The 128,577-nt window shown below is 29.8% G+C and overlaps 8 protein-coding genes and 1 long non-coding RNA gene across 21 annotated transcripts; 5 read left to right on the top strand and 4 right to left on the bottom strand.

The window, feature by feature from the left end:
* Nucleotides 1–8,573: 8,573 nt before the first annotated feature.
* LOC132949525 (uncharacterized protein F21D5.5-like) lies at nucleotides 8,574–14,600 on the bottom strand. Its single transcript, XM_061020467.1, has 7 exons — nucleotides 14,244–14,600; nucleotides 13,203–13,537; nucleotides 12,813–13,130; nucleotides 12,304–12,594; nucleotides 11,949–12,242; nucleotides 11,557–11,618; nucleotides 8,574–8,952 (listed from the first exon to the last, which is right to left on the bottom strand). The coding sequence occupies exons 1-7, from the start codon at nucleotides 14,404–14,406 to the stop codon at nucleotides 8,835–8,837; spliced, it is 1,581 nt and encodes a 526-aa protein (XP_060876450.1). The 5' UTR covers nucleotides 14,407–14,600; the 3' UTR covers nucleotides 8,574–8,834.
* Nucleotides 14,601–17,864: 3,264 nt separating this feature from the next.
* LOC132948524 (cadherin-23) lies at nucleotides 17,865–57,296 on the bottom strand. Of its 2 annotated transcripts, none has more exons than XM_061019030.1 (29): nucleotides 56,904–57,296; nucleotides 28,332–28,563; nucleotides 28,109–28,257; nucleotides 27,813–28,031; nucleotides 27,352–27,516; nucleotides 27,085–27,214; nucleotides 26,820–26,995; nucleotides 26,407–26,746; nucleotides 26,051–26,306; nucleotides 25,715–25,989; nucleotides 25,323–25,657; nucleotides 24,900–25,214; nucleotides 24,552–24,825; nucleotides 24,298–24,462; nucleotides 23,978–24,226; nucleotides 23,824–23,912; nucleotides 23,604–23,761; nucleotides 23,344–23,528; nucleotides 22,989–23,212; nucleotides 22,708–22,896; nucleotides 22,497–22,629; nucleotides 22,252–22,412; nucleotides 21,942–22,181; nucleotides 21,536–21,861; nucleotides 21,263–21,461; nucleotides 20,991–21,192; nucleotides 20,767–20,908; nucleotides 20,294–20,392; nucleotides 17,865–20,222 (listed from the first exon to the last, which is right to left on the bottom strand). In XM_061019030.1, the coding sequence occupies exons 2-29, from the start codon at nucleotides 28,480–28,482 to the stop codon at nucleotides 20,132–20,134; spliced, it is 5,637 nt and encodes a 1,878-aa protein (XP_060875013.1). In that variant the 5' UTR covers nucleotides 28,483–28,563; nucleotides 56,904–57,296; the 3' UTR covers nucleotides 17,865–20,131. The 2 variants fall into 2 exon arrangements, with proteins under 2 accessions (XP_060875013.1, XP_060875014.1); XM_061019031.1 differs by having other exon boundaries at nucleotides 20,116–20,247.
* A 643-nt stretch (nucleotides 57,297–57,939) lies between these two features.
* Nucleotides 57,940–64,427, top strand: LOC132949778 (uncharacterized). Its single transcript, XM_061020850.1, has 7 exons — nucleotides 57,940–58,451; nucleotides 58,518–58,838; nucleotides 59,202–59,433; nucleotides 59,501–59,647; nucleotides 63,193–63,436; nucleotides 63,498–63,806; nucleotides 63,868–64,427. The coding sequence occupies exons 1-7, from the start codon at nucleotides 58,375–58,377 to the stop codon at nucleotides 64,017–64,019; spliced, it is 1,482 nt and encodes a 493-aa protein (XP_060876833.1). The 5' UTR covers nucleotides 57,940–58,374; the 3' UTR covers nucleotides 64,020–64,427.
* Nucleotides 64,428–65,862: 1,435 nt separating this feature from the next.
* LOC132949779 (microprocessor complex subunit DGCR8-like) lies at nucleotides 65,863–70,130 on the bottom strand. Of its 3 annotated transcripts, none has more exons than XM_061020853.1 (12): nucleotides 69,885–70,130; nucleotides 69,176–69,315; nucleotides 68,641–68,725; nucleotides 68,427–68,575; nucleotides 68,259–68,349; nucleotides 68,098–68,185; nucleotides 67,914–68,032; nucleotides 66,935–67,072; nucleotides 66,655–66,863; nucleotides 66,466–66,566; nucleotides 66,237–66,405; nucleotides 65,863–66,175 (listed from the first exon to the last, which is right to left on the bottom strand). In XM_061020853.1, exons 2-12 carry the CDS (start codon nucleotides 69,266–69,268, stop codon nucleotides 65,999–66,001), a joined length of 1,419 nt encoding a protein of 472 aa, XP_060876836.1. In that variant the 5' UTR covers nucleotides 69,269–69,315; nucleotides 69,885–70,130; the 3' UTR covers nucleotides 65,863–65,998. The 3 variants fall into 3 exon arrangements, with proteins under 3 accessions (XP_060876836.1, XP_060876835.1, XP_060876834.1); XM_061020852.1 differs by having other exon boundaries at nucleotides 69,176–69,493; nucleotides 69,885–70,129; XM_061020851.1 differs by lacking the exon at nucleotides 69,885–70,130 and having other exon boundaries at nucleotides 69,176–69,868.
* A 751-nt stretch (nucleotides 70,131–70,881) lies between these two features.
* On the top strand, nucleotides 70,882–76,905 carry LOC132949777 (protein AF-9). The gene is made up of 4 exons (XM_061020849.1): nucleotides 70,882–71,515; nucleotides 71,797–71,974; nucleotides 73,148–73,371; nucleotides 74,837–76,905. The coding sequence occupies exons 1-4, from the start codon at nucleotides 71,480–71,482 to the stop codon at nucleotides 76,241–76,243; spliced, it is 1,845 nt and encodes a 614-aa protein (XP_060876832.1). The 5' UTR covers nucleotides 70,882–71,479; the 3' UTR covers nucleotides 76,244–76,905.
* A 2,296-nt stretch (nucleotides 76,906–79,201) lies between these two features.
* LOC132948794 (uncharacterized) lies at nucleotides 79,202–97,981 on the bottom strand. Of its 2 annotated transcripts, XR_009665043.1 has the most exons (5): nucleotides 97,565–97,981; nucleotides 96,984–97,062; nucleotides 87,251–87,335; nucleotides 79,513–79,829; nucleotides 79,202–79,453 (listed from the first exon to the last, which is right to left on the bottom strand). It is a non-coding gene; the product is annotated as an uncharacterized LOC132948794 (long non-coding RNA). The 2 variants fall into 2 exon arrangements; XR_009665044.1 differs by lacking the exons at nucleotides 87,251–87,335; nucleotides 96,984–97,062; nucleotides 97,565–97,981 and adding an exon at nucleotides 80,499–80,889.
* LOC132949514 (zinc finger MYM-type protein 5-like) lies at nucleotides 80,939–82,806 on the top strand. Its single transcript, XM_061020449.1, has 2 exons — nucleotides 80,939–81,378; nucleotides 81,745–82,806. The coding sequence occupies exon 2, from the start codon at nucleotides 81,750–81,752 to the stop codon at nucleotides 82,404–82,406; it is 657 nt and encodes a 218-aa protein (XP_060876432.1). The 5' UTR covers nucleotides 80,939–81,378; nucleotides 81,745–81,749; the 3' UTR covers nucleotides 82,407–82,806.
* On the top strand, nucleotides 91,542–95,809 carry LOC132949380 (ribonucleoside-diphosphate reductase subunit M2 B-like). Of its 9 annotated transcripts, none has more exons than XR_009665102.1 (9): nucleotides 91,543–91,788; nucleotides 91,881–92,153; nucleotides 92,220–92,354; nucleotides 92,431–92,594; nucleotides 94,288–94,523; nucleotides 94,606–95,112; nucleotides 95,215–95,239; nucleotides 95,310–95,523; nucleotides 95,588–95,809. XR_009665102.1 is itself a non-coding variant. In XM_061020240.1 (4 exons), the coding sequence occupies exons 2-4, from the start codon at nucleotides 95,195–95,197 to the stop codon at nucleotides 95,662–95,664; spliced, it is 336 nt and encodes a 111-aa protein (XP_060876223.1). In that variant the 5' UTR covers nucleotides 92,635–94,523; nucleotides 94,606–95,194; the 3' UTR covers nucleotides 95,665–95,809. The 9 variants fall into 9 exon arrangements, 1 of the variants encoding a protein (XP_060876223.1); XR_009665101.1 differs by having other exon boundaries at nucleotides 94,606–95,138; XR_009665099.1 differs by having other exon boundaries at nucleotides 91,542–91,788; nucleotides 92,538–92,594; nucleotides 94,084–94,523; nucleotides 94,606–95,239.
* Nucleotides 97,982–98,255: 274 nt separating the features above from the next.
* LOC132948793 (chromatin assembly factor 1 subunit A-like) lies at nucleotides 98,256–106,271 on the top strand. Its single transcript, XM_061019440.1, has 13 exons — nucleotides 98,256–98,498; nucleotides 98,584–98,829; nucleotides 99,303–99,620; nucleotides 100,109–100,194; nucleotides 100,259–100,598; nucleotides 101,044–101,251; nucleotides 103,817–103,995; nucleotides 104,065–104,241; nucleotides 104,309–104,447; nucleotides 104,507–104,656; nucleotides 105,298–105,481; nucleotides 105,537–105,692; nucleotides 105,769–106,271. Exons 2-13 carry the CDS (start codon nucleotides 98,599–98,601, stop codon nucleotides 106,055–106,057), a joined length of 2,457 nt encoding a protein of 818 aa, XP_060875423.1. The 5' UTR covers nucleotides 98,256–98,498; nucleotides 98,584–98,598; the 3' UTR covers nucleotides 106,058–106,271.
* The last annotated feature ends 22,306 nt before the right edge of the window (nucleotides 106,272–128,577 follow it).

Here is a 128,577-nt window from a genome sequence, read left to right as displayed (position 1 = left end):
ATCGAGACTAGTAAAGAAGATCGACAAATTTAAAATGGATAACAAACACAGAAAATATATAAAAAAAAGGTGGACAATATTATTATAACTAGGAAATATTTTACCATAATTAAAAAGTTTGGCATACAATATTGATTTTTTCATTATTAATTACGACTATTAATGTAATTTATATATTATATATATACTTATGTAAATTCTACGACTACTTATATACTATTGACTAACTTTTTCTTTTTTTTTTCTGTTTTTTGTATTAAATTATTCTCGAATTAATGTTTTAAAATCTTTAAATAAATAAAAATATATAGGTATTAAATAGTAAATACCTATGGGTTATGATAATAATAATATATAGGTTTTCAGTCTTGTAAAATATTTGAGTATAAATGTATTTAAATACTTTTAGATTCTGAGCGGAGCGAAAGAATGTATTGGTTTTATACAATGATGTGTGTTTTTTTTTCTGTCTGTCAGCAACATTTTGGATAGTAAGCATACTTCGATTTTTAAGATCAGCATCTTTTCTGATAGAAAAGTGAACCTAGTTTGTACTTTTGGGAGGACAAAATTGAAAATTCCAAGTAGTTTTAGAAAGCGTCGAGAAAAACTTCCGACAAATTACGAAAAACCGCAAAATATGGGATTAATTTCTAACGATTTGTTTATCAACATAGCAACGAATAAAAAATAATAATATTATAAGGACTACGCTAATCGCTCAGAATCGTTTTTCGTATATAATGGTTTATCATTGTATTCAAATATAACACATCCATTACAACTACTGTACAGCAGAGCAGTACCCACTTGTCCACGTTTTTTAAAATTGTATTTGTATTTGAATAACCATAACACATTAATATCATATGTATAACATATAACATACAACCATAATAATCTTACTTGACTATTTTGAAATAAAAGAACAACAATTTGAAAAATATATTATTTTTACTTTGATCACTATTTATTCATAAACCAATAAATTGTTTCACCGATAAATCCGTTCACCAAAACGATTCACCAAAAAGGGTTTCGGCAAATTGACCAGTTTTACCCATTTAAATAATTTTAATAAAATTGGAATTTGATAACATAAAGTCAGACAAAAATGTTTAACTATGAAAAGGCTACGTAATATACTGCCTATATCCATCGTACTACGATAAAAGGTTTTCCAATTTTCAAGTTTTTTCCATATTTTCCATTGTTTTTGTGCATGTTAATAACAACAATAGAATATAGATGTTTTAGGTCACTCATATTCCACGGATCATGGACATCTTATGCAAAGAGAAGAACTTACACTGTGCCAAACCTGCGGAGAAGTGGAGAACCCCTCACAATCAAACACCTTCTCGTATACTGTTGAACCCAAATAGAAAACAGAAGTTATCTAAGGATTCCAGACAACTTTTCGAAGCTCTGAGCCCAATTGATGAAATCAGCAAAAATATTATTTTGTTTCACAATAAATATATTAACATCTCAATCTATGGGAAATTCAATGTACTAATATTCATAATATGAAGTATGTAGCTAATGTTATTAATTATTATTGTTGTAAGCTAATAAACGTAGTTGTTGATGCTGTATCAAGATAATTTTTAGGTTTTGAGTTCCTACACGATAAAAAGTGTAGTTTTTACACTTCCTAGCAAGTAAAAAATACATAGTTTAGTTTCTACATCGTAGGAAAATTATATATCAAAATGCTTACACAAAATAATCACTCATGTTAGTTCATACACTAATTAAGGCAAATCGGTAATTTTTACGCAAAACCAGTTTTTGTCAATATCGATTTTGTTTTTTGTTTCGTGCCTTCGCGTTATGATGCCGCATCAAACCGCTTGTCCGTGATACACGCATATAAATACAAACTTAATTATAAATTAAAACTTAAAAGTAATTTACATAACGCATTGCGGTTAGGTATTTAAATAAATAGCTGGTAATAAATAATAATAGTATTTAATAATCATTGTTAGGATTTTATAGCATTTGCATATTTCTTACGAGATGCTTAAAAAATAGCTAAATAAATAAGCTAAAAACGTGTTTCATGATACACATAACTCAAATTAAAAATTTCATCTTGCACATTTTTGCATATTTTGCGATTTTTTGATTTTAGTGCTTTTATTCTTGGACTGTTTGAGATGTTTTGCATTTTTACCCGTTTTTCAATCAAAATTTGTCATATTTTATGAACTTATATATTAGTAAACGTGTAGTATTATCAATCGAATTGTCAAAGGAAATATTATATATAGATTAAGTAAATAGACCATAGACCGATTACGCTAACGCGGTGATGCGACGCGTTTTATAATTTCGTACTGTTTGGTTTAATTTTGAAACTTGGGGTAAAATTGATAATTAATAAATTTCCGTTTTTTTTTTGCATATTTGTGGTTTTTATTGCTTATTTAGCGATACTCAAGTTAATATTATAGCGCATATTTATCCAATTTGAAGTGCTATAAACTCCCGACCCTGTTATTGATTATTATAGGTACTCTTTACTCTTTAGGTATCGTTAATGAGTTGTTGGTGTAAGATAATTGAATATAAAATTCCTTAATAATAATTAGCATAATAAAGTCACCGCAATTATTGGTTCATGACCACATCCGCGTCCGTGCAAACATTTGCATTTTTTTAAATTTTAATATAGGTATACATAATTTTGCGGATCAATTTTTAATTTTTAAGAAAAACTAGCTTCTTAGCAAATCAAAAAAACCTGCAAAACTTAAAAAACCACTTACTTCACTTTTTAGATTTTAGTATAAGTACCATCATTTTGGCGGATAATTTGCGTAATTTTGCAGACAATTAGTTTTTTGAAAATTAAATAAACCTTCGCAAAAGTTTAAAAACCACTTACTTCAGTTTATTCAGATGAATATTCTACCATCATTCCACAAAACCTTGCTGCTACGAGAGACTACATACTACATACTTTATTCCTCAAAAATATATATGTTTATCAATTAGATACTTTTTCATGACTTTTCTTTTTTTTACGTCAGTATCATCTAGTTAGTTTTTTCAGCATATATTATTTAGGTCTTAATGATACAAATGATTTCAATATATTTCCTTTAATTGAGTGCTTGAATAACTTGGATAATTTTTGCATAATTAATTCATCATATGAATAATAAATATGTATTATTATTAAAAACAACCACTTATATTAAGAGACAAAAGTTGAACACTTTAAAGGGTCGCAAGAGTTTGAATATGTATGTCTAATTGGGGCGCCAAATATTATTGGCCTGAGGTGCCAATAAAAGTTGCAGACACTGCAGGCCATAGTTGCCAATTTAAAACCAATTAAAGAATAAATAACAGTTGACTAAATAGCTTCCTAAATACACTTTCCATAAAGATTTACACAATTTAGAAAAAAATATATAAATATATAAATAGTTAAAACATTGCATACTGATTTCGTAAAAGGAAATAAACTAAATTATATTACGGATACTGTGTCGAAGGCCGAAATACAAAATTGAACACATTTTTAGAGGGTTAAAAATCTAATCAAATATTTTCATAATATTTGTATTCATAATATATCCACCTATTTCACCTTGAAGGCTTGAATATAAACAAGTATTTAAATATTACGTAGATACATCTAGATAAGGTTTTTTATGCAACACATATAATTATTATTTGATAATTTCACAAAATGTTAAGTAAAATATTTGTTTAGTTGAAAGTTTAGTACCTATTCTTTTTTTTCCTGATCACATCAACTAGATTGATTTTAATTTGTCTATTATGCATATTCAAAAGGCCTGTAAGACATTTTTGGCCTGATTAATCTCTTAATCGTTTTTTAACCTTTTCGTGGTAGAGAATGTGAGTTCTCTAATAAAAAAAAATTATTATTTTTTGCGTTTTATATATTAGTTTTTTTTATGGGAATTCGATCTCGTCTGTCTTTATACCAAAATAGACCTATCCTATACCATCCATACAGATCCGATAATACTATTGAAAACATATTTAAATTTGATATAAAGTTGATTTCGAAAACGAATTCACTTCTTTAAAATTGAACTTCTAAACCCTTCAAAATTTGATTTATACATTTTAAATATTAAGAATATTAAAATGCTAATAATATCGAAGTGAAAAAATTAATTTTAAAATGTTAAAAAGTTGTTTTCAAGTAAATTTCATAACGAACTCAAATGATTTCAGAAACTTTATTGAATTAATAGGTTTAGTAAATACAATTGGCAAAATATTGATACTTTTGACCAAAAAAAAAAACAATATAATTAATATACGTGTTGCGCGGTCGTTGACACGTGGGTTCGCGTAAGAAAGTGATCAGCTATTTCTTTTACACTCAATTACCCACACTTTGCAGACATTTACACGACACTCACAGCACATAATATAGAAAATGGCATATACTAATAAGCTTCTTAAAAATAATCGGTATCGAATCCCATCGAGGGGGCTAGAACAGGTCGAAAAAAAACATGTACAACAACCTAAGTGCCAGACAAAAGTGTGAAGCTTGTGATTGATGGATTTTAATTTAGAAAATCGATTTGAATTTGTATTCTAGTCTTCTATAGTTGTAAATTAATTTGTTTTGTTTGTGTAAATAAACGATGTGGACAGGGAGGCAGCTATGGGAATCCATTATATTTCCATCCCTGCCCACGATTCCAACACGAAAAATAAAGGTTTCAATCGAGTCAATATTTGATATTTGAAAAATTGAACACGTATAGGTACTGTAAGTCTTCAAATTATGGAAATTCGTGGTTCTTTTAATTATTAATATTTGAATGATTAATTTGGATATCTAAAATTGGTTCGACCGAAACCTAATGACAAATTCAAATCTGTTTTCAAAAATAAAATCCATCAATCCCTCGTAATTTTGTCTGGCTTAAATTGTTGGTATTTTGAAACGCGTTGAGTCAATTTTGATCATGCTGAAATGCATTTGTTTAAGTGAATGATAATACTTTACAGCGTTAATAGTATAAACAATAGTTATATACATTAGGTATATACACTTATATTGACTTATTATACAAATATACCTACCTATAGTTTGTTTTTGTTCAGCTGTTATAATCTGTTTTACAGCTTTTCAGTTCAGAAAATCGCTTATTCATGAGCTAATAGCAAGGCCTTCCCCTAAGGCCGGGGTGAGCAGTGCCCACGCCCCGGAAGTTGGAATCCTTGTTTGGGCCCCGCGCTCATGCACTTGAAGAATCCTAAATTTTCTTTAAATACAACGATTTACATATTATATCATACTACAAAATTAGTTTGAATTTTTATTTGACAATATTATTATATTATTAATTAATTGTAATTAAATTAAACTAAAGTACAATTATACGAAATACTTGTACAGTTGTACCTATGGTAATAAAAGTGAATAGCCTCCTATACCTAAACTGTACTAAGCAAATTAAGATCTGGGGGAGTGGGGGCAACAACAAGCCATCTCGGATTAATACAATTTTTCTGTTCGTACAAGTAGTAGCCTGTAGCCACTATAGCCGGGGACAAATTGTCATATAGTTAAATTCGTGTGATTTCGAAAACTAAAAAGATGGGCAAGTGGAAGTCGCTCTGCTTTACAGTAGTTTATAAGTGGGTCACTGTTAGGGTTGCCACCTTTGAAACATAGCAGACCCGGAAACGGGGCGATAAGCAAACAAAAAAAGGTTACTATCAAAAGATACGCCTTTATATATAGCTTAGCTTGGTTTATGATGTGAAAAGATAAGTAATGAAATGCAAAAAAATATTAATATAATCACATATTTTATTATAAAAAAATACAAAATATGTTTTTTATTTAAATTGTTTTCATCACTCCACAAATTTAATTTCCCATCAAAGAAAACACGAGTTCATCAAAAGCTTTACTTTTAGGAATTGAAAATATTTTTTCTATTTTTCGTTGCTTATTGACAAACTATAATAATATATACAATGTGTATAATATTATGTTCCGGGGGAAGTGACCGGCTGACGTCAAGTATACCAAAAATGATGAAAAAATACAATTAAAGAAAGGGTAGAAAGGGTCTAACTTTTTCATTTTTTTAAATTATGGGAAATCAACTTTTTTTTTTATCAAAACCAAACCTATCACGCATTTGTTTATGTAACTTCAAAACTTTTCAACATTATAGGACGTTATTATTTTAGATTCTGAGCGGAGCGAGGGATCTATTGGTTTTACCAAGATGTTTATTTTTTTTTTTATCCTGTAAACAAAATTTTTACTAGAAGGAGTTCTTCGATTTCAACATATAGTATCTTATAATTTAGAAAATTGGATCATTATGGTACTTTAGAGAGGTCATTTTTCGATTTTCTCAATATTTATTTAATGAAACAGGAAAAACCACCGACAAATTACAAAAAACCGCTAAAAATGGGATTTTAATTTCTAACACTTTGTTTATCAGCTATCACCATAGAAACGAATAAAAATAAAAATAATGTTTTTAGTTATTTTGTTGTAATTTATAATATTAATTCAACTTACAGCTTATAATAAAATATAATAACAATATAAAATATCCAGGCTGACAAACTGTCTCCGCTCAGAATCGTTTTTCGTATAGGTACAATGGTATGATATCATTGAATTCAAATTTGATACAATCCATTATACAGTGATCAACTTGTAACCTACTGTACAGCAGAGCGACATCCACTTACCCGCTTTTTCATTTAATTGTCCTATTTAATTATAGGCTGACTGACCGTCTTCGCTCAGAATCGTTTTTCTTGTACAATGATTTTATATCATTGAATTCAAATCAAACACAATCCATTACAATGACCTACTTGTAACCTACTGTACAGCAGAGCAAAACACCCACTTTCCCACCTTTTTTTGTTGTTGTTTTTCCCAAGCGCTCAGAAAACTACTAGGAATTTTTTACTTTTGACCCCCCAAAGGTCCAACTAGATTCATTTTCTTAACAGAAAAGATACTGTTGAAGAAAATCAAAGCATTTTTACTGTCGTAAAAACTGTTGAGAAAATTAAAAAACACACATCATTGTAAAATCAATACATTCATCGTTCCGTTCAGAATCTAAAAATAAAATTGGAGATGTCTAATTATATGTATAATATAATATATACTTACTATATAGTATATTAGTATGTACTATATATATACTCGTTTTAATAATTTATAAATTGAATATATTTTGCAACAATTTATCTCCATTTATATCTCTGTATTTTTTAACAATCGGATTTTTTTGGTTGTTGCAACAAACGACGCAGTTTTTTTCTTAATAATAATGTGCAATCAAAAACTAATTTTTACCAAAATATGTAATGTCTTGTTGTTGCTCCGAGGTGTTTAAATTATATATTATTGTTATCAAGTCGTAAAATGGTTAGGTGAGGTAGGTACTGGCAAAGGTAATAGGTAAAAATACTTAACGTATGTTTATATTTTTTGGGAGAGGTTACGGGAATGTAATTGCCTTTGTGCGGAAAACATCACATTTTTTTATAGGCCTCGCTAAAAGAGTTATGCCCAGGGCCCCGCAAATTGTAAGGACGGGCTAGTAGTAAAATAAAAATAACGCCAGGGCCCAGGCACACATCCAGCAAAACCAGGGAATTTTAACAGGTGGTGCTCAAAAATAAAAATAGTTATATGTACCTTTCTATTTTAGATCACGTAATTTATTATACAAATTTTTTTTATTGGTGGCTTAGGCAACAACACCCCCACTCCTCCAGCGAGCAACCATATAGAACCTCCCCTGAACCCGCGCTTGCTGGCCCTTAACTGAGTGTAGATATGATGGATACGGCTCAATTACCAATTACCAAATTGATTATAACTTAAACGCTACTGAATAAATAGCCGCACTTTTCCTAAATGAAAAACATGACAAATATGTGTGTCGTGTGTGATATTTTGAAAGCTTTAAAATCAAAATTTAGCCGTTTTAATATCAATCAATAAACCTTTGTGGAGTTATAACAGATGGGGCCCAGCAATGGTAAGAAGACCGAAGGCCTCAGTTTTTATTAAAAAAGAAATTTGTGCAATTATTAGTACTTTATAGTTTATACAATTGATGCAATTTTACTGAATTATCCATCAAAAAAATGAGTGTGTAAAATCAGTTGGTTTTTAAACTGTAATGAAGGATGTTGTTATCAGTGGCGTGGTGAACGGTAATTTCAGGAGCATTCACGCCACTGGTTGTAATAATAGTACATTTTATTAGATCAAGAGCATGAATCATATAAAATTTCAAAACTTTTAATTAAGTATAATATTATGTTGAACTAAGTTGTGGAATATATTTTACAGGTGTTCATTGATTCAGTAGGTAGAGGAAATGTCTTAAATAAGTTTTTGCTTTAACAAACAAAATTTTTGAATTAGCTGCAAGTCAAATTTTACTTTTTTTAACATCCCCTAAAATATAGGTCTAGTGGCACCTATGCTGTCCAACATAAACTGTATTATATAATAATAAATTGCTAATAATTTCAAACTACAATAGTAAAAATAATTTAAAACAGTTATTCAAATTCATCAATATATTAAATTAGATTTTTATTAACTATACATATATACTTACAAAGAGAAACAGCTTACTGTAACAAAACCGTTTAAATTAGAACACATTTTAGTTTATATGATTACATTTTAAAAGTTATTTATGCATTTATAATTTGTTATAAGTTAATACTTAAAATAACATAACATTCTCAATGAATTATACAATTAAAATTTGAATATATTAAACTTTTAAAAGAATTAAAAATTACTTATATCAGAGCAAGAACATTTTATATAGTTTCTCATGCTCAGGATCTTTAAAATGAGGAACAAAATTTATTTTAACTATTTCGTCAATACCTTCATTTTTGGATGGTTCTTGAAATTTTGAACTGAAAAATAAGTAAGTAAACAGATTTATTTTAAATAATTATGAATTTATAAACTACTGTGATGTTCTGATTTTAAAGTTTTCATCATTTTCTTACTGATAAATTGATAAATAAAAGAATTAAAAATAGAAGTACCGTCAATCGAGGTGACTTGGAACTACGAGATGAGATGTAACAATTTAGTTTTTGCTTAAACATTTCAAGATATCCATGAGGGTATTTAATATAATTTAATTGTACCTCCATTAAAAATATGTTTATCATATTTATGACCATAAATGTTATCTTCAATTGTGTGATTGGTCTAATCATTACCTCCGAATAAAAAATAGCCAAACATTTTTCATGATCATTGCTTTCAAAAGTGCTTCAGATTTTAGTGATAGATGTCGAGTTTAGGGGTTTGTATATTTTTTATACATTAAAGGATACTTCAAAAGAAAAATATTGTAATTAGAAGTTTAAAAACATTTGTTCCCAATTGTATAGCTTTGGTTATATTTTTCAAAAAAATCTTAGGGTGACTTGTAACATCATAAATACGCATACAATGCATAAAATACAGTTTAGCTTCTAAGCGATTTTTTGAAATTTTTTTTTCTAAATGTGTGTTTTGCATGCTTAATTTGATGGTATTATCGATAAAAGTCCCTCTTACTTCATTTGGAAGTTATGGTAAAAAAACGTCAATTGCTTATTTTTTTATTAACATTAAAAGTAAGTAAGATATGTAAATTCTGATTTCACTAAAATGTTAAGCATGTAAACATTATTTTGTTATAAGTCAACTCTAATGTTCTTGAATTTAATTTTACGTTGAATTTTCATAGTTGTTACAAGTCACCCAAAAATTGAGGTGACTTGTACATGTATTTTTTATTTTTTTTTTAAGCGAGTTTTTATTAAAAAACTAAATTGAAGTTTTTATTCTATTCATTAGACGTATACAGAAATAAATATAATTTTTGTAGCTCAGTGCGATTTTTTTTAAGCTCATAACACTAAGAAGTATGTCAAAATTGTTTCGAGTCACCTCGATGGTATCTTAAAAAAAAATTCAACACTACAAGTTATTTATAAAAATAACAAATTTAAAGTATAGGTATTTAAGGTATAAGTAGGTATGTTTTAAGTGTATATCAACTTTGTTAAAATAAAAGGGCCTAATAGGAGTTTTTAGAAAATCAGTAAGCCAATATGTTATTTTATTATAAACAGAACTCAGAATCGAATGTACTTGTGTAATTGTTATTAAGTACATAATTAAAATAAGATAAAAAGAAATTTTATAATCAGTTGATTTTAATTAAAAGCAATTATTATAGTATTTGTTTTCGTATATTTAATAATATTTATATACAGGATGTAACAGGAAGACCTTAAAAAAAAAAAATTATAGTACTTAAACACATGACAAAAATTATTAAAATTATATGATAAGTAAATAGTTTAAGAAATATACTCATGTTAGCAAATTCCAAAAAATAATATTTTGAAAAGCTAAATGTCTAAAATCTAAAAAAGCTAAATCTTGACTTAGCTAAAATTTTTTCATATAGTCAAATAAACAAATTGGCTATTTAAATTTTAATATGTTAAATGTGTAGCGTAAGCCGCTAGTGAATATAAATTATATATATAAAAAAAAATTTTAAATATTGATTAGAACAAAAGTTATTTCATCTGTCAGGTCATCTTGTTACACCCTGTATACTATATAATATTATGTAATTATTCTTAAACAAACAAATTCCAAATGTTATCAAATATTAATACTAAGAGGACGCTACACCAGCGTGTGTTGTCTCCGTCTTACAAATGTACAACATGGCAAAAACTGTTTTGCGTGGGAAAGAACCGAGAAGGCTACAGTAATAACTAAGAAACAAAATTTTCATCACATAAAAAGGAGAACTTTGGCTGTGCAATGTTGCATTTATTTTTTTGATATCACTTATATGAAAAAAGTTCTTACTGTTTCAAAAACCATTATTGTTTGTGTTTTCAAACTTAAAAAACTTTTTTCATATAAATGATATCAAAAGAATAAAAACAATGTTGCACAGCCAAAGTTCTTTTTTTAATGTGGTGATAATCTCGTTTCTTAGTTATGACTATAGCCTTTTCGGTTCTTTCCAGCGCGAAACAGTTTTTTCTATGTTGTACATTTATAAGACGGAGACAACACATGCGGGTATAGCGTCTTCTTAACTAAAAACCATGAAAAAAGTTTAACTATATTAATACATTATTTTTTCTAATTGGTATAATATTAAATACCTATTATGTTTAACCAAATAAAATAAAATAATAAATATTTTGATGTTTAAGTTTTTGAGGAACTTAATAATTTTATGTAAACAATGATTTATCATTGAATTCAAATTTAACATTGAATTAAAAGGTACACTCAAAAACAACTATATGGCAGAGTGACTTCCACAGTTTTTACACTAAGTTTCAAACATCAGACATAACAATTATTTAAAACAAAATAAACTACTTCGGAGAAGAATGGATCTTCAATAAATTATTATTTTAAGAATACCTGCTACATCTATACCTACAATAAATTATGTTTTACCTAGTATTACCTATACTTACAAGTAAAAATGAATTGCAGCATCTGATACTTTTTGGTGTTTTCTATCAGTTAGTTCTCGGAACTATATAAAAAAAAAATAAAACATTATTTCAGATCATTTTTTATATTATAAAATAGTTGTTTTTTCTAGAATTTAAACAACAAAAACATAGATTTATTAATAATAATATTATATAGAGTTAACAAATTTCAAACATACCAATAAATTTGTGATTACAGTTTTATAATTGAGGTGAGGTTAAAAAAAATATGAAGTTATTTTATTACTCTTTACATTATTTAACAAATTGTATCGAAAATATTAAATAAACTTCATGGCATAGTAGTGTACAGATTCTAAATAATATTATAATTATTTAAATGTTAAAAGTGACTTTGTTTTTATACTTACTTTGTTGTTATGTTTTGCATGGTCTTTGGATACATTCATTAAAAATACTCGACATGGAATTTTTAAACTTTTAGCTATATCAATGAAGCGTTTTCTTGATTCTATATCAGGATTTGTATTGTCAATTACTACACTCCAACTAACACCACTTAAGTATTTTTTAGCCTCAGAAACACATTTTTGCCATGAGCCTAGTGTATCTCTGTTAATTATTTTCATTCGGTCATGACAAAATAATTTATTTGATGCAAAATAACTTTTCCCTGAACCAGGACAACCAACCATTATGATCATCTAAAAATTATTTTTATTATTATTCAAATATTAAAAACTGAATGTGCTGAAGAGGCCTTACTTCTTTATTAGGAGAAAACAAAACTTTGGATGTTAAATCTGTGTAGAGGATATTAGACATAACATCGTTTGGATTAAATACTGGTAATGCATACAATTTTTCAGTAGATTCTTTTAAAAAAAATTCTTCAGGAGTATAAAATTTCAGACCAATATTCATGGCAAATAAGCGGTCGCAACATGAATGGTCTTTTTTAATTGGTTTGCCATCAGCACAAGAACGAGCAGGCCGGCCTGCTGCATCACCACAAAATAAACTTTTATCTGTGTCAACTGATAAACCTCCATTGTACTAAAATAAGAAATATTAATATTAAAAGCTTAATAGAACACAGCACCAATAAAATTATTTTATTTCTCAAATATATTGATACGTATAACTCAATCTAGGAAAACCAATGTATTTATTCATATATAGCATTAGTATTTAATATTTTTCTAAGCTAATAACCTTAAGTAGTTAAAGCTGTACCAACATTTAAAAATAAATAAAAATAAAAAACAACTTACATCAGAAACCAAAATATTCCACATTCCTGGAGCAGGTTTTCTGTATATATCTTTTCGAGTGGCTATAAATACTTGTACTGGTGTTTTAATCACTTTGAGAATATTTTCAATTTTCTTTTTAAATGTTTTTTCATTTACTCTATTAACCCCAATACCTCCTTGATTAGTAAATATAACTATTTTGTAACCATCATCAGACAATTTCTTAATAGATGTAGTAACTTCTGGGCTATAAATTTGCCAGTCATTCTCATCAACAGGGAAAACTTTACCAGACTGTGTAACAATAAGTGTTCCATCCATATCAAATGCTGCTATCTTAAATACCAAATATAAACATTAAAATAAAAGATTAAATTTTATTAACAGTATTAATTAGTTAACATTTACCTTATCTTTATGAACAATATTTGAACTATTATACACCAACAACGTACCATCTCTAGTTTCCCATTTAGATGTAGAATCTGAGCGAGGTTTCTTAGGTGAAATTTCTTTATCCAAACAATTAGTTGTCCTTTTGTTGGAGTCTACACCATAAGTAGGAGGTGTAACAAAATCCAAATGATATGTAAAATTGCTGTTAAACAACAATGACACTTTGTCTCCATGGTTTAAGAGTCTCTTTTCCCCTTTTATCATAGATTCGTTGTTAACAGCTGACCTGTTGCTACCTAATTGTTCAACCAATACACGAGCCGTAGAATAGTCAGCAACAAATTTCACTAAAAAAATATTAAAATTAAACACATATCTATATGTAAATCAAGAATTTTAGTTATATACAACTGGAGCCTGTGGTTTAATTTAATTAGGTATACCTATCAGATTTAAAAAAAACATATTAAATTAAAATAAAACTAAGTATAGGTACATTAATATTATTCTTTGGATTATTCTTTGTAAATAGGTACTATAGTGTTTTTAATTAAGTTTTCAACATGGGCTCCGGTTTATTATTTAAATAACAATTTATAAGGTAGATATAATAAAATGTTTACAAGTTATTAGTATAATTTTTTGTAATATTCTATGTATGGGTACTAAAATCAATTTCTAACAGTATTAATGTGAATACAATTAATTGGGTAAAAGGTACCTATTACATTGGAAAAAAAAATATACCTATACATACCTATACAACCCAGGTATTATTTAATTTTGTTGGTATTGTAACTATTTTCAAAAAAAAAAAAAAAATGGATCTACTTAAAATTTTTAATGAGCAGATATCCCAGTGACACTTATGTATAGATATGTAATTATGTATATGAATATCATTATAATTGTATCACTTAAGGCAGATCAGATGAGACGAACATGAATAAACCCATGTTCTTACATAAATAATAAAAGATTTATCACATACAAACATAATTCATATGGAAATAAATATATAAGTATTTAATCATAGTTCTAAATTTAATTTACTTTGATTTTTCGACATTCTTTGATCGACTATTCCAGTCTGTTGTGTTCTACCCAATGTTAAAGGTTCGTTATCTAGAAGTATAAATTTTAGTTCTGGATTTTCATCGGATACCAAAACACATAATGTGACATTGTCGTTGGTCTTCACTGACAGTTTTGACATATTCAACTGAGCAAAATATATTAGACGTATTTAAAATGTAAAACTAAGACTGCAGTTAAATCTTTAAGATCTGTTCTGTATCTCAGACACTGTAAATGGGAATTTTGTCAAATATTTAAACAATTCAAATTTTTGGAAAATTTAACTCGAATAAATATGGTGAGTCGTGAGTAGTCTGAGAGTACTGAGTACTGACCGAGTTGTGACAAACTGATAAGCGATAACCGACTATATTATGATTGTAATGTTGATGAAATGAAATTATTTTGATAGCAAAATAACGAGATAATAAAAAACATGATAATATTATAAATAACATCATGAAAAAAAAAAAACATTGCCAGTCACAAATCACAACGTAGAGAAGATTTTCTCTACATCGTGTTACCATTAGTGGCCACCATATATATTAAAGATCTTAAATATCTATGGATGACAGTTGCGCAATTAGGGCTAAAATGTTTGGGGGGGGGGGGCTGAAGCCCCCCTGATATAACGTGAAAAGAAGCCCGTGGGTGCGAAGCCACCACCCCCCATAATATAAAATTACGTATAATAAAAAATTTATTTACTCAAGTTTCATTTTTTACGGTAATAATATTATTATACTGTCCGCGGTAATCGGAATAAAAATCTACAGACTACAATCTTACTCCAACCACATGAAAATGATTGAAGAAATATTTTTAAACGCTAATTATTAGTGCAACCACCAAATTAAAAATATTTAATATCAAAGGTATACTTATAACGTTAAAAAAAATCATTAAATTCAAAAACCAATCTATGATTATAGCTCAAAATATATACCAACCTATTGAATAAAATTAAACTTGAACTATAATTTTCAAACATTAACAATAATATTTTGTTTTATATTATGAATAATTTTGTAAAAATTAAATCCCCCGAAATAAAATATTGCTTTCCTAATGATATTTCGACGATAGTGTAAATATTTATAATTATTATTATTTAGAAGTTTCACTTATATATAATATAGATAGATACAATATTTCAAATGATCGATACGTCAAATAATACAAAATACAAATAATTATCAAATAATAGTTAACGAATTGGGTACTTATTCTTATAAAAGAACCAGTTGTTTCTAATCGTGATATAAAACGTAATAATATTATTGTTATAATGATTGAAAATTGGTTATTATATTACCCCTACATTTTTTTATTGATAAGTAAACCTATATTATTAGTATATATTTGTAATTAAATATTAATTATGTGGTAATTACGCTAATTAGGTTGTTTTTAAAAATTTTATCAATCAATTTCATGTGGCCGTGAGCAATAATGGAGCCTGAAAATTATTTTTCCTAGGGTCACGGTTTTTTTTTCCGGGGATTTTTATACCGCAATTCACTGTCTTTAGATCATAGTTCAGTGAATATACTGTACAATTATGTACTTATATTAATAGGTACAGGCATAAATCTAATGATATTTACCATATTCATATCCATTGGTAGGTATATCGGCCGTAGGCAATATACAATAATTATTAACTTTAAGTAAAAATGTAATTATTTAATTATTATACAGAAAAAAAATATAAGAAATACAGTTGCAGGTTTATTAATATTTTAGATGGGGGGGGGGGGGATATTCCCCCTAGTCTCCCGCCACAATAGTTGCACTTATGATGGACGATAATAGCAAACTAATATCACAGAATAGGCGAAATTTCATATTATAGTCTGTGATCATATTATTATAGATATTATCATATTCGAGAAGTTAATATTTCTTTATACAATTATACGATATGCATATGCCTATATAGTGCTAATTCGACGCTAACATATAGTAGCATATTCTATGGTCTATCTACAACATGTCAACATACTACATAGACACATAAGTCATATAGACATAAATCATAATAACAGATACAGTATTCTAAAAAAAAAGCGCGGTAAAAATTACCTTTAATTAGGTAGTTAAATTTGTATTTGAATTTTAATGAACATAATATTAAAAACTATATTATATATTTATATACTTAGGTAGTTTGTTCTTTTAGTCCTGTATCACCTTTGGTTGGAGCATACCAAATAATGCTGTATTTTTACAATACTTTGTAGGTCAATTCTAATTGAGTATTTCAATATTTTAATGTTTTTAATGTCTCGAAAACAAATTTTTAATGCAAATTTGCTTTTAATTTTTTTAAGATAGTCTTTTTTATCATATTTTTAAACAATTTAAAAAAAAATTAAAATTTAGGGAAAATCGATTAAGTTAAGCATAATTATGTTTTTGATTTCGCTAGGAATAATTTAACAAATTAATTTTGGTACTCCCTCAGTCCCTCACGTTTGTAAGTTTTTATTGAAAACCTATGTATCTCGACTTTGTCGGTCGAACTTAGTTTTGAAAGTTTGTTTGAAACTTATACCATTCGACTTACGCAATTCTATAACTGACTTACAAGTTACAAATGGAATTACTACATAAACAGTGTATGGTGCATACCATTGATTTTATAATCTAGATATCACGTATAACCATGTTTTTTTTTTCGTTTTGACGATAGTTTTTTTTAGAAATTTTGACGTCCACTAGGTATTTCTAATTTCAATAGTCCAGTGCCGGGCTGCATTAACGTTCACTATAGACATTCAATGAATCAATAGTGAGCTAAAGGTCCCTTAAACATGATTTAGAGGTCCATGATTGGTCCATATACATTTTATCGAACCATTAAATATTTAAATGAATCAACTTTTAATGCGACCCAGCATAATAGTATTATTAATAAATAAATAATTAATATTCAGTATAATATCATCACTGATAATATATTATACCTACATTTTTTTTTAATAATTTGACCACTATGCACCGGAAATCCAATATGAGCAAGAACAACACATTCTAATAATATATTATTCACAGAGGAAATATGTGCAATTCGTGGCTCATTCAGCCTGCACAGATGCAATTACATGATTAGCATATGACCTCACGCCATACCAGAGCGCAATGTCCTCGAAGCCATATATACATATAGCTATTCCTCGTACTAACCATGGACCACTGCAGTACGCCAGTACCATCTACATACATAATATATCATACTATCACAGGTACATCCGAATATCCGATACATGAATTATGCATAGGTTATATGATTCGAATGATTGCGTTTCGATAATTTTATCGAATTCAATAAAAATTAACACGTTTGATATATTAATATGGTAATAATATAAAGGTACCAACACATTCAATCATCCATAAGTCATAACAATCGGTGTATAACATTTTTTCAATCATAAAAAATAAATACACATTACATTGTTTAATACGAAATATATAACACATAATAATATCGTAGGGCATTTCAATTTTGATTCGTAGAATATATACATAAATGCGGTACAATCACGCATAAATAAGATTATAAATTCTATAAAAAAAAAGGTACAACGATTAAATAATAATAAATAATAATTAATCAATAATTAATTTATGTAGGTTACCGATATTATATAAAAAATATTGTTGATAGTAAAATATGTATAGTGGACACTTATACTATATTTATACAGACATACAGTATAAACACTAAAACACATAATTAAATTTAAGATTTATCATAAATAAATATTATATCCTAGATAGGTGCTGCTTATAAGCGAGCAGTATCTAAATAGGCAGGCGCCAGGCACCAGGCGTTATTATACTTGACCCGATTGGTGAATTGTGACTAACTCATGGAACATCTGCTATGATTTTGACAAAGAAACCTAAACCAAAACCGATGGCGGAAATCGATGGCTCAGCCCCCCCCCCCTAAAAAAAAAAAAAAACTAAGTCGTCCTATCCTCATAAAAACGATTGGTAAATAATTTGAACATTTAAGATTTACAAATCTTGTCCGTAGAAAATATTGGTAAGTACTAAGTAGATAGATTTATTTATAAAATAAATATTCTGACTGAACAAAAAATTACTTATTTTCTACGAACAGTTCTTGTGAACGTAAATCACGGCCACTCATCGCTATAGTTCACTCGAAAATAAATTAATTTACATAGGCTTTCTCGACAGTGTTTGAACTTTTAGTTATCCTATGTAGAAATTGGGTTTATAGGTACGAAACATAAATGCTTTAAATTCAATATTTTATACATTTTAATTATTTGCAAGAATAAAATAGTTCCACATTTTCGTGATTTTAATTTCCTACTTACCTATTTTTACAGAAAGGTTAAATTCAATTTTTTTTTTTAATTATAAACATTTTATTTATTTTATATATAATTTTAATAGTATTCTTTAAGCGAGGAATAGGGAAAATTGAGAACAAATTATTAATCGTATTATATAGGTATAATTTATGCTGTTTATCCTCTCCCTCACACACAATAGTTATACCAAATTTCCGCCTATGAAAATGGTCTAGTAGAAGCAATCATAGTACCTACATAGTGATTATTTAAATATTATATTAATTAAACTACAATATAATAGTATTCTAATAACTACTAACTAGTAATAGTACATTATAGACATTAGTACCTACGATTTATGACAAACGTGCTTATAGAATAATTATAGAGTATTGTGCTTATGGCTTCAAATGGTTTGTCACAGTAAAACATTTTTTACTTAAACTGACTATGCTTTTACCAACGTCTGTGTAGTGGACTTCATAAAGGTGTAAAATTGCTTGAAATTCATTTGAAATATACCTACCCAATTAACATTATTTAAAGGGATCGCAAACAGACATTACTTTGTATCGATACATACCCATATTTTGTCCATCATCAATCGTCAATCGTCAATCATTCAAAATTTCAAACTAATACAACGATAACATTTCTCCAAATAGGAATTTCTCACAAAGTTTATCAAGATTTATGCTAAATATGCTTTCCCACTTTTTCATATTTTAACATTTTTACAACGTCTCCTGCATTACATTTTGAGATTTTAAGATACCAAAAATGCTAGTAATGTATGTGTGAAATTAAAATTAATATATACAAATAGCGGAAAAGTCGTAAAAATTAATGACGAATTGACGAATTCAAATTTGTTTCAGAAGTATTGTGATAAAAAGATCAAATTGTATGATAGACAAAAAATAGGTATAATATACTATATTTATTCGTTCAGCAAAATAATAACATTCTCTCGCGCAACAGTCACATGCAGTGTGCATGTGTAAGTTACGCGTTCTAATACGCACACTAATGATCATTTTGACACACACAATCAACAACTCTCGCACATGTTCTGCATATTGCCTATACTAAAATCCTTAAAAACAAACCGTTTGCTATACCCTTAATAACAATAAGTAAATAGTTGGTAATTCAAAGTAATGGGATTTGTCTCAAAACAAATTGCCTAACAGTATCGTAGTCCGTAAACTTAAAACCTAAATCATTAGTTTACTTAAGATAACATAATATTTTGACAATCCAACAATCTCTCGAGACTATAATATATAGTTATCGTTCAATCATATTGCAGTTCACCCACTGTCCCACTCTATAGAATACATAAAGATCTGGAGTCAGCCTTAAATTTTATATATTAGGTTTAGGTTGTATAAAATTAAAAAAAAAATGTATATCGTTGTAGCCTGTAGGTATATTCTCCGGCCGGGTCACCGTGTCTTGAGCGTGGTGGAATGTTGGTGGTCTTCAACTGCAGTTACCTCATCATACCTGTTCAATCTAATGTCATAACTCTGTAGTTTCCAAGTTCTTCACCGTGATTCTTGTCCGTTCATAGTAGTCATCAGTACTGTCCGTGTGTATGTTACACTCGTTACTGCAATCGAAAACCAATTCAAAACCTATTTGAGTATAATAACGATATGTTTGTCCAATCGTTGTACCAACCTTTTGATAAATAATGTAGTCGTTGATCGCTCTATTGGCTGAGGCGACGTCGTACTAGTAGTAGTGTTGTCATCCAAAGAGTCGCGCTCCGACGTTTGACTGTAACAAAACAAGTTAAAAATTAAAATAGTTAAATAAATACCTGCGATTACTAATCTATTAACGGATCTGCGTAACTGCGCGTTTTGTTTTAATAATAAAGGATGATTAAATATAAAAATAAAAAACCAAATAAATAAATTCAATCAGATATTTTATCATACTTAAACACCAAAAGAATTATAAACACAAATTATTTATACCATTGGTTAATTAATATAAACCTACACAAGAAAGATTATTTTTAAATTTTAGGACTAAAGCAAAAATGTATCACTGCAATTGTAACTTGTAAGTTGATACGACGATATTGCACTCTGTGGTTTGGCGATCAAAATATACTCGAATAGTACGTAATAGAGATGTAAAATTACCTTAGAGTCTCTCTGTCTTTGTACCATTCGTTTTCATACGCCTGCATCCACATGGGATTTGATCCTGCCACACTGTGCATGTTCGTATTCGGTACGCGACCACCGATTGCAGCTGAATTAACATGATCGGGAGTTCTAGGATCTATACAACATCGACAAAATAGTGAACACATATTTGGATATTATTTCTAATATATATTAAAATTTAAGGTTCTAAAGCTTACCAAATGCGTGTATAGTGGCCGCTTTGAGTTGTCTACGATAATTTGAACGTTGCGACAGACAAATGGATACGACGACTATTAATAGTAACCCCAAGAAAAAAGTAGTACCGACCAACCACATCCAAATCACATTGTCGTCTTTCATTGAAGCTCGACGCAATGGTTCCGGCTCAGCTGCCTGTGTATCGAGTACGTTGAACTCCTAATGATAAATCGTCATTCAATAATATTATAATATCATAACCGGATACATTTATTAAGAATTAAATTACTTTAAATAATGAATCTAGATGTTCGATGTTTTCATCTATAATCCGCAACACGTGTGGAACTTCCATGATGGAATTATCATGATGATCGACGAAATGTAGGTACATGTCCGATCTTGTTTTGTCTACTCTGCCGTCGTGGGTTTCGTGAACTTTGTACTCATCAACGTTTACTATAGCTCCAGTAACGTTTCCTAAAATTCTATTATTAAACAATACGATCAACATTGGTTCATTGTCAATAATAAATTACATTAATAACAACTTTGAACTTACTCTCTAAATATTTCAACTTTCTCCCGTAGCTGAGATGGATTCTGTCGAACTACAAACCTGACTCTTTGGTCTTCACGCAACAAATAAATGAGTACTCTTGCCGTATCGTATAGCCCACCGGTGTCATTAACCACCACTTGAAAATCAAAGTAACCTTTCATACCCTTTTGAGGATCGAAATTCAAATAAATCGCTCCCGTAGCTATGTCCACCAAAAACGGGGGATATTGAATACTATCCAATCCTTCTGCTAGTGATACTTCCAAAGAACCAGGAACGATGTAATATGACAATTCAGCATTTTTTCCTTTATCCGCATCGATTGCCTAAAATTAAAAAGTATAAATATCGGATTGTAATAATAACAGTCGTTTTCTATAGGCAGATATTACACTATTATTCTTACCTTTATTTGCATAAACTCTGCACCAAAATCTGCTTCTGTAGTCACGCCACCTGTAAATACTCTTTTCACAAATTCCGGTGCGTTGTCATTTATATCGTTAACAAAAACTAAAACTTTAAGTAAGCTATCATCCTCTTGAATAAAACCCTGAATCGACGGCGGAGAGTGCAAACAATCTTCACTAGCTTTCACAAGTAATTCATAGGTTTCTTTAACTTCACGATCAAGTTCATAAGCAACCTGTAGACCATATTTAGATAAATAAAATATAGTTTATTTAAATTATTTCATATATATATTATTTTCTTACAGAAATCCTATGGTTAAGAGGTTCAACAATAAATCGGTTTTCATCGTTTCCAGAAATCACATAGTAACAAACCGGAGGTGGTGATTTTTCTAAATCGATTAACTCCTCTCGATCAACTGTATCAATAAGCTGCCAGTATTCAGATCCTGGTTCGCGGTGTTCTAAAATGTAAACATATAATATATTTATCAGGAATTCGTTATTTTTGTTTTACATAAATATTAATTTTTATCAAGAAATATTACCAGTGAAATTTACGGTGATTTCATCAATTAAGAATCTAGGTTGAAAGTCATTAGTACTCCGTACGTGAATTGTGAGTTCTAAATCGGACGATAGGGGTGTTGGTATACCAAGATCATAAGCTTCTATACGAATCTATAAACATTTAATGAATAGTTAAAGTAAAATATTTAATATTATTATAAAATATAAACGTAGAACTCATCTAGGTACCTGATAGATTTTTTGAATTTCTTTATTTAATGATTTTTTTAATGTGATTAATCCAGTTATCTCGTCCACCAAAAATGTCTTCCAATCACCCATTAGATCCTGTTTAAAACGATATCTAACTTCTGCATTTTGGCCGACATCGTCATCAATAGCTTTCACTGTAATTACGGAGCTTCCAATTGTCATATTCTACATTTAAAAATACGCTCGTTATAGACATAAACATTCAATCATCTAATGATTTACATTATAAAATATGTTATTATACTCTCAATTCTTACTTGAAGCAACCTAACGGTTACATTGTATGGTGGCGACACGAAACGGGGAGCATTGTCATTGACGTCTGTAACACAAACGTTCACGGTGGCTAAACTGGACTTTTGAGGATCACCACCATCCTGTGCTCGAATGAGAAGACTGTAATTTCCATAGAGATTTTTCAACGACGAAGTTGTATACAAACGTCCAGACCAATAATCAACATTATGTAAACCGAATAACTCTAAAAAAAAAAATGAATTAATCACAATAATTCTTTTCCCTCAACACATAAATATACGATACTCGTTATGTTTGTTAATATTATTATGTTATAGATATAAGTTGTAACTATAAGTAATAGTTGTTACCAACCTCTTTCATTTCCATCCTCGATAGAAAACATTATTCGACCATTAACTGTGGTCGGATCGTCTGCGTCTGTAGCTTTTATTAATAAAATCATATCACCAACGGTATGAAACTCTGTGACAACGACGCATTCGGAAGGTAAATGGTCGAATAACGGAGCGTTGTCATTTATATCGGAAACCGTCACCCTGTTTAAATATAGGTAATAATTAAAACGATTGTTTGTATAAAAATATGCAATGTGACGCACGATTGGTACTCACATAATTTGTTTGAAGGCGTTCCGACTTTCGCCGGAAATGTATCCGAACTGATAATTATCCCATGCCTCCACAATTAAATTATAGGTACTGGTCTGTTCTCTATCTAACGTATCGGCTACTTTCAATACTCCGTTATTTGTATCAATTGTAAATTTACCCTAAAAATAATTGTTGTTAGAACGATTGAATATTATTATAAATCTTAACAACTTTGACTTACCTGTGATGATAGACGATCCAATAAGTATGTAATTTTACCAAAATCGCCCGAATCTGCGTCCATTGCTGTAATTATAGCTACCGATGATCCTACGCAAATGTAAACGTCATAATATGTTTTAATTATTAGGTATATAAAAATTAATCATATATACCGATTGGCGTGTTTTCTGGAATTGTTATGTTGGTGGGTGTATCTTCAATAAAATATGGATTGTTATCGTTTTCATCGATTACACGTAAAATAACATCTGCAAATGAATACCGAGCTGGAACTCCGCTGTCTGATGCTCGAACACTAACATTTATCCAATGTACTTGCTCGTGATCGATACGCCCAGCCACGACAATTTCCCCAGACTCGGGATCTAGTCTAATTAAATCTGTAGCATCCATTGACGAATCTGAAACATTAATTAGTGTTAAAATGTACCGTTATTATATTTTAATTAAAAAAAAACTTAATTAAATAAACCTTCTATCGAATAATGGATTGTTCTGTTTTTATCTGCATCGTCTGCCATCACGGTGATAATAGGTACACCAGGTTGACTGTTTTCCATCACAGTTCTTTTATAAGACTTTTGACGGAACACTGGGTTATTATCGTTTTCGTCATCGACATGGACAATTAAAATAGCTATTGAAATGAAAATATAAATTACAGTTTTCATCAAGTTCATTAAATCAGTTACGACTTATTACTTATAGATTGTACGTTTTACTTACTTTGAACAATTTGTTTGCCATTAACTGCAGCAATGTCTTCGACTACGAGTGCTAACCGGATAGTTTCAACTTTTTCTCTGTCCAGTAGCTTACCCACTCTTAGGTAACCATCTACGGGGTTTAAAGCGAATGCCGATGGCCAATCATAATCTGTTGGTCTAATGATAACTCCATCTTCATTTCTAGCTTCTGAAGTGTTCACATCGATTTTATATCTCAAGACCGGTTTTGCATCTGGATCTTCTGCTTCGACTTTCGTAATTATGCTACCAACCTAATTAATATACAATAAAATTTTTAAATAATCTATCAATAGCAGTTTAATGTAATAACTTATAAGTTACTCACCAATTCGTTTTCTTTCACATGAACCGGTTCCATTTCTTTGAAAAATGGGGGCTTATTATTTACATCTTGAATTTTAATCGTTACGTTTACAATAGAACTGAGTTGTTGATCACCAATCCCTCCATCAATTGCCACAACTTCTAAATAGTATGCATATGTCTTTGGTTGAGTCTTGTCTGGGTCCAAAGATGCCCCATGTGCAACTTTTATCACACCTGAATATGCATCAATCACAAATTTATCTTCTGCTCCACTACTAAGTCTGTACACTACAATATTGTTTGGAGCAGATCCATCTTCATCCCAAGCATTTACCTACACGATTTTACATGGGACATGAATAACAATGAAACACGCCAATTCAAAATATCTTTGAATACATTTATATAACTGACGAAAATTATCTTAATTATTTAATCTTACCTCTAATACAGTGCTGCCACCAACTAAATCTTCAGAAATAATTGTTTCATAACTGATGCTTTCAAATATTGGTCCAAAATCATTAACATCTTCTACGTATACAACTACATGAGTTTCATCGGAAAGTGATGGCAAACCGTGATCTTGTGCTTGGATCACCAAGTTGATTGGTCTTAGATTTCCGTTAATACTGTTAGTGCTCTTTCGATTTTGTAGTTTTTCAAAATCTACTGGCCTTATGGGTTTTAAAACGCCCGTAACGGAGTCAATTGAGAAACATTCAACTGGATAGTCAGAATGCAATATGCGATATGATATTTCCGAATTTTTAGTGCCTAAACATTTAAAAACAATGAAAATAATACAGTTAGGTTTGTTCTACACAAACATACCATTTAAATCTAAATCTCTTGCTTCCACGGTGACTGGTGATTCAAAGATCAGATGGTTTTCTTTAAGTCGTGTTTCATACTTTGAAGAAAGAAATCGCGGTGAGTTATCATTAACATCTTCTACGTTAATAATTAACTGAACAGAATTTCTATTTCCTAAACCTAAATCATCCCGTGCTTCGATTGTTAAAAAGTGTTTGGATATTTGTTCTCGATCAAATACAGGTCTGTCGGATTTTATTATAATTTCTCCAGATTCCGCATTTAATTTAAGACTATAGTAAATAAATATGTTTTACAATTTTTTTTATCTCAGGGTATAAAAGTGTTACTTACAAATCAGCGCAACTTCCTCTTATACTTGTATATCGTATACCACTTGTTCCAAATACACCAGAATCTTTATCAGTGGCTTCAACTTTTCCAATAGTTTTACCAGATACAGAATTTTCAGAAACAAAAACTTCATAAATAGGACGTGAAAACTCTGGGTAGTTATCATTAACATCTCGAATGTAAACGGAAACGGGTACAACACTATATTTTGGATTTTTAGCTATTGTTTCAATGGCAACGATTGTAAAGTTAATAACTAAAAAAAAATAATTACAATAACAATTATCATCTAAGTATAGACTAGTCAAGTTAGGTATATTTTAAGGATTTAAAACCCGTATTAAGTTTCATCATACCTTTAACAAGTTCATAGTCTAAATCAGCTGTCCTATTCACACGTATCAGAAACGACGCTTCGTTTATACCTTCGGAAGGTGTAATATCGAAGTATCCAATTCTTCCTTGTTGGATTCGTAAACGAAAAGTTCCATTTTTACCTTGATCGTAATCATACACTTGTGGTATTGAGTCTCCAATAAAATTCACAGGGGTATTTTGTTGGGCATTTTCGTTAACTTCGGCAATGTATTGAGGACTACGGAATGTCGGCGTTTCATCATTGACGTCCGTAACGATTACAGTGACTTCCGTTTTTGTTGAAGGATTAGGGAACACGTTCTTTGAGTCTTCAGTGGCCTAAAATATTTCAGAGAAAATATAACAAAACGTATTTAAAATTATACATGTGTAAATAACCATTTTACAGTACCATAATCTCAATAATAATGGCACCAGTTTTAATAATAAGCGGATCCTCCCGATCCAAAACGTTCGTTGTGTATACAATACCAGAATTTGGTTCAACTTGTAACATTCCATTGCCCCCACGTGTAATTGAATACACAATGCGGTTATCTATGCCACGATCACCATCAATTGCTTTCACTAATTATCAAACCATTTATTTAAATTAATGCATAAAACATTGTTCCTAAACTATTATACTTTAAAACGTTGTCAAAAAAAAAAAGAACCTTGAATTATTGATGTCCCTGGTGGCGCATCTTCGCTTACTCTTGCTACCGGTGTAACAACAACGAACTCGGGAGGTTGATCTTCGACATCTTGTACTTTTACAAATATGGCAGCTGTACCGGTTTTCCTCTATTTCATCAGAAATATTGATTTATTAGTTAGATTAAATAACAAATTGTTAAAATAAAATTACGGTTAATGATTTTAAATTTTAATATTCAACTTTTGGTCGTGGGAAATTCGAATACTATCATAAATACACAAACCTTCTCAACGGTTGCACGATCAACAGCTAAGATTTTCAATTGATGCAGCGATGTTTTTTCATAATCCAAGCTTCCCACAAGGCGTATTACGCCTTGGCCATTTAATGTAGATATAGAAAATAAGTTACTTTCTATTGAATCCGAGTCTTGTAAATGATAAACCACCTACGTGAGTAATAATTATATTCAATTATCAATTATACTATTTTATAAACAGTTATTAAATATTGTTAAATGGCGTAGGAATAGTCCATATTAAGCAATATCGATTTTGTTTGGTCACCCTAAATAGAGGGATTCGTTGAGTCATATGTTGTTTACCATGTTGTACAATGGTCTAATGAACACTATAATACATAATTTAAATAGTGTATATACTATATACACTTATACAGTGTAAACGAACTTGAACGAGGGTGATGATCGCCAGACCGTGAAACCCTAATTTGTTGCTATGTTACCTGTCCATATGGGCCTTCATCTGCATCGGTGGCCTCAACCGTTGCAATCACCGTGGGCGGACTGTCCTCAGGTACAAATATTGTGTTTTGATATGGCTTGAATATGGGTGCATTGTCATTTATGTCATCCACAATTAATAGAAAACTCTGAGTAATGAAATTGCCATCTCCCAAGTGACCATCAGTCAATGTCAACACTAGTGAATATTCGTCTTTGGTCTATAAAATAATCTCGAAGTATGAATATAGTTAAACTAAATAGATATTTTAACATTATATTTACAACTTTAAATTACCTCACGATCTAATTCAATTTTCAAATAAATATTAGCTTCACTTCTGCCAAAATTTTCAACTCTAATAACTTTATCACCTGGCTCTCGGACACCAAAAATTAATTTGTCGGCATCGGGATCAATACCACGAACCCGATAAATGAGACTTCCTAAAAACAAAATTTAGAGTTACGGGTATATTATTTTCTCACTCGTTTATAAGCTCATACTAAAATTTACTAACCAATAGGAGTCTCAGGGCCCTCTTTCAGCCGAACAATAATTTCGGTTTGCCAGTCAGTGACAAATTGCGGAGGCTTGTTGGCAGAAGAAAACTGCACTAATATCACTACTGACAACCAATATATTTTCCAACCATTCCGATAGACAACCATATTTCGTCCTCAGTCGATGACATTATTTGCCGTTTTTCAACTCGGCATGTTATTACGATTAAACCTTGTCGGTTTTCATATCTGAAAAAAACACGTAAATATTGAAATTGACTTAATTTTATATAGATATTATAGGAGATACAAATATAAAATATCGTTATTTTCGTATCTTACACGGACTTCCCGCAAGCCACGGGAGCCACATTTACAAGACGGCGTTTAGACGTAAACGAATATTTCTATAGAATTGATTTCCACGGTTCATTATTTTATCGATTTCAAACTTGTATGGTTGTCTATTATATTGAAGAGAAATGGTATTCACGTGCATTATTGTCACCGAATATCTAAGTATTATATAGTCGTTATTTTATCATAAACAGTTAACGCATACACGACAGAGGAATCGGGGCCGCCGAAGTAATAAGGCCTAGTAAATCGGTAAACAAATAATATGGACGAGAATGTGATGGACTCTAGATGGTGTAAATGAATGATAATGTACTAAAAATATAGGTTAACAACGAGATGCCTGCAACGGTTGAATGATCCACAACATGAATGGTGATGAATCACGGTGACTGTGAAAAAAATTAATATATAATAATGTATACATTTTGTATAGGTACTGTACCTATACAGCAGCCACGAGGATAAACGAAATCTCTACATATTACGTGGGATTTGACGATTCCACGGAACATCTGCTTTCAAGTTTCGTTGATAAACGAATGAAACAAGTCACGCACAAAAGTCCAAATTTTTGTCGAATTAGTGAGACGGTAAAATGATAATAATTTTATTTTCCATTCGCATGTTTATCTATTGATAATCATTAGAGAAGCAGATGTTGATACGTTCTATTTTGACCGGCTGATACACAATCCTGCTTTGTCACTGACTGGGTTTACTGAAGAGAATCATTTGAGTTTCATATTAATTTTTAAAAGAGTGGGTTTACAATTAAAAATAAAACACGTACAAAAAACGATTACATAAAAACAAAAAATAAACAACAAATTACTTTGTCTTGGAAAACAGAGTGTTGTTAAGAATGTTATAATAAACGATGCTAGGCTTAGCAAAACTAATTTAGAAAAATTATTAATAATTAAATAATTAAATGTACATATATCCTACAAACTCCCTCTATTGTTAAACATAATGTATCCCCCATAGTTGTAAGACCAATACTCAATTAATAATATTTTGTAATTTTTACAGGCTAATAACCTCAGGAGTTGAAACCTTATTTAAATAAAAAAAAAAAAATAAAATAAACGATGTTTTTGACAGTCTACAATTCTGAGGATTGTGTTTTACATTGGAAAGACTGAATGACCGTTGTATACGGAGAAAGTGTTGACTGAAGAGTAAAGACTAAACTGTATGTTAAAATGTGTAATACTTTAAATCTATTACTGAACAATTATGGAACATTTATAAATTATTTTTTATTATTATATAATATAATGTGGTAGGTAAGTTTTAAACATTTTTTTTATTACTCACGTCTTATATACTTAATATATGATTTAGTACAAATAAATATATGTTTATAGTACTTCATAAACAAACCTAAAACCAGTATATCTGAAATCCTTCATATGCTTGGAAAGCATGATAGAAAATGGTTAGTTAAAACTATTTAAAGGCGTAAGGTCATAACTATTAACTATAGTTACCTATCTTATACTTACATTTTAATGATGACAAAATAATATTCACGGATACCTACTAATTATTATATAATATGATTTATAATAAGTTAGAACCCAATTTTCAAGTTATTTATTATTTTTATGCTGATAGGTATGCATCAATAATATCAATATATTTATAATATATAATAGTAATCCGATTTTATACATTATTGTCTAAATTTAATGGAAAGTATGGCATATTAATTTATTTTGTTCCAGTTACTTTCTGTAGCATATACATTACATTAATTTAAAATTATTGTCATGGTTGAAGAGAATTTACGTATTAAAATATAATGATGATGAACTAAAAGCAAATATATAAAATTAAGGAAGAAAAATAATTGTATCTGTTAATAAACGTGTATATGTATTCAGAGTAGGAACTTACAATAAGCACAATTTATTTTAAAATAAAACTTGACATCTCATCGTATCATTATTATTCAGACATAATAATCGGCATAAAATAATATTTTCATAAACACGTTTGAATTATTTTGTTCGATAAGACTTTTATATAGAACTTACTGGTTGTATTGCGTTATTAGTTAGGTCTAAAATACTCCAATAATTATTTTATAATTATATAAAATACACACGAGTAATTACTTGTTTTTATTTGCCTATTCTGAAAATAATATATGTATGTAGAAAGAACGAGAACTATAATCAACTAGCTCAATTCTATTACACAATACAATTATTGTATATTATATGATATAAAAACTCGAAACTCATTTTAATAAATAAAAAAGTTTCTAAGTTGCACACATATCACTAAAAAAATTTTTCTATGTGTAATCTGTAATTCTGTAACTATATAAGATTTTGCGATTTATCTAGTGGTTAATATTGAATACATAGAGGTAGCTTATTTAAATGATTTGATGCACTCTTATAATAAATAAATTAGTCTTGATTTTCATAATTGAAGAATTAAAACTCCTGTTTTATAATCATCCACTATAGTGGCTATACCCACATCATCGGAATACTTTTTTTTTGGTATGTTATAATATAGAATGTACCTACATTAATATTATTAAATACATTATAACCTAACTTAACCTGTAGATTGATACGCTTGGCCTAATGTGTGATTCACAATCGTTAAAAATCGTAAATCGTAAATAATAAAATATTATAATATATTATATTATGTATTTATGTGTGTGTACCTACTTTCATCCGATCATTTTTCACATAAACCTATACATTCAATTGATCTTGCGTAAGTCACATGAACGTTTATAATCGATATTTATCTTGTTCCGTTATTTTTTTTTTCACAAACGTAAGAGCTATCTTATGGGGGTGGGGGTGTATTGTGTCGTAACATTATAGAAAACTAAGGCAATCCGCTAACTATGAACTATTCAACTATAGATGAATCTAGGCGCCGTGCATCACGAACACGATACAAGGATATAATAACAACAATATCTTCTTATTAGATTTACGAAATAAGAAAATAATATGCCGCCATGACAAATCGATGATATACATTTTATCTCTTAGGTAAGATTTAATATAATGATTGAAACTTAAAATATTATGATAAATCATTTGACCTACATATATTACTCTTTAATATGAAAACGTGTAAAGCAAAAAATAAAAACAAGAACAGTTTTATCCAATTTAATAAATTAAATAAATATATCATATAGGTACCGTTAACTATATTTTTAAGACATAATATTAATTATATATACAAAGGTACATTGCGCATGAATAAAATAATTTATTTTTAATAATTTAATTAACTCTACCTATGCTGTTTTAAGTAAGTATAATTTAAAATTTAAACCACAGTGCAATCCATTATAATTGCTAGAAGGTATTTATGTACAAATTAAAATATTGGTTAAGTTAATTTTAATATTGCTAAAAGAATTTCGTTAATTTTTGAAGGTATTATATGAATGATAAAAATTACCAACGTTCATGTTCTAGAAAGATCAATTATAATTAATCTAATGTCAAACCTATGTTAATACTAATATAACCTATATAAAAGCTTTATATTAGCGACATTGTCTAATAATAAAACAAAATCTCACTTCGTTATAAAATCAATGGTTTATCCACATCATTTAAAAAATAAGATATAATGATATATTATATAGTATACATTTTATAATTTGTAAGAACTGTTCGAGGTAATAAGTACTAGATTAAATATTATACCTATCTACTTTATATTTTATATTTTTGTAAAAATATTTTTAAGAACTATTATCCTTAGCAAATTCATTTTAATATCTCAGATACTACTCGTTAACATTTTTATTTAAAATTTAAATACAGTATTAAAATTTTCAAAAATATAATTAGCTTTAGAATAAAAAAAGATGATTTTCATTTGAAAAAAATAAGTATTTGTATCGTCACAGTATTTGTATCACTATTTAAATGGTATAAAAATCTAAGTATTTCAACATTTGGGGGTGAGTTTGCTTAGTGTTTTATCATATGTATTATATTTTACGTAGGTTTACCTATTCCTATTGGCTACTACCGAAACTCACATAGATCTATTGAGTCAAACTTTTTGATCCTATTTTTTTTATGGTATCGTAATTATTAATAAGAAATAAGAACTATTTTTATTAAGGGCATTAACGCTAAGACTAATCACTAACAAGGGTTCCAAAATCCAACCAGACCATAGAAAAGTAACATTTAGTGTCAAACACAATTTCCAACGTAGATAAATAGAATAAATAATTGGATATGCTATAATAAGGCTACGAGGTATAGGTAGGTACTATATTAAATCATAATTTGTAACAGTCGTCAAAGTGAAGACTGTAGTTGAATAATATAAATTATAATCACGAAATAAAACGCTATAAATATACCTACTTCAGAAAATCAGAACTAGCTTTTCATTTTTTTTTCACTTTTCAATTGAATGTCATCGTCTTCAGTGTTTTAAACCACACTACAATCTTATATAATTTCAATTTCGATTTATACATTTATCATCAAATGTAATAATTGAGATAATTTCGTATGAAAATAAATCGTTTTTCAATCCATTACTAACAATAGTGTATAATATAATATTATTTTATTCAGCAATATAGTATCATTATTATAATAATTATAATCATAGGTCAAAGTTAACATATAATTAACGAGCTATAAGGACATCGTGGCGGTTTATTTTTTAACTCTTGCGCATCGAGTATGCGTACCTATAGATTATTTTGTACGCGGAGTTCCATTACATTCATTATGATGTACCTATACATTGGGTGCATAGTGTTGTCGTTTACGACGTTCACGTGCAATTTATTAGGTACAATAGATTTTAACACAATATACCTACTATATATATATACTATATAGCCTACGTCAGGAGCCTGTTATTATTTACAGTATTATTGTCTCATGACTATATCGCTTTTCACTTATTGGCTTATCCAATTAATCGAACAATACTCCGCGGCCGTGTAATCGTTTGAGCAATATATAGTATACTATATTATACATATATAACTATATAAGTATAATACACTGAAAGTCTGTAAATGCGTGTATATGAGGTAAGTACCTACCGCGAGGAGGTGAGTGGGTTATATTGAGAATGTATATGATATTGTGATCGTTCCGATATCGATTTATTTGATTTTTTTTTCATTGGCCAGCTCGCATATATATTATATAACAATATTATTATCATATATCGCATAACTATTGCAGATATACAGATATTAAGTATTATACACGCATAAAGATTTAATGTCCAAAAATAAAGAAATCAATAAGTAACTAAACCACCGCCGGGGCTTTCAAAGTGTTACACGTCTATTTAGTCTTTCTCAAACTCTAATCTTGTCTCTCGCTTTCTTTTCGGAGATGTCGACTCTTCAGTTTCAGCAGCACCACGATATTATAACGTCACACCGCATAGAATTATAACTATCATCGTTTATCATATAATAATAGGTATTATGTTTTCTATGCATGCACAAGGCGGCTTTACGTCTCCGAATTATTTATATTATCGGTCAAACGAATCGATATAGAAGTACAAATAGTACAATACGTACAACCCTGGGGGCAAGGGCTAAGGACTAATGCTCAAGATCCAGAGATTCCAGACATATTGGTCCTGGAAACGTCAGGGTCATGGATATTGACTGTTAGATGCTAATGTGGTTAAAGTTTAATTTGAGCCAAATAGGCCACATGACTGGGTGCCATAAGCAACGATGATAATTTTGACTGTGAAACTGCACTTCTATTGGCGGTATGTGGGCGATTGAACGGATATACTTCAGTATATGTTTTGATTTATTTCAAATAAATTAAGTCGACCAACGGCTTGATCGGAGAGAAGATTCCATGTCTTTAATTGTTTAAGTAATGGTTTGAATGTTTGATTAAACAGGGGTTCACTCTTCTTTGGCTTATAAAATGGAAAAATTAAAAAAAAAACCGTGTGAAAATCGACAAATGACCAAAATCGGGCAAACATGGTGTGATCAGATTATTACGTCAAAGCTATACATATAATATAATGTAGTGTATATTATTATATTCCTAGGATTCGTTCAGAATTTATAAGGTTACGATATTGTGCGAGTGCGATATCTACCAAATAACACGGAACGCTCAATGCTCGTCGGTCCTAAGTCACGCTCGTCCGTCGACCGTATTATGTAGGTGGGCTGCTGCAGGTAGGTATACACGCCGCAACAGTCAGTGTGTCATGATATAACGTGCGCGCACGCCTCGGGGCTTTCGATAATTATTATTGTTGTTGCTTGCTGTTGCTGTCGCTGTCGCCATTGCTGTTGCTGTCGGTGGTAGTATTGCCGGTGCAGTCCGTGTCCGTCGCTCTTCCTCCTACGCCAAAGCGGAACACGCCGTCTCTTTTATGTAATTTTATTATATTATAATTTTTTTCTTCCGTTCCTTTATATTATAATATATATATATATATTTATTTATTATATTTACCTATATAGAAAACACTCGTAGACGGCCGGTCACGCCACGCGATTCTCGCACACGCTTCGCAGCCGGGGTTATTATGATTATTATTATATTGTTGGCGGTTGTGCGGGGCCGTCACTCGGCCAAACTTAACCCCGATTTCAGGCGCACGTCATTGTGCTATCCATCGGACGCGGACGTTTTATGAAGGCGAAGCGAAGAAAAAACACGCGAAAATACTCATCGCGCGGTGTCGTGTTCGAAACGCGTAGTTTGTCCGGCGAAAGTATTCATAAGTTTATAATATATATGTATACATCGGTATAGTGCGTATACATGTGTGTAGTACATGCGAGTTTATTATACTGTATGTACAATACTCGCAGCAGTGTATAGTGAGAAAAAAATGCTTTTTTAAAATTATTTTTTCGTTTCTCTGATATACAGACTTGATAATTTGTTTGTACCGAGAATAACGGGTTTTCAATTTCGGTACAGCGCACCATTCAACGCATGAAAAACAAAGTTTTGGTTCACCGAGTCTGATGACCGGTTGGCGACATGACTGCAATACAACGACGACGTATGAGAGTAAAATATCTTGTGATTGAGCACTTGCTCAGCATCATCACTTGCAAAAATCGTTTATCGTGTTTACGATAGTATAATAATATGTATTATATATCACATGGTATAATTGTAAAACAACAAAATACGTCTTATTGTATAATATTCTACATTTGTATGATAACTATTGGTTTCTTGTTTTTATAATTTACAGAACATATTTCGCCAACAAATTAAAATGAACACCAGTTATGATTGAGGCTTAAGAGCAACAAACTATTCAATAACTACCAAGTTATTATTATTATAATTCACCGATAGCATTTGTAAACACCTAGAATTATTAATTTAATAGTGTAATTCATTACTTGTGTAGAATGAAATATGTGTAATATTATTAATAATGATACTTTGATGTATTAAATTTTCTTAGTTTTGTATTTAACTATAGAACTTATTTAGTATGTTCTAGGGCCTAGGCAGACATCAAACGCACACCCGTTTGGCATTGTCAGCGGTTACTTGTATAGGTGTATTTATTATAATTTTTAATTTATACACATTGGTAAAAGTCAAATATGACTGCTATAAAAATATGTTATGGTCAAAGTTTGGCACATCTGTAGTCTCCGCCTATAACTATGTAAATTAATTAGATTAAGTTTCTTATTTTTAATTTTTAATTATTGTTTTACATAATAGATTCTCTTATTAAATATTACTTATAGAATATAATAAAATAATATTATATTTTATTTTCGTGCTGTACCTAATAGTTTAGTACTAAACGCTATATAAATAAAAAAATAAAAAATTTTTATAATATATGTGCATCATTGAGTTAACATATATCAGTAATAATTGTTTTTATGTAAGAGTTATTTGTATTTCTCAACTTATTATAATTTAAAACTTCCATCGTTCCAATACATTCACCGTAGAATACGATAATATCATAATTCACGGATCATTGAATTATTATTTAAATTACTTATTAGTAATAAATTATAATACGTATACAAATCTTTTTGTTCTTATAATATAATATAGTCATCGTTCCGCGAATCGCTGATCATGAAGCGTATCCAACGCCATATTATTTATATATATATACAAATACAACATTATAACATTCATAAAATAAAAACAGACGCATAATGGAACTTCGTAAAGTAAGAATACAGGATGATTTTTAATTAATTAATACATTCATTATTTCAAAACTAATAACAAAAACTATTACCATTTTGGAAAATATTTTTTTTCCATAATTTCAAGTCATAATTGTGTAAGTATGAGGTGTAAATATGTAATACGTTAGAAGATCATCCTATATAGTATATTGTACATAGTACTAAATTTGTATGATTATCACAACACTTTTTTGGGTACTCCATCATTAGTCATTAGATATGCAGATTATTCGGTGACGTGTTGAGGTGAAAATAAAAACAAATTGAGACTCCGACTTAGATAGCTTAAAACAAAATGTATAGGCAAGTAATCTTTAGGCTATCGTAAACGTGCTTTTAGTCAAATATTTACTCCAATCCAGACTAGTTGATATAGGTACCTACAGATTTTACATATATGTACGATGTCACGAGGTTTCTTCTTGTTTACTCTGTGTACACAATATATAAATCATATAACCTGTTCCGATTTCCGGCACGAGTTTTGATTTTGAACAACAATTACGGAGACCACCCGAAATGTTTTTCGACAAGTACTTATGCCAGAAGCGGATCCAGAAGTCACCCAAGGGTGAAATTTACAAAGAAAAATTTTCAAAAAATAAATCACCTTTTTTAGCCATATATCATAAGGAAAAATGACGTAAAAAAGACAGCCCAAGGGCCGGGTGAACGCCACTTCGCCCCTCCTCCATTGTATCCACCACTCACTGATGTTGGGCACCAACTGCTGCAGCAGACTCCAGTCAATAATATATAATAATTATACATTACATAATTACTACACAATAATCTCGTGGTATTTACGTTATTTCATTTTGCTCGAGACGCAAACATAAAAAAAAATATATGACAATAATAATATAGTTGATATCTGCACGACGACGCGCGACGTTCCGACGGTTACGAAACACTGGCTTTGGCGTTTAGTTTGTCCGGTGAACCTAATCGCCGCAGCACGGCATGTGCATTAAGCGGATACATTATTATGTTATTTTTATTATAATATAGTAGCTTTGCGAGACGACTATGAAGGGAATTGACGGTGTACCTAAACATATTAAATAGCGGTGACTGGTGGATATTCGGATATCAATTTCATTACACACACGAATTTCATACGATGGATTGGAAACTGGACACCGGTATATAGGTAGTCAGATAGCCTGCAGATAGGTACTACAAAGCAGAGGTACTTTTCTGATTTTTTTAATAGTTTCTTAGAATAGAACGAGGAAAAATCATAAAGTAATTCGTAACACAGACACACAGTATAAGCAATCGTTTAAAGAAATTCTTCAATATTCCTATACTATTCCCGAAGTACACAGGCTCCAAACAAAATTTCATAAGTCTTATCTACGCATAAAACACAATTTTTAATTTTATTATATAATAATATTATAGAGCAATAACTAATAAGACACATTATATAATGTATAATATGTATCACTTCCGAATGTTATATAGATACATAGGTTGGAAGACGGTCGTAATACTAATTGTCCTACAGCAAGCATAGGTACGTGTCGCATCATAATTATTGTTTATTATCTTAAAAAAAAATATATAATCAATCAGCCATTCGGATTTTTTTGACATTATATTTGTATACCTGGTATACTACCTAGAAAGTGACATAATAATCCAAGTTTACTTAATAATAATAAAGACAGACTACAGAGACTGCAGTGTTACCATGGTAACTTTTGTTTTTTTCAGTCTCGGTTCTGGTTCAATTATTCCGTTAAAATGTTTTTATGTCGGTTCCAGTTTAAACAAATATAAATCAAGGGTTAAAGTTAGGGTTCCGGTTAAAATTGGTATTTAAATATGGTTCCAAAATTTTGATTTTTAAATGTATACTTTGGTATATTCTGTTTAGTTGTGTACTTATACATGCAGTATACATAAATAAAATAATAATGTAAATAGCCATTAAAATTAAAAGATTTCCCGAAAAATAAACGACTCTAAACAAAAAAATCATAGGTAGTAAAACCAGATATTTTTAATTTAAAAATATATAAGTTCTGTTTATTTGAGAATATTTAAATTTGGTTCCAGTTAGGTTAGGTTCCAGTTATCAATATTTTAAGGGTTTATAATTTTATAGGTTACAGAACCAATTTTTTTCAGTTCCATATTACAACTGATCAATGTAGAGTAGGTATACGAGTTATTTTTCAAACAAAATAAAAAGATAAGAAAATGTTAACATTAAAAGCTTATAAAATTTATGAAATTAATTCTTCATTTCTCCCGAAAATTAGAAAAATAGGCTTGAATCATCGTTATACCTCTCGGCTGAACTCAGGTATAAATATTGATATCAAGTTATACGATATAATACATTTATAGGTAATATTGTACAGTATACCTAATCCTATGAATACCTATGATAGATATAATAGTTGTGCACGAACAGGTGAAAGATTCATGCGCCTGTAGATCGATACCGGTCCGTGCACACAACACATAATAATATACAAAATATAATATTATATACAACATAATATGGTTTCTCCGGCTCATCGACTCGCGGCCATCCGGCACACCGCGTGCAGACCCATCGCATCACGCGGATGCTGCGGATCAGATCGTGCGGATCTCGCGGATCGGCCGCGCGAATCCCATAACAATAATCTACAACGACACGCAACATGTTAATAATATCATAATCGTAACAATATTGCAGCACATCACAAACGAACCGCGATCGGTTGAGAAACGTGTGCGGGACGATCAGCCCCAATAGTTATTTTCGTCGTTGTCGTGGCGGCTGCATCAATTCATCTCGTATAAATTCGCTGACATAATCGATGAGTAAAATAATAAAATATGTTCGTGTTATCGCCATCGATTTGTAGGACTTAATAGTAATATAATACGAATCTAATCCCGCAGACTTTATATGCCTATATGTTACTATATAATATAATATTGTTATAATTTATAACGTGGTAGATGGTATCAACATATTCGGACAAAACAAAACTATACAATAATGTCACCTGTAATTTAATACAACAAACGTAAATCGTAATAATAAACTGAAATAAAAAAATATGGTTTTGAAACCTAATGAAAAATGAGATATACCAGCTATTTGAGCTATAATAGTTTTAACATATTTTTATTTTTATTATTAGTTTTAGTGGTTTAATGGAACTATCAAATATATTATGTATGTGGCTTGGCGTGGAAACGCACTGAGTGTATGTAACGGCCGGCGTTGCTAGTTCCCGGATGGGTGACCACCCGGGATTTTTAGCTACGAATCCTTGCCACACATACAAAACGTGTTTTCAACTTTTCCTCCCCCTACTAACAACCTACAAACAAACAAAAAAACCAACAGCTAATGGCCAAAGTTGCCGGGCTCAAACTTAATAAAAAAAAATATACATATATATGTATCTATTATCTATGTACCTACAGTCGTATATAATATAATAGTAAATTTATATATTTATGCGTTTCTCTGAACCTATTTTTATTTTGATATTAAAACTGAATCAAGTAATTTAATGGTTATAGTGTTATACATTACATATCTATTAAGATCAATATAAAAGTGAAAATAGAGTTAGGACAATAATTGTTAGTGGTATAATACGTAATATTGTGGTATTTTATCAATTATATATTATGTGGTTAAGTGTGTACACACGAGAAAGTATATTTTATTATAATATCTAGTAGCTGGTATCACCTATCTATGTATCTATATAAGTATATATGAGTATATAATAATATATTATACATAGTTTTCGAGTTATTTAAATACTATATTATTGGTTTTGTGATATATGATACCTAAAACGGGTTATTCATACAATTCATTCATACAATATGGGACGTTCTACTGTTTTACCACAATTTAAAGAGAAAATTATCAATCAACTTACAGGTTATGAACTCCAGCTCCGCGAGTTTTTCGTTTTAAAATACATCCTTCCAAACCTCAGCAACATGACTTTTCCATAGTAAACGCAATAGTCAATGTCAGTTCTACATTTTCCGAATGTGACGTAAGGTATATTATTTCCATTATGATCAACGCAAACACGGACGTTGCTGTAGGTACTGCAGTCGTTCGGATTCGGAAAACCCAAACTACGAGTGCCGAGTACCTACGTATAGTTGTAATAATATGGTGCATCCCAAAACGTGCGCCACAGTTTCCGAATAAGGTTAACATTCAACTAGAAGCAATGAACGCTGCAAGGTTATATCGTGCAAAAATTCGGTGTGCAGACTGTATAATTTAATGACTAAAAAAGTTGCCAAATAATTTGATCTTATATTATGGAACACGGCGGGACCCATCCCGAAGTTTTTCTCACATAAACGACAAATTGGCCGAGGTACATTCCATATAATTTATCAATTATCAGAATTGGTACGTTTTAAAATTGAATACCTACATAATATATATTATTTGATAATATACAGAATTTACTTAATCCTATATGCCTATCCCGATATCCCGTAGCGGTCGATTCTTCACATTTTTTCTTCCGATTGCGAACTTACCTATATTTAAGAATATTTTTTAACCGTATACGGGTGATAGATCCATGGAGTATATTGTCATGTATGTATTATGACCTCATCAAATTTGACGTAAAGAGTTTTGCCATTTCGTTAGTACGCTCGACAGTATTTGTAATACGACACAATTCTAATTTAAAGTACTTAAATTATACGACTATATATGCCTACTTCAAAACATTTTTGGAAGTAATTTTAGTATATACAATATTTAAGCCTTAAGGCACTTAATTGATTTGTCGGTATCTATTAACAATCTACTGTAGTCTATAGGTAGTTTAATTATAATATACTATAATATTATTATAGTAATATAGTATAATATTTAAATAATACAAAAATGTAACGACAAAAATAGTGTGACAACAACTAGCTGTATAGGTTGTAGCAGTGGTAACAATAATAAATACATCTATACTCTCTCTTTAAGACGTGCAAACTGCGGAGTATTTTTGATAATGATTTATTATAAGAAATATTTAATATTAAAATACCAAATTTATACATGATGGATGTGATGGGTCATTGGGATATCAAATTGCAGAATTAAATATTTATTATAAATTATAATATATTATATAGATTTATATTATTGGCTTTATCATTATCGATACCTATAATATGTTACACCTGTATATTACTGTAAATATATTATATACCTAGCTGTTCGTATCGGCATTGTGGTCTTATGGGCCATTTGGAATTTTTGAAGGAGCACAGGATATTATTATTATAAACGGTATTCTTTTGTTTTTGTTGTTTCTTTCTGTTAATGAATATAAAATGTTGCACATCCGTTCACTTCCGACCATATTATGCATATTATTAGTTATTAGTTTTTAGTTATTACTATTATAATGACTGTGCGCATTCAAAACTTGTCCGAAATTAGGTTATATTATATTTTTATATATTGTGTAGGCGATCATAGGCGAGGTTTATGAATATTCTAGATAATATAATACTGCGAGCAGAGCCGGTCTTTCGAAGATGGACAATACAATCGAAGTGCGCGTGTATAATAAATAATAATCATTGGTAATCAATGGTAGGTATATACCGTTGCCGTTGCTATTATTCCCGTACACAAATATAATGCGTACATTGTCCGACGGCATAATATTTAATAATAATATTAACGATTCGTCGTGGAAATAGCCGAGGATACTATATATATATTATATACCTATGTGTATCCATATATCTCGCGAAAGCCCGCTGAAACGTGCTCACCTTATTTAAACGTTTGCATTTGACGGTGGTTATGGTACGAGTCGTATTATATTATTATACCCAGTACCCACTATTAGTTATTACCCAGGCAAGAAAATCGGTGAAAATACCGATTTGCGCGGCACGTCAAATACTATAATTTGACGGATCATTTACAATAAAAATAATAATACGGCAGTGAGTACGCTATGTTGTACTTGGCGATCCAAGTGTATATTATTTTAATATACGTCTGTCTATGCCATGTATACAAAAAGATGTAAGTAGAGCACAGGGAAAACAAACATGTCATAGTCGGTCTCACACGATGATATTATGATAGTAAATCGTTTTTCATACTAAATTTACTATTACAGATAAGCTATAAATTAATTTCAGTTTCACGACTTTACAAATGAAATTATTATAAAATGTTTGGTTGTTTGGAGATTTAAAGGGGATAGTTCCAAGTGTATGATGTATATTAGATGATTAATACCATGTTTAATATAATCATAGTTAAAAAAATTGTAAATTAAAGATAAAGATATTTAAAATTTGAAATTTGAAATTTGAATCTTCTGTGCTATATTCACCAATATCTAATAGCTTTGAAATTAGTATATTTATTTTATAATACTAAGTATATATCTATTGCAAATATTGGTTATAGATGTAAGCAGTGAAGAATTATATTAACATGTTATATAATATAAAATAATCTTAGGTACCTACTATAATTTTAAACGTAAAAACACAAACATTCCCGTTTTTCCCAAAATGTGTTTAAAAGTTGTTCACAGTTACAACAACTATGACTGACAAGGTACGAGTTTTTAAAATAACTTATGATTATTGAATATTTGCATAACACGTAAACACAGGTATATAAGTTTTGCCTTCCTGATTGGTTTCCCCCTATTCGAAATTTTTTCTATATTAATATTTTACTTTTTACTACTTAAAGTAAACTAGATCCAATTTTCTAGGTATCATAAACTATCCACACAGTTGAATAATGGAGATATGGAGTGATATGCGTAAAACATAATATATAATATATGTTACGGTAAATGACGTGAAACTGAAAATAACGTTATTCACCGGTCATTGTCGTTATTGACCAAATACATAAAATGAAAGTTTTACCAACTAAAGTCCAACAAAACTGGGCAGTGCTCTTACAATTTTCAATAAATCGGAGCACTAACCAATTTTAATTTAACGGACTGCCAACTATACTCCAATAGGTTATAGGTACATCACAATTCACAACTTTTTGGTTGTCTATTATTAATTTATCTCAATTAATGGGTTTACCTAACCCTATAACTCACTCAGTCATAGATAAACAGTATTATAGGTAATCATAATTCATAAAATATCCTCCACCTGATTATTACCAATATTTCCCATTTCATACGGTATTATTAACTTAATTCACTAAAAAATCACTATAATTTATTCCCTTATTTGTAGGCTAATATACTTCTATATATCGTCATTTACCGTAACATATACATAAATGACGAAAAAAAACACACACTCATCATTGTAAGACCAATACATTTATCATTCCACTAAGAATCTAAAAATGTGAATAATAAGTCCATATTTTTTGTTTTTTGAGCGTATATTTATTTTTGCTATTTGAAGTATTTAATTTCATGCATATTATATATTAGTACATTTTCGGAGCATTAAGTTCTAGCCCTAATTATTCTAATATATAATTCGTTTGGCGTACGGTGGAAGTCCAGGCACGGATCCAAAGCACGGATGTAGAAGGGGCCTAACAATTTTGTCACAAACTTACAACACAAATACAATATACCCACATTTATAATATGTATTTATATTTTATAATCAAGGGTAGTATCTAGATTGTAGGCACTATATAGTATATAATGTGTCTTAAGGGGGCCCTAGACTATATTCTCACTTCTCCCCACACTTGGAATCACATTTTGCGTGTACGCTGCCAAAAACGATTTCTTTTACAAATATACTTCCCATGCTCCGGTTGTGTATATAGGTCACGGAGTCGTATGTATTTATGAGCTACCTAAAACTTTTTACTTATACCGATCATCGTAGTCCAGTCGTGTTCGGACCCAACGCACTCACACACGTACACTTGGTCGAGGCTCGTAAACGCTCTCAATAGGATATATTATCCTCTCTCCGTCCATCTCATTCAGCTCCACCTGCTCGGTCCGCCGACGATCGTCAGGAGATTTTGTTCGGACGGAGGATCAGCCGCCGGGACCGTCACGCGAAAAATCCGTGGTCGGAGCGTAACACGTTTTTTTCTTCCCCGAAACACGAACGACCTTGTACACACACCGCGGGCAACAAAAGAGAAGACCATCTCCTCGCCACTCGTCGTTCCGTTTGGGCCGCCAACCATAAAAACCCAACGTGCTGGCGAGATAATATTATAGTAAAGCACAAAAAGCATTGGCGAAATAGCAAACGGAACATCATTTATACGACGTGTATAATAATATTATTATGATAACAATAGTATCACGTTTCAATATATTTTATATATATATATATAATCTATGCGTACATACGTTTTACTAGGAAAGACCCATTCCACAACTCCCTCCTTTCCCTTAACTCGGTACGATGACGAATCGATTGTGTTCCAGTCGACGTCGAGTGTCTTCATACTCTCTATAGTCTCCGCAACAGTACAACATAATTTATACATGTATATACAATATACAATATTTAGGTGATGTACATTCGCCTGACATTATAACATATTCAATTCGATGTCCAATATATAGAACGCATCTCGTGAAATTAACTATACCTAATATAATAATGTACGGTATAAATGTATAATGATATTATTATTGTATAAAGGGCAATCGACGCTGTCGTGGTACACGCTATTCGTGTTCGTCTTGGTGCGGGCTATCATCACGTCATTATTTTACGCGCACAAATTTAAAATTTTAAACACTTTAAAAAGTACATAATATATTATACACACACACACACACACACACACACACACACATAAATATATTATATTATTGACTGCAATTAATGAGTTGGCTTGATGAGTTTCAAAAGAACGTGTACCTAAAACATTTCGCTGTCGGCAATTAATATACTCTTTAATACGTATTTTAATAGATTCTCTTCACGTCAGATTTATATATTATATTGTTACGAAAGTTTCAAAGTCGAAGTAGTATAGGTAATACCGTTGATTATAAATATAAATGATAATATAATCAATATAATCAATGATAATACCTAGTCATTTTACGAAAATCGTATATGCAGACACGCAGTATAGTTTATCGTATTCAGGGGCAAATCTGGGAATGAACTGGCTTCATGATCATCTGCAACTGCGCTTATGATCTGGTGCGCGTACATCATGCAGTTGCAACAGTTTAATGCAATACTAGCGCGTTTATAGTATAATGATCACATTCAAATTCAGCTTGAAAATGTACTCTGTATGAAACACAACATTTTGTTTTGTTGTTTAACGTGAAGTACCTATATCCATATTGGTTAAATACACCTTAAACTTAAAATACTACAGTCTACAATATAGACCCTCGCCACATACTATTATACTGGCATAATTTTATATTACATATTATTATTTTAGTTTATTCAAAAATATACGTATTTAAACATATTTTTTTGGAATTGATGTTTCTAATAAGGGAAATATACGATTGAACGCATAAGTAAATGAAATACCCCGAAATCGCACGAAATTGAACGCAATTATTATTTCTTCTCTTTTCGTGCAGTTTGATTTCGTAAGTCAATCGTTACGGACGCGAAACATCATGAAACTGTTTTCACGAAAAAAACAATTCGTGAACATCTCTTACACACGAATTTAAGACAAAAACGTGAAATACGAAATATGCAATAATAATTAATTGTATAGTAACCACCTTTATAGAGTTACCTATGTCCTTTCTACACGACTACATAATATTATAAATCAGAAATCGCAAAGGCCGGTTTTCAGAGTTCACTTTAGTATCGTCAAAAATCAATAATTTCAAATTAATACAACTATTAAAATTACTTCCAAATCAAAACCTACAACGTTAATTAAAAAATTGAAAAATAACAAAAATTGAAGGGAGTCATAAGTAACCAAGAAGAAAATTTGAACTTATAAATGAAGTGCTATAATAGTAGACTCGCGTCCGGAAAAGGATACGGTTTGTAAATAATCACAATGTTCTTCTCTAGGTACTTCTTTTACGAACGTTTACAGCCGGCTGAGTTTTGGAAAGCAGAGCGCACGTAAACGATACACACATCAACAGTTTTATCAATAGACGATTCATTTTTTTCTTTCAGAATTATACGAGGTTTATAACAAATATTGCAAGTTAATCATCCCACTTTATATTGCTCAATTGGAACAATCAATAATGAGATGTGTAAATGATCGATTATCGTGAAAGTAAAAGCCATATGAATGTACAATAATATTTAATAAACACGTAGGTGTAAAACCAAAATGAAAAAAAAAGTTTCTTTGAGCCGGGAAAATATTGTGGTCCGTATAAGCCACATATAAATACCTATCACAATACCATTGGGTAAATAATTTATAGTTAGGTATATAAAAAATAACTAATATTCGGTAGTCAATAAATATATGTTGTAAATCTTTTGGTCGCATGGTGAAAAACGTCTCCTTATTTAGCAGAACAGGCAGAACATTATTGCCGAAAGAAAAATGTTAATTGTTCAGCGCTGACTACAAATAGTTAGGAATGTTTAACGAAAACGTGTGTAACGGATTAACACCACCAAAGTACGTTTCTTCAATTTTTCATTTTTTGTAACCACGAATAGATTTTTTTTCTTTTCAATAAAAGTAACAATAATATAATTTATAATGTTATGGTAAAAATAAAGAAATTAAAATATGAATACACGAATCTTAAAATGATTTAGTCCATTCGAAATCCGAATAAATCGATTTCGACACACAGTCGTCATTACAGCTTTTAATAGTTACTTTGTAGTAGGCAGGTATACTAATTATTACTATACATATTTCATTATCTAACTTATCAATGTAAATATTTAGGTAATTAAAATGTTTTGTTATAAAATTGAATCGATATATATATATGGAATAAATATCTCTTGATGTAAATATGTAATCACCATTTACAATAAGACATTTGTAACAACCTATATGGGCGATCTTTTTTAATATCCTGGGATGTTGTATTTTATCAATCCATTTTCTCTCTCATTTTGACAGACTTGGGTTGTTCATGAATTCCACGAGTATGATTAAAAGTGGAATGTTTTTTTTTTTGTGTGTGTGATTTAAAATTTAAATTATTGAAAATCAAGTTAAAATATTAAAATAATATGTAAGTTAAATATAAGTGTGTGTAATTAAAAATTGAAATTATGTGCCATACTTAGCTTGATATAAATTTTTCTATAGATTTTATATATTACTTTTATCTTAATCTTAACAAATATACAATTTTATCTTTTATATTGTATCATACTCGCTCAAACACATTATAAAAAACTCACCCAAACACATTACTTTTATTATGTAGGTAAAAACGTAATTTTCCCAAACGCTTTACGCCCAACCTATATATATTATAAAATCGTAAAATAATAAGGATTTTTATACCAAATTATAAAATTTTAATTTTTTTGTTATTATTTCAAATTCACATAACAAGTTGTAGATGTATTTACCGTTTTATCATATAATATGTAACTAACAATTTAAACTTATTTAAATCTATAAAATTATTCATACTTCACACATATTAATATATTATATAAAAATCAAAGATAACCAAATTAAGTGAATTAGCAACCTACATCATATATTTTATGATTTTTATAATTTTCTTTAAAAATCGATATTATTATTTCAATTTTTCAAATAATCAAATTTGAAGGTTATAGCTTATTAGTTACTATAGTAGATATTAGATAATTAATAACAAGAATGGATTTTTTTTACCATATTGTATTATTATTTTTTATTTTAAATTTTAGAATATATTTATTGTAATTTGTATGCACCTATTGGTAATATATAGGTAAAGAAAATTATATTAAATACGGTTGTTTTGAATTTTTTAAGGTCAAATGTATATAGATACCTTAATATGGATATTACGCGTTGATTGTTAGTTAAAATAAATAAATATTTTTATTTAATGGTTGAGTTTGTATTACACCAATGGTGGAATAAAACATTAAAACCAAAGAAAATCCTTTGCTGTATATAATAGATTTCGAGAGTACCTATATATAGGTACCACTCGTAACTGGTATATCACTGAAATAGATGTGTTCAGCTATAGAATTCAATGATAATTCATTATACTTATACGAAAAATGATTCTGAGCAATGGAGCTAGGGTGATTCGGTAAATATTTTTCTATAAAGACAGTTTATGTTATATAATATATTATATTCATATTATATAATCTTTTATTGTACCGAATTAGTATTTTTTTAATTCGATATAGTGGTGTGAATATAGGTTCAAAGTATAAAAATAGCTTAGCCACTATTATACCTATATAAACATATAGTATATATCATATCAATATAAGACTATAAATATAGACATTTTAATATTTTAACTGTAAAACGGATGTAAAAAAAGTGTTTTATAAATAATTTATTATTTTTAAGTATTATATAATACACTAGTCATTGTTTAAAAATGAAATATGTTATAATATTATACGCGATGTCACCTATCCAATTTTATGGATGTGACGAATTGACCTAACGGAATCTATTTTTAATTACCTCTTGTGATTAAGAAAAAATATATAGGTACTGAACGTTAGAAATAGCTGTTTCGGAAACATACCGCAATAAATTAATTACACTCCATCTGACCATGGCACAGGTAAAATATTATAAAAGTTTATTGAAAATATGCAGGTGCCTAAATTGGCATTCGTTGTTCCGACGTAACAGTAACCCGGTTTAGTTTTCTTTCTTGAACGTATACGTGGGTGCTTTAAGTGGAAAATCATTAACGTTTTTCAGAGCCTATATATACTGAGCAGATGAACCCAACCAAGTGGAAACGCTGACCATTCACGGTCTGTGGGTCACACCGGCTCATGTTTATATATCCTCATCCTGGTTCAATGTATGGACACTATTATCATAACTTATGCGTATAGCCGTATAATATAATATATATTATAGTTTACAGGGCATGTCAAATTTACAATTTTATTTCCAGAACGTTAAATAGTAACTTTATTAAACTAGATACATTTTTTTTATATAGGTACTTGTGCAGTGAGTTGTGCATTATTTTTAATTTATTTAAAATGTAAATGTTATAGTCGATTATTCAAATATTTATTTTTATTACTTGAGATATTCGAATTTTTATAACTGATAGGTATATTATTAATTATAATGGGCAAACTATACCTATTAATTATTGTAGTATAAAAAAGGGATTTATACGTTCTTTTTGATAAATAAATAACATCATACTATGGCAAATATAGTTATTAGTTAGATATATCGTATATTGAGGTCTAGTGACATTTTTAGGTATACAAGAAAAATTATTCACATTAAATATAACGACTATAACGAATATAACGATTCTTAATATTTCTTTTAATTTATAAAGTAGATATATTGTTTTATACAGTCACATAGAACTCTGAATTTTAGTTTTTAGTTTTATCTGGAATAACTGTTAATAACAAATAATTAATAAAAATCCTCATGCACTATAATAAATCTAAAGACATTTTTGAAATTAATATACTATAGAAAGTAGAAAACTGTTATAAATGTACATTTCGACCACAAATTAAATTGGCACTGGTCGTCGCCTTAATGGTTGTTTATAACTTTTAAACTAATATTGTTTTGTAGTAATTAATTAAATTATTGAAATGATAACATGTTAATAATATCTATGTTTAAAATATAATCTTAGACAAATTATAATTTTACCAAAAAACATGTTATTATAAGATTTTGTCTTTGTGTTTTTTTTAGGTTAAGGTTAGTTGTTCAGGTTGAAAAATCTAGTAAATAACAACAAGTATAGTAGATATATATTATTATAAATATAATAAGTTTAAACGTTTAAACCGTCCAAGGTATTTTAATTTTTTTTAAAGAATAATACCTACATATCATATTATAATTAAATATAAAACTAACCATATACATTTTTGTATTATTATCGAATAATACAACTATAGTGTTACAACTTATAAATTAGGATATAACCAATAGTTTTTTTAAATACATAATATATTATATAATTTTGACCGTAACTAAAAAACTACCTTTAAATTACTCTAAAATGCAAAATTGTATTGTTAGTTTTGAATATTGACAAAATAGTAAGTATACCTATGAATGTATATAATATTGTAAATCCAAAATACCTATATAAACATTTACAAACAATAATAGATACTATTAATAAATAATGGTGGCGTAACTTCAAAATTTGGGCCTGAGAGCGAAATATTCAACGGGGCCCCCTAATCCAGGTATATAAGGAGATCTAAATGGGTGCATTCGCCTTAGTAAAATTATTTTATGCATTTTTAAAAAATATTATTGCATGTTTTATTATATATACATATTATTATTATTAATTTAATACTTAATATTATGTACATACAAAACAATTAGTAAATAGTTATAGTTATAACAAATAATAATTCAAATAAATATAAGACTCAAAACTTAAAACATTTTATTATTAATAATAAATGGAAAATAAATTTGTACTACTTCGGGTCCCTATGCGAACGGGTCCTGGTGCGAACCTCTGATCCCTCTTAGTTACGCCACTGAATTTATTAAAAATATACTATAAATATTAAATAATTATAATACACATCCGCATAGGCGCAATTTGTGGGGAGGGGGGTCTAGGGCCTAGGGGGGGTTAGCCCCTTAGTTTTATTTAAGCCCACCTAAGTTTTTAAATATATTCATTCTTAAATCCACCTATTAAAAAAATTATACGAGTCTGTTTTGATTTTATAAATTTAGCCTAATAAATATATATACTATATTACTATGCATTATACAATAGTCAATAATATACTACATTTATAACTTATAAGCTATATTGGCTTAGCTGTAGTAGTGTTCACTCGACACTCGACGGCCGACGATTTTAATTTTTTAAACAGACATCCTTCGTTCTTTGTAAAAAAAATAAAATTAATATTGTTTTTGACAAAATGTTATTTGCGGAATGTCTGATATCGGTACGTATCAATAACTTAAATTGATAATAGGTGATATATATGCAGACTGCAGAGTGTATCTATTTTAAGTCATTGCACACATATAGTTTGTTTATAATGATATTACGTATCAATGTACAATTTAATTTTAAAAAACAATTTTAAATACGTTACTTTATTTTTTGGTACAATCTAAAATTTCTTAACAATGCAGATGTAGCGTTGTACAAACAAAAAACAGATTCACATAATTGTTTTTATAAAAGTTGACCATTTTTTTTTTAAAGGATGTAAGTAGTTTTTTTTTTTTTTTTTTCAGTATTTTTTTATTTTTATTAAAATAAAGTTTTACTGACATATGTCATCTTAACTTAGTGTGATTAGATACATTTTTTTTTTTTTTTTAACATTTGGAAAAAATATAACAATTAGTAATAATTAGAAAAATTATTAGTAAAAATAGAAACTATCGACTACGTTTTAAAGTATTTACAAAACGGAAGAGAAAAAAAAAAAAAAAACAAAAATAATAATATATTAATAAATAATAGTTATAACAATAGGTCGTGTGGGCGTCCACGCTTGAGTCGGCGTACAGAAGGTGGGTCACTTAGTTTATAGAATTTCGCACTATGAGCATAATTGATGTGATCGAAGAAGTTGATAGTTAATTTTTTTATGTACTCTGTTATTGTGGGTAGCTGAAAATCTTTATGAAGTGCATCATTTCGTACAAACCAAGGAGCATTAGAAATGGTTCTCAAAACTTTTGATTGGAAGACTTGTATTTTGTGGATGTGGGTTTTTGCACAATTTCCCCACACAGGGACTGCGTATAGAAGTAACGGTCGTAGTATTTGTTTATATAATAAAAGAGAACATCTCCAGCTTAAAGCAGTTTGTCGGTTGATCAATGGGTATAGTATTTTTAGCCTCTGGTATCCTTGTTGTAGTTTGGAGGTGATATGAGGATTCCAAGTTAATTTTCTGTCCAGAACTACACCTAGGTATTTTATTTTAGGTGACCAAGGTATATTATTACCGCACAAATTTAAGTTACCAGGAGTTTTCGGGCGTCGGTTGGAGAAGAGTACCGCAGTGCTCTTATGAGGGTTTAACATAATTTTCCATTTATCTCCCCATTTTTGAATTTCATTCAGGTGGGCTTGAATATTTTGGGTTATTGTTTCGGTGTCTTTGGCGCTTGAGTATATAGCACTGTCATCAGCGTATAGTGCTACTTCAGTATTATTTGTTGTAGGGAAGTCCGAGACGTATAAGTTAAAAAGTAAAGGTGAAATTTTTGAACCTTGTGGTACTCCTGCGTTAATTTGTTTTGTTCCCGATGTAGTATCGTTGATTCGAACTTTAAAGCAGCGATCGGAGAGGTAGGATTTAATTAGATTATATAATGCGGTTGGAGTGTTTAATGTTTTTAATTTATATAAAAGTCCGTCGTGCCAGACCCGATCGAAGGCTTGGGCTATGTCTAAGAAGGCTGCCCCTGTATGTAGTTTTTTTTCAAATCCATCATTTATATGCTCCGTTAGTCGCAGAAGTTGTTGAGCAGTGGAGTGGTTTGATTTGAATCCAAATTGGAAATGAGGGATAGCATTTATTGCATTTAAGTAATTAGTAAGCCTTAAGTGAATAATTTTTTCAAATATTTTTGAAATTGAGGACAGTAGGCTTATAGGTCTGTAATTGCTGGGATTAGAATTATCTTTACCTGGTTTTTTGAACAGTATTATTGTGGCCAATTTCCATTCTGTAGGAAAGTATCCAATTTTTATTAGGGAATTGAATAAGATGGACAAATATGTTATCGCTTTTTTGGGAATATTTTTTAGGATAGTATTAGTGATTAAATCGTGTCCGGGTGATTTTCTTTTTGGTAATTTTTTGATTATGTTTAAGATTTCGTTGGGGCTTGAGTATGGTAAAATATTTTGTGGTTGAATATCAGGCTCATTAAGTTTTTGTTGGACTAGATAGTTTGTAGAGTTATCTTGTGAGCTGTTTAAAGTGAATGCATTTTCGAGAGTATGAGCAAGCAATTCGCATTTATCAGCTTCTGTATTTAGATAAGCATCTCCCGCTTTTAAGGGGGGGATTTCATTGGTATTCGGTTTGATTAATCTTTTGGTTGCAATCCATAAATTAGAGTCAGCAGGGTGGATTGTAGATAAATATTTTTGATAGCAGTTAATTCTGTGTTCTTCGAGTGAGTTTTTAACCTTTTTTGTTAGATAATTTAATTTTTTTCGATCTTGCGGTAGTCTATGTATTTGCCAGAGTCTCCTCATTTGATGTTTTGATTTAATTAATTTTAATATTGTATGGGGAAGTTGATTAGGACTGTAATTTGTTATCGTGTTTTGTTTTGCTGTGCATGTGTCGGCCGCTTGGCAAATGATTTCGCGTAAATGTTTTACCGCATTATCTGCGTTGGGAATGTTCAAAATATTTTTGGGAATAATTAGATTTTGAGTGATATGTTGTTTGAATTTTTCCCAATCTGGTTTGCCGGTGATAAGTTTACGGGTGGGTGTTGAAAATGATAGAGATGCATCTATTGTAATTTTTACAGGCAAATGGTCTGAATCGAGTTCATATAGTGGTTCTTGGTGAATGGAAAAACGAATCGATTTTTGTAAAATTACGTCTAATATATCAGAATTTCTATTTTGATCATATGGGAAGTAGGTAGGTGTATCTGGAGCACACATTATCGTGGAACTGTTTGAGAGATAATTGAATAATTTACGTCCGTTTGCATTTGTAACTTTGCAGTTCCAAGTCGTGTGTTTGCAGTTTAGATCACCAACTAGCAAAATTCTTTGATAGCTATTTAATATTTTGTCAAAGTCATTTGTGTACATTTGAAAGCTAGGTGACTGGTAAGCACTAATTATTGTTGTGATTGAGTGATTTATTGAAATAGATATTGCTACTGCTTCAAGAGTTTTCAATGTAGGTAGATATGATTGTTGATGTTTAATTTTTGTTTTAATTATTATAGCGACACCACCTGATGGTCGTACCGCTAGCCTATCTTTGCGATAAGTGGTGTACCCATTAAATTTAATTTTGTCATTAGCGATTAGATGTGTTTCGCTTACGCACGCGATATCGACATTATGTGCTGATAAGAACGCTGCAAATGTGTTACGATTTTGCTTAATTCCATTGGCATTCCAATTTATGATAACTAGCTTAATATTATTTAAATTATTAAACGACATTGATATTATTTAATAGAGCTGGTAGATTTTCGATAACTTTTTTAATAATCTGTGAGATGAGTGAGCTGATTAGTGGCATTAATGACTTTATAAGCTCGTTAGTGATATTTGAGTTGTTGATTTCTTCTTTTTGATGTTGATTAGTTTTATTTTTTGTTTTTTCGGCGTAGGTTGGAGTGTTGCTTAAGTTTTGAGTTATTTGGATTGGGTCTTGATTTTGGGTATTTATGTGATCGACAGTATAGGCTGGGGTTTTGGTATTATTATTATCGTTTACATTGCTCGATTTCATTATATGTTTAGGAGCGTTCCTGAAACGTTTGGAGCTATTTTTAATTTTAATTTGCTTATAAATTTTACAACCTCGATAATTAGCAGGATGACTTTCATTGCAATTGACGCATGTAGGTGGGGTGTTTATGTCTTTGGTGCATTCAGAATAATGGTGGTTTTCTAGGCATTTGACGCATCTAGGGGGAAGATTACAAAAATTTTTTGTATGTTGGAAGCGTTGGCAGTTTTTACATTGTGGTATGGACGAATCGCTTTTGCGGCTCTCAACTGCGATAACGCAGTGTAGTAGGCGATCAAGTGAAAAAATATTTTTTTCCGATTTGTCTAGTAAGACAGCTACGATTGGGATAGGGGATTTGTGACGGTTTTGGAGACGAGTGACCGATGTGACATTGAATTTTAGCTCAACAAGGGCCTTGAATATTGTTTCTTCAGGGATGGAAGTTGGCATGTTTCTGATTATAACTGATAGATTTCGTTCTTCGGGAAGTTGATATGTGTGGTATTTTATTTTAATTTCAGATAGGTATTTGGTGATTGTACGATAGTCGTCGACAGTTGTTAGATTTAATTTCAAGAATACATTTTTATTATTTATGTTAAAATTGTCTACTATCATAGGTGTGATCTTATCAAGGAACTTAATGTAATCATCGATTTCATATATATACAGTGGAGGAATTTTTTGTTTTACCTCTTCGAGATCCATGTCCTCTTCTTCGAGGTTATCAACATTTTGATCTTCATAATTTGCGATTGGTGTGTATCTATTTTTGTTGGTTAGCCGCGGAGACAGGGCCGCGCTACTAGTACGTTTGTGGCCCGAATGTTGGGAAGTATTGGTTTTTGCCATGTTGCACCATACACTGAACTTTGATTTATAAACACGCGCGACGGTAAAGATAAGCGAGCGGGATAGGTGTACACACTACCTGTTACGATGAACGCCGCACGAAGACTGATGTAGTAGTTTAATGTAGTTCTTATTTTTCTACATGAAACTTTTGATGGTCAAATCATTCATTTTGTTCAGTAAATACTGAAGTACTGTATTAATAATTTACTAGGTAGATACTCTCTAAGGTTTAGTAAATTCATTAATAGTTTTAATTGAGACAGTTGGAATTAAAACGTACGTATAACCAATGTATATCTAAAAACTAAAGATACTTTTTTTACGATTCATGAGATTTCCGATTTTGAGTTTATAAAATGATAGCGATGTAATATTTATATAACTTTGGACTATAAGATGATTTGAAAATAATTCATTTAGATTTATAATAAATTAAATGTAGTAATATTTATTGTTTTAATTAAAACTATATATATATATGTGTCATGTGTGTGTCCCATAACTGACGCCTATACCATAGTACATTTATATGAATATCGTATAGCCGTATAGGAAAAAAATTACGAAAACTCACCTGTTGTAGGTATATATATAATCCACGGGTTGTCAGCTGCAACGAGGACATAAGCTCCGTGGAAAAATATATTATATCAACCGCTTAAATTCGTCAGTTGCGAGCGCCGCAGGCCAGCCGGCTGTGCCCGTGTAAAGTTCGAACGATGACAGTGCAGATGTATATTAATTATGTTATAATCGACGAATATTGTCACTGCAGACAACCGCACAAGCACAGGAAGCTGACGAACCAATTGTCGGTGCACTGGAAAAATATCATAATCAGCGCGGGAGGAAACGTGCGACGGCCGGAAAACGCGTGCGGCGTGATACTGAGGCCAGCGAGACCGTGCAGACTTCGGAGTCGGCGGCCGGGGAACGGTGATGAACTCGGACGTGTCGGCGGACCGCGCGCGTGATGTGAACCGGAAAATTCAATTCTCGTCCGTTTTTAGCGGGTCTCCTACTCGAGTAGATCGTGACGGCCCGCAGCGCCGCCAACCGCGGTGAGGTGATCGGGGGAATCCCGTACGCGCATGTCCGCCGACACTGCGACGACGGGCCGCCTCTAATCAGTAAATACCACGACCACAACTCGGGTAGAATTGTAGGAAGCACGGTTAATACCATGGATAATAATATTTATTCACCGTGGGTCGTGAGTTTGTGACTTGTGTCTTGCGGGTGGGACGTCAATTTTGTTTATCTGTTTGTTTAGATAGTTAAGTTATAAATTATAATGATGGACTAAGATTTGATATTTTAAATCTTGGTAAAAACATTTAGTAAATATGCTATTATTTAGCCATGCTAAAGATAGTAAGACATCAAACACGATCTGACTTTACTTGGCGTACAAATCGCGACAAAATTATAAAAATATAAACACCTACATTTTGTCATGGTACATCGGCACAAAGAACATAACGTTAGACGTAACGACTAACAAGTAGCAATAATTATTAATTGTTTTGTAAAAAATTACTATTCGATGTTTATTATTTTAAGCGTCGAGGGCCGCAGCTGCAGCTTGTTGCAGCAGGCTGCTGAAAATATGCTGATAGCTGTTCGTCTATCGGACCTCGTTGTTATCAATATATCCATTGGATTGTTATTATTATTATTTAATGTTTATGACAATACGACCATGAGTATGAGATAACAATATATTTTTTTTACCATCATAACGTGTTATATTCCATTCTACGCATTACGCACTATAATAATATTGTACTCGGCGTCTCAGCTTACATGCCGTCTATACTTGATGATCAGTCGTCAGTGAGTGCCGAGTTGTCTGAGACACGGGTAGTTACCGAGAGGAACATCGGACGAAACGTAATTTAAAAACTCTTTTTTGTGACAGTAGGTTATAATTATCGCGAGTATTGATTGAGAATATTGTTGTCTAAAAATGTCTGGTTCGCTATCCGCCGTTATTTCGGCCAAGCCAGACGTGCCATAGGGTATAGATACGCTTGATAAGAGACATGAACAACGGTGACGACGAGCTGCACCGACCTGGCACAAGCAGAGGAGTGCTGTCTGATCGGAAAGAATCGTCCAGGTAACTGAATGCCGGATTTCATATTCTTCAGTATCCATTTAAAAATGTCCTCTGGTTTTATTCTAGATTAAATAACAACGTAGCGCACAGCCATGAAGATCCCGATACTGAAAGTTGTCTTGATTGTGATACCCCTGAACAACACGACCATATGATAGCTGCTAGTTTAGTACGTTGTGACCAGGAAGATAGTGATTCGGATAACGATTCTTGTATTTACACTTATCGTGGTGATCGGCAAGAGCCGGCAATTGAAAACTTACCCATGGATGATAGAAGTGCATCACCTTTAATGGATTACTTAGAAATGGACTTTGAACCTGAACCAACGGTTAATAATGTATCTGAAGATGAAGAAATTACTGAGCCAATGGCTAATAATGCAAAGTATATATATATTTTTTAAAGTTTTTACGTTAAATGTTACATTCTTGTTTAATTGGCTTCAGTGGTGTGGCAAATGGTAATTTCAAAGGCAATTGCCTCTAAGATTTTTCTTAAATAGAGGGTTGGGCGGTAGCCGGTGGGTCCCCTAGTAAATGTAATATAATATACTCAATAGGTAGTCAATAATGATCTGAAATATAAATAGTTATTTATATTAATACATTATTATGCATTAATACTTGAGATATTTTTAACTTACCTCTGGAAAATTTTTAGTTTGCCACGCCACTGATTGGCTTTATATTATATTAAAAGTTAACTATAAAAAATGTTTAATCAGTTTTTTTTCTTTTTGTGTAACAGTGATGCAATGCTGTTATTAAAAGACCTAATAGCTTCTGCAAATCCTAATTTACGAGAAAACCATCTGAATGTTAGAAATAATGGAACACGTGAACCTATTATCATTCCTAACCAAGTCCCTCGATTGTCATTTTCAAGTTCAAATGTACCCGTTCTACATTTCAGGACTACTAATCTCCCTGTTTGTAAAGAAGACCGTAATAGATGTATGCGACGTAATTCTGATACAACGGTAAAATAAAATGTGAAGTGTTAAGTTAAAATTCTGATTATTTATTCATGTTAAATATTTTCATCAGGAGGTATGTCAAAAAATGAAAAAAATGCGTGTTGATGATTTAACTTGGATTAAAGAAATGATATGGTCAGAAAAAGAGGCAGCTCAGTTTCAAGTAAACCAAATTGGTGTATCAGCATGTGGGGCAACTGCAGTTGTAAATACTTTGGTAAGTTTTTTAATTTCAATAGTTTATGATTGGTATATAATGTATATAAAATAATATAACATACCATCATTTTTTAATTAAATTCATTAAAATATTATTAGCTCTTATTATTTATATGTATATGTTAAGGTGAATATTGACATTCACTGAAATTTCTGGTGAATATCAATTTCTTCTTAGATGTAGACATTCACTGGTGAATGTTAACATTTTGTAAAAAAAAAAATGAATAATGATAAAATAATTTTTACAAATTAATTCAGCACTCAAAGGGTTAATAAACCATAAATTATTTTATTTTACATTATTAATTATTTGTTGCAACAAGATAAATTATTATGACATTTTGAGTTACATAAAAGTCCTAAGGATCTACAACCCACTTCTTCGATACACACTTTGCCTTCAATTACTTAAGGACACAGATTAGGCAGTAGCAACTTTTCAGGAGATAATAGTTGTTTTTTACATACAGCAAATTGATTACGGGTATATAATTGATTTATTACACCCTCTTTTGTGCCTATTGTGTAAAATTCATTACCTAACCTACGACAATGGTTGAATTATCAGGAGTCGACAAAATTCTAGTTATATATTTGAGTGATAGTCCTATTCTGCGATATTGAAGAGAAGGTTCTCCAGTGATGGCTAATAAGCTGGAAATAGGGCTACTTCTGAAGGCTCCAGTTGCACATTTTAAACCAGTCTTATGGACTAGGTCAAGAATTTTGGAGATATTACAATTAGAATTTCTATAGCAAATTGAGTAGTCTAGTTTTGATCTTACTAGTAATCTATATACATTTAATAAAAACGGAGTTCTTGGCGCCCCATTCTAGATGACTAAGAGTTTTAATTATTCTTAGGCTTTTGTAGGCTGATTTTTTAGTTTTCAAAATGTGAGGTTCCCATGTTAATTTAGAGTCAAAGGTAAGGCCAAGAATTGTGATGTTTTCAGCAAAAGGTAAACAGATGGTATCTAAATAGATTTTAAGTTAAGTTATGTTTCTTTTGTTAGAAAAAGGGATACATTTAGTTTTATGCGGAGAAAAAATAAAGCCTGAATTATGACACCATTTTGACAGTTCATGGAGGCAGTTTTGTAGTACTTTAGTTATTGCAGAGATTGAATTTCCTCTAACGTCTAACGTTCTGATAATATTATATGGATCATTAAACATCATTCAATTAAATAATACACTATAACATTATTATATGTTTCTACTCAAACATAATTTGCCCTTCAGCTATTGTGTGAACAATATATCTATAAACATTCACAATCTTTACGTATGGCACGATACACCACACACCAATTGTTGAACGTCTTACTCCAATTTTAACTAAAAATTTCTAACATTCACCAAAACTCAATTGTGTATGTCAACAATTACCGATAATTGTTATGACTGTTGGTAAATTTTTAATATTCATTCGAAATGTTGAAATTCACTAAAAACAGCAGTGAATGACAAAATTCACCAAATATCGTCATTCACCTTAACATATACATAAAAGTGTGATTGAGGGTGCCAGAAATATTTTTAGCCTGTGAAAATAAATATTGCTGCACTGCACATGCTAAGCATTTTTCAATAGGAGTGGTTGGTTTAATTTTGTTACATGAAATAATATGCATGACTATACTAATAAGCAGCGACAACGGAAGGTTTTCTGGAGCCCCTGGGCAAATAATGTTTATGGAGTTCTAACTTAAGGCCTTTAAAGTTAAAATGGGCAAATGTCCAGTATGCTCCCCCCCCCCCCTAGCGCCGCCACTTCTAATAAGTTGGTCAATACCTAGAGGCTAGAGTTGTAAATTTACCGTGTGTCCCCGAAAACAGGGGAGTAGAAGTACCGAATGCGCCATACTGATTCTTGTGAACAAATAATTGAATACAATTGAGAGTTCTTTGTAGATAGATACTTTTTAGTTATCTAAAAACTTGAAGAAAGTATACTTATGCAGGGGTGAGCTGGCCATATTTTAATTTGGGGCTTGTATATATTTTATTACACTTAATATATATTTTATTACACTTAAAATTAGGAAAGAGTTCTACATTAACTATTATAATGATAGTTAAAGTTAAGAAAGAGTCTGACAGTCTAATATATTACAATCTGTTTAAAATAACAAATTAGTATCATTTATCAATAATATTATGTGGTACAATAAACACATTGGCGCAACTAGAGGGGGCTTAGCAGCTAAGCCTTGACCCCCTCCCCAAAATGTATTTTTTGATTATTTAAGATCTAATAATAATAATTTAAGCCTGAGATATCTCACTTCTTATGCAATATTTGAATATGACATAGACAATTATTCAAAAGTCAATTGTATAAATTTAAAATATTATAGTTTATTTTGTAATTCCTACGTAATTAATAATATTTGTAATATTTATATCTAATAAGTATTATGCAGGCATGTGGTTCACCGCGGCCACCGCCCAGTATACTATGTACCGACTCCCATTTTTTTTCGGAGTAATAATTAATATGCGTTTGATTGGGCAGTGGGCGTCGCCCCCCATGACTCATATTGGCTAAATTTATTTGTAGAGCTTCAGCCCCCCCCCCCCCCTAATATTTAAGTCCTATTTGTGCCAATGAATTAACACAAAAAACATGAAATGAAAAAACCATTTAGTATCAGAACCTCGGAATACTAGCCAATGGCGTTTGAATGATATTGTCAAATATTTTAACTTGCACTTTATCATTAAATTCATAATTTAAGGATTATTGATCAATTTATTAATTAAAAACATAAACTAAATTTATTAATTGGTAACAATTTTTTTTTTTTGTCAGTTTATCTACTACCTACTTCACTTACGGTTATATTTACAACCATACGCACAATAAACAACCATTATATCCAAGCATTTAAGATAACTCTATAATAAAACATGATAATTACTTAATTTATAAATATTAAAGATATAAATTATCATTTTAAACATGCTAAAAGTTTGACTATAAAATAAATTAGATAAAACCTTAAAAGTTATACTTTATACTTTGATATAAATGATATATGTTTGAACAGTTAATTAATTAATTTATCTATACGTACTAGTTCAATATTGAGTGTTCAAGAAATCACACATGTATTATACTAGCGATAAGTACAGACTCATATCGGACTTGGTCTTTGATACAATTATTCCTTATCGATACAGATCAAACTATTTTTCTTGAAAATCTTGATACATATTTTATCAGATTATAAAAAAAAATTCCTCTCACCCTTCATAATAGCTTACCAGTTTAACTAGACTTTTAACTTATAAGATAACAGATCTCTGTATCAATTTCTTTTAATATAGTGTTTTGAAACAGGAAACGGGAAGATATTTTATTAATGAAAAGGATTGGGTGATATAGTATAACTTTTAGATTTTGTTGAAAATATAAATGTGAGGCACCATTCACTAATAGATACACTATAGATTTATGACATGACATTTTAATTATTAGTTACTATTCATTGTATCAATTATATGAATTATTCTATTGTAAATATATTTTAGTTGGCTCTGAGGACACAATTCAATTTAGACCGTATAGTTCAAATTATTGGCACTCGTTTACGTGATGAGACAGCTCCACTTGTTCCCTATTTAGAATCACGGGCTGTGGCTGGTTGCATGCCCCAAGATTTGGTTAGAACATTGGAAACCGTAACAGATTCACATGTCAGTGCTAGGTTCTTTGCTACTCATCAATATTTGGATTTACAACTCGCCCCATGGCTTGCCACTTGGATAAAAAAAGGTAGCTATATTAATTTAAAAAATGCTAACTATAATTATGCTGTTATTTTATATTATTATAGGCGCTGTTCCCATATTGACATTAAATCTCCAACGTGTAGATGCTTCTTCACCTTCTCTTGTGCCAGATAGTTGGCACCATCAAATGGTGTATGGAGTATCATACAATCCCTTACGTCCAGAATTTGCTCAAATTTACTTAACGAATCCACTGAGCATTTCAAGCTTGGAGTCGTTAGTTCCACAGTTAATTTCTCCATCTTCATTGATGATTAAAAGAGCTGATATATTATCCAGGTGGACCCCTCAAACAGATCTCATGTCTTTGGCCACACATCCTTGCCGACTATGGCATAGGTTTAATGTGTTAGGTATATACACTGACAATTTCTGTTTAAGTTATCAAAAATAACTCAATAACTATTGTTTTAGGGCAAGTAGTAAATCTTTTACGCGAAGAAAAAGAAAATGTCAAATTCACTGATCATATTGTCATACCGGCCAACTATAAGAGTGGTATAACTTTAGCAATGAAAACATCATCAAATTTTTGCCATGAATTGAAATCTGTGCCAGAACTATAGATAGGTACCTTTAAATAGGTATTTATTTATTATGTTAATAATTTTATTTGTATTATGTGTTTTATTGTGTAACCTATATTTGAAAATAACATTTCATAAAAATGTTAAGTTAAATAATATTTTTTGACCCAATCAAAGTTACCAACATAAAAAAATATTAGAGTAATATTATATTTTATGTTATAAAAATAGTGTGGTTAACTAAGATTGACAGAAAAAACATCAATTTTGATTTCTGACATTTAAATGTAAACAAACAGAATTTAATCCTTTCAAGTATAAACATATTAATATTTATTATTTATTAATGAACTGAAAGTAAAGTGTTACAAATATAGCATTAAATTACAATGTATATAAAATATATATTGTATGCTACTTTTTGATAAAATATATATATTTAGATTATGCAATTGTATTAATTATGTCAATTATCAGAGATATTTTAAGATAAACCAAGATTGAGATCAGTATCATACATCCAGTGATTGGAAAGTACAAAAATTGAACAAAGGAAGTTTTGTTCTTGTTCTCTAATATAAAATAGAAAAATATACCATTATTGTTCTTACAATGGAACTATATTTTCTTCCTTATTTTAAAATTACAAAATAGAACAAAATAAAAACTTATTTTCAAATCACATACCTTTGTTGGAAGGGAACTCAGCATTACTGGAAAATTATCATTAAGTATAAATATAAATCTAATGTTTGGGGGACGAGGTGGCCGAGTGGTCTAACGCGTCGACTGCGGCGCTGGCAGTCGCGGGTTCGACTCCCGGCCACTGGGCGGCATTTTTCTTCGGGCAAGTCACGGTGTCCGGAGAACAAGTGCCGCCATCCCCCACCCGGGCATGGCAGATACCTACGGGTGCCCAAATTGAAAATTCTGCCAAAACCCAACACACACGTGTTCCCCCCTACTACTACCAACAATACAATACACCTAACCAAAAAACCATACAGCTAATGGCCATAGTTGCCGGGCTTACGATCAAAAAAAAAAAAAAAAAAAAAATCTAATGTTTGGACTTGGCTCTATACAATTATAGTTCTGAGTTATATTGTTTTGTACTGAGTTAACTTAAAAGTTTAATAACATTTTATTTGGTTTACATATTATTACATTTGTCTATAGCTTGCTCGCTTCACCATAATGATGTGATCTGTGCTTTTAAAACTATTTTATTCATAAACTTGGCAAAATACTTTTATTTAAACGCTAAAGTGGCTCTTTTATTGTATTTTAAAGTTGCGAGTAATGTTTTTTAAAAACAATTTGAAAATTCATTTTTTAGAGTTAGTTGAGTGAACCTCCAGTATATTCAAAATAACTCAAGTATTTGAAAATTTCCTGCATTCATGAAAATTGCAATTTCCTTCCTTTGATTCGTATCTTATTGAAAATATAAGTATTTATATTTTACATTAATTTTTCGAATTTAACAATGAAATACTGATGTAATATTGATTAATCGTGTAGTAGAGTTTAAAAATAAATTTAGTAGAAAAAAAGGTTTTTCAGTTGAGTAATCATGCAATTTTTTGTATTTATATAGTTTTATAGTAAGAATACATTTGAGGGAGGATTGATACACTACACTCATAGATTGTTAGTACCTACACTCATACTATATTAAAATGATAACGTTTGATGAAATGTCTGTTTTGCTTAGCATGGTTGCTGTGGTGCGTTAGAAGAACTTGTTATTGTCTTAATACAGCAAGAGTAAGGATCTAATACTAAGGAAACAATATTATTTATGAAATTAATTTGAGTCATTATAAGGAATTGATCAAGTAGAAAAAATATCTTCTAAAGAATAAAATCTTAATTTGCATAATTGTATTATGGTCTTTATTGATTTAGATGCTTTAGAAATTAAATAATTAAATAATATAATTTATTCTACACCAAAATTACTTCGCGGCATATAAAACATATATGTTAATTTAAGTTTTTTTTTAATTACTCAATTATAGTTTGGACATTTCTGCTCTCAATTTTTTCAGTATTTCATAATTTGGACCACTTCTAGGCTTTGGGCTTTGATTTCCAGGTTCATCTAATTTTTTCTCACAGCCACTTCCAACATTTTGATGGCTGTACAGCCTTAATAAAGACCCAAAATACTTAATATGAGGGTGTAACACCTAAGAATATATAAAAACAATTTAGTATAAAATAAAATTAAAAATATTTTTATGAGTAAACCTTTAATAAGGCTTGAGCTCCTTTTTGCCTTCCTTCACGTTTATTTTTACAAATGACAGTGGCAGAATGTTCCTTAACAGTCATGGTGCAACGATAAAAAATTTCAGAGTCAGATCCACTTTGCATACTTTGCATTTCACACTTTACATATGCATCTTCGCCAAAATTTCTACAAATTAAATACAAATAAAAATTAAAACTAAATAATCAAACTATAATATATAAATACCTTTTTAAACAAATCTGCAACATATCATATGGCATAGATTCGGCAGCTTGAGCACAAAATTCTGGTATTCTGGAGTCTTTAATATTCAGTTTGTCAAAAAGCTAAAATACCGTAATGTATGAATAAACTGATAAATTATTATATATTAGTAAATTACTAATTCTAGATAGTAGATATATTTGTACTTACTACATCTCCATCAAAATTACTACAACCTTGACGTTCATTCATTGCATGCCTACGGTTAATTTGAATATGATTTTTAACAGACGGCAAAAGAATTTCTAGTGTAGCTCTAGCAGCATCAAGTTTAGCTTGTTTTTTGCTTGAACCAATTCCAATACCATATTGCATGCCATCTAGGATTACTGTTGCTAAGTAAGGATACCGGGCATTCTCTTAAAATATAAAATTATGCCAATGATTAATTAAATATAATAACTTTTATCATTTATTATTTTAAACTAACCAAGTTCTTTAAACTCATATGATGGCTGTGTTTTGAGTACACGTTGGATGTATTCGTGCAATATGCTAACATAGCTTTTACCATTTAAATTAATAGTCCATTGATCTTCAGGATTAGATGTATTACAATCACTTTTAACTGAAATATAACAAGTTAATATAATTATACAAATAGGGAATTTGATTAAATTAATAAAAAGTTTATTTAAAGCTATACAATTTAATATTTATTATTAATAAAATAGAAATAATATAGTGTATATTCAACTATGTTGTATTGACACTTGTATACTTTTTTAAACAGTCTGAATATCAGTGGTATATTTTAGATTTTTCATAAAAGACGGAATCTTGTTTAATTAAATATTATTTTATAATATATAACAATTGATAACTATAATTATTCAAAGAAAAAATGTTTGAACTTGGCTCAAGGAGAATTAACCCCAATGATTTCCTCCAACATGCACATTGCACGTATACAATTAATTAACTAATTTGCAACAAGTTGTATATAGAATATTCAATCAGTCAAACAACAAAGAATACATCTAGTTAAATTGATAAAAATTAAAAAACAACAATTAAGTGTAACAACCCGTAATCATTGCTATAAATATTATTTGATGTTATATAAAACTACAATTGAGAATAAATATGGTTTATAATTTTATTTTTTAAGCATGAAGTCCAGAAAACCCACATATTAATATAATATAGTATATAGGATAAGAAATGCATTAAAATCTCATACATTTTCTGCCATAATTTTACTGTGATTAATCATGCATTACTGCTAATATAATAAAAATTAATAACACTGCATAATGGATATTGACAGAATCTACAAATGTTTTAGGTGAAGATAGGTACATTTTGTAAGCCATATTACTCAAAAATTCTGCAAACACTATTAATAGACATCTTGTACATTTAGTTATAACATTTATAATAAATACTAAAATTAATTATTCACTCACCATCTGGTTCTTGAACTGGAAACGACATTAAATGAGACTTGTCTTTTAATTTTGGAAGATCTTTACGCCTTCGATCAGCTTTTACCATTCTAATATATTCACGTCGCTTATCCCAAGAACTAAACAAGATAAATAATTTACTCCAACATTCCAGTTTTAAATTTTAATAAAACAATTTCTCTACCTAAATCTCATAAATTTAATATTTTTAAATTTGAATATTTTACTACAATATTCTCGATATTGTTCATGGCTTAATGTTACAGGACATTCTGCAAACAATTAAAAAAATCAAATATATAATGGAGGACTGTAGTGACAACAGATATTTAATACTAGTATTACCGTTCAACTCTTCATTATTTTCAGCATTCGTTTTTTGTAATTTTAGTTTATAATCTAAACAAGGAATATTTGCCACTGGAATATTATGGTTCTATAGAAACAAAGAATGAATTAAATTTGTAAAATGAAAAAAAAATTTATATTAGTTTATAATATGTTGATTATTACCTTGAGGCTGTTGACCCCGAGAAAATATGGTTTTGAAAATGAACAAACTTTCATTTCTTCATTTAAATAAACTGGCATACCACTATCATGATTACATTTTATCCATCCTTCTGGTAAATCATCATCAATACATTCATCTTCATCTAACTCTAAAATATATCAATATTGGTAAATGTAAATAAGAAAAAGTTAATTTAAGAAAGTTTGAGTTTACCATATGTTATGGATTGAACCTCAGAAGTTGACTCAGTATTTTGATTTTCAAGTTTCACAGTTATATTTTCAGTTAAAATTGTTGTCTAAATAAAACAGTTAATATATTAACAGTAAGTTAGGTGTACACTACTAAATATTGAGACATCATAATCAGTGGCGGCGCAAAATTGTGGAGACTGAAGCATATTGTATAATTTAAATATTTTTAACACCGCACCATTTATTGAACCAAAATTAGCAGCAGGGGCCATTAATAATTATTAATTATAATATTTACCATGATATTTGTGTTGAGGTCTTACGATTATATATATATTTATACACCCACCCACCCATTTCAGACATGAAGCAATTGCTTCAAATAATCCTATATCCCGCCGCCACTGATCATAATATTAATTAATATACATATTAGCATAAAGTAAGTGTTTATGGAGACAGAAGAAGCAGATATCTGTTACGACAAATTATTAAATCTTTCTTTATATATATGAATTATGAAACGAATAATTATTAGTTTGTGTTTATGGTACCTGTTGCTGATCATCACATTCACGTATAATTGACATGGATTCATCATTTATATTTTCTTCTTTGGAACTAGAGCTGCTGGTTTCAGACATCATCAGTGGACACCAGATAGGACGGATAAAGTGCTACCAGAAGTATTTCACTGATGGCAGTAGAAAATTTGAAACAACACAATTACAGCACACAAAAGTGTCAGCAAATTGATCGTTTATATGAGAGGTGTCAATACGACAGCGTTAACTAAGATTAGCTGCGATATAAAAATTGTTGCACAGTACAAACAATAGTTGACGCACGACGTACAGACACCGACCTTAAGACTAGACACACAATAAATCAATGCTTAAAGTGTTAGTATTTTAATTTTATGCTACAACGGTGGTAATATGTACTGTAAACTGTTAATAGCAATCAATACGTTACTAAACTAATCGTGTCGAAAAATTATGGAGGTAGGCCGTAATCAGAATTATACAATAGAATTAATAATAACTTATTAACTTATATAAGACATAAGTTATTAGTTATTACAATTGCCCATAGTATCAAGATTTACAACGAAACTTAAAAATTCTACTGAGACTATTAATACTATTTTATGATGTTCTCGATTAAGATTTAAGAGTAATGTCAAAGTTTAGTGTGTTTATGACTTAAGTTTTTACAAGATCTGTTTTAGTACTTTATAAATAGTAGGTACTTATTACTTACTAGTTAGGTACTAATAAAAAAACATTTTCTTGTAGTTGATTGAATTTTGATCATTAAATATTAATAATTTAACTTGATCAGATTCAGATATTCACAAGTTAGCGGCCAGTGTTATAAAACAATAATAAATTTAGAATATAAATCGTATAAATTGTCGTAGTCTTTAATTCTCGAAGATTTTAACTTTTAACTTATTAGTTTTTGGTTTACAAGACATAAGTTACAACCATGATAAAGAAAAGAGGTATGTATTTACTCAATACTCATTAACTTTCCGAATTTGAATCTTGTTTGCGCATCCCCACTTTTTCCTATGTGTTTCCTATGCGGCTGGCGCCTGCCGGCCATATTGTTTTTCTCCGTCAATTTTATTATCAGTGTCTATGTATTGAACATAGTGGAGAAAAGCAATATGGCGAATATGCGTATCACGAAGTTGCTGACATACCTCTTTTCTTTTTCATGACTACAACTAAAACCATGACAAATTAATTTGTCATGACTAAAACATAGAGATATTAATAAATAGACAATTATAATAGACATATTTTATTAATATGAACCAAAACAACTACAAGTATCTACAACATAACAACTAACCGAGACCATGGTTAAAGTGGTGTAGATAGGTTTATATTATTTATACCGCGGTTACAAACTGTATATGAAGGCCACCCGCATGATCACTCGTCGTTTACAGTCATATTTATACATTTTATTATACATTATACAATACGGGCGAATACGGTATAAATGCTAAAACGCATAATATTACCAGTCGACAAAACCAGTAAACTGTTTACCACATTACCACAGGGCACAAAACATAGACCTATAAGGAAAGTAAATATTAGTAAGTATTAATAAGTAGGCACAAAACTACAAGAATATAGAACACTGAACAGAGAACAATAACCATGGACCTTAAAAGGGTCTACGAGTTATGACAATAACAACGACACAGTCATTCGGTGAGTCGTCAAAGAATTCAAAGGCTACGAAACGTCGAAACTACAAAAGTACGAAACATTTAAAGGTTTATGTTATATGCGTCCATCTGAATTCACTCCATCGAGTTTATACGACCATATAAATTATAATTTTTACTAATGTAAGTTATTTCTATATTATATATTTTATCGTTGAAATAATAATAATTTTTATTATTAGTATGCATCAGTAGGATAATAGTATATACTAGTTAAATTGTACGAATAAATATTTAATACGTGACGGCCGTTTCCCGGGTAATTGTGCGAGTTGTGGCCCCCCTGGACGATCAGCTGTTTGTTGTTTTCGTTTCAGATTTATTTACGTGCGTGCAGAAAGAGTGTTTTCATTTGGAAAGTAGATAATAATATAATATTACGACGTCTGTTATCTTATACGCGCTCGTCTGTCGTTTGGATTTTCGATAATTCTATCTGTTCTGGAGCGAAAAAAAGTTATAATAATACTCTCCAGTAATATTGTTGTTACGGAAGACCAACCGACGTCGGCCGCTGCCAACCGGATTACCGTGTGTCTCCTTGAGCACCAATCGTCACTGGGGTTTTTCAAATAACCACCCGCTGGTACGGTTACGATGATTCCAGATGATTCCAGATGATGAGTCCATGATGGCATTTCCAGTGAGTATTCCTTTCCAACCTCTTCACCTCGTCAAATTTCATCCTCCCTACACGCTGTCGGTTAATTGGCTCAATCCCAGGTAGCCGATTGTTTGCCCTCGTCAATGGTGTATGCGTTGTCTGTCTTCACTTTAACCGTGTGCACTATACCGATTGCCCGTTACTACACGGTCAGTCGTAGTTAACAGGGAAAACGACTGGTTACATGTTGAGTTGGTGATAGTGTTAAACTCATGGATACCATACTTTGTCATTAATATATTTTTATTTTATTTTTACAGTACGTTAAAGTGATTTTCGAAATTGGTCATGAGGCGTCTGTTAGGAACAAACGAACACCAGAAGGGTTCACTCATGACTGGGAATTGTTTGTTCGTGGTGCTGATAACACCGACATACATTTCTTTATCGACAAAGTTGTGTTCCATTTACATGACACATTTCCAAATCCAAAAAGAGGTAAATGTTTTTAAATTAATATCTTAGTCTTAAATATATTATTGTATGATTTTATATTGTTCTTCTCATTAAATTGTAATGTTAAACAACTTAAAATTGAAATATTTTTATACAAGCTTGTATTTGAAAAACGTTTTAAACAATTTTTCATGTGAACCAATATGTATAAAACAAATAAGTATCTATTCATGTGCTTACTAAAATTATAGGTACCTATAAAACTGAACAGTTAAGTTTTTTCAAGAAAATATACTAATATTATAATTTTACAAGTATCTACATTTTATATTAGAGACTAAATCAATTAGTATTATAAATAACTGAAGTATTAAAAACTAGGTTACAGTAATAAAAATTATAAAAAAAAAGCGAAATAGCTATTATTCTACTAACTTATGAATAAAATATCAAATAAATAGGTACTAATCATAGTCAATGTTTAAATAAGCAGCAGTTCACATTTATATAATACTAATATATAGTAAACACTTAATCTTATAAAAATACAAATAAACTATTAAAATATAATTAAATATTTAAGATAATGTTAATTTACAATGTTTAAATTGGTATTATTAAAACATTAAAATAAAAATATAAATATGAATAACGATTAACGAACACTGCCGAAAATGTTAAAATACAGTAAACTGTAGTTATGTCGAAACTCTAGGGACAGAAAAAAGTTTGGATATCAAGTCTTAATGTACCTAAAGTTAATATTACTTTAAGGAGATTTCCATTGAGTTTGAGATAAAGAAAAATTTGGAATATCAACGTTTGACATAATAAGAATCTACTATATAATCAAATAAACCATACATTTTCATAATTTATCATTTTTTTCTAAAGAAGATTCCTTTAAAACTGCGTTTTTAATAAAATGTTTTACATAATTTGTATTCATTTTTTTTATAATCAAGTTTTAAAATATCATACATAATTTAACTTACCTACAATTATTAAATTAATTTATGTGTTCTTTAAATTGTATAATATATTAGTGCTATTATAAAATATGTATAATATGCCAAATTATTTTTTAAATAGAAATATATAATTTTGATATAAATATAATATATAGTTCTTTTATGGTAGTATTATTATTTATGAGTTTATTTTAGTTTTAATTGAATCTCAGGTACCTAATTATTGTTTAAAAATTGTTTTCAGTTGTTAAAGAACCACCATATGTCGTGAAAGAATCAGGATACGCTGGTTTTCCGTTACCTATTGACATCTATGTAAAAAATAAAGATGAACCAAGAAAAATTAGGTTTAATTATGAATTGGTACTTCAAGAACGTGGTTTACCACCTATGTCTAGAGTCACTAGAGAAACATATGTATTTAGCCCTTCAGAAGATTTCAGACGAAAGCTTATCAAAGGTGGAGGAGTAAGTAAACTTTTTTACACCTGCCTTTAAATTATTTATTTACTTAGGTACTACGATATGTTTGCCATAAATATTTAATTATCTATATTTAGATAGGCAATAATAATACTAAAATTACTCTAGATCCGTAGATATATATCCATATTTGTATTTGTTTATCCGATGTGCTTTACATCTACAAAGTATAGTAAGAGGGGTGGGAATCCAAAACGTAATATTGCCAAAATACTGAATTTTCAGGAGAAGCGATTTTCTGTATCTTAACATTTCCAATTAAAACAAATCACTTATTACCAAGGCGAATCATTTTGAAATAAAGTTTATTTTTAATTTAATTTATAACTAAACTAAAATTTTTAAAATTAATTTTAGTACGTTTTGGAATATCGTTTTTACTTCCCTATATATAGGTATATGTCTAATACAGGTAAAAGTAAGTTTTGGCATAACATAAAAAAAGTACGTTTTGGGAATAGTATGCTTTGATATAGTTGATTTGTTCCTATTCTTTTAACATGGGTAATAGTACGTTTTGGCGTAATACTGGAAAAAGTACGTTATGATTTTCTAAATATAATTTTTATGTATGGAAAAGGTTTGTTTTGGATAAACCAGTCATTTTGAATCGCAAATTTGACCAGAAAGTAGTACGTTTTGGATTTCCACCCCTCAGTTATCTTTGGATCTTAATCTATTTTAGTGTGTAATACTAAAGTCTAAAAGTTTTTTTACATAGCTTTTGAATTTGTATTTAAATGAATATTCAACTTGTAAAATGTAGTGGTTAAATTAATGAACTTGCACTGATTTAAACCATTTAAATTATTAATTCTGAGTGGAACAACAACCTTTAGCTTACTACTTTGAGGAGTATATTAATACACTGGTGTTACTTTAAGAGCAGTTAAGCATAGAAAATTTAAAAAAAATCAATTTCTGAGCAATGACGTATATATATGTCTCACTTTTACCACCGAAATTTAGTGATAACGAATATATATGTCCTAAATAAGTGTATATAATAAATACATTTGTTTATAAGGTAAATCTTGGTTAAACTCTACAAAATAACTTAAAAGAAAATATAGGTATGTCATTGCTCTTTTTGGCAAAACTTCTGAAAATGTATAATATATATGTTAATGCTCGTCAAAGAGTTGAATACTATTAACATATAAATGTTTTGAACTGGATACAACAATTTTTTTTTACCTTTCCATTGCCCATGGCAACCAAATAATAATGAATATAATTGTTATTCAGTAATATTGATTAATCGTTATTCAATTATATCAATTATTTTCTTAATAAATTTGCATAGCCAAAAACAGTGACCAACAAAAACATATAATATATGATTCAATGTTTTTCTTCTTAGAGAAACTGTCTTTGTATCTTATTTTACTAAAATAACTAATTCTTTTTCTTACCTAACTAACAAATATGTTATACATTAATGTTTTAGACTAGTGTCTTATCTCATGATGGAACTGAAGCAAAAAACTCCACTTCAAGTTCTGCCATATCAAAACAAAAATCAACTACAAATACTAATCGATTGCCATCACCACCACCAAAAAAAAACAAAAAAGAAGATATAAAACTAAATAATACATTTGCCACACTTTTTGGGTCTCCAATACAGCCTTCAAAGTTACCACTGACTACATCAAAATCAACATCACAAAAGTTGTCTTCCTCAGAAAAATCGCAAGTTAAAATTAAAAGTAGCCCACACCATAAAGATGATAAGAAAGATAAAGACAAAGACAGAGATAAAGAGAAGAAGAAATTGAAAGAATTATCTATAGACAAGGTGAAAAAAGATAAAGATAAAAAAGAGAAAACTAAAGACAGTTCTGAAAAATCAAAGCCTCTCAAACAAAGTAGTTCTAAACCAGAAAAAAAAGAATCTACTCACCATGAAAAAATTAAAGAAAAGTCTAATGACACTAAATTAGAAAAGAAAGAATTTAAGGATAAAAGCAAACGTGAAGATAAAATAAAAGAGAAAAATAAAGATAAGTCCCATAAAGATGAAAAATCATATCATGAAACCAAAATTATTAAACAAGAAATAAAAACTGAATGCAATGATCAAGAAAAAAAGAAACATAAAAGTTCACCAGAATCAATTAAAATAAAGTCTGATAAAAAAATAGAAAAATCTGAAAAATCATCTAAACCTCATAAAAGTCACAAGGAGCACAAGAAAAGAGACAAGAGAGATAAAGAAGAAAAATTAATTAAAAAGGAAGAAAAATCTAGTTTTGTCGAACAGGAACCTTCTTATAAACACCTTGATATACCTCAAACAGTTACATTAGTAGAAGAATTTCCAAAAGTTAAGGAAGAAATACTAGAGTGTTTGCCGCCACCAAAAGCTAATTCTTCAAGAGTTCATGAACCTGAGCTTGAGTCTGAAGAAGAATTCCTCTCTGAGGATAGTGAACCACCTTATCAACCACCAGAACCACCAAAGCCTAAAGAACCAGAACCACCCAAAAAGAAGCTTTCTCCAGAAAATAATTTTATAAAAAAGAAAAAACGAAAAAAGAAGGAACGTGACACGGAAGAAACTAAACCAAAAACTAGCAGACTGGAGATTGCGGAACATGTAAGAGAAACATGTTCAGACATTTCTAGATCGCCATCACCGTCACACAGTAACAACAAATTCACTGATGAATATATAAACTCACTAAAACATCTTCAACACAAAATAATGATGTTAGAAGATGAAGACCTTCAAAGGGTAGTCACTGTAATAGCCGAAACTGGACATTATGAAATAACTACAAAAACTTTTGATTTCGACCTCTGTGCTTTGAATGAAACTACTGTGAAAAAACTACAAGAACTTATTACTTAGTTTATTTAATCTATAGTATATTCATACACATACATTTATATATTTATATTTACATATAATGTCAACTTTTATTTATTTGTTTAAAACTGATTACATGAGTAGTAGCAGACTTCCAAAAATAAATAAAAATTACCTTTTGTTGGTTTGATTAAATTGTATTGTGGACAAGTCTTAAATATAACTGTATTGATAAGGTATAATATATGATATTACTATTGTAAATAACAATGATTATAAAGTAATTTGCGACAAAAAAATATATTGTCCAATATTTCCCTGTTATGGACTTATTTTTGAATCGTGTGAATTTTAATATGAATTGTTTTTTTTAGTAGTTGAATATTCTCTTAAATTAGATGAAATTTTATTGTACAGAAATTATTTTAAAAGCTTTATTTTTAACTACACATATATTTTTTTTTGTTTGGAAGGGGGGTTCAAAACTGCCAAAGAACTCCGAATGGTTGTTTAGAATTATTGTATTTATCATAATTCTTTAAATTTTGTATTCAAGTATTTTACATTGATGACTAATCATTTGTAAGTAATTAATTTACTTTATAAGTTATTGATTTTATTTATTTTTTTTGCCTAATTTTAGAAACAAGTATTGTTTGATGTTTTTGTTGCCTTTAAATTATAAATTATTTTAAAAATCATAATATTGCATTATGATTCATTGTTTTTTTAAATTTTCATAATTTTACTTCTATATTGCTGTAATGAAATGTTGTATAGTTAATTTGTATAGTTTCATAAACAAACCGAATCATTAGTGGTATAATTAATTAATTAGAAGCAACTTGGTAACATACACTTCGAGAGATATAATATTTTATCCCTAGGAATTGTTGCAAATCTTGTAACAACGTATTTGGTGCATCATGGTGGGAGAGAAAGCAGACACAAAAAATTGCCGTGACCGGATTTATTGACTTTAAATATTAAAACTAATTTGTTCTATTTTTATGAAATGTTATGTATATTTCGTGTATGTATAAGACCTACACTAAACGAATACCTAATTATAGATTTTTTTTTACCAATATTTGGTAGTTGGTTAAAAAAATAAAACAATTAATTTTTTAAAAATTGTTTTTAAATTATTCCTAATTGTTCCAACACGAGTCTTGACTCTTAAACAAAACGTAAAGAATGAAATTACGAAAGAACATAATAAATTAATGTTTAACTATTTATAAAAATAATCGTAATAATAGGTACATAATATGATCGTCATTAGTAGTTGGATTGGAAAAACGGTAAAATAATTATAACACAATCGTGAAGTTTTACTCGTAATACGTTACAGTATATTATTATGTTATTCGAAAAATGTTCAATTTCGACAATATATACAAATATGAAATAATCAATAAATGGAAAAAATATTGAGTGACTAAAACATATATTAAGTAGATATATGTGTAATAAGTAATAACAAGTAGGTATGAATGTGTAATAATACAAATAAATAACTTGGTATATAATTTTAAATATTATGCTTAAGTATAACCTATTACTTGTAATTCCTACCTAGGTACCTAATATCATTTTAAATGTAAAAACCAAGGTAATGTATTTGTATCATATTTTTCTATGTACCTAGATAATATGTTGAACATATTTTTGTCACACTTGAGTACTTGACACAATGCCACCTATTAGCAACATCCCCCGTTTTTCTGGAACACCGATGAGGGTTTCTTTATTCTTACAACTTTCTGCAAATCTAATGTAAAATCAGAATTTTTATGAGGATATTGTACGGAGTTTGATTTAATTCTCACGGATTAATCAAAAATAGTAACACGTGCGTTGACTGAGTAGGTAAATTATAAATTTGCTATTAACTATTAGTAGATTAGTTACCGTTTAATAGGAAGAATGGAAAACAAATGGTATTAACGTAGTTGATACGTTATAGTTTGTTATAATTATTTGTCTGTAGCTATTTAAGTCGTAATATGTTTGAAAACATATTTTAATGTTTCTGAACCATTTAATCAAAGTTTTTGAACGTTCTGGAAACTAAATTCGGCAGTAAAAACATGCTTTCGTACATCAAGTTTTCCTCAGCCCTCGTTAGTCGTAGAAACATGATTCTTTCACCAAAATAAACGTGAGAAGTTCTTCTAGGTTTTGTCTTTCTAATTTTTTTTCCGAACCAATTATATTTGCCTTCAAAATGTTCAAAATGTTTAAAAACATCATATAAAAGATAATGGCACATACTTTTACGAAATGTCTAAAAACATTCGTAAAAACTGCAGGGGAAGTCGCTCACTTCCCACAATCCCACGTTCTGCTATATAGTCGTAGATGGTAGGTGTTAAGTAGTTCATCGAGTACTAAGTATCTACATACCTGTAATGGATGTATCAAGACGATCGTCCACATTGGGATATAGATAGTGAATCTGTTTCAAATAGCCTAACTGCAGGTGTTATAATGCTGGTTTTTCGAGTATCTATGGGCATACAAGTTGGCGCCTTGGCGGATCGATTGAAACTTCTGTACAATTCGGCAGAGAACGATCATTCGAAGTTACTAATGAGGATGGTTTTACTGTGTCGTATTCAATAAGTACAGCGAATACTAACAGTGCAGAGGAAAAAATAACATGTGATGGGGTTCAAAATGAAAAAAATATTTATACAGGCGCAAACAAACATGACACGATTGACGACGGGCAATGATTGCGTATATTTAGAATATCACAAAACCCGTCGTTATTACTGGTTCAAGTGTAATTACATTGATTTAAGAATGTAACCAGTACATAATCAAAATATAGTCACCGAATTGCAATGTATCCGTGAACTAATGAATTTTTAAATTTGAACAATATATTATAGAATTATTAGAACTATATTGTAGACTGTACTACTGTAGTAGGTATATTGTTCAATTGTTGAATAATAAAAAAACATCTATTAAATTACCTATGAAGTTTTTATTTTTTCAGCGTAAAAACAACTCATTATATCGATAACACAAGCGTACAAGGTACCTACGTTTGCATTATCAAAGTCATGTAAACAATAAAATCAAGGTTTTAAAAATAAAATATACATTTCTCATCGGCATGACGTCTGTGTCCATTCTCCTCGCGCTTGTGCTTTGATGGAAAATCTTTTCGCGACAACGCCAACAACACTGTGTGGTCAATGTTCGTGGTGAACGCCGTAATATTTGTGTCACTGTTGTCTGTTAAACGTGAACATATGTTAAATAACTGATAATTATGATCGTTAAGGTCCACACACTTGTCAGGGCATCGATGAACTTGGCGGGGCCATGTACTTGTCAGGGTCACTCGCTTGGCAGGGCAGCAACGAACTTGTCGGGTCCACTCACTTGTCAGGGGCATGTTGTCAGGTCCACTCACTTGTCAGAGGTCACTCACTTGTCAATGGCCAAATAACTTGTCAGGGACATGTACTTGTAAGGGCCACACGTCGGGAATTTGTCAGGTACACACACTTGTGAGGAATTTGTCAGGGCAGCAACGTACTTGTCAGGAATCCACTCACTTGACAGGGTCATGTACTTGTCAGAGTAACGCAATAGTCAATGCCACGCACTTGTGTTTAGAAAAAATTATACAGTAAGAACTCGCATTTAAAAAAGCAAACTTTAAACTCCAGATTCTTAAACAGAAAAAACTATTCACAATAATAAGCTCATTAAAGAATGATAGGTAATACAGAGGGCACCAGGTTATCACTGTTTAAAAAATCTCTACAAAAATATCAACAAGAGTTAAATTAATTTTGAAAACAATTGAAGGAGGGTGTACGCGCCTGCAGGCAAATGCATATTAGAAAATAAAAAAAATTTAGAAAAAAATATACAGTGGGAACATATGTTAAAGAGGCCAAACTAAAATGTGCAAAATCTAAAACATAAAAAACTATTCAAAATAATTAGTTGACAATGATAATACAGAGGGCACCAAATTATCAATGGTTAAAATATCTATACAAAAATATCGATCAGAAATAAATTAATTTTGAAAAACATTAAAAAGGGGTGTGGGTGCCTGAAGAAAAATACATTTTAGAAAGCAAACAAGAATTTAGAAACAAGTTTACAAGTCCATTATTATAATAATAATAAGCAAATATTAGGTAGGTACCAACAACTGCCTACCAATATGTTGTTGACTGACTAAATACTTGTATTTATAATCAATGATCCTAATAATAGTACTTATATGAAATAATAATTAAAATATTGTTATAAATAGTACACATTGGCTCTTTATGGTATTGTAATTCCGCAATTATAATTTTTTTACTAATATCGTATCCATTTTAGACTTTAGTCCTGACTTCTGACTGTAGTTCTGTACTTGACTCCTGAGTGTCATACTGCAGTCTGCAATAATATAAACTTATTTAACCTATTTTATGTTACATAATTACGGCGATAATGTTCAGTGTACTTACAAGTAATTAATTTGATCTTTAATTTTTTCAAACTTAAAATGGGAGGACGAAAACCAGTGATCAGTCCTGATGAAGTTATAAATATAATACTCAATTTTAAGGAGAGAGTTAGTACTGAAGTGAATGAAGAAAAAAGTAAGTTATAATAATATAACATTAATATACAATATGTTTAGGTACAGATTTTATAGGTAATTTCAGTGGCGGCGCTAGGCGTGGGCGAAGTGGGCCATTGCCCACGGCCTCGCACCTCAAAGGGCCTCGCGTTTCATAGGGACTTATAATTAACCATAGAAAAATATGGGAGAAGTATCTATACAAAAATTTTTGTATCCATGAAATTATTTTATTAAAAAAAAAATCATAAGCATAAATGTTATATTTCGTCATATTTAGTCATTACTAAAAGTACCAGATCACACTATGCGTTTTGTCGGTTGCCGATCGGCAAACGACCGCGACTATTCTATAATTAACATATAAACCGCGTTATCGGGGCCAGACTGACCGATTCGGCGAACCGATTTTATCTAAACTCGATAACGTAATTTCATTTTGACAGTTGTTGTTAGTTCAATTGGTTGTGTTTTATCCTCGTTTCTGTATCGATCGATTACCGAAAATTATATTCAATTTAATAATATTTAACGAAGCAAAAATCATACCACACGTACCTAAGTTGTAAGTATAAAACTTTATTAATTGTGTTTACATTTTCCATTGTTTTTTTTTTGTTTTATGATATTAGTTATAAAATTATTTTATTATAATATGAAAATAACATAATCAGTATGGAAAACGATTTATTGTGACAGAATAGATATACCTATAATAATAATTTTTTATAATAGGGAAGTATGGAAATAATATATTTTAGTATGTTGTATTGGAAATGTTAGTTAAAACTTTAAGAACTAATAAATAATTGTAATTTGTAATAGAATATTATTTGTATTATAAATATAATTTAATAAATAATAAAATAATAATTTTATAAATATTACATAATAATTTATTATTAAAATATAATTAACTATCCATATGTAGGTATCATGTCTGGATCTAGTAGAGACAGAGATACTGGTCGGAAATGGGAATCTGGTGCTTCCAAAAGAAAGAGAAAAGCTGAAATGATGCAAGTGAACCAAGCTATGAGTACTAGTATGATGAAATTTCTAAACAAAACCAGTACATCAACAACTACAGACTTAGACGAACCTAATGCCAAAATGGATTTAAATGAAGGAATTTCAAAATACAATGAAGAATTGACAAAAGAAGTTGAAACTAAGTCTGATCTTGAAACTTCTCCGCCAATAAATACTTTTGAAAATAAAGAAATTACTTTTTATGTTAACTCTAATATAAATAATATTTGCGATTTAGAGATGCACAAACAAGAAATTGTTTTAAGTGAACCACTAATGAGTTTAGACCCAGGGAAATGGGTGTTTCCGTTATCAGGTTCACAGCGTCACGATTTAGTTCAAAATGGTCCTCAACAGATGCTAGATACTTGCGATGAAAATTATCCTTTAGACAATAATAAGAGACATTTTTCTAACTTCCACTATACAAGAAAATTAAGTAATGGCGAAACTCAACATCGCAGATGGCTAGTTTATTCTCAATCTCAAGATAAAATATATTGTTCACTATTCCTGTCAGTACAGCTTCAGCAGAGAGAAGTTTTTCGAAGCTTAAAATAATTAAAAATTACCTACGAAATACGATGACACAAGAAAGACTCTCAGCATTAGCAGTTTTGTCCATTGAAACGAAAATTGCAAATAATTTAAATTACGAAGATATACTTAAAACATTTAGTGAAGCAAAAAGCCGAAAAGTCCATTTCTTGTAAATAAAAAAAATGAAACTTCTAACAGTATTATTAATTTAAAAAAATATGTATTTAATTTTATAATTATGTTTAAATAAAATTATATTGACTACTTTGCAAATAAAAGGTTAATAATTAGAGTTTATTGTTTTAAAAAATTGTAAATCTTAATATTTATTAAATAACTATTGTTACTTAAATGTTTATTAAAAAAATTTTAAAAAAGGGCCTCTTTAAGTCTACTTCGCCCACATATTAATTTTACCTCGCGCCGCCACTGGGTAATTTTATTAATTATTAAGGTTTTTTCAAAAACTACAGGGATTTTTCAGATAGATTAATTGATAATTTCATTTGATTTAACATAACATAGCTATAGTAGCTCATATTTAATGTTTTAAAACAGTCCCAGTAGTTGTTGCTTTCTTTTTTATTTTTTAAATGTATTAGAAAATATACAATATGTAAACAATAATTACAATTACCATATGAGAGCAGAAGAAATAATATACAAGATATGTATGCTTGAGGGGAGTAACTACCCAGCAGTAACACTCTACTGTTTTTATATTCTAAGATCTTAAGTATATAGAACATTAACATTGTCTTATAAATATTATTTTTATTATTATTAAATATTTGTATGTAAATAAGAATTTAATTAACTAAGTCCTACATTGCTGCACAAAATTGATAATTGTTTTTTTTACTTTTACAATATAATATAAACCTCCATTATAACTAAACGGATATACTACTAAATTATAATAAATTATTATATTTAGTATTGAGCATATAAATTTGAGTGACTAGACTTATGATAATGATTCACTGTAACTATCTGTATTACTTATTAAATGCAATAGGTACTAAATTAATAAAATATTTATTCATATTTGAATATATTTTACCTATATTTGAATATAAAAACCAAAGATTTGTTCAATCAGCAATTATACTGATGCCAATGATCCTAAATTAACTAAACATTGATATTATACACTATAGGTACATAATTACTTATGTTTGGTGCAACGTAGGATTAAAAATTAGTATATAAAATGCTAAATGGTAAGAATATACTAAACCTTCAAGTACCATTATACTATTGTACCAATATCAGTAAGAATAATAAAATTAAAGTTGAAATAATGTCTTGTACCTAACAACCTAAATTCAGAGCTTAAAGTGGGAAAAAATTCCATATATAATTGTACCTATGTATAATGTCTAATGAGGAATGCATATAGTATAAAGTAATGTATAAACAGTGATTGAGTAACATACTTATTCCACTTTTAACCCTGAATAATGTTCAAATTTGTAATTTATGTCATGTAAAATTTAAATCACAAGTAATACTACTTTTTTAAGAATAAAGCTTAATGTTCTATACAAATTCAATATTTTGAAAGAGAATATTTTTTCTCATAATATTAAGTTGTAAGTAGTGGTAGTAGTAGTAGTCTTTTAAGAAAACTAAAGAATTGACCCAGACAAAAAATATTTATTTCATAGAAATGTAGTGTTTTTAGAACTTGAAATTGTAGGTACAAGAAAAAAATCCAAATTCTACACATGGTGGGGTGAGCATACTTAAAAAAATGACACATTCAGACTTTACAGTGTAATCATTGAATTTTACATTGTTTAATAGAGAGCTATTTTAAAATAAAACAATTCTAAATACTTAAATAGGAACCATATTATAATATTTATTATGTTATCGGCTAATTGAATATCTATTAATCTCAGTATATCCATTTACAATAAATAATAAAATCAATTATTTTTTACACATATTCTAGTATAGTCCATATTTTTATTAAATACATTTAATAAAAGTAGAGTTAGAATTGATAAAAAAATAAAAGTTAAACTGTGATTAAATCTCAACTGAATTTTTAATGTTTGGTTACAATGGAGCGTACCTTACAAATAATTTGTCAAAGGGGATGCTTTTTAACCGCCTTAGAGGTAGAGGGACCGTGTCCCTCCACGGCCTCTCACCACTTGAATCCCTGCCTAAATTATTGTAACCTTCAGATTTTAGATTTTTAATTTACCTTCTATATTTGTATGTAAGTGATATACTTATTGTAGGGTACTTAATACTTTTTGTTCGATATTATAGGTCTATTCAAAATTATTCAAAATTATAAATACCTAGGTACCTACATTAAAATATAAATATTTATGTCTCGATATATATATAGAATATTTTGAACAAAACATAATTATAAATTCAATAAATATACTTCCATGTACAAAATGTCTTTCATTAAAACCTAAGCTAGATTGTTGATTCATTTATAATCTATACTAATATTATAAAGAGGAAAGATTTGATTGTTTGTTGGGGATAAACTCCGAAACTACTGAACCGATTTCGAAAATTCTTTCACCAATACAAAGCCACATTCTTTGTGAGTGTCATAGGCTAATTTAAAAAGGGAAGTGATCACCCCCGGTAGGTGCTCAAACAGGAATTTTGAGATTTACGATAGACATTTTTGTTTTTTAATGGTTGCTATGGGTTATATATATAGATAAAAATAATTGTATAGACGTTGTTGTTGTTTTTGGCCATGTCACCAAGTGTGCACTTAAGAGGCCATAACTTAAAAAAATTTAATTTAAGTTTCTTCTAGATATTTTTTTTTTTGATAAAGGTAGACAAACTTATGAGTAATCTTATATTACATTTTCGAATCTTAGATTTAAAAAGAAAAATTTTTATGAATTCTCAACTCAAAATAATTTGCTATTTTTCGTGATTTTTCCGTATTTTGTCAAAATTTGAACTTTAAATGCTTATAAATAAAAACTGTGACTAAGGATTTTTAATTTTTTTCATCTGCCTTTGAAACAATAACCTAGGAGCCTTCTATTACATTTTCAAGCTTTTTTACTCAACAGATAAAATTTTATTGATATTTATAGAAAAAAAAACTAAAAAAATTGAAAACTGACAATGGCCGTAAACAGCTCAAAAAGAGTCAAAATATTTTGTAAATTGTAGGGTGTATAGAAAATGCTAATATAAACATTCAGTCAAAATGTCATGTCCCTACGGTCATTTGTTTTAGAGTTACACCAAAAACCAAAATCGATTTTCTCGAAAACAGATTTTGCGTAAAAATACCCGTTTTCCCTTAATTTTTCTTTTACTTTTCGCGTCGCGTTTGAAAACTACTGAGAAATTTTTGACCTCCGAAAGTACCAACTAGATTCAATTTCCTATCAGAAAAGTTACTGTTGAAGAAAATCCAAGCACTTTTATTGTCCTAAAAGGTGATGACAGACACAAAAATAAAAAAAAAAATAAAAATAAAAATAAAAAAAAAACACACATAATTGTAAAATCAATACGTTCATCGCTTCGCTCAGAATCTAAAAAACAATAACTCAGATATACAATGGACGGTGTACGGGACATGAAAAAAAAAATATTATAATGTAAATACACAGAAGTAATAATACCTAACAGGCGAATTTATTTATTTTTAAATCCGTGACTCAATTATAAATAATAATTTCTGATGCATTGAGGAGTGATGGGGGTGGACAATCAACTGAACTGAAATATAACATTATTTTTTTTAGCAGCGGTCCACCGGGAAAGTTCCTGGTATCCCGCCGGCCCAGTCCGCAACTGGTTCATATTATAATTTGTAATCAAAAAATCTTTTATAAACACAGTTACTTTTTACAGTCATTATAAGTTCAAGTTTGGACGAAATTACATGTTAAAACCAAGAATAATGATTTATTTTATTTGGTTGTTATTTAAAAAAATAGTATATTCGTAGATTTATGAAACTTTTAGAGTATATTATTATTATAATTCATATACACAATGACACTTTCAAATGTAATTTGAATAAATTACTTTAATCACAATATTATTTATTACCATCTTCAATAATTTATAAATACTATACCAATTAATTATATATCAATTAATAATTTTTGAAACATTGTGCTCAAGAAAATAAAAATAAATGTGATTTTAATTATAGTTTTATAATGTACCTATCTATATGTAAAAAATAAATAAATATAATAATAGCTGTTGAATTTGTAGGGACATAATAGCCAATAGGTAACGCATTCGTGTATGTATTACACTATTTATATATTATGTAGGTACGACTATACGACTATATACGAGTATGTAAGTATATATTATTCATAAGTGTGCACTGTGCACACGTCAAGATAAGCAGTTGACCATTCCGTGAACATTTTTTTTAGGTGTAGGTACATGGTCCTTAATCTATATGATATAGAAATTAGGTGAACAATAAAAGTTAAGTATTTTACACAAGGTGTTACACTAAATGAATAGTTAGCTATAACTTATAATGTATAGGATTTGGAAAAAAAATTACCAGTTATAAATTAAAATTATTTCAGTTATAACAATTAACATGCATATAATATCTCTATAAATTAAACCAAAACATATATGTTTTTTCAACTACCCTATATAGGAATGCACCTATTAATAATTATAATTTTTCTACAACCAGGGACTGGAAAAACGACGACGATGTTTGATTATTCGATCTCGCGTATTTTATACATTTCTATTTCGGAACTAAAATATGCGTATACAACACTTGGATAGCATATTTTTCGTGACATTAAATATATATTTTAAGTCTTGAAAGTAAATTTTAGCCCCAAAATAATATAAAAAAAATTTACTTTGAACATCGATTCTTTCGGCGGAATCCGTGACGTGTGTTCGCTATAGCTGCGACGCCGATGTGGAAACGCTCCAGATAAAGAACTGAAAATATTGTAATTTATGAAAAATTTAAAGTACGGAATGTAGTATGTTTTTTGTTCATGTCTGTTTTACATATTGAAATTTTAGAATTTTTAATCGACTGTATTTTCTGCACCGACTTTGAGAATTGCCATAGAATATAAATGATAGATATTATACTACCTACGTCAATATGATGAATCCACAGATATATTATTATACAACTTTTTATATCAAAGAGTTCCGTGTTAAGATCTAAGCAGACTAAGATCTATTTATTTAAATTTGATATGACAATAACCAAAATAAATTATAATTTTGAAATTGAATTATAATAATAAAACATATTATTTTATAATTATTATTTTCGTTTACATATTAATTTAATTATTGATTAAGGTGGGGAATAGATATTAGAAGCACAAGCATATTTTTATAAAAGCATATTGTTTTTTATGAATCATCAAATAAAAATGTGATTCCTGGTTTTTAGAGTTCACATAATGGTATACAGTAAATGCATCAAATTTATAGTACCGACTTTAATATCAACTAGATTTGTAACTTAGACTTAGACTTAGAAGTCTATAATTTTCTCCGAATACTGCTGAGTAAAAAATTAATAAAAATGATTTAATATGTTAATTTTAAATGTATCGGATATATTTTAGATTTTAGATTCTGAGCGGATCGATGACTATTAATTTTACAATGAAGTGTTCAAGAATTTTTTTAATTATTTTTTCTTGTTGTCTGTGTAAACGATAATTATTCGTAATAAAGATTCAATTTTCATATATAATATTATATTATAGCCTTATAGGCACTCAGTATGTAATCATATATCTATTTTTAGTTTAGTTGTAGGTATTTAGTAAATAATAATAGGTATACGAAATACTGTTTTCGAATAATAATTTATTGTTTGTATTATTTCTTACACCGTTAACTAAAATTTTGTAAAATTTTAGTTTGGAAGGTGTTGTGCATAAATGATGTACAAGTGTATTTTTGGTGTTTTAAGGCTGCTGTAAGATTAATTTATGAGAATCCTTGCATTAAATTGTTAGGATTTTTTATGTGAATAATTATTTTATAGTAGGTACTTACATATTAGTCGATCAGAAACTATTTACACTGAATGTTAATAGTAAAAAGCTATTAAAATATCTATTATTTGTAATTATTTGTTGATAATAATTAAGACTTAAATATTAGCTGCAGTAATCTTGTTCCTTTCACAAAATGTTTTTTAATTATTCTTAATTTAATTTACATTTATACGTTTGGCATTTATCCCAAAGTGATCTCTGACTAATCATTCAATTATGAATTTAATAGTTACATTCCCAGTTACATTAATTGGATTATAAATTAGAATAAACTACAGTTTCCAGCTTCTACTACAACATTATTTTATAATATTTTATTTTATGTTTTTAATTTTTAAAATGCTGCAGTGTGCACCTTGTGCCAGTGATTTTACACGTAATATAATAAAAAATGTATACTAGTGATGGGTACCCGATTGTTTAATTCAATTATTTACACGATTTCAATAAAAAAAAGGTGGATAAGTGGATGTCGCTCTGCTGTACGGTAGGTTACAAGTGGGTCGCTGTAATGGATGGTGTTAAATTTGAATTCAATGATATAATATCATTGTATAAGAAAAACGATTCTGAGCGAAAACGGTCAGTCAGCCTATGATTTTACCAAGTATATTTGATGATATTATTGTGAATAAAGTAATTTAAATATAACCTATTTACGTGGAGCCTTGTTTTAAATTTTCAATCCTTAGCCATAAAAGTTAAAAATTTATAAATTTTTAACTACAAAATAATTAATAAATTATAAATTTGATAAATGTTGTCAAAATTTGAAATTTAAATGCTTATAAAAAAAAATTGTGCCTATGTATTTTTAATATTTTTCAACTGCTATTAGAACGATATATCAGGAGCCTTATATTAAATTTTCACGCTTTTTTACCCAACAAATAAAAATTTATTGATATTTATAGAAAAAAAAACTAAAAAAATTGAAAACTGACAATGTCCGTAAACAGCTCAAAAAGAGTCAAAATATTTTCAACATTTTATGGTGTATAGAAAATGCTAATATAAACATTCAGTGAAATTTTCAAGTATCTACAGTCATTCGTTTTTTAATTACAATAAAATAAGAAAATTGTTACATGAGAAATCGAGTAAATATCAAATGTTGTAAAAATATAAATTTCAGACGCTCATAAAAATTTAATTTAAGTTTCTTCTAGACATTTTTTTTTTGATAAAGGTAGACAAACTTATGAGTAATCTTATATTACATTTTCAAATCTTAGATTTGAAAAGAAAAATTTTTATGAATTCTCATCAAAATAATTTGCTATTTTTCGTGATTTTTCCGTATTTTGTCAAAATTTGAACTTTAAATGCTTATAATTAAAAACTGTGACTAAGGATTTTTAATTTTTTTCATCTGCCTTTGAAACAATAACCTAGGAGCCTTCTATTAAATTTTCAAGCTTTTTTACTCAACAGATAAAATTTTATTGATATTTATAGAAAAAAAAACTAAAAAAATTGAAAACTGACAATGGCCGTAAACAGCTCAAAAAGAGTCAAAATATTTTGTAAATTTTATGGTGTATAGAAAATGCAAATATAAACAACCAGTGAAAATTTCATGCATCTACGGTCATTTGTTTTAGAGTTACACCAATAACCAAAATCGATTTTGTTAAAAATCGATTTTGCGTAAAAATTCCCGTTTTTCCTTAATTTTTCTTTTGTTTTTCACATCGCTTTTGAAAACTACTGGGAAATTAAAATTTTGACCTCCCCAATGCACCAACGATATTCACTTTCCCATCGAACAAGATACTGAAGTCGAAAATCGAAGCATTATTTCGACTACTTATCGTGTACACAGACACAAAAATAAAAAAATAAAAAAAATAAAAAAAAAATAAAAAAAAAAATAAAAAAAAAAACACACATCATTGTAAAATCAATACATTCATCGTTTCACTCAGAATCTAATATCTATGACGTATAAACATCCGCAGACCGCTTTTGTATATTAACTATAAATTCATAATTGTATGAGCTGTAGGTACATACAAATTATTTAAAAAACAAGAATAATTCCTATTTTATGTCACACTGGTTGATCTAGCAACTACTGATTGCTACGACAATTGTGCATTTTTTTTTTAGCATAATCCGTTTTGAAAACGTCCAGAAAAGAGTTTGTTTTAAGACTGTGTGTCTTGATAACAACTAATTTAATTTAAAGTGTATTGTTATATTATATTATAGTGAAAAATAATAATTATAGTAAAATATATGATTGCAAAACATTTAATACCTATATCTATCCATCTAGGGTATAATGGTATAAACTATACTAAAAAAGGTGTAAGTATGCTAATAAAGTATATGAGGTGTATAATGTATTTATGTATGTAAAATATAAAGAATTATAACATTGTATTATTTTAAATACTTCGCGCCAAGGCTGGGCAAGTTAATGATTTTTTTTAACTCAGTTAAATTAAGTTAATATGCACCAATAACAAAAAGTTAAAAGTTAAAAGTTAATTTAACTATAGGTTAACTCAGTTAAGTTAAAAGTTAATACACACTTTTTGTTAAGTTAAAAAAAAGTTAATTTGTCTATACAACGCTTGCGTATTTAATTTTTTTCCAGCCCAAAACTAAATTATAGGATATAGTGTTAATACTTCATACAGTATTTCCATATAAGTTAGAATCAAATGATATACATTTTTAACTTTAAACAATTTACGATACATATTTTAAACGAAATAGACTGGAATAGTGAAATATTATAAAATTAAAAACAAAATAAATTAACTTAACTTACATCTTAAAATGAAAAATTAACTCGTTAATTTCACGTTAATTAAGAAAGAACTTTAGTAAGTTAACAGTTAAGTTAATGAAAAGCCAAAAGTAACTAATTAAGTTAAAAAGTTAAAATAAAATTAACTTTTAAACTTAAAATTACCTTTTTAACTCGTTAATCAGCCTTGCGATTAACTCTAATTTTTAAACTAACGATGCTAAATGTGATCTGCTGATCGTAAATTTGTTATACAAGACGGAGACGTTAAAAAGCCCATGTTACGTTTGACGTCCTCTTAAATCGTGGTCATGGAATTCGGTAAAATTTAAATGCCCGCCACATCTACCAGAAGTGCCACCAATAGATAACCGTTCTGACTTATCACTAAGATAGTAATAATTGTTAACAACATAATAATATTATTTATTGTTCGCCGACTTTTGAATCATTCGATTATTTGAAATTTGAACAGAAATACGGACTACATTTGTACAGAGTTGTCTTCATACATTTTAGTAAAAAATTACCATGCATAAGTGTATTTTTTTTAGTAAAACATCCAAAGTATCGTCTCGCCACATTAGTTTAATTTTCATTTGTAAGTATTATTTTTTAGTTAGTAGTTTTACTGATTATATTTTCTTAATAATATGGGGTTTGTCTAATTTGCTAATTTGTTCTCAAATATAGATTTCAAAAAAATGAAAATAATGGCTAAAAATCTTCAAATTAAATGATTACCCAATTTCTATCAGTCATAGAATCTGCGGTAATCATTTCACAATCAGTAATTATTAACAAGGCTCAGTAAATTAGTAGATATTATGGCGAGAGACTGTTTCAAAACATAATCCATACAACTTATATAGGATAGAGAAGTAAAATAAACATTATAAAATAAATTTTAATAATTTACAGCAACACTGGTACTACTCTGAGAACGATTAGTAAATCATCTAAGCGGTAAAATAATTTAATATAATTCATGAATCAAGTATTTAGATATTTTTTACAACTTGACATTTTCAGAAAATTATATTTCTCCAACGATGAGTTAAAAGAAAATGAACAGATAAACAAAGGATTTGGATACGTTACAGTTGATGATTTAAATTCACCCAGGAAAGCTTTAGAAACTTAAAAATGTCTAATTCACACACTTATGTTAGTATATTACTCAAGTGTCCGATTTTAAATGTTTGCCATAACCAAAAGTTACTTAGTGGTTTATTGTTTTTAGTTCATACAGTAGATTATACTTATTATTGTTTTGAAAACTGAAATATAATATGATGTATCACATACAAGGAACTAGGAATTCGAGCCAATGTATTGATAATGTTTCAGACGTTGACATTCTTGAAGATTATACTGCCGACTCAGATGAAGCCATACAATATTGGCGTGAGTTATGAAACTTAATTGTAAGAATATTATTTTGACAAAATTTGATTTTGATTTTTTGGTTACTAAAAAAAAATTATAGATACATGATTTTTTCACCGAATGTTCCGATTAACATTTTCTATACTCTATACAATTTTTCTCTTTTTGAGCTAATTATTGGGATAAGATATTTTTATTAGTTATGTTATTATAATTAGTGTCAAAAAAAAAGTTCTTTGCCATGTCAAAGAGTTTGAAAATGTAATACAAGGATTATAACTTAAGGTGTTTTCTGAGCAACACTTGGACCTTATGTTACATGCCACTGCCTAGGGTACACTGGAAAATAATTATTAAAATTCACTTACGCTGTAGCCCATAAGTCTTATAAATTAAATTAAACTTTTAGTTTCGGCATTTGGTATAGTTAGTTGGGTACTAGCTATGTACTTTTTAATAATTGTTTTACTACCTATGTAGTTATGGCAGCTAAAGTGGTAAACTTTTATACATAATCAACAGCTTGTTTATGATTTGCCCATCTCATATCAGAAAATTTTTTCAATGTTAAAGTCCTGCCTATCACACCTTCAATTTGTCTTACTTGTATATCTTTTAAAATATGTAATGTAGGTTAACTTCTGGTTAGAAATGTGGACCATGCAAGTTGGTAACAAAGTTGTCGCAAGCAAATTGATTAAAATATGATAATTTATAATTTATAACGTATAACATTTTGTATTGTACAGTTCTACGTTTGACATCAACCGCCAGACTTGGAATAAGTATACTTAATAATACAAAATGTGTATATTATAAACTATAAAACAAAAAAAAAATCTAAAAATCCCACACATTGTAAAACCTACAGTAGGTACATCATTAATTCCTATTTACTCCAAATACAAAATAGTAAAAAATAAACTCCTCTATCTTAATATGTTGGATAATCATTGAATCAAGAACAATTTTGGGATTGACCACCCATTCTTCTAATCATTGTTGTGGTTTTACAAGGAGTGTTGCTTAACATTTTAAAGTTTTTTGACCAAGCAAACATTTTTTTATCAACATTAATTTTAAAAACTAGTAATAATGGAAATTGTCATATGCCTATAAATCTCTCAACATGATCAAAATATTTTGAATATTATATGGCATATAGAAAATGCTAATATAAACAATCAATTACAATTTCACGTATCTAAGGTATTTTTTTTTTAGAGTTAAGCACGCAAAAACTAAAATCGATTTTGTCGAATACCAATTTTGCATAAAAATTCTCGTTTTTCCCTGCAATTTTTACCTCCCCAATGCACCAAATAGAATCACTTTCCCACCAGAAAAGATACTGAAGTTAAAAATCGAAACATTATTTTGACTACTTATCGTGTATACAGACACAAAAAAAACAGTTGTAGAATTAATTTATTCATTGCTGCGCTCAGAATTTAAAATATTATTTATTCAACTAATTTTGTATTCTAATTATTTATTTGGTTTTCAGTTGATGAAAATAATTTCGAATCTGTGACTGCCTATTGAGCAAATTTTGATGCGACATAGGAACCTTTATTGAATGATAATCCAAGACGTTTTGTCATATTTTCTATTATAAATGACGATATTTGAGCAATTTGCAAACTGTTAACTCTAGTTCATCAAAGTGACTAAAAGTAATTGTCTAATTAAAGTGGACTTTTGTTTTTAGGGTCTTGAAGATTGAATGAGATTGACTGATGAAGAGCGTCATTTTGTATCCTACATATAAGCATTTTTTACTGCTTCATATGACATAGTCAATGAAAATCTTGTTAAACTATTTTCTCAAGAAGTTCAACTAACTGAGGCTAGATTTTTTTATGGGTTTCAAATAATGATAGAGAATATACATTCAGAAATGTATAGCTTATTAATTGATACATATATTCATGACCCAAAAGAAAAGTACATTTATACATTTTTTGGTTATTTTTATTATTATAATATAATATGACTAATTTCTCTTATTTTTTTTTTATATATATAGACTTTAATTAATGCTTCTGAAACTATGCCATGTGTAAAAAAAATGGCAGATTGGGCTTTTAAATGCATTACTTATAGCAGCGGTTCTCAAACTGTGCTCCGCGGAGCCCTAAGGCTCCGCAAGAGTAGTATAGGGGGTTCCCAATGGATCGTTGAATCAGAACTCTTGCCTATCAAGCCAAATATAAAAATACTGGTCAAAAAAAAAAGCCAACATCATGGATCACATTAAAATTACTCAATATTAAAATTTATAAATTAGTAAAACATTATGTTTTTTTTCCTATTAAATTAATTAATTAATAATTTGTATATATTCGTATTTCACAGAAAAATATAAAATAAAAAGCAAATCATTTACAATTGACATGATTTTTTATGCATTATTGTTGTCTCAAATAGACATTTCTGATTTTTGGGGCTCCGTAATTTTTTTGAGGAACAAGGGCTCTGCAAACAAAAAAGTTTGAGAACCCTTGACTTATAGTAAAGCAACTTTTGGCAAAAGGTTAGTGGCCTTTGCTGTTGTTAAAGGTATATTTTTATCTGAAAATTTTCCTTCAATAATATGGTTGAGAAAAGGATAATTAATGCCAGGTTTAACTTTTAGCCACGAGTTGATTTCTAGAGATGAGGTATGTTAATGTTTTCAAGGATAATATTATAATGCCTTTAACATATTTTATTATTTTAATGTTTATTTAGGGTTTACATAACAATTATGCCTGTCGCTTATTTAAATATTTATATCAAAAGCCTCCTCAAGCTGTTATAACACAGATCATTTGTGACTCGGTGACTATTGAACAAGATTTTTTGACTAATGCTTTACCAATTAGGTTGATTGGCAAGAGGTGTGAAAATATGGCTATATTTATTGAATTTGTTGCTGAAAGACAAAGAATTGGGATGTCCTATAGTATGTACATTTATTGATCATAGTAAGATTAAATTTAATATTTAATTAAATATGTAAATTATAGGTTTACAGATCGTCAAATCCGTTCACATTCACTTACTTCTCAACAAGGAAATACAAACTTCTTTGAAAGAAGACTAAGCGAAAACCAATTACCTTCAGTTGTACTTTGAATTATGTTTATGAATAAAATTATTTGTCAATGACTAATTTATCATTATACGAAAACTTTATTTTTTTATTTTTTAGTATAAAATCTAAATAAATTATATTATCATACTTTTCATATTTGTCGTATTTATAGTTTAATTGTAATGTAAAATTTAGAAATATATGACTGATGCGTTGTAATTTATTGTTATACTTGCAGAAGTTATTTTTACATACTAAATAAGAGTAAGAAGAAATAAATTATAATATAATATAAGATATAACCGTACGCATATAAAAAAATTAAAACATTTTTTTTTTATGTCTGGTTAAAACAGAGCTTTAAACTAAATCTTATGATTAATATGTTGCTTTGAACTTTTACCGTCTTTTATTTACATTTTATTATTATAAGAGCGCAGATTTGTACGCGTTTGCATATTTATTCTGGTATGATATTCTAAGCAGGGACTAGAACCGTACCGAAATTGACCGGTTTTGAACCGAAACCGAAACTTATATTTTGATGTAGAGGTTTTCAGTACTGTTTTTCGGTTCCAAAATCCTATAGATATTTTATCTATGGTGTAAGTAGGTAATAACTAATTAATATTATAAAATCGTAGACCTATAAAAGTTTATCAATGCTAAGAAATAAGAACATTATTATGTGTACAACAGAATTGTCATAAAAGAAATACCAAAAATCCAAATTCTAATTTCCATGTAATCGATATCAATATTATTATTGAATCGCAATTCGTAATAGCCGATGTAGAATTTCTGAAAATAATAGCAATTTGGACGGTTATAAGTGTTTCAGAATTCAGAGCAAGTTGTCATATAAATTATAAATTATAATTGTTACCTTACTATGATATGCCTGCATTGTTAATATTAAATACCTAAACCTAATGCGGATATCGTTAACTCTTTACTCTATACTATGCTCTGTACGACAATTCGACTGTACCTACTACCGGGCAGGGCTGATGAACTCCGCCGGAGCGATGAAACAGCGTCTTAAGGCGTGAAGGAGCCGCCCTCGCGAAATATGGCTAAAGGTGTAACAAACCCCAAGGGAAAGGTCTTATACTCACCGTCACACAGATGGTTTTCGTTTTACCCACTACTATATTGTTTAAATTTATATTTTTATATAAAAGTTAAAAATTATTATATCAAACCAAAACATGGTTCGCCCAAGTGTGTCAAAAATGCGTTCTTATTTTTTTTTTTTTAATAATAATTTTTTATTTATTTTAAATATTAAAATTTATTTATTTATTATTTTTTATAATAGGTATTACCTTTTTTTTTTTTGCAGTTTGAAATCGACGGCGCCGCGGGAATTGCTTTCGCATTACTTCCGCGAATATTACCTAAATTCTGAAATAGTTACGCTTAATTACAAATACTTGTCACTAAAAAGAGGTTATTAACATTTTAATTTTTTTACATAGTACTTTATTGATAAAAATAAAATAAAAAAAGTCAAATATCAAGGGTTAAAACCGGTATTAACCGAAACCGAAATTTTGGGTTTTTAAGAACCGAAATCTGAACCCAAACCGATAAAATCATAAAGGTTCCAGTCCCTGATTCTAAGTGAGCACGGAATTTGTTTCATGACCATAACAATTTAAACTATATGAAACTTTTGGCTGCATATTTCGACAATTAACTCATTGTTTTTCATTTTAATGACATATTTTACGATTTTAATGCCACATTTATGTTTTTTTTTTTAGACATTTTTGAATTAATTACTATAGCGATATTGACCAAAGAAACACACTGGGAACACGCGTTGTTTTCTTAAACTATAATATGCTTCTTTTTTTCTATGATATGAGATACAGAAATCTAATTCTTATACATACATTTCAACATTTGTTTCATGTCATTCTGATTGTAAACAAATACATTTTTATTGCTTTCTTGCAATCATTTCAGTTGTGGCATTTTGATTTTGAATATGTTTATTGTGAAATAAATTAAATATTTTTTTTAAATAAAATTTAATTCCACATTAATAATTTTTTATTATATTTGTTTGAAATAATTTTTGTTTTGGTTTTTTATAAGCCTTAACATCACTTGATGATTGAATTATTGATGTTGTTATTTTGATAGTTGTATGTTTTGGTTGAAGGCACGTAAATGTAGGTCATTTCTTACGCATCAGACATTATATAGTCAAAACAGGTAAGCAGGTACCAATTTTTTTCTATAGGCATGTTATTTTTTACCAACATTAAACTTTCAAAATTAGATTGAGGCAAAATGCCCTCCTCTCCCATCAAAATGACCAATAACACCTCTGATATCAATTTGTAGGTACACAAATTATGCACGTATAAAAATTTAAAATTTAAAATATTTTCATGAACTGTAATAGCATGAATGTAGGTAATTGAACTTCACGGGTGTAATCATAAGGTAAAAAAATGTGGTGAACTAACTGACATGGATGAAAAACTAAAACGTACGGAATACGCTGTATTCCAAGACGAGATGTCAATTTCGCGCCTTTTCCGCTCGGCAATACAATGCATTGTTAGGTTAAACAATTCTCCCGATAAGGTAAACACTAAACAGACTGTCAGACTACAAATCACAATACAAAATATTATTCTGTATTTTTGTGTTCTGTAGTCTGAAGTTCTGTTCAGGGTGTATCAACTGTCTTCGGTCAATACACTTTAATTCTGCCTATACTCTATATTACACTGTATGGTGTAGTGCTGCTGTGTTTTTAAACACTGGTGCAATAAACACTGGCTTTATCATATTTGATCTGATTTTGTTTTTTTGTTCCGAAAGTGAGTTGGTTGTCAACAAATGTTGTGTCTCTAAATCATCGACATCGATTGAAAAATTTAACTCGGGAATTTTTGATTTTCACAGTACATCCGGATAGTCATGTCCAGCAGTAGAGCTGTCGAAAAGTCTGCCAAGAAGTTGGTTCAAAAGTGTTTACCGTTCAAGTTGGTAAATTCACCCGGTGACGATGCGAATTCCAAGTGTCGTAAACGGAAACTTAGTGGCACCGAAAATGACGAAACGCGAGTTGAAAATCCCAAAGTTGAACTGCTCAACGGAGGGACCAAGTGTTTTATTAAATCTGACGATGAAGATAAGAATAAAACTGAGGTAATGACTATGGTCTACTACATTATTTGCTATAGCTGTGGCACAGATTATTCTCTTTAATTTAAACTTGTCCCCTGTTATTTGAGTCATATACAATTATTTATACATATATAGATACTTAAAACTAGGAAGTATACTATTATTATGTTTTGACAATTTATTTAGTAATAATCCACATTTTGTAAAATATATAGAGTAATTTTAATATAGGTATTATTAATTAATTAACAGTTTTAATAATCTTGCCATAATTTACAAATAATGATTAATAGGTATATTTATTGTGTTTCTTTGCCTAAAATAATTTCTACCTATACAATTTACTCAAAATATATTATTCTATGACAAAATTTTTTTATTACTTATAATATATTAGTTAAATAAATTTTTTTTCGATTTTAAGATATCTACGCTACTTACCATGTTTCATATTAAAATATCAAATATTACCTAATATTTTTATTATATTATAGGACACAAGTGAAGATGATATAGGTGCTAAAGAATCTGTTAGTTCAGTTATTACTTTATCGGACAACATAATTGAGAAGGTGTATGAAGAAAAAAATGTGGATACTTCAAAATTGGATGAAAGTATCAAAGATATTGATGACACTATTTCTACTTCATCAGATACAGATATTGCTTGTAACGATACATCATTTAATTCAACTTCCGATACTGGAAAATTAGAAAATACTACACCACCTTCAAAGAAGATGACTTCACAACAAATATTAAAAAAACAAGAATCAGCAAAAAAAAATGAAGAAAGACAAAGAATCAAACAGGTGAGTTGTATTTTATACATTACTTCCCAGACGAAAAATTGCGTTGTATATTTGAGAGGACTCTACACCCACATGTGTTGTATCCTTCTTATAAATGAAAACATAGCAAGTCTATGTCTAGTCCAGTTAAGCAACCAAATTTTCACACAAGAAAGAGGAAAACATTGACTGGACTGTATTGTTTAATATTTTTAATTTATCGATATCACAAATATAAAAAAGTTTTTATTGTTTAAAAATTCTATATTTTTTTAGTTTTTTAAACTTAAATAACTTTTTTTGTAGTTTGATATCAAAAAAAAAAACAATGTTGCACAGTAAATTTTCTCCTTTTTATAGTGTGAACATTTGGTTGCTTAGCTTGGAGTACAACCTGAATGGTTACAAAACAGATTTTCTATGTTTCACATTTGTAAGACTGAGACAACACATGCGAGTGTAGCGTCCTCTTGATGTTTTTTTTTTCAAACCATGTTAACTCTTTATAGGAAAAAATAAAAGCTCGAGAAGAAAAACTCAAAGAACAAGCTGAAAAGCAACGTTTAAAAGAACAAAAAAGAAATGCTGAAATTGAGTATGAATATAATATAATAAATTTATAAATGAATATCTGTATCTGTATAAATATTATATTTTAGAGCTAAACGACTACGCGAGTTAGAAAAGAAACAAAAAGAAGAAGAAAAAAAAGCCAAAGAGTTAGAAAAAGAACTAGAGAGAAAACAAAAAGAAGAGGAAAAAAAAGCTAAAGATTTGGAGAGAGAAAAAGAAAAAAAGCAAAAGGAAGATGAAAGAAAAGCAAAAGAATTAGAAAAAGAAAAACAAAAAGAAAAAGAAGAAATTGAAAAGAAAAAGAAAGAAAAGCTTAAAGCTGCTTTTGTTGGATTTTTTAAACCAAAAAGTTTGAATTCAGACATTTCTAAAAAGGACGAAGAGATCATTAGTCAAGAACTAGAAACTTATTTCATGCCTTTCCAGGTAATTTTTAATCTTAAGTTTATTTTTACATATTATTTTACATTGGCATTATTATAAAACTCATAATATAGGCATATAGCCATATGCTCTGTTGAAGTTAAGAAACATAGTCGGCGGTCACCAACACCTGTTTGTCCTCCCCCCCCCCCCTTAGTCAATTATTTGTGTACCTACCATATAGTATTGCCACGCCCCCGCGCACAAGTTGCCGCCGCTTTTACTGAACTCGAGGTACAGTGCATGTACAGACATACTGTATACGGTACACCTTTACTGAAATATACAATTTAATATATTTTAATATTTACCGCAAGTCGGCCGCCGACTACTTTTACTGAACTCGAGGTACAGTGCAGGTACAGACATACTGTATACGGTACACCTATACTGAAATATACAATTTAATACATTTTAATATTTACACTTTTTTAATTATATTTTATAGACTAAGCAAGACATGAAAATAGCACCATTATGTAGAGCATATTTAAATAGTGATAATAAAAAAATTGTAGATAAATGTTTTAGTCATTGCGAACAAAATAAAGATTTACTATATTTAAGTTTATTAAAAACCAGAAAACACAAGCCTTCTAAGTCTGATGCAACTTGGCCTGTTCATGTTGAAAATGATACTGACGTCATTATCATTGGTATGTATTTTAATATATGTAACTTCATAACAAAATTATAAAACAATGTTATTCTGTAATCAAAATAATAATGATAATTTTGGGGTCCTCTGTTAAAATTACAATTTTGATGGTTTTTTTAAAAACTAATTTGAATCTGTAAAATAAAGGTATAGTTATAATTTTTAAACTTAAACTTTATAACTTATACAAATTAGAGCCAGATGGCAATCAACTAGACACCCTCTGGATAAACACGCACTCAACTCTATTTCTAACAGATTAAAAAAAGAATTTTACAAAATTAATACTGAACGTTACGAAAATAATATCATTAAACTTCAATCAACTAACGGCTCCCTCTGGCGTAAAACAAGAATCATATTAAAACTCTAAGAACTTATCCCACCAATAAAACTACCCAATAACAAGCTAGCCATATCTGACTTGGAAAAATCGAACACATTTGCCGAATATTTTTATGAAGTATTTAAACCTAACAATATTAACCCGCCTATTAACCATTTAAATAAAATCAACCAATCATTAAACAGCGCGCTCTACCCACTTCTACACCTCCCAAACACTTCACTCCAAATGAAATTAAATATACAATCAGCAAACTAAAAAACGGAAAAGCCTCTGGACACGATCTCATTACAAACAATATACTCAAACAACTTACAAATAAAGCAATTTTCAACATAACCCACATCTTCAATGCAATGCTCAGACTTTCTTATTTCCCACCACTCTGGAAAATTTCAACAATCATACTAGTACACAAACCTGGCAAACCCAAAAATACAACATCTTCATACCGTCCAATCAGCCTTCTCCCATCTCTGGGTAAATTATTTGAAAAACTTCTATTAAAACGCCTCCAAAATATCTCCGAAACAAATATAATCATTCCTAACTCACAGTACGGCTTCCGAGCTCACCATTCTACTATTCACCCTCTACATCGTCTCATCGATGCCATCTCATCTTCTCTCGAACAAAAAAAATACTGCTCGGGTGTCTTCCTCGACATCGCTCAAGTGTTCGACAAAGTATGGCACAACGGACTCCTCCATAAACTAAAAACAAACTTTCCAGCCCCATATTATTTAATACTCAAATCCTATCTCACTCATCGTTCTTTCCAAGTTAATCTAAACAACTCAATTTAAAACCAATTTAGATTAACGCCGGTGTACCTCAAGGCAGTGACCTTTCTCCTCTTTTATACCTAATTTATACTGCAGATATACCTACAACCTCTTGCACCATCCTCAATACTTTTGCCTACGACACTTGTATCCTAGCCACCAATTCTGATCCCTCAATAACAAGCTTCAAACTCCAACACCACCTCAACTTACTCGAAAACTGGTTCACACTATGGAAAATAAAAATAAATACCAACAAATCCAGCCACATTACTTTCTCGCTTCGCCCAAACAATTGTCCACCAGTCAAACTTTGTAACCAATTATTACCCCAAACCAACCAAGTTAAATACTTAGGACTCATTTTCGACAAAAGGTTAACTTGGAAAGACCACATATTCAACAAAAGAAAGAAACTAAACTCCAGATTACATCTACTACGTCCTCTCTTACGATCAAATTTAAACCTTAAACTCAAAAGCCTTATCTACAAAATGTTGAATTTTCCTCTATGGTATTATGGTATTCAAATTTGGGGCAGCGCCGCCCCAAGTAACATCCAAAAAATACAATCATTCCAATCCATCTGCCTTCGCACTATTACAAAATCCCCCTGGTATGTAAGTAACAAAACCCTTCACTGATCACTCTGACCTGAAAATAAATTACGTAAACCAAGTCACTAAAACTGCTTACCAAAAACTCCACAAAAAATTTAGCTCCCATAGTAACCCCAACATTAGTTATCTTGCTTCTCAACACATCCCTGACAACCCCCACGAAGACTCAAACGAAAATGGGTTAGAGACCTCCTCCATTAATTAATAAAATACCCAAGTAGGTAGCTCCATTGGGAGCCCTCCTACATCGTGCCATTTTTCATGTTATGTAATCCTCTTCATCATTATTACTTGTTGTGCTTGATTGTATAGTTGTATATTTTCTTTTTAAATAAATAAAAAAAAAAACTTATACAAATTGGCAATAAATAATACATCTAATGCACATAAATAGTTATCAACAAATTTCAAAATCAATAGTAAATTAAATTCTTATATCTATATAATTTTATATTTAGTTTTATAACTTCATCATTGAGATCCATAATTAGATTTATATAATAAATTTATTAATTATTTATATAATAAATCACTTAGTATTGATAAAACCTAACATTAAGTTTAAAAATAATAATTGTATTTAATAAATATTAAATGTGGTTAAGAAGGACTTGGAAAGAATAGGAGTGAACAATTGAAGATATATAATTCAGGACCAGGAAAATTGGCTTGAATTTGTAGAGGTGACAACAACTTTTGTAGAGTAGTATAAGCCAGAGAGACAGAACAAATATTAATAAGATTAAATAATTGTATACTTCATACTATAATTTAATCAATAATAATATGGTTATTCTTCAAAATGTATTTAGAAACTGGTTCAACAAATTATGAAGATGTGAATAAAGTTGGTACTACTCTTAAAAACAATTCTCAAAAATGCCGTTGGAAACTGTTGCAGTTTGATGAAAATAAGCGTCCTCCCTATTGGGGAACATGGAGGAAAAAAAGCCTTTACGTAAAACCAAAAAAACCATTTGCTTGTGATAAAGTATGAGCTATTATTTATTTCTTACAAACATTTATTTAATTTTATTATTTTGAATTTTATTTTAATTAGATAATGTTTGACTATGAAATTAATTCTGACGATGAGTGGGAAGAAGAAGATCCTGGTGAGAGTATACATGGTACAGATAATGAAGAAGAGCCTGAAGATGATTATGAAGTTGATAATGATGTTTTTGTTCCGCATGGATACTTAAGCGATGAAGAAGGTCAAGACAATGATAGCGATGTTCGTATATAATTGTTTTAATTTTATTAAAAAAGTTTGATACATTAATATTTTTATTATTTTAAAGACTGAAGAAGTACAGAAAGAGAAACTAAAGCTTCTAGGTGAAGAATTTGAAGCTGAAATCAAGAAAAAAACAGAACGTATTAAGCCAAGGCTAGTTGGTTGTATTTGGATACCAAATAATGTTACTAACCCTAAAAATGGTAAAATATTGAATTTTTTTAAATTTTTTTACCATTTTCTTAATAAATATTAATTTCAGTGAGTAAATCTGTAGCTGACACATTACTCAAATATCGTTGTGTTTGGGATGAGGAAGAACCTATTATAACAAAAACACAAATCAAAGTAGATTCACCTAAGGACCTAACTGCTACTGAAAACAAAAAGACTAAAATACTTCCTGATTCAAGTACTATTACTAATATAAAAATTAATAATACAATATTCTTGGTCAATTAAGTTATTTTATAATATTTTTTTATTGTCAAGTTAAGTTTTAGGAATAAATAATTTGATAAAAAATTATTTTCAAATTTTTATTACAGTTAACTATTATATTTTAGAAGTTTTAGAAATTCATTTTCTGGAATTTATATTTTATTATTTATTTTGTATGAGCATGTGTATTTTGTTAAAGATAGTAAAATTATTTAATATTTTGATAGATTTAGTATTTGAAATATTTGCTTGTAAGACACAATATGGTCTTAAGTTATTGTTAAAACTATGGTTGTTTATTGCAGTTAAATAATTATAAAATCAAGTATATTTTTTTTATTTCACAAACGTATATACACAATCTACAATTTTGTACAATAAGCATATAGGATAAGGGATAAGGGATAAGGATAAAGGTTAAAAAAAACATGGATTTCTTGAATAAGATGCCACCCATTCGTGACACTTAGCATGGTGTTAAGATAAAGTATATGAAAGTTAAAATGTTTCTTTAGTTCTATAAATTATTATATTATTATATTTTTTTTTTTTTTTCATTATAATTATTATATTAACTATCATAAATTACAAACAGTTTTTGTATTTTTTTAGTTATTCCTGATTTGATTACATTTCTACATGGCAATACAATTGGTATAAAATTGGCTGTTAAGAATTTTATTGATGAGCTGGTTAAAAATGGCCGAAATACTGATGATGATAACTTTATCTCTCAATCAACCGTTAAGAAAACCATAAAATCTATTGCAACAAAATCAACTCATGTTGCTCCATGGTAATATAGTTATTGTTAGATTATTAAAAACATTTTAAATAATATTTATATATAGGTGTGTAAGTCAAGAGAACTTTAAAAAATATGGAGTCGAGTATCCTACAAATGTTGAAAATGAAGTTCAAAAATCAAAATCTTCCATTAAAAAAATAACCAGTTTTATGACACCTCAAAATCAAAATGAAAAAACAGAAGCTAGTTTATCCGAAAAGTAATTTTTTACCTTTATTATTTTTTCTTATACACAATGTTTATTTGAAATTACAACATTGTTATTGATAAACTAGGCTGTGTGGCGAAACGGATCAAAATGTGACTGAGTCTAAGAAAGATGTTTTTATCCCAAAAAATCTTTTCAACAATAAAGAGAGCACAAAACCACCAGTTATGGACATAATTAAGGAAGGACAAAAAGTCAACATTATTGGAGGCAAAAAAAGGATTACTCCTATTCTTTTATCACCAAAAAAAAAATTTAAATCGATGGTAGACAGAAAATTTAAAGAAAAATCTTTGAGTCCTGACTTAGAAGAGGTATGTGAAGATATACCTGTCCCTAACATTAAAACTGTATGAAATCCATTAATCCATTAATATTTCTACAAAATGTAGGTATATACAATTAACATTGTTAATACTTTTGTTTATATATTGTTTATATTATTCCAATTATTTTAATATTTATAAGTTTTATTTAATGTATTTAAGAAGTTTTTTTTATAGTTTTATAGTATTGTAACATTAAAGTTACATAACATAATTATACAATAAATTTAAAAAAAACCTTTTATGAATAGTCTTATTTTTTTAATGCTAACTAATTATTTTGTGGGAATTTTGCATTGTTTATTTATTTTTAATATAAATATGTTATTGGGCTGGATGATACATGATAAAAATGTTTTTGGCTGCTTTTTCGTGGTTACTTATTAACAAAAACATATTAATTATGATTCATAGATTTTCCTTGTAGAATGTTATGTTTTTTTTTATTTAATAAGTTGCTACTTCCTAACATAAATAATGTATAATATTAACTATTCTCTATTGAGAGGACGCCACACCCGCATGTGTTGTCTCCGTCTTACAAACTCGTAACATACCAAATTTACGCTCAGAAATTCAAGTTGTATGCCGTTAGCTTAAAAATTAGAGTGAATCGACCTATTATGAAACTTGATGGTAAGAACATAATCTGTGTTTTGTTGGAAGCATTTTTACGATAATTCAGTTTTTAAGTGAGTTATAATTAAAAATGCGCATAACTCACTTAAAAACTGAATTATCGTAAAAATATTTCCAACAAAACACAGATAATGTTTAATTTTTAAGCTAACGGCATACAACGTGAATTTCTGAGCGTAAATTTGGTATGTTACGCGTTTCACATTTAGACATCACATGCGGGTGTTGCGTCCTCTTAAAAATATATGTCTGAAGTATAAATTTAAGGTAGCTTTTATTAAAATTATATTTTTGAATATCATTCTTTGTTAACTACTAAATAATATTTCGCCTTAAATATTGAAAATAGTAAAAATAATCTACAGTGTATAATGTATATATAAAAATATATTGTTGTCGAATAAATGATTATACCTATAGTTGTTAAAAATTAAAATTAAATTGTTTTTTGTCAATTTCAATAAACTGTTAATTATTGGAGTAAAATTAACTCACTTTGCTATACAATATGTTTCGAGTGTACTCATCTTTGTAATGGATATGTTAAATTAGAATTTAATGCATCAGGAGTATCTGGATAGGAGAGTTGGTACATCATAATAATTATGTTATATGTACCACTCTAGTATGCCAATTGTCAGTACTCAGTACCATCAATAATTCTTTGGAGAAACATTAAATTGGCATCAATTCTTCTTTCTGCTATGAGCTAAGCCCTAATGCATGCAGGACAGAATCTGTTGAAAACTTAAAATATTATAATTTTTTTTTTTGTATGAAAATTATTAAATCTTGTAATCTTGTTATCTAGCGCATACTACTATTGTTTATTACGACTTTTTTTTTATTGATATTTATTATTTTATCGAATAAAATTAGTTGTCTATAAATTATTTTGAGTGTAACGAATACCGTGGCAAAAGTGATTGAATGTTATGCTTGCTTGTCGGTAAAGGAAGTCGGGGGAAGGTGTTTATGCGTATTTACTACCTACCAAATTTATTCATAGCCACCCATAAAATGGTTGGAAAAATAAGTTGGATTTACGATTCATAGAAAACTGTTGATAGATTTATAATAAAAAATAATATGACTAAATATTTAAATGAATATTATATTGATTGAAAAAAATTCCTTATATTCCACGAACAGTTTGTGCTGAATCACAACCACTCGACCCCGGGCGACACCCGTTATTAGCTTAGTACCAAGTAGGTATGGTTTAGATAAATTAAAATACATAGACCCACCTTAAACTAAGTGTAACTTGAACTTTTGGCTATCCAGTGTAGAAATTGGTTATACCTTATACTTAAAACATAAATGACTTAGGTATTTAAATTGAATATTTGATGGATTCTTGAGTACAATAAATAATTTCAAAATATTCGTGATTTTGAATACCAGTTCATTAAAAAAAAATATCTTAATAATTTTGTAATATTATTTATTATGATTTATGTCCTTTCAATGTTTCTTTGAGCCTCGAGTGGAACAAGACATTTTTCTATCGTATTTCAAGTTTTATTCCCCCCCCCCCCCTCACATACATCAATAATTTTACACAAATTCTACCTATGGGTGGTGATGGAGACACTCGCACCAATGTTCGTTTACTTCTCACACAACTTCAAGACGCCACGCGTTAAACCAATTGTCTATTCCATACTCCTTACTCCTTAGAACCGGAGCTAGAGCTTCCAACCATTTTAATTTGTTTGTTTATGACTTTATGAGTAAAAATTAGTTTTCTCATATATGTTGTGGTAATGTGGTGTACAATAAAGTCGGTTAATGTTATCAATGTTTTTATTTATGTATTATAAAATGTTCAACATTTCTTTGTTATTTTTTAAACACGCTCTCAGTTGACGAGTTACTTATCTATGCATTGCGGCAAAATTTTAGAATCTCTGAACATTTTACAAGATAAAAAAATAAACTCACATAAAAATAATATGTTAAAGTCATAAAAATTTACATTTTATTTCATGATAAAAATTATTAATTTCAATAAGTTGTAACTCAGTTAATTATAAGTTTAGGACCAAAATTACCGAGAAAAATCTATCTTTATCTGGTGAAAAAAATAAGGGTTGATATTTAAAAAACTCAAACTGTTGCGCATGCGATCCTAACCTAACCTAACCTAACGAATTAAAAATTTGAAATATTTCCAAAATGTGTGCTTTTGTATCCCCTAACTATTACAGCAAACCATATTTCAATCTAAGGTCATCGGGCTGAATAAATTTAGTTATATTTGATTTATTATCTAGATTAATATTTTCAGTGTTACCTATCTATTATATTATTTAGATAACATTTTTTGGTTATCTTGGTACAACACTGCATACATTGTTATACAGATGTATTTTATAAACATATTAAATAATAATAAAATACTATTGTGAAACGGCGCAATGGGTAGGCTATTTAGCTGCACTACTGTCGTGGGTTCATTTCCGACGTTACGTCTTAATTATTATGGTTTTGGTTTATTATCCAAATAAATAATAATATTGAAGTACGGGTTACGAGAAAGTCTACTTAACTTATTTCCCATTAGCTTAAACTTTATAGCAACATATTATTGAAACGTAACTTTTTTATAGTTGAGAAGAAATTGCCCTTAATTATTAAAAAATACTTAATATAAAAATCTTAATTACTAATTAAAACTGATAATATTATATAATATTATTACATAAATATTTTTTTTCGTGCTTTTATTTGATGCAAACAGATCAATTTTGTCTCATTGTAGCTCAATGAACCGGCAATACTACGTTCGATGCTGATAAGGGCCAGACCAGATAACTTATGGTGTGATGGATTGCTTCTTAAATAGTTTTTTATTAGCTTTAATTTAGGGAATGAACGCTTTGCACCAGCTGATGTAACTATTCAATGGCACCCACTAGCCCCTGTTATTTGATTATTTTTTCTTATACGTACAATTAAAAAAAAATATTATTGTTTAATACAAAAATTAAAAAAAAATAAAAGTATAAGTCAAGTTCAAAAATTTAAAAACAGGTTTATTGCCTGCCTATGTTTTATATTATTTTCTGTTCGATGTTTTTTTCTCGCTGGTTCCATATTATTTAATGCTACTTTTGCCTTATCTATATCCACTATTTAACGAAATTTTACTATATAAGGTTCTTGGCACCCATTTACTATTAATTACTCATATATATTATATGTAGAGACATAGAGTGCCTAATACACTCCACACAATATAACTATGGTATAACTATCTCCATTTATGAAAAGGAGATACGCTTCTGGTGGAATTTTGGTGATGATTTCGCAGAATAAAGGGCGTGCGTTTTTAAATATTAGATTTAGGTATAATTACCTAATACAAATGTATTACAACGATGTTGGGTACGATGAGCTTTAGAAGAAAGACGAGCTTTCGACGAAAAAAAAGGTCGCCATCACATCGCCAGCGCCCACATATTTCATTATCCCGACTATATAATATAGTTGCGCAGTATTAAACCGTACGAATCAACAATCGCGATTTACCTCTGTGCGCGTTGTCGTGGATATTTCAAACAGTTTATGACTTTATGTCACATTTTGTCAACTATCGTAGTCGGCTGCAGGTACTGTCATATTTTCAATAATTCATATGCCGATCGACATTATAATATAACGGTGGCGGTGACTCACAAAACACGCGCCTGTGCATACAATATAATATAACTAATAATTATATTACTGTTACCCGTATAGTATATTGTACCTAAATACATGGAGTGCGTTACGAGAGATAGCCGGATGGAAATATGTTTTTGTTTTGCGACGCGGAGGAGATTCGTCTCGTACATAGAATATCCAAGAAAAAAGCCCGTCGAGCCGTCGTCGCAGGACTCGGCGCATCGCAGGAAGCGGTCCGAAGAACCTCTGACGGACCTCATTGATGGCGTCGAGGCGCGTAGTCCTGTCTCCCGCAGCAGTCAAGAAACCGTTACGCGTAGGATGTGCCAACTGCTGATTACGGACGACGACCGAAACGTCTCCACAGATCGTCAGCCGCGGACGACGACGGTCCAGAAACGATTGTACCGCAGACTGCCGTCGCCACTGTCGTCGCGGGTTGTCGGAAACGTGTCGGTCCGACGCAAACCGACTCGGTGGCGACGGTCGCACCGCTGTAACGGTTACGACCACGGCGGCCAGAGCACGCGATCTCGTCGAAATCTCCGGTCGCCCGGGGAAGAAGTTGCGCGGGCAGTTCCGAGCCTGCGGTGCACGACGACACGCAGACGGAAACGGCCCACGTTTGTAAACCCGCACTGGGTACTGAAGTACATCCAACGAAGACTGCAGAGCGAAGTCAGTTCGGAAATCCTTTCCCTGACGAATTGACACGCTGTAATACAATATCGCCGTTTTTATTGTCATAATATTATTTGTTCGACGAATAGGACATATTATGACGTTGGAAATATCTTGTCCCGCGGTAGTTATAACGTATCATTACGTTTTATTGCGCCGCGACGGATGGTCCAGATATTCCGCTCCTCGCTTGACAAATAGTGTTTGACATAGGTCAGACATAGGTACGCATTGGAATATTTAGAAACAAGTAAATAACACACACGTGCGAATAGTTTTAAAAGTTTTTTTTATTGCAAACGACAAATAAAACCTTGTTCAATTGAGCTGCGTATTTTTATTGAAATTAAATAATACACAATATATCGTAATATATAGTAATATTATATGGTATAATATACTATATAATTTTAACGTGTGTTTGCATAGAATATTAATGTCTAGCCTCCGATGTATAAGATTTCATCAACATCGCGGTGGTCTAGCTATAAATAGTATTATAGAATCTGCTGTAAAAAAAGTGCCGTACATCGACAGATCGCGACACTTGATCGGTTTTTGTACGAGTTTCTAATTGCTCAAAAATATATTTTGAAAATAAAACCACGACATTAAAATATTATATAAATTGCTAATAAGGAAATTTGGTATGGAAATTACCTACTTTTGCTCTCAAATTATAATAAAATGGAATTGGTTGAAAACTAGTTTTTGCGTAGTTGTATTGTTGTTTTCCCCTGTAATCATGAAAAGTACTGCGAATTTTAATTTGTTACCTCCCTAATAACATTTTTTAGCTCATGGAAATATTTAAAACAAATCAGTAAATTACTACTATAGTATCTTTGACATACCTATTGTGAATGTACTGATGATGAAGACGACTCAGTTTTGTTAAAATAAAGCCACGCAAAAGTTGTCAAAAGTGTCCTCCTTGTTGTTACAAGCCCGTTATTAAATATAGCTTATTTTTGAACACATATTAAATTTTGATGATGACATACTAGTTCTTATTGACATTACCCTTAACGTATGTTACGTATGAAAGATTATTTTCAACACCAATGTATATAAAAAATACCGTCCAAGAACAATGAGCTATGCATACTTAGAAACATTGGTGTTGATCGCCATCGAGAAAAAAGTACATACTAAATAAACTTAACAATGACGAAACAATTAACTCCGCTGGAGAAATGAGTACATTATTATTATGAGTAGAACAAATATAGTTATAATTAAAGCTAAAATAAAAGTTTGTTATTTGTAAGTTTACCATTTATTTTAATTTTATTAGAACATAATATTAAATATTATTAACATATTATATACAAATCACTTAAGGTTAATACATTTTGGTTTGTGTATTTTAGTTTTAAAATTTTGTTTATAGTTTTATCATGCGCAATATATTTTGCTATTAGTCATTACTTATTTATATACATTTATATCATAATGCAATACATATAAACGGATAAAATAAAAAGTCTATTATAAAAGGATGAAAATGTTGGAGTGGTCTGGATGATATTAATTTTTCCAGCCTGAATTTTTTTTCCACTTCACCTCTGAATTCTTATGAATTCGTTGTTTCACTGTGTAACAAAAAAAAAAAATATATTTGGCATAACCTATATTGTTAAAACATATAGAATCATTCACCTTTTTATCATTTAACAATGTATTAATTCAAATTCTGATGCTTTAAATTCTTAAGTGTAATACTTAAGAAAAAACGCCGTAAATCGAAAAAAAAAAATGAGATAATACTCTATTACGTTTGATATTATAGTTTTACATGTTTTTCCTTAACAAAAATGCCGTAACTATGATATTTATCCAGAATTTTATGTTCGTAAGAAAACAATATTGCCGCAATACTATTAAATTATAATCGGTGCTTAGCAAAAACGCCGTAACCACAGTTTGCTTAGAAAGATTGCCGTAAGTTATGTTTAAAATACGGTGTTTTTACTTAGCACTTCCGCATAATCTATATTTGCGGCGTTGTTGTTTAGGAAACCAGGTGCCATTAAGCCGTATTGCCCGTATCTTATATATATATATATATATAATTTTAAATTACTGATCATGTTTGGAAATTTTGATGTCATTATACATCGGACACATATCATTTTTCGTTTAGTTATCGATGTACCTCGTCTCGAATATTTTACGCACAGTTTTAATTTCTGCCGTAATCAGAATTGCGGCATTTTTGCCAAGTAAAAACTTCTGAATAATTAATAGCTTACTTAGTACAAATATCAAAACAATGATATATTGGTACTTGGTGAGAGAAAAATTAAAAACTAAATTGAATAGTTCCATTGCATTCATCAGGTATATTTCCATAAAAAATTATGTATTTTACTTTGAAAAATAATATATTTATGAAAATAAAACTACCAAAAACTACTAAACATAAAATGTAATTTTTCTCAAAATGACATGGAGGGTAATTACGGCGTTTTTTCTTAGGACGGTAGTTTATCTTATACCATTTGTACCTAAATTTTTTAAACAATTTAAGGAATATTCTGTGTCCATACAAACACTTTATTCAAATAAGAACAACCTATTTTCACGTTCATCCTATTTTCATTATACATTTTAAGCACAAGATGATTATTTTTTAAAATGTTGATACATTTTAAATTTGTGAGAGTAGTTTCTAAGTTATTAAACTAAATGGATTAAAAGGACACATCCGTATTGTGTTGTCTCCGTCTTACAAAATACAAGCGTCCAATACGCAACATTTGTGTTGAGGAGTTCCAATTTTGTATTTTTGTGTAACAATCTTTAATAATAGAGTGAATTGACCTATTGTTAAACTTAAAGGTAAGAACATTGTTTTGTGTTCTATCGTGGGTTTTTGCTTTTTACGACATTTTAATTTTTAAGCAAGTTATGAGAATTTTTAAATTATTATTTATACTTTACATATACTTGCTTGAAAACCAAAATTCGTAAAATACCACTTGAAATTATAGTTAATATTCTTTCGCTTACCTTTTAGTTTGATTGTGGGTGGATATAGTGAATTCACTCTCTTATTAAAAGTTACTACACAAAATTGAGACGGCTCAACACGCATTTGCTACGATTAAAAATGTAGAACGCTTTTAAGACGGAGACAATTTAACATTATGCGTGTATTGCATCATCTCAAAAATAATAGTCCTATTGACAATGCTTTAATAAAAAAATATAAAATGTATGTAATAATGAATCAAATATCTGCTATTATTATACTTACCCACGCAAATCCAATGGTTATTATTTTTTTTATTGAACTTAAAAAAACATCAACAGCAAAGGTTATTAGTTTTTGTGTTAAATATATAAGATAAGTGATTTCTGGTCCTAAAATTGTACGATTAATAATATGTTGTTAATCATATGTAATTTCTACTAACATTATTAATATTATACAATTATCATTAACAAAAGGTTTACATTTTATTATACAGGTCGCGGTGTTCCTTATAGGAAAGCTAATATATTTGATATGTTTTCGATGCCTGGTCCTAATGCTTCGTTCATGTTGGGTGGAATATTGAATTTTCTGAGTTCGCCGGTGTATTGATAGCACTCTGTTATTATATGTTTTACTGTTAGAGTAACCCCGCAGTCTAATGGTCAATTCGATTGTAAATACAACAACAAACGCCACCTCGTCGGTGGGTAATGAAGATTTGGATGGATACAAAATGCGTCTGCCGACGTTGTTTTGTCGTTATCGAGTTACAAATATGTGTACAGTCGTCAGTCTTATACTTTCGCATCCTTCTAATCCATTACATAGTACGAAAATAACGCTCGAGTACTTACTTGCAATTGGTGTCTTTTGACGGACGTGTTTCGTACGTGATGTGTATGTTATATACTATTATAACACATATAGTATTATGTTGTATGCAAGTGCCTATACGAGAATGTAATACAATATATTGTTATTGTGTAGACTTATAGACGTCAATAACAGGTAAAGTAGAAATCCGAAGGTAGGTTCGGTGTATACAATGTCAAATGGTGGTGTCCGAGGCGATGAATAATCATAATAATAATAATAACGAACTGGTATTCATCAGAACGACGACGAAGACGACGACGACGACGACGTCGGTGACTGTCGGTGTATGATATATAGCGTATATATAATATATATATATATATAGTATAGGAGGTATATATTATAGGTACAGCAGTCAAGACGGTGGCGGCGGTTCGGTAGAAGAAAAGAAAAAAAAATGAAATATAATATTATAATGTACTTACGGGAGACGGCGGCGGCGGCGGCAGCGGCATCAGTCCTGTGCGCCTCTTGCTTGTCGTGTGGTGGTTTTTTTTTTCCACGAGAAAACGACCGACGGACCGTTGATTGATGGCCACGGCCAATCGTGACCGGCAACGGTAATATATCGGTAACGCTGCAGGAGACGCTCTATTGGGACGACGTATGTGTAATATAATGACGACGACTTTTGTACCTATATATGCATTGCGCGCGCACGCACACACACACGCAAACACACACACACACACATATACGAATATACGAGATAGTCGTACCTACAACGTGTGTATACAATAATATATAAAATATGTGAGGTGCTGCAGACGTGTGGTGCAGAGAAAAAACAAATTACGCCATTGGTTATTAATAGGTCTGGTGAGTATAATGTATGTGTTTGTGTGTGTGTGTGTGTGTGTGTGTGCGTGTGTGTGTGTATTGCTGTATACATTACCTGCATGTATACATGTGTATATAATAGTAATATGCAGAGCGATCGACCGGTGCGATTTGTGTGTCCAATATATACTGAGGCGGTACGGTGTACGGTACCTATATAATTTCGAGACGAAGATGTGTGTGATCATTGAACTGTAAAATACATCTAGGTGCACCAGCGTAGAATTTTTTACAACCATAATATGATATTATGAAAAAAAAACCAATCAAGTCGAAAACGCGCAATGACAAAACAAGTAAAACACGACATATTCTTGTTCTTCGTTATAACTTTAAAAGTGAACATATTACTCTATAAATGCCATATTTTTATAGAGTAATAATTTCTAGAACCTATAGCTAGGTATAGTATTAAACGGTGACGGAATAAGATATTATGTTATTTTGTTGTCTCTGTCTCACACAAACGCACAACGTAGCAAAATAACTGTTCCAGAATCAATTGTATGTGGCTGACAAAATTGCGAGGCCTATTGTAGCTGACGGATTTTATTTTTAAAAACAGATTTAAATTTGCCTACTGGTCTTTTATGTTTCAGTGGAAGCGATATTATTTGATAATCGAATTTAACGTTAAAATATTGATAGTTAAAAATAACATTAATCTCCATTATTTGTAGACGCTTAATACCTACGTTTTCAGTTTTTTGAACATAAAACTTGCCTCGATCGGAACTTTATTGAATACAAATTCAAATTAGATTTATAAGGAAATTCAAGTCAGCAATCAATCCCAATTCCAAATCTACACTCTTTTGAGTTGTTTCACATGTTTTTTGTCCACCAGTTTCTACCGCTTAATAAATATTAACGTGAATATTGACTTATTGTTACCTGAAATCTGAAAATTATAATAGAAACATTACCAGTTAGTACGTTAGTACAAATATATAAACACATTTCAACAATGTTTAACATATTATCGTATGACGTGTAATTATAAAAGTTACAGTTTATGACGTTCATGTCGTGCTGTAGGTATCTACACATGTTCTTATAACTTTATAGGTGGGTAGTGCCTATCTACTGAGTACCGGCCATCACATCCATACGTCTTAACTGAACCGTTATTGAAAACTCCGACCAGTCTAATCAGTCTCGTATAATAATCAACGACGCACCAGCTACACGGACATCATTATTAACACATGTGTATTTATATTACATATGCATCGTAAGACAGTAAAGATATCTTCAGGGTACGCGCAATAAGTGATAAAGTATCTGGAATATTTTCGTCGATTACCAGGCGAATAAAATATTGTACGCTGTCCAGCGGTGTGACACTTGCGGTGTCTGTATAATACGATAGTATTAATAATAATAGCTATAAATCGTGAACGACAATAACGCCACTTCGACTTTGGTTCATACCTATTTATAATACAAGAGTCGTGTATCCATTGTACATACATAATATTATAATATTATACCCAATAGTCGATATCTATTATATGTGTACTATATTTTTATAGATCGGTCGTTGGCCGTCTCACGCGGTCGGGTTAAGAGGTCGCTAGCCGCCACCGAGTGACTGACGACTGACGAGCTGCGTCGTATAATAATAATAATAATAATATGATAGGTACCTCAACCGCGGTCGTCGTCTTCGTTGTCGTCGTAATATTTCTATATATTATCATCATCATCATCATCATCATCATCATCATCATCATCATCATCATCATCGTTGGCATAGTACGTAGTACGAATATTACAGGTGTACGTTAATAGCTATACTATTACGATAGGTATTTTAGATATAGGATTATTATAGTATATAAAGCAGTGTAGTAATGTAGTACATATTATATATACCCCCACACCGAATCGGCGTGGCACACACTGATTTACACATGGTGGTATACACAAACACACAATAGTAATAATAACGATACATTATTAAGCATGTGAGATCGTATTTAATAATATAAACTTATTTCGGTGCGTGCGTGGTCGTTATTCCTATCGCATGCAGATTACGTACCTACATACAATATGTATTCTATCCTGTATGCACCGTGACCGTTGCCCGTTATAGGGTAGGTAAAATATTACTCGTATATGCGAAAAATTTAAATATGTTTGGATATTTTCGTTATGTTTCGAAACTATGGTGCTGCAGTCGAGCGTATAGAATGTAAAAAATATCTGTAGTGTAAAAGATATCCGAATGAGATGCAAAAATAAGAATTTTTCACTAAATGTGAATTTACTACCAGTTAAAGTTTTCTGTTATAACGCCCGAAAAATTCATAAAATTACGAGGCTTATAAGGGTTATTCAAATTATGGGTTTCCGTTCAGCCGGGAAAACCTTTTGTAAGTATATACTATCACACAGGAAACCGGGCTGAGTAAGAAAAAAATGAATCATATAATATTGTTCCTTGATTTAGCAGTTTATAGTTACAGCAAAAGCGTTCTCGTGCACGTTCTCATGAGCCTTAAACTCTTAACTGTTGACGAAATTACGAAACGTAGGTAGTGAAGTTACAATTTCACTTAAGCGATCACAATAATAAATTAATTGAAAAAAAAAATCGTAATATTATAGGTACACAATAATATACACTGTATATTATAAGATCGTTATTTTGTTTAATTAGTCTGCAGGATAAGCACTATAAAAACATGCAATAGGTTGTAGTGGTGAATAGTTTCAAGCATCTAGGTATACGAGTTAGGCCGGGATCGCAGTTGTTCGTGTTCTAATTGGTTACAAACGAACAAATATATATTGGGTATATATAAATAAATATTTATTTTTTCTGAAAATGTACTCCACATGGTCGAATATCTTTCTCTAAAATCCCAATTATTGATCTATAGTGCCCTATAGTATTTCTGTGTTCAAAAACTAGATATCGAGTCAACTAGGTTTTGACATTTGGGACAATAAGTCTTTCAGCAACGGTAATGCGCGTGATGATGCGTATGATGAAAGAACTTAGAGGTTTGTTGCACCTATATAGAGGTTAGGTTAGGTGCCACACATCATATAAGTATATTATTTATATTATAAATGCATTGTTTTTGTAGCTTTTAGAGTATGTTCCAAGTCTTTCCATCCCTATATTTCCACTCGTAGAACTTTTAAAAACTTTTCCTTATTTATGTCTCTGCAGGTTATGCCCAAAACCGAGCTTGTTTAAGTATTACTGTGTCTTGCTTATATACATTATCTTTATAGTTTATTCTCTTCAATTCCATAAAACTTCTCTTATCGTTTCTTTCCGTTCTGTGTAACTGTACAATAATATACAAATAGTGCATTTTCTACGCACAATATACTCATCATCATAATATTATCTATACATTATTAACCTTTTTAAAAATAACATTATTGATTTTTAGGATTTCTAAAATGTTTAATATTTTTCACTAAAAATTGTAAATCCAGGAATAAAAAGGCGGGTAAGTGGATGTCGCTCTGCTGTACAGTAGGTTACAACTGGGTCACTGTATATTTGGATAGTATTAAATTTGAATTCATTGATATAATATCATTGTATATACGAAAAACGATTCTGAGTGGTGATGGTTTGTCAGTGTGGATATTTTATATTATATTTATATTGTTATTACTTATTATCAATACGGTAGCAGGTAAGTTGAATTAATATTATAAAATGACAACAAAATAACTAAAATAATTATTCTTGGTTTTTTAATATGTAATTTCGTCCAAATTTCAACATAAAATAACTATAAAATAAAAACGGTGTTTTTATATTATTGAGATTTTTTGGTTACAAGTTAACCTACTTACCACACAGTGTTGTAAGTTTTCAATCCTTAGCTATAAAAGTTAAACATTTTATAAATTTTCAACTACAAAATCATTTTTTAATTTTTAATTTGATAAATGTTATCGAAAATCAAACTTTAAATGCTTATAAAAAAAAATTGTGCCAATGTATTTTCAATATTTTTCAACTGCTATATAAGCAATATATCAGGAGCCTTGTATTAAACTTTGACGCTTTTTGGCCCAATAATTATATTATTGATATGTATAGAAAAAAAAACTTAAAAAATTGAAATTTGAAATTGTCCGTAAACAGCGCAAAACAAGTCAAAATATTTTGGACATTTTATCAATTATAGAAATTGATTAAATAAACATATGATATAAATTTTAAGTGTCTGAAAACGAGTGACTTTCTGCGATGAGTTTAATTTTACTTAATTATTCGTTAGTTGCATTTGTTTTATATATTAAATTAGCAATATTAGTTATTAGTTATTACTATATATGAAATATCCGAATGTATTATAGGAATGTATTAAAAATGAAATAGGATCAATTGATATAGAGGTATGTTACAGAGGCAGACGGGGTTTAATATTGGTATTTTTCGTTTGTTTACCGACATAGGTATACCGCATCACATTCATATTAAGTACCTACCTATATATTATTTAAACGTCACTTCACATTCCGTTCATAATCACTATAATATAAATGTATGTTTTTGTAAACAATAATAAATTTAATCTACGAAATGTATGTATAAACATTTTTTTTTTTTATAACATTTATTATAGGTAATTAATTTGATTTTCATCGAGAATACCTAAGTAAAGAAAATATTATTTTGAATGAAAAATGCGATTGTGAATATATGTTTACGTATTTTATAGTACCTATTTTGTATTTTTTTTATTTTTTAGGTACTAAGGTTGTTATACAATTGATGAATATAAATAATTATCCGAATTAGGTATAGCTGAATTATAGCTGAATTGTATAATTTAAATCCGTTCCGTTAACGTTTCAAATGGGTATTAAAGTTTTTTTTATTCGTAAAAGTAATGTTTATGTTCAATTCGACATAAAATAATTTTAAAATCCGTATCAAATGAAATAAGTCTTGCGTTGAATATTATTTAAGTTAAACATTTTTGTCTCTGAACAATGGAAGTATTAATATGTTTATAGAAATAAATTATACACAATTTACTAGTTAGTGCACTAAAAAAGTATTTATTGTGTAAAAATGTTAGATTTTTAGTTTTCAATACAAATAGAATACTAAACACTTAAACCACCTATTATTATAATAATATATACCTACTCCAAGTTAACTTGGAAGCGAGGTGTTTAATGGTAACCTATCGCAAGACTAATCTAGAATTAAACAAACACGAAAAGCTGTGTTGTTTCAAAAAGTAAAATAAAAATGATCTTCGGTCTTCCAAAATTTTTAATTTTATTATTAACCAATTGAAATCTCTTTTTGATTTAGACCACAACGAGTAATTAAAATTACGTAATTCCTAATAATATTTCCTCGGGCATTCCATGTTTTATTTCGTTAATATATTTAATAAACATAAATGTAAATTATTTATTTACAATATGATTCAACAGGAATAGTCTGCATTTCATTTTATCCTTTAATTAATGCGAATATTTATATTTTGATTTTTGGAATTAGCAAATTTTTTACTTAGATTTTTTTTAGGTAGGTACTATCTATTGTCTGTGGCAATACAAACTTATTTTTCCTTTTAATAACTTCATTTTTACTTTTGATGTACATTATCAATGCACGCGTGCACGAGAGATCGACCGATATGATTATCGTCAAGAATTATTCACGAGAGTATTGTCAGTTGGTACAGAATATATTCAGATGTTGCTCTTACAGTCTTATGATTCGTTTTTTCACTATATTCGAAACAGTGTGTTTTAATACCATACGTATTTATACCTACACGAATAAAAAAGAATGTACTCTTTACCGAGTACCGTGGCGATAAAGGAAACCGTAAAAGGCCCATAGACTATTATACAATGTGCCCGGGGGTTGTAGCGTGGTGGCTAAAGTATATTACGCGTGTATAATAAATATACCTACATATACGTTTTATTATTAGTGATTTACAATATAATATAAAGATCGGCAGAAAACGCGCTGTAGGGTCGTTGTTGTGGTGTATTATGTGTGCTTGTGTATATATAGTGAAAATAGAGGCGTATTGGGAGTAATAGAATCAAACAGTTGATCGAGTGGCCACGATGGCTATATATATATATGAGGTTATGCGGTATTGTCATATATTCCTCTCCCCCATATACCTTATATTTTTCGCTCTCCCCTCTCTCTTTCTCACGACTTCCCTGTCCGTCACCCCGCAGTTGCAAATAGGGCACCTTTGGGAAATTCCTACGAGTTTTTCTCGTGTACAAGGGACAGAAATGAATTACAGTTTGCCAAATACAAGCTTTACCGCTTTGCCACTTCTAACCACTGACAACGGCACCCACCCCACGCCCAAGGGTCAAGAAAATGCTCTATACTTCGCAGCCATAGGCGATGCAATATCAAACCAAGCAGCTGACGTGTACATGGTTTGGCAAAGACAACGCGTCTTGGTACTTTCTCCGAACTTTATAAGTTATAACCATCACGTCCAGTGTATACCAATCCATTGCAGGCCTCTCTAGTTTCATATAATATGTAAGTCATAAGAATATATGAATAAGTTCCTCTATTTTCACACGTACCTGTATATTTGTGTTTGCACTTTCAAGTCGGGGGTTTCAGTTTACGGATACGGCATTGAGCGGTTTTGAAACAATATATATCGTGCTAGATACTTCTCAACGTACCTTACGAGTGTTTTTAATTTTTCGAAATTTATCATAAAATTATCGTATATATAAAAGAGACTTATACAAGAAAACAGGACCTACCCACAGCGATACCTCCAATATGTAAAGACTTTCATTGATACGATATGCGGATTCTGATCTGCGTTATAGTTTTATTGTATCGAGTCTCAGTAATCTAAAAATTGCATTTTGATGTGTATATCAGGTACTGTATGTATAACATTCGATAGTCGTTTAACAAGTACCCATGATGCTTAAGATTGCTTTTAATTATTTATCGATGTCAAGTTCAGACCTCCAAAAGCGCTCCCTATAGAAAATCTAAACTATATACCAATAGTCCATATACGAATATATAGGTACAGCAAAACCTCACCTAACAGATAACTCCAAAAAGTTTTTTTTGGAACAAACTACAAACTTTCTACAAACTGGATCTCTGAATAGTGAACAACATTTCAGCGACCAAGAGTGTTCTGTGTTTAGAGGTTACACTGTATTATATTGTGTTCAGGCGCAGATTTAGGGGGGGGGGGGGTGCATAGGGTGCTGGTGCACCCAACGTTCTGAGTATTAATTATTATTGAAAATTAGGTATATTTTTGGTACCGCCTCCTCGTGGGCCGTGGTGGTGGCGTAGCAATTTTGAGGTACACTGATTTTCCGTGATTTCGCCAGCAGCATATTTCGTATACAGATAGGCATCACCAACATTAAGTATCTTTATTATGTATGTTAATTAATAATCATTCGTCGAACAGTTTATGTAATATATATCCAAAACAAATGCACATCGCAAGACTGATTTTCCTAGTCGTTTAAGCTTCAAATTATTGGTTTTTTTTTTGCATAGTAAATTATAAGTAGTTAAGACCGTTATGCGCAAACTAGCGCCCACCATAAAAAAATCCTAGATCCACCCCTGAATGTGTTGTAGTCAGATGACGACATACCCACTGCTATATACCTATACATATAATATTCACGTTTCCACGAGTGTGTGTGATAGGAACGCACTAACGGTAAATCGTAGAGATTCATACGTTAAGACTTCGGATACGATTATATTCTAGTTTCGAGAAAAGTTGCGGCAAAATAGGGCGATTGACTATAGGAGGAAACAGTATACGTATACACTCAAACAAACGCACACGCGTTCTATAGACATAAATAGTGTATAGAAATAATACGTTTGCGGAACGGCGGCGGGGTAATGCGAATTGATAATATAGAGAAGAATGTCCCATCCAATAATCAGCAGACCGACGGCCGGACAGCTTTTACCCTCTTGAAATCGCTTGGCCAAAAAGTTTTTTTTTATGCCCATAAATCATGATTAACAGCAAACGTATCTGTGGGAACGTGAAATGGGGATACAATTATTATTATTACTATTATTATTATTATTATTATTATTATTATCACAGCGTGGCGCACATAAAACACAAACAAAATGTAACGCTGTGAGCCGTCAGACCGCGCTGTCCCGCGTAGAAGACTAAATATATTAGTTCGAAAGTGGACAAGATATTTTATAAGTCGTTTAGTCTCTGAGTGACATGATTTTTATGAAATATTAAACTTTAATCAACAACTATACGACCGACTTCCCGGACACTTGTCCCGGACGTTTGGACTTGTAAAAGTTTTCGATATTAATTTTAAAAGTAAATAGTGTTGCAGAGCTGGTGGTTGCTAGTATATAATATTGCGTTACACTTCAATCAAAAATATGGCATTAGGGTTTCCGTAACATGTTATCTAATTAATTTTTTTTAGCGTCCGATGAGTATTAAGTTTGCGGGTTCTAAAAGTTATATTATACTTGGTTATATAGAATTATACAAACTATATATTATGTGTTATATAAAGTTGCATTGTTATGCAATCGATTTAAGACACTATAGGCAATTATTTGTCAGGAAATTTCGTGGTATAGGCGCTTACGACCGGTAACTGAAGTCGGGTTATAAAAAATGTCTTTCGGGTTTTTGTTTTTGAAATTAAGTGCACACTACCCAAAACACGCACGATTTGAGCGATTACTTTAGTGTGCACTAATGGAGTAAAAAAGGTTACTAATACTAACAAAGAATGCTGCGTATAAATGTATATAATACTACATCAAAATATTGTGCACACGGACACAGGTTTTTTTTTTTTTGATACCTATTTTGGACACGAAAATTATGGTTGTTCGAGAATGGTATTTGAGTTTAGGGGCACCCGCCTCCCGCCCTAATTGCCCAATTAATGAAATTGCGTGGTTAAACTACAAATCGTATTCGAACAGACACCAGCAGTTGTTCTAAAGAGTGTGACTATAAATAATTTTTGAAGGATGGTTATAGATAGAGCATTGTTTGTTAATAGTTGTTATTTTTTAAAGCTAATTTTCCAGTTATAAATTATAGTCGTTGTTAAATGTCGGATTAAAAATATATTTTGAAATGGAATTATTGCCCAAACAATTCACTAGGTACAATAATTCTTAAAATGTCGTGATAAACACGACAGTGATTTCAGTTAAATTAAGAAAGTTGTAATTTTATACTTTGCCAACTAACAGGGACAAGACATATACAATTATAATTATTATTACTACAGCCCTCATTTAAGTATACAGCTGAAAATAAACCAAAAGTTAAACCAAAATTAATTCAAAGCTTTATTTTGATGTGATTGAAGACAATTTATTTTATTATAGGTACTCGTGAATAAATTAAATACCATTGGTGTCAATATTATATGTTTCCTATAAGGTGTATACACTTAAGTGCTTCCAAGATAAAACTGTCAAGTCCATCCATTATTTTATTTTATCCTTTTAGTGCAACCAAAAAATACCCCATTCTAAGTAAAGTATATATATATATATATATCCATAAATATCTTAGCATTTCGAGCATTAAATGAAATGATAAATAATTGACAGGTTTATTATATACGAACTTTATACACTTTTCATGACATAAAGTTTACTAAATAATTTCTTATATACTGTATAATGTCTATGCACGAGTGCATGACTGTATATTTGTATGAGTATAAAGATTTAAAGATTTGAAAATATTAATAGTATTTATGGAAATCATTTATTAACTATACATTTACATTTTTTTGTACGTATAATATTGATTATTTTTCCATATGAGAATTAATTTGATTATCGTATATTAGATTTAGGTATACATCAGTTATCTTAAAATTCATTTAAATAGCTTATCTATCATATTATATCATTAATGAAAATTTTTTTTTTTTACCCTAGGAATCATGATCCATTTGGTGTGTGTGGTGTTACGGTTGGTACAGTTAGAACACATGTTTTTATGTGGGGCTAAGATTCGTCACCAAGAATTCGGGTGGTCACCCATCTGTGGTTGCTACGCCGGATGATGCTTGACCGCAACACACATTAGTTACCAACCACTACGTCACACATTAGGCCCCATTAATGATAAATATTATGGATGATACGTATAAAAATATATATATTATCTTCAAATTAAAATCAAAATTGGTAATAATATGGTTATGTGTTATTAGTTTATTACTAATTGTGATTAGTCACAGTCTACAGTACCTACATAGTTTTTGAATTATTTTGTTCCTTGATATTTCTGTTAGTTTTCAGTATGTTGATACTATCTATTTTAAAAGACGATCAATTCGTTCATTTTTTATTACTGATTGATAGATTAATAGTTCTTATATACATTTTTAACAAAAATAAAATCTTTCTGAGCTGTAATACGCTATACATTTTAATTCATTAATCCTATAATATATTTTCTTATTTCTAATAAATTGATAAATAACGCATAATAATAACGTCGATTAAAATTAAAAGACTGAGAACTTTGCTTTGCTATAATATGTATATTGGGTTTTCTGTCAAATTGTTGAAAAATAATTGTTGAGCTTTTTAAAAATTTCAATAAATAGCTCATAAAGAGCTGATATATTTTTTCTCTAATTATAATCATATCGGTAAATATTTGACAAAAATTGCAAGTCTCCTCTATTATTCATTTTTTAATTAAAACAATAAAATCAAAATAAATTTTGTTGAAAATTGGTGTTGCATAAATGGCATTTTCACTTTTGATTTCTCAAATCCATAAAACCACACTCGAAGTCGAAGATATAGCAACATTTTTTTGATCCAAAACGTGATGTCAGTAAAAAAATAAACAAACACATTATTGTTATAAGATCAATACATTCGTCGCTACACTCAGAATCTAAAAAACGTAAAACACTAATTATCTCCACCCCTTAAGTCCAAACACGGGAAAAACAGCTAAATGTTTTACTAAATAGCACTTATAAATAACTATTGACGCTTTACTATAATATACTCTATTTCTGGTATATATTATTCTTATCAATGAAACTCGTGTACTTCTCCTGAGATTAAAGGCACTTATAATACATACTATTATATTTAAAACAAAAGTTTATTATTTAACCAATTCATCAAAAACAAATTGCCCGAATCAGAGGGAATTCCAAAGCCGGTTAAAGAGGTTTATGCAAACCGATTTTATTGTTTTATTCATGTGATCGTGCGGTTTCAGCACGTTAACGACCAGATGTTGTACCTAATGAAATTGTTCACACAAAACGAATACCTTTGGCTAAGTATATATTATAGTATACTATATTATGTATATATGTACAATATCGTTTATATAAGTACGTTTAAACTTTTAAAACTGTCGAAGAAGTTTTATCCGAAGAAGGGAGCCGACGCGTAATCCTGCAGGGGTGAAACTTAAGGAAATCGAGTAAAGTCTACAAACGTGTTTTACCTAATTACGCAGTACACAGCGAGGAAAATGTTATTTTTTTACGCTCTGGGCGTTATTATACCGAGCCGTATAAAAGACTATAAGCGTTTGGCAGACGAGTTTCGGAGTAGAAGATAATGACGACGTGTTGCACAATTTAATTTATTCGGTATGATTTTATGAAATTGAGATAACATTAAATCTCGTCAGTAATATTTCAATATGCGTATAATATACGTTACACGGAATATATCCATCGCCGACATCGGACGGCTGTCGTTGGCGCCGGAAGATGTTTGTCCGTCCACGGTATTATATTTTATTTTTATATATATATACGCACATTATAAATAGTATAATAAACTATATTTATATATCGATACCAATATACAGAGTGATTCGCGAAGCATGCTTACTCCCTTTTATTAATTAATAAAGAGTTTATTCAAATTCTTATTTTAAAATACTTAGATTTTGTATAATATCAATTAAGGATTGTCATTGGGCGATACTAACTTCATTTTTTCAAATGAAAATTACCATCATTACCTATAAATTCTTTATAGTAGATGATTTTTAAAAGAAAATTATGATGTAGTTGTCCAAATTGAAATTTTAACGAGTAGTTTTTAAGTTTTTGTTTTGATAATAAGGATAATAGCTTCACGGTTATAAAACGCTATGTTTGGAAGACTTGACAATTTGAAAATCGCCTAAATCTCTACATTATCCGCTTCGTTCGAGTTTTGATTTGGATACATCAACATTTTCAAAAAGATCGTTTTCTTCATGATTCGCATTAAAAAATATTGGTTTTTAATTTCAAAAAAGTTAATATCTCCACAGGACAAAACTCCTTAAGCGGTGTGAACGATTTAAACATTTGGAACTATGGTCCTTAGAATATATCCTGCATACAAATAGGGAGTTATAGAGGACAGATGGCGCAGGTATGAGCAGCCCTGATGAATCGCCCTGTAGATGCACACACAATTCAATATAGGCACTATAATATGTACATTGAGACGTAGCATATAACTACAGAAGCAGCAGCAGTGGCGTGGTGTACTGTGCACTAAAGAGATGATAATAATATTGTTATCGTCGTCGTATCGTCGATCGTATCGGCGTCGGCGGCCACTGGAGGCAAAGCTGCACAGTGACGTCGTTGGCGGCGCACGGCGGGGAGAACCGACGCGAAAAATACAACAACAAACGAGAGCTCATTACCGCCGCCGCCGCCGCCGGAGCTTATATATAGAAACCACCGCCCACGCATATGTATATATATATATACGAACGTGTGTGTGTGTGTATGCTGTACATCGCGGGTCGGAGAAGGAAGACGAGGAAGCGAGTAGGACGACGACGACGACGAC

The sequence above is a fragment of the Metopolophium dirhodum genome, chromosome 7, assembly GCF_019925205.1.
Source record: "Metopolophium dirhodum isolate CAU chromosome 7, ASM1992520v1, whole genome shotgun sequence".
NCBI classification, from domain to species: domain Eukaryota; kingdom Metazoa; phylum Arthropoda; class Insecta; order Hemiptera; family Aphididae; genus Metopolophium; species Metopolophium dirhodum.
This window is presented reverse-complemented; position numbering and strand designations above follow the sequence as displayed.

What these genes read in the sequence shown, in the direction of transcription:
- LOC132949380 (XM_061020240.1), top strand. Translation starts at nt 95,195, where the DNA reads ATGCCAGGTTTAACTTTTAGCCACGAGTTGATTTCTAGAGATGAG. An exon ending in AGTTGATTTCTAGAGATGAG is followed by an intron (nt 95,240 to 95,309) that starts GTATGTTAATGT and finishes ATGTTTATTTAG; the next exon opens with GGTTTACATAACAATTATGC. An exon ending in AAGAATTGGGATGTCCTATA is followed by an intron (nt 95,524 to 95,587) that starts GTATGTACATTT and finishes TGTAAATTATAG; the next exon opens with GTTTACAGATCGTCAAATCC.
- LOC132949777 (XM_061020849.1), top strand. Translation starts at nt 71,480, where the DNA reads ATGATTCCAGATGATGAGTCCATGATGGCATTTCCA. An exon ending in AGTCCATGATGGCATTTCCA is followed by an intron (nt 71,516 to 71,796) that starts GTGAGTATTCCT and finishes TTATTTTTACAG; the next exon opens with TACGTTAAAGTGATTTTCGA. An exon ending in AGCTTATCAAAGGTGGAGGA is followed by an intron (nt 73,372 to 74,836) that starts GTAAGTAAACTT and finishes TTAATGTTTTAG; the next exon opens with ACTAGTGTCTTATCTCATGA.
- LOC132948793 (XM_061019440.1), top strand. Translation starts at nt 98,599, where the DNA reads ATGTCCAGCAGTAGAGCTGTCGAAAAGTCTGCCAAGAAGTTGGTTCAA. An exon ending in AAAGACAAAGAATCAAACAG is followed by an intron (nt 99,621 to 100,108) that starts GTGAGTTGTATT and finishes AACTCTTTATAG; the next exon opens with GAAAAAATAAAAGCTCGAGA. An exon ending in AACCATTTGCTTGTGATAAA is followed by an intron (nt 103,996 to 104,064) that starts GTATGAGCTATT and finishes TATTTTAATTAG; the next exon opens with ATAATGTTTGACTATGAAAT.
- LOC132949525 (XM_061020467.1), bottom strand. Translation starts at nt 14,406, where the DNA reads ATGTCAAAACTGTCAGTGAAGACCAACGACAATGTCACATTATGTGTT. An exon ending in GGAATATTTTGGTTTCTGAT is followed by an intron (nt 12,595 to 12,812) that starts GTAAGTTGTTTT and finishes TTCTTATTTTAG; the next exon opens with TACAATGGAGGTTTATCAGT. An exon ending in TGTTTTCTCCTAATAAAGAA is followed by an intron (nt 12,243 to 12,303) that starts GTAAGGCCTCTT and finishes AATAATTTTTAG; the next exon opens with ATGATCATAATGGTTGGTTG.
- LOC132949778 (XM_061020850.1), top strand. Translation starts at nt 58,375, where the DNA reads ATGAACAACGGTGACGACGAGCTGCACCGACCTGGCACAAGCAGAGGA. An exon ending in GATCGGAAAGAATCGTCCAG is followed by an intron (nt 58,452 to 58,517) that starts GTAACTGAATGC and finishes GTTTTATTCTAG; the next exon opens with ATTAAATAACAACGTAGCGC. An exon ending in CCAATGGCTAATAATGCAAA is followed by an intron (nt 58,839 to 59,201) that starts GTATATATATAT and finishes TTTGTGTAACAG; the next exon opens with TGATGCAATGCTGTTATTAA.
- LOC132949514 (XM_061020449.1), top strand. Translation starts at nt 81,750, where the DNA reads ATGTCTGGATCTAGTAGAGACAGAGATACTGGTCGGAAATGGGAATCT.
- LOC132948524 (XM_061019030.1), bottom strand. Translation starts at nt 28,482, where the DNA reads ATGGTTGTCTATCGGAATGGTTGGAAAATATATTGGTTGTCAGTAGTG. An exon ending in AGAGGAAGTTGCGCTGATTT is followed by an intron (nt 25,990 to 26,050) that starts GTAAGTAACACT and finishes TATTTACTATAG; the next exon opens with TCTTAAATTAAATGCGGAAT. An exon ending in AACGCCTTCAAACAAATTAT is followed by an intron (nt 23,529 to 23,603) that starts GTGAGTACCAAT and finishes ATATTTAAACAG; the next exon opens with GGTGACGGTTTCCGATATAA.
- LOC132949779 (XM_061020853.1), bottom strand. Translation starts at nt 69,268, where the DNA reads ATGATGTCTGAAACCAGCAGCTCTAGTTCCAAAGAAGAAAATATAAAT. An exon ending in GGTTCAATCCATAACATATG is followed by an intron (nt 68,576 to 68,640) that starts GTAAACTCAAAC and finishes GATATATTTTAG; the next exon opens with AGTTAGATGAAGATGAATGT. An exon ending in TCCAGTTCAAGAACCAGATG is followed by an intron (nt 67,073 to 67,913) that starts GTGAGTGAATAA and finishes GTTATATTTCAG; the next exon opens with TTAAAAGTGATTGTAATACA.